This window comes from Procambarus clarkii, chromosome 69 (assembly GCF_040958095.1).
Source record: "Procambarus clarkii isolate CNS0578487 chromosome 69, FALCON_Pclarkii_2.0, whole genome shotgun sequence".
NCBI lineage: Eukaryota > Metazoa > Arthropoda > Malacostraca > Decapoda > Cambaridae > Procambarus > Procambarus clarkii.
This window is the reverse complement of record NC_091218.1, coordinates 3,485,079-3,617,578: the sequence shown is the minus strand read 5'-3', so window position 1 is coordinate 3,617,578 and position 132,500 is coordinate 3,485,079. Positions and strand designations below refer to the sequence as shown.

Genomic DNA, 132,500 nt, shown 5'->3' with positions numbered 1-132,500 from the left:
AAAATTGGGAACATCAAAAGATCTGACTTTCCCAATTTTCTGATGGGAACATCAAATGATCTGATATTCCCATCACTGAAAAATAAACAGATAAAAAAAATGATATGAAAAAATAGAAAATAAAATATACTCATGAAATGAACAGAATGGTTAACAACGCAGCTCAATTGCAATGCAATGTCACAATAACATTTAAATATACTTTAAGATATAATCTAGAAGAAAATAAGGATATTGAAACGGTTCATGAACTCTATTTCAATAAAGGACACTATGGGGAACTTTGAAAAATAGTTATTGAGTATAATTAGACAGACTTGTTGCTAGGCAGAGGAGTAATGAGATATATGGCAAATTTTGCAAAATATACAATGAAGGTACACAAACATTCATACCCAAACAAAGCAAAATGCTAGGTAAGAACAAAGCATTTGGCCCGTAGGAGAAAGGAGATACCCACAAGACTAGAATACAAGTCATTAACAAGCATGCAAGTATAATACATAATACATGCAGACATATATATAATCCAAAAAAATGTCAAATTTACGTACTTATTATTACATTACAAATATCCAAGGTTTTGAAGACACGTTTCCTCTTGCGCCCAACGAGTGAATACTGAGACCAGACCCCATAGGTCCCTATCCTCCTCATCATTCGTCTCACTGTGTCTCCACAGCTTGCACCGCCCATTTAAGACAGCGTCTGGACCTGTTAAAATAATGCATAAGCTGTAAGGTAATAGAGAATAATATATATCTTTCAATCTCAACATTAGATTTTCTAATTTCCAACTGTATTAAATAAATAGCATTAAAATATTTTCCTTCTTAACTATTACAAAAATCAACGAATTTGAGTAACTTTTGCTTTTGTTTTATTTGTACCTTAAACATAACACTGAACAATCAATTATGTGCCACCCCACCTTCCTTCATCTGCAAAAAAACTAATCAAAAGACATATGTACAAGGCTAAAAAAATTCAGCAACACTTACCATACTCAGGCTAAAAGAATTAAGCAACACTTACCATACTCTTTTTATATTCACTGTTAACTTTTAGCTCATGTGACAGACTTTCCACCTGCTCAACAGTTTCAAGTGGGGATGGAAGAATGTCTTCCAGGATTGGTATATCTCCATGTGTTTTTGACATATGGGTTTCCGTCATTTTGACAATATTCAGGAATTTTGCAAAAATAATGGCATTTACTATTTTTAAAAGATTATTAGCAAATTTACAGAAATGGTGCATTCGGAAGACAAAACCAATTTTTCACTTTTGACAATTGAGCACCTGCTACATCCAGATTCTAGGGAGGAAAGGAAGGACGATCTTACTGGATCCCATAGCCTCTCCGAGGCACAAACCAGGCTTTTACACAAACCCCCCCCCCCCCTGCACCCGAGCTTTTTAAAATAGTAAATGCCACTATTTTTGCAAAATTATTACGAGATCTATTATTCTAGAGAATAATGCATATAAATGCATATATGCATATAAATACAAAAGTAAATCAAATCTTATCCTTGTATAATATACAAGCTGATGTGAGATCCCTGTCTACAGGTGGACTGGAACTATTATCCAGTAGGCAGTCTACTGTATTTTATCAAACCGTTATTAGTATAATAGATCTCGTAATAATTTTGCAAAAATAATGGCATTTACTATTTTTAAAAGATTATTAGCAAATTTACAGAAATGGTGCATTCGGAAGACAAAACCAATTTTTCACTTTTGACAATTGAGCACCTGCTACATCCAGATTCTAGGGAGGAAAGGAAGGACGATCTTACTGGATCCCATAGCCTCTCCGAGGCACAAACCAGGCTTTTACACAAACCCCCCCCCCCCCTGCACCCGAGCTTTTTAAAATAGTAAATGCCACTATTTTTGCAAAATTATTACGAGATCTATTATTCTAGAGAATAATGCATATAAATGCATATATGCATATAAATACAAAAGTAAATCAAATCTTATCCTTGTATAATATACAAGCTGATGTGAGATCCCTGTCTACAGGTGGACTGGAACTATTATCCAGTAGGCAGTCTACTGTATTTTATCAAACCGTTATTAGTATAATAGATCTCGTAATAATTTTGCAAAAATAATGGCATTTACTATTTTTAAAAGATTATTAGCAAATTTACAGAAATGGTGCATTCGGAAGACAAAACCAATTTTTCACTTTTGACAATTGAGCACCTGCTACATCCAGATTCTAGGGAGGAAAGGAAGGACGATCTTACTGGATCCCATAGCCTCTCCGAGGCACAAACCAGGCTTTTACACAAACCCCCCCCCCCCCTGCACCCGAGCTTTTTAAAATAGTAAATGCCACTATTTTTGCAAAATTATTACGAGATCTATTATTCTAGAGAATAATGCATATAAATGCATATATGCATATAAATACAAAAGTAAATCAAATCTTATCCTTGTATAATATACAAGCTGATGTGAGATCCCTGTCTACAGGTGGACTGGAACTATTATCCAGTAGGCAGTCTACTGTATTTTATCAAACCGTTATTAGTATAATAGATCTCGTAATAATTTTGCAAAAATAATGGCATTTACTATTTTTAAAAGATTATTAGCAAATTTACAGAAATGGTGCATTCGGAAGACAAAACCAATTTTTCACTTTTGACAATTGAGCACCTGCTACATCCAGATTCTAGGGAGGAAAGGAAGGACGATCTTACTGGATCCCATAGCCTCTCCGAGGCACAAACCAGGCTTTTACACAAACCCCCCCCCCCCCTGCACCCGAGCTTTTTAAAATAGTAAATGCCACTATTTTTGCAAAATTATTACGAGATCTATTATTCTAGAGAATAATGCATATAAATGCATATATGCATATAAATACAAAAGTAAATCAAATCTTATCCTTGTATAATATACAAGCTGATGTGAGATCCCTGTCTACAGGTGGACTGGAACTATTATCCAGTAGGCAGTCTACTGTATTTTATCAAACCGTTATTAGTATAATAGATCTCGTAATAATTTTGCAAAAATAATGGCATTTACTATTTTTAAAAGATTATTAGCAAATTTACAGAAATGGTGCATTCGGAAGACAAAACCAATTTTTCACTTTTGACAATTGAGCACCTGCTACATCCAGATTCTAGGGAGGAAAGGAAGGACGATCTTACTGGATCCCATAGCCTCTCCGAGGCACAAACCAGGCTTTTACATAACCCCCCCCCCCCTGCACCCGAGCTTTTTAAAATAGTAAATGCCATTATTTTTGCAAAATTATTACGAGATCTATTATACTAATAACGGTAAATAAATAATAAATAGTAAATAAATCAAAATCAGTTACATTATTTTATCTTATTCATAGCATAAATGTTCTCGAAGATTACTAAAAAGAAATTGAATTAGACTACAGCAAATTGGCAAACTTTACCTTGTATCTGTTTCCACCGAGTTTGTTTGGGGCGTTCTTCAACATATCAGCAATACTTGTCTCAACATCTCTTTCAGTTGCATTAGTGTGGGTGTTGATACAGGCTTCTGGAAATTTATAAGAATTAATTCATATATATAATTATAATTCACTTTGCTATTCCCCATTCCACAGTCCTCTCGTCCTTCCCACTTCCCTGTCCCCACATCATCCCCACTATTCCCACTTCCCTGTCCCATCGTCCTCCTTACCATTTTCCCCTCCCCTGTCCTTCTTCCTCCCCCACCATCTCCCATTCACCTGTCCCTTTGTCCTCCCCAGCATTCCCCTGTCCCCACCATCCCCAACTCCCCAGTCCCCTCGTCCTCCCCACCATTACCCTCTCCTCTGTCCCCTCGTCTTCCCCACCATACCCCCCTCTCGTCCTCCCCACCATTCCAAACTACCTCATCCGATGCATTCTATAATGGTCTGATGCTTCCATCAGAAAATTGGGAACATCAAATGATCTGATATTCCCATCACTGAAAAATAAGAACAGCTAAAAAAATGAAATGAAAAAAATAAAAAAATAAACTATACTCATGAAATGAACAGTATGGTAAACAACACAGCTCAATTTCAATGCAATGTCACACAAAATTATTAAATCGAAATGAAAATAAATTGAAATCTATGAAAATTCAAATTATCAATACAATCGGAAATATTGAAATAATATCGCAACATAATATAGTGTGGGTTGCTCTTACGTGCAACAGACGGTGCTGTTTTTCAAAAAAGGCATGGTTTTACCTGTCACAAGTGTGGCATCTATACTTATACTCACGAAATGAACGGTATGGTAAACAACATAGCTCAATTGCAATGCAATGTCACAATAACATTTAATAACAATAATAACAATAACATTTAAATATACTTTAAGATATAATCTAGAAGAAAATAAGAACATTGAAACGGTTCATGAACTCGATTTCAATAAAGGACACTATGGGGAACTTTGAAAAACAGTTAATGAGTATAATTAGACAGACTTGTTGCTAGGCAGAGGAGTAAATAATGAGATATATGGCAAATTTTGCAAAATATACGGCACACAAACATTCATACCCAAACAAAGCAAAATGCTAGGTAAGAACAAAGCAGTTGGCCCGTAGGGGCCAACTGCTTTAGAATTGCTTTTAAAACTTTAAAAAAATTCTAAAATTCTAAAAAATTCTAAACTTTAGAATTGCTTTTAAATACATAGGTCAAAAAGTTTTAAAAGTTTTAAAAGTTTTTTAAACCTCTCGTGTATCATGAGTGTGTTAAAGCATCAGATGGTGCATTCAGATGATGAATATTACCTAGTTCCTTCATCTGGGAAGAATGAACACATATTGGTGCATTCGGATGATAAAAACTAACTACTGTAGTTTAATTGATCAACAGACTGTATATCATATGCAGACTGTATGTGGATCTGCGGGCCACTCCAAACAACAGCCTGGTGGACCAAGCTCCACCAGGGCTAAAGCACAAAGTGATATAGATGTGATAGAGAAACTAGGTCAAATGGAGGAGTAGGTCTGTATATTAAACAGCACCTGACGTGCACAGAGCTACTAAACTCAATGTGGTGGTAGAGTGGTGGGGGGGGGGGAAACATTGCAGAAAAAAACAAAAATACAATTTGGTCAACAAAACAGCATTGTTTAAAATAGAAGACATGGGTTGTCATTTTGGGGGTAAGGTAGGTTACATTGAGTTAATTAGTTAGTACTTAGTTTTTATCTTAAACTGGTTGGGAGAGGTACAGTGTTGCTGTGCTGGTGAAAGAACACCTAAAGGTAAATTAAATAATGATTGCGAATCCACAAGAAGTTGACATAATATCGCTAGAGATCTGCAATCAGGATGATAAACTTTCCTTAAAGAATTTGACAAACACTTGCTGATAGGACATGAAGTAAATGAAATGTATGTCAAGTTTTGTGAAATATATGATAAAAGCACAACAAAATTTGTACCAAAGGAGAGATGCAGAACTAGGAAAAGGGGTTTGTTCAACAGAAATTGCGAGAGGGCCTGAGACCCAAACACACACAAATGGAATCAATATATAGCAAGAGGCCAAACCCCCAAACATACAAGCGATGCAAAGATGCGAGAAACAGCAGCAGCATTAAGGAGAGGGACTTAAGGACCATAAATAAAGTGTGAAAATAAACTCGAGTAAATTTTTTTAACTACTCTCGACAGTGAAGAAAAACAAATATTCAGACGATTTGTGTTAGAATCATTAATCTTACACTTTCGGTCATATTCAACAACACAAATACATACACACACATTCCTGTTGCTGTAGCAAGTGAAGAATTACACACACAGATCACAATAACGTGATGCATCAAATGAACAAATCCACAAGGGCCGTGACGAGGATTCGAACCTGCGTCCGGGAGCATCCCAGACACTGCCTTAATCGACTGAGCTACAACAGGGTAAAAGGGTTGAAACCGAAGTTCTACTGAACTTACTGGATCCCATAGCCTCTCCGAGGCACAAACCAGGCTTTTACACAACCCCCCCCCCCCCCTGCACCCGAGCTATGTCAACAGGCCGTTCTCCCTCTTCGCCCTTCCGAATGCACCATATCAGTAAATTTTTTAATAATCTTTTAAAAATAGTAAATGCCACTATTTTTGCAAAATTATTACGAGATCTATTATTCTATAGAATAATGCATATAAATGCATATATGCATATAAATACAAAAGTAAATGTAAATAATTTTACCTTGCACCTAGATCCACCAAGCCTGTATGGCGCGCGTTTCAGTACTTCGGAAATCTAGAACTATCTTGAATCTCTAATCTGCAATGAAACAATACATATTATTGCACTTACCAAAACATGGATGAATGTAGAAAATACAGAACTATTAGCTGAATATCAAATAAATGGATTTAATCTATTTCACACAGATAGATATATTACACCGTGTATATTAGGTAATACCTAACATACACGCCTCCACACACACTACATTTGAAATGTAGTCTCAAAAAGACTACATTTCAACAGCAAAGATTACTCCATAAAAAAATAATTAAATTATTGACCAACATGAGAGAGGGTTAGCCAACATGAGGGTTGTGTTGATTGCCTGAAAATATTTAAATTGTGTAATGTATTGAATGGCATTTTTCAAGTTACAACATTTTTTAAATTACTGAACTAGGTTCTAGGCTTTGCTAGGCTTAATTCAATTATTACAGATAAGCCTAACCTAGCCTAGAACCCAGTGGGTTTTCTTCCTATTGGGGAGTGTTGTACATGCCTCGCCTCCACATACACACTAGCACAGCCAGGCCTCGCCTCCACATACACACTAGCACAGCCAGGCCTCGCCTCCACATACACCAGCACTGCCAGGCCTCGCCTCCACATACACACTAGCACAGCCAGGCCTCGCCTCCACATACACCAGCACTGCCAGGCCTCGCCTCCACATACACACTAGCACAGCCAGGCCTCGCCTCCACATACACACTAGCACAGCCAGGCCTCGCCTCCACATACACCAGCACTGCCAGGCCTCGCCTCCACATACACCAGCACAGCCAGGCCTCGCCTCCACATACACCAGCACTGCCAGGCCTCGCCTCGCCTCCACATACACCAGCACTGCCAGGCCTCGCCTCCACATTTAAACCAACCAAGCCCACAAATACGTTAACATGGACCAGCATTACACCGTCTAACATACTCTGTCAGATGTAACAACTAAATTTGTGAATTCAAGACCAAATCTATTGTATAACACAGTGTTAGTACGAGAAAAACATTACTTACATTCGAAGCCGTGTTTTAAAATGGCGGCGGTCTTGTACTGACGCTCCAAACTGTGTGTTCGTTTGCGTATGATGAACGTGTGACAATTTACTACAACAATTATTTAATTATTCTTATTCTTTATTTTAATATTTTTAGGGTACATGAAATTTCAAACTTATTTGCACACAATAATATAATTGCATTGTCATAACCTTTATATATTACGGAAAATACGATGACATGAACGAAGTCAAAGTGAAGTTGAAGTCAAAGTCATTCGCCGAACGTATTAGTCATTTTTTTTCATACATACATAGTTGATTTACAAACATAATGTTGGATTTATAGATAGAGCTAGTGCATACAATACCTGAAGCCACTATAGTAGGCCTATATAGCATTTCAGGCAACCGGGCAGTATATATGGACCCCTTACTCAAATCTCTGAATATGTTAGATATTAAGTCCCTGCACATACTCTCATGTGTATTTTATATATATAAAACGCTGCACTGTAATGTCAATCCTGACCTTAAAAGCTTCCTAGAAGGTTGTAACAGATCCCATGAGCACCACACCAGAAACAAATACCTATTTGATATTCCAAGAGTACGACTTAGTCAAACTAGAAATGCTTATTACAAATCAAGAGACCTCGAATGTGGAATGACCTTCCCAGTTATGTTAAAAACTGTACCTCTCCCAACCAGTTTAAGATAAATAAAGATAAATTTATAAGTTAAGAAAAATTCCACAAATCAACAACCCTGTTACTGACCCTGTATTTACCCAAGTCTTTCCTAAATCTAAACTTATCCAATTTATACCCATTGTTTCGTGTTCTATCTTGTGTTGACAATTTTAATACCCTATTAATATCCCCTTTGTTATATCTATTCAGGAAATTGTGGTTGATCTCGAACCCATTGATAATGTGACGACTTATACAGAATTTTGTAACTATATCATCAAGATTGTAACCAGCTTAGCTAAATGTAGTGTGGGGTTCAGTCCCTAAGCCCATATATGTGCCTCTCTAACCATTTAGGTTACAGGGCAAAAACATAAAAACAAAGGTAACTGCAGAAGGCCTATTGGCCCATACCAGGCAGCTCCTATCTATAACAGATAAACACTAAGTACTACCTAATTAACTCAATGTAACCTACCAACCTAACCCCCAAAATGTCAATCCATATCTTTTATTTTAAACAATGCTGTTTTGTTGACCAAATTGTATTTTTACTCTTTTTCTGTCATGTTTCTCCCACCCCTGTTTTTTCCCTTTTTTCTTATTTTTTCTCAACATAATTCATACTTTAATTATGCGGATCAGGACATCACCTGATCAAACACATCAAACATCGTTTGACCACCATCAAACACACACATTTCGTGTGTGTTTGACGCTCACTGATATGTACCAGCGTTGTTTTATATATGGTGCTATTCTATCTTACGCTTTGTTGCTCTTTTTTACCTACGGGCTCATAGAACATTCTATTGCGAAAACATTGGCACAAAAATGAATGACGTACATACAATAATAATGTCAGGACAGTGATATAATTATAAACTTTCAAAGCACTGTATCGCCCATGTGTCGTCTTGTCACCAATACTGGGTAACAGTTCCGCCACTTCCCACACTCTTGCGGGTGGGCAGCGACCATTATTCTACATTTATATTCATATCACCGTGTTGGGAATTTCATTGCGAGTACATTGATACCAAAATTAACGCTGTAGGACAAGTGTGGAAGTGATAACAATCCCAAGAGTAAAAACATTTTGTTGCTCTTGGGCACTCACGGCGAGTCATCTACGTAGGTATTTATTGGGTGCTGGTATTCATATAACTTTTGGTGACCGTTTTTGCTGATTTTCTTCTAGAGAATGTTATTGCGAACACGTTGGTACCAAAATGAAATACATAGCTCGAGAACTAAGGTCAGGAGAGTAAAAAGAGTATACACATTTTTGTTTTGACGCTTAATTAAGGTTATTGTGAGTACTCATCGCCTGCCTAGAAACTGGAACTAGTAATTCCATCTATCATACATATCATACAAGAGGAGCCACACATCTATGGATCATCCAATAAAATCAGCAGACTTCTAGATGTTACTACTGCTCGGCTTAGACTCGGTTACAAGTATCTCTGGGAATTCTCATTATCTGCTGATGTAGACCTGACCAAATGTAAACTGTGTCAACAAAATTATTCGCACACCCTCCGTCACTATGTGATGGAGTGCGAAAAGATACATGAATTTAGAGACAATTCTATAACCAATGTTCCAGCGATGTGTCAATATTTCATTCAAAATGATCTGCTACCAGAAATTTTAGCCAAATATCCCCAGTTTGCTAACTGTAGATAACAACTAAGTGATTGTAACCTATCCACCGCTGCCCACTGGATGGGGGACGGTGTGCAGGACAAACATATAAATTTTGATACTAGCTCTCCACATATGTCAGTTGCTTAATTTAGAACCTGTACTTGAGGTCGATCTCGAACCCATTGTTGATGTGATGACTTATATTGAATTTTGTAACTAGCTCATCAAGATTGTAACTTGCTTAGCTAAATGAATTGTGGGGTTCAGTCCCTGAGCCCATTATGTGCCTCTGTAACCCTTTCCACAACCGCCCACAAGATGGGTATGGGGTGCATAATGGGGTGGGGTGTCTTGGCCAAACGTGCCACATCAAAACCACAAGTTGACATTGAATGTGAATTAACAATGAGACAAGTAAGATTTATACTAATACATTTATACTAACTCTGTTGAGCGTTGACCATTTATACATCAAATCTGTTGATGTGAGCACTTTAGTTTAGTCTGCCGTTTAAAGAAAAAAAGAGCATATCAATGGTATATCACAGAAAACGAATTTATCATAAACTCATGTATTTGTCTTATCATATTGAACTGCATTCATATTTTTAATATATAACAATATGAATATACAAATTTCTGTAAATCCCCTACCTTGTTGGAATCTGTGGAAATGAATGAGCAAATGTGCTGGCTGAAGGCGCTGAAGGAAACCACATTGGTTTCATTTTGGATACAAATGTCCATGGAAATTCAAAATGGAAACTAATTATATAGTTGAACCTGCAGAGACGAGTTTAAGAATCTGTGTTGAGAGTGATGGACACAGCCTTCACAATTATACTTCAGAGAATGTAAACATCTAAGAGTCATTAGAAATATGTGTAGAATAATAAACCCTACATTGTTTGAGTTAGGGAAAACACCATTTGTGATATATAGATACTATAGCTGTTCCTAAAGATTCACCCTTTTTTGCACCAGCAAGATAACATATAAGATTTTAAGAGTTGACGAATGTTAATATTCTTGTTTGATAAACTGTGAACTTGAGACATAGTTAATAAGAACATATTAACACAACAAAATGTTTTCAAAATCCTTAACACCACTTTCCAGCAACTTATATAATTTATATAAATTATTTTAGAGAATAATACATAAATTATATATTTAAACATGATATAGTGTTTAGTGGAATGTATAAGGAGTCAAATTGTGTTAAAAAGAGCAATTTTTAGAAAATTTGGAAAAATACTTTTTTCTGTTCAAATTATAACTAAATGGATTATAAAGGTTTCACTCAGCCAATATATATCATTCACAATTTATTAATGAATTTTACAAAAAAACACCATAAATTTTATATTTAAACATGTAAAAACTATTTGTTTTACATTTGGAAGAAAATAATTGTAGAAAAACAATTTATAATTAAACCTTTGTGTTTGGATTTTTTGAGTAAAAGTTTCTCAAAGGCTCTCCTGCACCATTCTCAATGCAAATCATTCCCACACCTATGGCAAGAGATAGGCGAACGTTGTGTAGATGATTTGTGTTTGCTGGGGAAGGCCAAAAGAATGAAGTTGAGATAGGATATGATAACGCCAAGTGGTGTCGTAAGCCTTTTCTAGGTCAAAAAGGACAGCAACAACGGAGGTCTTCGCAGCAAAAGCAGTACGAATATAGACCTCCAAGTTCACCAGGACATCTGTCGTGCTGCGGCACTTGCGGAAACCAAATTGAGAAGGGGAGAGGAGGTGATGGTGTTCCAGGAACCACATCAGACGAACGTGAACCATACGTTCAAAGAGTTTGCAGACACAACTTGTGAGAGCAATAGGGCGAAAGTCCTTAGGGGAAGTACCCAGAGACCCCGGTTTGCGAACAGGGAGGACAACGGCATCGAGCCAGTCCTCAGGGACTGACGACGACTCCCAGATCCGATTATACAGACTCAGTAAATACTGAGACGTGCTCGGAGGGAGATGGCGAAGCATCTCATAATGAATACCATCGGAGCCCGCCGCCGTAGAACCGCAGAGGGCCAGGGCAGAACGAAGTTCAGAGAGAGAGAAGGGATCATTATAGGGAAGCTGAAGATGAGTGCAGAAATCTAAAGGACGAGACTCAAGGACAGGTTTACGAAGAAGGAAAGATTGGGGAAGATGAAGACCAGAGCTAACAGAAGAAAAGTGGGAACCCAGTTCGGAAGCGACCTGCAACGGGTCCGCCACAAGAGTATCATGTAGGTGAAGGACCGGTGAAACATCGGGAACGAACTTACCCGCTATCTTGCGGATACGCTTCCAGATTTGGGCCAGAGGGGTCTCGGACGTAATTGTTGAGACATAAGATGCCCAACATTCACGTTTAGCCGTACGGGCCACCGCACTCGCTTTCCGAAAGAAAAGAAAAGAATCGGTCGTCTGCCTACGGCGGTGCCTCTTCCAGGCTGCACGCTTACAGCGGACAGCCCGAGCACAGTCCGCATTCCACCAGGGAATGCACTTCCGTGGACCCCGAGAGGAAGAGCGAGGAATAGAGCGGAGGGCAGCGTTGAAGACAGTGCCATGAAAAAGGAGGAGAGCGCGAGAGAGAGGCAGAAGGGAGAGGTCAGGGAGAGCAGCACTGAGGGTAAATAGGGTCCAGTCTGCCTTAGCAAACTGCCACCTAGGGAAAGAGAGGGAAGGGCGAAAAGAGAAAAAGGAAACAAGGATGGGGAAATGATCACTTCCATGGAGGTCATCAAGAACCTGCCACGTGAAATCTAAGAGAAGAAGAGCAGAGAGAAAGATCAAGACAAGAAAGGGTGCGAGTCCGAGAGTCCAAATGAGTGGGCTCACCAGAATTCAGAAGAGACAGGGAAGAAGAGAGGAGAAACGGCTCAAGGAGGCGACCCCGGGTATTTGTCAGAACGTCACCCCAAAGAGAATGACGACAATTGAAGTCACCCAGCAGGAGCACAGGCTCCGGCAAGGAGTCCAGGAGGTGTTTCAAATCAGAGAGAGAGAGCGGGACACTCGGGGGGAGATAAATGGAACAAACTGTGTACCATTTCCCCACAAAGATACGAGTAGCAGAACAATGGAGAGGCGAAGGAAAAAGTAAAGGAACAAAGGGAACATCAGCCCGAATCAAGAGAGCAGAAGAATTAGAAGCCCCAGCAATGGCTCGGGGGGGGGAGAGAAAGGAATAGCCACGAAAACGACCAGGACGAGTACCAAGCATTGGCTCCTGGAGACAGACACAAAGGGGCGAAAACCGCGAAATCAGAAGTTGGAGTTCGAGGAAATTGGCGTAATAACCTCGAACGTTCCATTGAAGAATGGACAACGACGAGAAGAGAAAGGACAAAAACAGAGAACAAGGAAGAAACAAAGGCGAAAGAGCAACAGAGCACGTTAAAGAATATCAGGGTCAGCAAAGTCAGGGTTAGGGGGCATGGGTAAACTGAGCAAAGACGGAGGGAAGGAAACGGGAGAACAGATCAGAGGTGGGCGGGCAGGGTCTGGAGGAGGAGGAGGAAGAGGAGGAGACAACGGAGAGGAGTCGTCAAGGACAGCAGCAGGAGGAGGGGGAGTAGAAAGAGGGGAGCGCACCCCAGCAAGAGCAGCAACCGAAAGGGAAGCAGGGGCCAAAGAAACCTCCATAGCAGGAACAGGGGGCGCAAGCACTGAAACGGGAGGGGAAGGAGCAACAAAGCCAGAAGGAGGAGCTGAGGAAGAAAGCGAAGCCTTCTTACCCGCCGGGGAAGAGGAAGGAGAGGAGCCAGGCTTACGCTTCTGACTTAAAGAGACCGGTGTCCCAGCAACTACGTACCGGGCAACGGATTCCAGTGTCTCAACAGGAGAAGCCGAACGAGAGCACACACGACGGCCGTGAGGAGAGCGATGGACATCCGCCCGCACCGACAGGCGGTGGGGAGAGCCGATAGATGGACGAAGAGGATGGGAAGGAGGATCGGAGGGGGACGAGGAAGAAGACACAGAAGACACGACAGACCGGGTAGAAGGAAGGGGAACCCCAGACAGAGGACCAGGAGGAGGATCCTTCGGGAGAGAACCCAAAGGAACAGAGGAGGGGGCAGTGGGCGCATCAGGGTCCAAGGCCCGGAAACGGTTGTGAGTCTGAGGAAGGCGGGAAGGACGAGGAGAGGAAGAGCGCAACACGCGAGCATAAGAGATATTAGCATAAGGCGGGAGCCGGTGAACCTGGCGCCTCGCCTCAGGAAAAGATAAACGCTCCCGGTGCTTCAGGTTGAGGACGGCTGCCTCAAGCTTGTAATGGACACACGCACGGGAGAAGGTTGGATGGGCCTCACTGCAGTTGAGGCAACGAGCCTGGGGAGAAGTGCACTCCGACTTAGAGTGACCTTCGCCACCACACAAAGGACAGAGAGAGACAGTCCCGGAGCAGCGGAGGGCACCATGCCCAAACCTCCAGCACTTGTTGCAGAGCCGAGGAGAAGGAATGTACTCCTGGACAGAGCACCTGGCACCAGCAAGAATGACAGAGGGTGGAAGGGTCCTACCATCAAAGGTAATCTTCACAACCCGGAGGGGTTGACGGCGACTACCACGAGGGGGACGAGTAAACGTGTCCACCTAGAGAATAGAATGGCCCTGGGCAGCGAGGATATGTCGAATATCGTCGTGGCAGTCGCGCAGGTCCCGAACACCGGTTGCAACATGGGGCGGGAGCAAAATAGTGCCAACACTGGCATTCAACTGAGCGTTCTTCGAGACCCGAACGGGGGTCTTGCCAAGGCAGGATAAGGCAGCCAAGCGGGAAGCAGCATCCTGAGAAGGAGCAACAACGACACGTGTACCGAGACGAGTGGGGTTGAAAGTAATGGAGGCATCCACGGAATCAATGAGATGTCGATGAAGGGAGAAATCGTCAGGAGGCGCAGAATCAAGAGGGAGGAGATCAAAATATTTGGCCCACGTAGCGGGACCAAACAAGGCTTGATAGGTAGCAGAACTGGAAGGAATCGAGCGAGGGCGGCCGTGACGAGGACGGCGGTGAGAACCCCCAGAGAGAGAGGGGTTAAAAGGCGCAGTAGTTACAACTAGAGAAGGAGCCGCGCCAGGGGACGAGGTAGTCACCACTGGGGGCTTGGGGCTCGACCCAACCACAGAGGAGGGAGGGGAGCCAGGGGAAGGAGTCAGAGAGGCCAAAGGAGGAGCAAGGTCGGGGCCCAATGCAGCGGAGGCTACAGAGCCCGGTCTTCCAATACGGACCGACTCGGGGGCTTGGTCGCCCACCCCACGAGCCTGAGAAGGTAAGCCAGAAGCAGCCGAAACAGGGGTTATCATCTTGACGAAAAGAAGAATTCACTCACGAATGTGCCCCCACACCCACCATGGAGCCACAATTAGAGGCAGGACACCCAACAAGAAGCTATCGCCGATCTTGTCGGGGCCTCCTAGGGGTACGTCGTGAGTATACGCCCCACAAACGCCACCTTAATAAACCGACAGTCCGTCGAGATCGGGTTCAGTGACGAAGTGGGGATTGATAATAAAAGGTTCCCCTCGCTCTCGACGTCGGGTACTGCAGTTCTACGGGTGCATGAGTATGCCTCCTCAAGCACCCGGGCGTCAAAATAGAAGAAGTCCATGGAAGAACCAGAACGAGCAAAAGGTCGGCAGGAAACGGCAAGCAGATAGGAGAAGAGGGGGGGAGAAAAACGAAACAGAAGGAAAAGGAAAAGGTGTCCAGCAGAATTGGAGACGACGGCAGCAGGAGCACAAGGCCAGAAAAGGACAGAGGACTGTCCTAAGAAGCATCACACTCCGGCAGCCACCCACGAAGCCCCCACACGGCGACAACGAGCTGAGCGGGGAGGGGGTCACTCTCTCAAGCCTCTGCATCCCTCTCTTGAGCCTCTGCATCACTCTTGAGCCTCTGCATCACCCTCTTAAGCCACTGCATCACTCTCTTATGCCTCTGCATCCCTTTCTTTTGCCTCTGCATCCTCACTTGAGCCTCTGCATCCCTCTCGTATGCCATTGCATCCCTGTCTTGAGCCTCTGCATCACTCTCTTGAGCCTCTGCATCCCTCTCTTGAGCCTCTGCATCACTCTTATGCCTCTGCATCCCTTTCTTTTGCCTCTGCATCCCTCTCTTAAGCCTCTGCATCACTCCAGTAAACCTCTGAATCACTCTCTTGAGCCTCTCTATCCCTCCCTTGAGCCTCTGCATCACTCTTTAGCATCTGCATCACTCCCGTAAGCCCCTGCATCACTCTCTTAAGCCTTTGCATCACTCTCGTAAACCTCTGAATCACTCTTATGAGCCTCTCCATCACTCTCTTGAGCCTCTGCATCCCTCTATTAAGCCTCTGCATCACTCTCTTAAGCATCTGCATCACTCCCGTAAGCCCCTGCATCACTCTCTTAAGCCTTTGCATCACTCTCGTAAACCTCTGAATCACTCTTATGAGCCTCTCCATCACTCTCTTGAGCCTCTGCATCCCTCTATTAAGCCTCTGCATCCCTTTCTTGAGCCTCTGCATCCCTCTCTTAAGCCTCTGCATTACTCCCGTAAGCCTCTGCATCCCTCTATTAAGCCTCTGCATCACTCTCTTGAGCCTTTGCATCCCTCTCTTGAGCCTCTGCATCACTCTCTTTTGCCTCTGCATACCTCACTTGAGCCTCTGCATCCCTCTCTTATGCCATTGCATCCCTCTCGAGCCTCTGCATCCCTCTCGAGCCTCTGTATCCCTCTCTTAAGCCTCTGCATCACTCTCTTAAGCCTCTGCATCACTCTCGTAAGCCTCTGAATCACTCTCTTCAGCCACTGCATCCCTCTCTTGAGCCTCTGCATCACTCTTTTGAGCCCCTGCATCACTCTCTGGAGCCTCAGCATCCCTCTCTTGAGCCTCTGCAGCACTCTCTTGAGCCTCTGCAGCACTCTCTTGAGCCTCGTCATCATTCTCTTGAGCCTTTGCATCCCTCTCTTAATCTGCATCACTCTCTTGAGCCTCTGCATCCCTCTCTTGAAATCCTGCATCCCTCTCATGAGCCTCTGCATCCCTCTCATGAGCCTTTGCATCACTCTCTTAAGCCTCTGCATCTCTCTTGAGCCTCTGCATCACTCAAGAGCCTCTGCATCCCTCTCTTGTGCCTATTCATCCCTCACTTGAGCCTCTGCATCCCTCTCTTGAGCCTTTGCATCACTCTCGAGCCTCTGCATCCCTCTCTTGAGCCTGTGCATCCCTTTCTTGATCCTCTGCATCCCTCTCTTGAGCTTCTGCATCCGTCTCTTAAGCCTCTGCATCACTCCCGTAAACCTCTGAATCACTCTCTTGAGCCTCTCCATCCCTCTCTTGAGCCTCTGCATCACTCTCATGAGCCTCTGCATCCCTGTCTTGAACCCCTGCATCCCTCTCTTGAGCCTCTGCATCACTCTCTTCATCCTCTGCATCCCTCTCTTGAGCCTATACATCCCTCTCTTGTGCCTCTGCATCCCTCACTTGAGCCTCTGCATCCCTCTCTTATGCCATTGCATCCCTCTCTTGAGCCTCTGCATCCCTCTCTTGAGCCTCTGCATCCCTCTCTTAAGCCTCTGCATCACTCTCTTAAGCCTCTGCATCACTCTCGTAAGCCTCTGAATCACTCTCTTCCCAGCAAACACAAATCATCTACACAACGTTCGCCTATCTCTTCCCATAGGTGTGGGAATGATTTGCATTGAGAATGGTGCAGGAGAGCCTTTGAGAAACTTTTACTCAAAAAATCCAAACACAAAGGTTTAATTATAAATTGTTTTTCTACGATTATTTTCTTCCAAATGTAAAACAAATAATTTTTACATGTTTAAATATAAAATTTATGGTGTTTTTGTGTAAAATTCATTAATAAAATGTGAATGATATATATTGGCTGAGTGAAACCTTAAAAATCCATTTAGTTATAATATGAACAGAAAAAAGTAGTTTTCCAAATTTTCAAAAAATCGCTCTTTTTAACACAATTTGACTCCTTATGCATTCCACTAAACACTAATATCATGTTTAAATATATAATTTATGTATTATTCCCTAAGATAATTTATATAAATTATAAAAGTTGCTGGAAAGTGGTGAGAAAGAATCTGAAAACGTTTTGTTGTCTTATATTGGCGTGTTCTTATTAACTAGAGTGAGTAAGAGTGAGCGAGAGTGGGTAAGAGTGAGTAAGAGTGACTGAAGGTGAGTGAGAGTGCCAGAGAGTGTGTAAGTGTGAGTAAGAGTATAAGTAAGAGTGACTGAGTGAGTAAGAGTGACAGAGTAAGAGTGAGAGTAAGGGTGACAGAATGAGTAAGAGTGAGAGTAAAGTGATTGAGAGTAAGGGTGAGTATGAGAGTAAGAGTGATTGAGAGTTAGTGAGAGTAAGAGTGATTGAGAGTAAGAGTGATTGAGAGTAAGAGTGATTGAGAGTAAGAGTGATTGAGAGTAAGAGTGATTGAGAGTAAGAGTGATTGAGAGTAAGAGTGATTGAGAGTAAGAGTGATTGAGAGTAAGAGTGATTGAGAGTAAGAGTGATTGAGAGTAGGAGTGATTGAGAGTAAGAGTGATTGGGAGTAAGAGTGATTGGGAGTAAGAGTGATTGGGAGTAGGAGTTAGAGTGAGAGTAGGAGAAAGAATGAGAATAAGAGTGATTGAGAGTAAGAGTGAGTAAGAGTAAGAATGAGAGTGATTGAGAGTAAGAGTGATTAGGAGTAAGAGTGATTGGGAGTAAGAATGATTGAGAGTAAGAGTATGAGAGTAAGAGTGAGAGAGTGAGTATGAATGGGTAAGGGTGACTGAGAGTGAGTAAGAATGACAGAGTAAGAGTGACAGAGAGTAAGAGTGACAGAGAGTAAGAGTGACAGAGAGTAAGAGTGACAGAGAGTAAGAGTGACAGAGAGTAAGAGTGACAGAGAGTAAGAGTGACAGAGAGTAAGAGTGACAGAGTAAGAGTGACAGAGTAAGAGTGACAGAGAGTAAGAGGGACAGAGAGTAAGAGTGACAGAGTGAGAGTGACAGAGAGTAAGAGTGACAGAGAGTAAGAGTGACAGAGTGTAAGAGTGACAGAGTGTAAGAGTGACAGAGTGTAAGAGTGACAGAGTGTAAGAGTGACAGAGTGTAAGAGTGACAGAGTGTAAGAGTGACAGAGTGTAAGAGTGACAGAGTGTAAGAGTGACAGAGTGTAAGAGTGACAGAGTGTAAGAGTGACAGAGTGTAAGAGTGACAGAGTGTAAGAGTGACAGAGTGTAAGAGTGACAGAGTAAGAGTGACAGAGTAAGAGTGACAGAGTAAGAGTGACAGAGTAAGAGTGACAGAGTAAGAGTGACAGAGTAAGAGAGTGAGAGTGATTATGAGAGAGTTAAGAGTGTGAGGAGTGAGAGGGTAGCAGGCCAGGGAGGCAGGATGTGTGGTCACAGGCGAGGCCTAGGCCTCGTGATCTCTAATGTTGATTTATATATATATGTTGGATTTTTTGTCCTGTTTCAAATTATAATTATTTAGCAGGAATGTAATAAGATATTGCACAGTATTAATGTGACAATAATATATGCATTATTTCCTTGATAATCAAACTTGTTGTTCAAAGATAATATACAATCATTGAAGGAAACATTTTGAGAGCGCGAGCTGGCAACACTGGGCTGGTGGGTGAGAGACACATATGGTTAGTTGTGCTCAGACCTTCAGTGGTGAAGGGTGTGTCCCAGCTGGCCGCCACCAGCCGCCCACCACCAGCCGCCGCCCACCACCAGCCGCCACCCACCACCAGCCGTCACCCGCCGCCACCCACCACCAGCCGCCGCCACCCGCCGCCGCCACCCGCCACCACCAGCCGCCGCCACCCGCCACCACCAGCCACCACCCGCCGCCACCCGCCACCCGCCGCCAGCCGCCATCAGCCACCCACCGCCGCCACCAGCCACCACCCGCCACCAGCCACCACCCGCCGCCGCCACCAGCCGCCACCCGCCGCCGCCACCAGCCGCCACCCGCCGCCGCCACCAGCCACCACCCGCCGCCGCCACCAGCCACCACCCGCCGCCACCCACCACCACCACCGCCGCCACCCACCACCCGCCGCCACCACCCACCACCAGCCGCCACCCACCACCAGCCGCCACCCACCACCCGCCGCCACCACCCACCACCCGCCGCCACCCGCCACCACCCACCGCCACCCACCACCACCACCCGCCGCCACCCACCACCACCAGCCACCGCCACCACCACCACCCACCACCACCGCCGCCACCACCCATCACCGCCGCCGCCGCCACCACCCACCACAGCCGCCGCCGACACCACCGCCACCACCCACCACAGCCGCCACCACCACCCACCACCGCCGCCACCACCAGCCACCACAAGCCGCCACCGCCCGCCACCAGCCGCCATCACCACCACCAGCTGCCATCACCGCCACCAGCCGCAACCAGCTGCCACCACCACCACCGCCACCAGCCGCCATCACCGCCACCAGCCGCCATCACCGCCACCAGCTGCCACCACCACCAGCCGCCGCCACCACCACCACCACCACCGCCACCACCAGCTGCCACCACCACCAGCCGCCATCACCACCACCAGCTGCCACCACCACCAGCCGCCACCACCGCCCGCTATCAGCCGTCACCGCCCGTTGCCACAGTCGCCACCACAAGCCGCCACCGCCAGCCGCCACCAGCCCCCCCCACCGCCGATCGTCACCACCCGCCACCGCCCACCACAGCCGCCACCACCCACCACCACCAGCCGCCGCCACCACCCACCACCACCAGCCGCCGCCGCCGCCACCACCCACCACCCGCCACCACCGCCAGACACAGCCGCCAGTGTCCGCCACCGCCACTGTCCACCACCGCCGCCAAAGCCGCCACGGTCCGCCCGCCACCACTATCCGCCACCGTCGCCTGCCGCCGCCACTGTCCGCCACCGCCGCCACTGTCCGCCGTACAGCCTCCCCTCTCTCCGTTAGTAAATAATTATAATTGTTAGTAAATAATAAAAATATAAATTATTAGATTTTTTTTACCCTTAAATTGGTTTTAATATTTAAATTGAAAATAATAATATAATATAAAATATAATAAAAATAATATAAAATATAATTTAATTTCAAGAAATTTAACTTTAAACACAAAGATGTGAAAAGGGTTCAGATTATTGGCTCAAACCTTTCATAAGAGATTCATATTGGTATATGAATGGATTATGAATGACTCATGTTAGGAGTGTAAAGTTGCCACAACATCTCAAATTAGTGTTAGATACATATGTCTTGGTTATAAGTTTTGGAAACCTATTTAATCCACACACAATATCGTATCTGATACGATAAAACAAACGTTTCCAATACTTTCAAATACTTTCCAGACATGTTGTGGCAACCTAAAATTGTTTGCTGGGTTGGGCCTCTGCATCCCTCTCTTGAGCCTCTGCATCCCTCTCCCGAGCCTCTGCATTACTCTCTTGAGCCTATACATCCCTCTCCTGAGCCTCTATATCCCTCTCTTAAGCCTCTGCATCACTCATGAGCCTCTGCATCACTCTCTTGATCCTCTGCATCACTCTTGAGCCTCTGCATCACTCTTGAGCCTCTGCATCACTCTCTTGAGCCTCTGCATCACTCTCTTGAGCCTCTGCATCACTCTCTTGAGCCTCTGCATCACTCTCTTGAGCCTCTGCATCACTCTCTTGAGCCTCTGCATCACTCTCTTGAGCCTCTGCATCACTCTCTTGAGCCTCTGCATCACTCTCTTGAGCCTCTGCATCACTCTCTTAATCTTCTGCATCCCTCTCTTGATCCTCTGCATCACTCTCTTAATCTTCTGCATCCCTCTCTTGATCCTCTGCATCATTCTCTTCAGCCTCTGCATCATTCTCTTCAGCCTCTGCATCACTCTCTTGAGCCTCTGCATCATTCTCTTGAGCCTCTGCATCATTCTCTTGAGCCTCTACATCACTCGCAGTTTACAAGCATGGAAACCTCCCAATCAACTGTTGTTATTGTTATAAACAGCCTCGTGGTGCTTCGGTGCTCATTAACTGTTTAATAATTGTCAACAAAGCCGCCAAAGATTGAGAAAAGATGTACAGGTTCGTAAGTGCTTGCGGAATTGCTTCATGAATCCGGGAAATATACAGTACTTGTTAAGCTCAACGAATGACCAACGCTGTCGTCAAAGTCAGCATTGATACTTATTGAGTATATGTTGAAACACAAGTGAAACACAAGAGCACCGAAGCACCACGAGGCTGTTTATAACAATAACAACAGTTGATTGGGAGGTTTCCATGCTTGTAAACTGTTTAATAAATGTAACCAAAGCCGTCAAAGACTGAGGAAACGTGTACACTTTCGTAAGTACTTGCTTAACTGCTTCGTGAATCCGGGTTCAGAGTTCGCTGATCTAAACTATCATAATGACTGCAATGAAACCTGAGCCGCCACATTCAATAGGACTGTGGTTATTACAAATAAAAAAAAATATATATGATATAATAAAAACTAAAATAAATTTGTAAAAAAGTATTAAACTAAATTATAATGAACATCAATAAAAATTCTACTGATGCTACAACCACGAAAATTAAATTAATCTTTATGTATGAACAGCTACAACAAACACTTATGAACGAAAGTTTCCGTAGGTCTCCATTTACCCTAAACACTTAGACATTTTCCTAAATAACTCACACACACACACATATATATGTGTGTATGTGTTACTTTATATATATATATATATATCCCTGGAACATGACCAGCCAATCTGTTTGCAACCAGGTACCAATTAGTGCTGGGTGAACAGAGGTGATCAGTTGGTGTGTAGTCAATCTTCCCCGGCCAGTACTAGCTCTGTGCCTGTGCTATTGGTTAGTCTACCTCAACTGACGAACATCATACGATATGTATTTTAGATACCATCCTCATACCAAATCAATTACCATGGAAACCCCCCCCCCCCCCCTCCGCCCCCTCTTAAACTACCCGGATAGTTATCTAGACATTTGTGATAGTCTTAAAGCATATTAAACATCTGGTAATAAAATCCACTCTTCAAACAGAATTGGTTGCCATAATCCTTGCACTCGAGTGCGTATAAGAATCTAAAGTTGACACGCTAATTGTAAGTGACTGCTTGTCATCATTGACTGTCCTTAGCTCCCCAAGGCATGACGCACATACTCTGAAGCTAGACACAGATATAATGAAATAATGATGGAGTCAGAGCTTGTCTTCCGTGGATTCCTTTCCATATTGGTCTGTAACACCGTAAAGGTGTTTTGTATTTAATATATATACATAGTACAGGAGTCACAAACAAGACTTTGAGAGGCACCAGGTTGGCGGCCCCTAATAATTAAGAAACTCACACCTCTAAGTGTTAATGACCTCTGGTCGACCTGTAGTCAGGTCGTGTGATCTGACCTGGCATCTGATAATTGTAGCCTGATAGCCGGGTATGTCCTTCAAACAAGCCGCCGTAAGGTATGGCTTGGTAGAGGGCCTTGGGCTATCTACTTGTGGGCGGAATTTGCTACTAGATTTCCAATAAAAACCCAGGCAACTGTACATATATGAGTGGGATTGGGTGGAAATAAATAGGAGCTGCCTCGTATGGGCCAATAGGCCTCCTGCAGTTACTTTTGTTCTTATGTTTTTCGGGAGGAATAAGAGAGACAGCACAGCAGAGCAGTACAGAAGACAGCAGCCGAGATAAGCTGTCGGCCGAATGGGGGGTGACTCTGCCTGACAACTTGAGACTATCCTCCCCCCTTTTATATTCAACTTAGGCAGCCCTCGGTGAGTTGAACATTTAGGTGACTTAGTCGTAGTTACTATTGTGTTGTGTGATTATCTTGGGGGCAGATAGCTGTAATGGTTCTCAAAGTTTTGTGTAATGACTCACGTTGTATAGTAATCCTGACAGAGTGAACCTTCAGTTCGAGTGCTTGAATGATGCTACTTATCATTGCTTAAATATATGTTGATTAACTTACTTACTTTAAATTTTCTTAATTTGGTTCCCTAGAACTTTGTGGGTTGAGGCGAGAAAGCCTCTGAGTTTACTTATTACATATGCGTACCTGGTTAGAGTAGGTACATAGAACAAGATTATGATACAGATGAAACATAGTAATAATGACCTTTTGATCACATCTTTGATAATTTTTTGATACAGACAAGTTCTATTCCTTGTCTTGTATATAAAGAACTAGTATAGATGGTGGCAGCACTTTCTACTTCTACCCTTGTACCTCTACCACTACCCTTACTCATCTCCGTACTCTCTCTCCGCCTTTCTCCCACTTTCCCTTTCCACAATTTAGAGCAAGACGGCGCTCCATTAAGTAACGGTGAGTTAAGCGCGTATGGCCAATACGCAACCTCGCCAGAACCGTTTCCCAACCGTCGGTTACGGTGGTAGGAGGAAGGCCAGGAGGACATGCGACTCTTAAGAGAACGCAATTTGTTACCAGTAACAGAAGACCAACAATCCTGCTAACAAGTAAGGATGGAGGAATGAATAACTGGGTAAAAGTCTGAATAAGAAACACCTTTACGGGAAATGGGACAGGAGCAAACAGCTTCCCTAGCGGCAGCATCCGCACGCTCATTTAGAGACACACCAATATGGCTGGGAATCCAGCAAAACTCAACTGACTTAAATTTACTGGAAATAAGAAACAGCCAATGCTGAATCTCGACGACCACTGGATGGACCAGATTAAAGGACCCGAGAACCATGAGGGCACTACGAGAGTCAACGACAACCACGAAGGAAGATTGACAACGAAACAGAAGGAGACAAAGGGCATAGAGAATAGCATAAAGTTCAGCTGTGAAGATGCTTGTCTCTGGAGGTAGGCGATACATATAAGTGTGGTCAGGAAAAACAACAGAGTAGCCTACACCGTCCGCAGACTTAGACCCATCGGTATGGTGGAAACGGTGCAGGAGTGCGAAGAAAAGTGCTCAAGGAAAAGGCGTTTCAGACCTGTAGAGGGAGTAAAAGCTTTAGTGATGTGGGTCAAGGATGTACAAAACTACAAAAGGGGGACTCTCCATGGGGGGGCAAGGAAGGAACAACATGAGGAGAAACATTAGATATACGAACTGAAAGAGAAACCCATGAGCATGATAACCAGACAGAAAGAGGGAGGTGTTGAAGAGGAACAGGAACCGCAAGAGTTAAAGCACGACAGACGAGAGGAAGGATGTTGCAAGGACCGTGCAAGATATCGAAGACAGTAGCGATCACTGAGGTCCTGGAGAGATAGGAAGCCAGTGTCAACATACAAGCTGAGAGCAGGAGTCGAACGAAAGGCACCAATGCTGAGGCGCAACCCAGTATAATGCAAAGCATCAAGACGGCGAAGAGTAGAAGGAGAAGCAGACAAGTAAGCAGGGCAATCATAATTGAGTTTAGACAAGACGAGAGAGGAATGTAAAGCAGGGAGAGTGCGCCTATCCACTCCCCAAGAAGTATGGGACAAAACCTTTTGGAGGGTAAGGGCCTTAGAGCATTCAACTCGGAGGTAAGCGATATGGGGTGACTAAGACAAACGAGTGTCAGAGATTAACCTCAAAAGCTTAGCGAAAATCCTGTACACATGGGGATGGCCATAAAGTCACAAAGAAGGATGAAGAACGATATTCTTCCGAGTAAAAGTCATGGCACAAGTCTTAGACGTAGAGAACCTGAAGCCATGATCGGTGGCCCAAGACGACACGGCATCAATCTCAAGTTGAAGCAATCGTTGAAGGAGAGACGAATCATCACCCCGACATGAAAGGGTAAGATCGTCGACATAGAGAGCGGAGAAGACGCCAGAAGGAAGAGAGGAAAGAAGACAATTCAGGGCAACAAGAAAAAGAGTAGTGCTCAGAACGCTACCTTGGGGCACACCTTCATATTGCTGAAAAGAGGCAGAAAGAGTGGCACCAAGCCTCACTCGAAAGGAACGACGAGAGAGGAAGCTTTGAAGAAAGAGAGGGAGACGACCACGAAGGCCAAAAGAATGAAGTTGGGACAGAAAATGATATCGTCAGGGGGTGCTGTAAGCCTTTTCTAGGTCAAAAAGGACGGCAAAAACGGAGGTCCTCGCAGCAAAAGCAGTACGAATATAAACCTCCAAGTTCACCAGGATATCAGTTGTGCTGCGGCACTTGCGAAAACCAATTTGAGAAGGGGAGAGGTGGTGATGGTGTTCTAAGAACTACATCAGACGAACGTTAATCATACGTTCAAAGAATTTGCAGACACAACTCGTGAGATCAATAGGGCGGGAGTCCTTAGGGGATGGCCCAAGAGACCCTGGTTTCCAGAAAGAAAGGACAATGGTATCGACCCAGTCCTCAGGGACTGACGACGACTCCCAGACCCGATTATACAGACTCGGTAAATACTAAGACCTGCACGGACGGATATGGCGAAGCATCTCAATGAATTCCATTGGGGCCTGCCGCCGTAGAATCACAGAGGGCAAGGACAGATTGAAGTTCAGAGAGAGAGAAGGGATCGTTATAGGGAAGTCGGAGATGGGTGTAGAAATCCAAAGGACGAGATTCAAGAACAGGTTCATGAAGAAGGAAAGATTGTGGAAGATGAGAGCCAGAGCTAACAGATGAAAAGTTGGAACCCTGTTCGGTCGTGACCTGCAACGGGTCCGCCACAAGAGTACCACGGAGGTGAAGGACCGGCGAGACATCAGGAACGAACTTACCTGCTATCGTGCGGATATGCCTCCAGATCTGTGGCAGAGGAGTTTCGGACGTAATGGTGAAGACATAAGACATCCAACATGCACATTTAGCCAAACATATAGCCCTACGGGCCACTGCACTCGCCTTCCGAAACAAAAGAAAAGACTCAGCCGTCTGACTGCGGCGGTGTCTCTTCCAGGCTTCACGCTTACTGTGGACAGCCCGAGCACAGTCCACATTCCACCAGGGAACGCACTTCCGTTTCCCCTGAGAGGAAGAGCAAGAAATAGAGCGGAGGGCAAAGTCGAATACGGTGTCATGAATAAGGAGGAGACAGCGAGGGAGAGGCACAAAGGAGAGGTCAGAGAGAGCAGCACTGCGGGTAAATAGGTTCCAGTCCGCCTTAGCAAACTGCCACCTAGGGAAGGAGAGGAGGATGAAAAGAGAAAAAAGTAACAAGGATGGGGAAATGGTCACTGCCATGGAGGTCATCAAGAATCCGCCACGAGAAATCGAAGTAAAGCGACGACGAGCAGAGAGAAAGATCAAGACAGGAAAGGCTGCGAGTCCGAGAGTCCAAATTAGTGGGCTCACTTGAATTCAGAAGAGACAGGGAAGAAGAGAGGATGAACGGTTCGAGAAGGCGACACCGGGTGTATGTCAGAACATCATCCCTATGGGTATGTCGACAATTGAAATCACCCAGCAGGAGCACAGGCTATGGCAAGGAGTCCAGTAGGTGTTTAAGATCGGGAAGAGATGTATGGAACAAATCGTGTACCACGTACGCATAAAGACACGGGCAGCAGAACAATGGGAAGGCGATGGAAAAAGTAAGGGGACAAAGGGAACATCAGAGAGAATCAAGATAGCAGAAGAGTTAGGAGCCCCAGCAACAGCTGTGGGGGAGAGAACGGAAAGGAAATATCAGGAGAAAGCGCCAAGCCGTTACGACTATATAGCACTTGGAAGGGGTCAGGATAAGGATTTAGGATGGGACGGAGGGAAGAAATGGGAAGGGGGAGAGAAAGGAATAGCCACGGAAGCGACCAGGACGAGCACTAAGCATCGGCTCCTGGAGACAGACACAAAGGGGCAAAAACCGTGAAATCAGATGTTGGAGTTCAAGGAAATTGGCGTAATAACCACGAATGTTCCACTGAAGAATAGACATCGACAAGAAGAGAGAGGACAGAAACAGAGAACAACGAGGAAACAAAGGTGAAAAGGGAACACAGCACGTTAAAGAAGGGCAGGATCAGGATCAGAGTCAGCAAAGTCAGGGTTAGGGGGCATGGGTTACCTGAGTAAAGATGGAGGGAAGGGAGCGAAAGGACAGACCAGAAGCGGACATGTAGAGTTCGGAGGTAGAGGGGGGGACAACCGAGGGTCAAGGACAGCAGCAGGAGGGGCAGAAACCAGGGAGTGCACCTAAGCAAGGGCAGCAACCGAGAGGGAAGCGGGGACCAAAGAAACCTCCATAGCAGGAACGGGGCGCAACCACCGAAACGGGAGGGAATGGAGAAAGAGTGTCAGAGGTAGAGGGCGTGGAAGAAAGCAAAGCCTTCTTACCCGCTGGGAAGGAGGAAGGAGAGGAGCCAGGCTTTCGCTTCTGACTCAAAGAGACAGGCGTCCTAGCAACAATGTACTGGGCAACAGATTCAAGCGCCTGAACAGGAGAAGCAGAACGAGAGCCAACACGATGGCTGTTGGGAGAGCGATGGACATCAGCCCGCACTGACAGGCGGCGTGGAGAGCTAAATGACACTCTTGTTGCAATTCGTTACCGTTTTCTATGAAGCTGTTAGATGCTCATTAAACTAAGAGTGGGTCTCTAAGTAAAGCACCCGTAAGACCTATTCCTGTGTTTGACCAGTCGCACAGCCGATTATTATTGCCATGTATTTTGTTCTGTTAAACGTCTTTTACTGGAGGTATCTAACTTAGTGTTATAGATCCATTAAGGCACCCCAGATCTGTAAGGTTTTTCGCCTCTCAAGAGCTATGGAAGTGTCTTATCAGACTTTCAAACGCTCTCTCTCACAACCTTTATGTTTCACTCTCTCTGCTTCCCACTTTTTTTGTTTTAAACTCGGGTGGATACAGGAACAACATTTTAGACTCCTGTTAGCAGGCAGAGACCATTCCCTTCCCCATACCTCATAAATCTTACTAATTTGCCCGGGAACATGACCAGCCAATCTGTTTACAACCAGGTACCAATTAGTGCTGGGTGAACAGAGGTGATCAGTTGGTGTGTCGGAGAAGAGAAGATCAGTCGGAGGAGAAGAATGGGAAGGAGGACCGGAGGGAGACGAGGAAGAAGACACAGGAGACGTGACAGAATGGGTAGAAAGAAGGGAACCCTCAGACAGAGAGCCATGACGGGGAACATCTCGGGACAGAACTCAAAGGAACAGAGGAGGAGGCGTGGGCGTGTCTGGGTCCAAGGCCTGGAAATGGTTGTGAGACTGAGGAAGGCAGGAAGGACGAGGAAATACAGAGCACAACACGCGAACATAAGAGGCGGTAGTGTGAGGTGGGAGACGGCGAACTTGGTGCCCCGTCTCAGGAAAAGACTAACGTTCCCGATGCTTCAAGTTGAGGACGGCTGCCTCATCTTGTAATGTATACACGCACGGGAGAAGGTAGGGTGGGCCTCACCGCAGTTGAGGCAGTGGGCCTGGGGAGAAGTGCACTCCGAATTAGAGTGACCCTCGTCCCCACACACAGGACAGAGAAAGACAGTACCCGAGCAGTGGAGGGCTTCATGCTCAAACCTCCAGCACTTATTACAGAGCCGAGGAGAAGAATGTTCTCCTGGACGGAGCACCTGGCACCAGCAAGAATGACAGAGGGCAGAAGGGTCCTACCATCAAAGGTAATCTTCAAAATCCGAAGGGGTTAACGGCGACGACCACAAGGGGGACTAGTAAACATGTCTACCTGGAGGGCAGAATGGCCTTGGGCTTCGAAGATATGCCGAATATCTTCGTGGCAGTCCTGTAGATTCCGAAAACCGGTTGCAACATGGGATGGGAGGAGAATAGTGCCAAAACTGGCATTCAACCGACCGCTCTTGGAGACCCGAACAGTAGTCTCGCCAAGGCAGGATAAGAAGACCAAGCAGGAGGCGGCAACTTGAGGAGCAGCAGCAACGACACGTGTACCGAGACGGATGGGGTTGAAGGTAACAGAGGCATCTACTGAATCAACAAGGTGCGCATAGAATCAGGAGAGAGGAGATCAAAGTATTTGGCACAAGAAGTCGGACCAAACAAGGCAACATATGCAACAGTACGGGAAGGAATAGAGCGAGTGCGGCCGTGGTGTGGACGGCGATGAGAACCCGCAGAGAGAGGGGGGTTAAACGGCACAGTAGTCACAACTAGAGACTGAGCCATGCCAGGGGACGAGATGGTCACCACTGGGGGCTTGGGGCTCCACCCAACCACAGCGGAGGGAGGGGAGCCGAGGGGAGTCAAAGGAGGAGCAAGGTCGGGGCCCAATGCAGCGTGGGCCACAGAGCCCAGTCTTCCAACACAGGACAACTCGGGGGCTTGGTCACCCATTCCACAAGCCCGAGAAGGTATAAGAGAAACATTAATCGTCATACAAACGAAGAAAAAACTTTCATTCAAGACTGTGCCCCCACACCCACCACAGAGCCACAATTAGAGGCAGGACACCCAACAAGACATGTTGCAGATCTTGCCGGAGCCCCCTAGGGGTGTGTCGCGAGTATACACCTCCCATAAACGCCACCTTAAGAACCATCAGTCCGTCAAAATCGAGTTCAGTGATAAAAGGAGGATTAACAATAAAATGGTCCTCTCACTCGAGATGTTAGGTACTACAGTTCTAAGGGTGCAAGAGTATGCCCTTTCAAACACCCGCTCGTCAAAATCCCAGCAAACACAAATCATCTAGGCAACGTTCGCCTATCTCTTCCTATAGGTGTGGGAATGATTTGCATTGAGAATGGTGCAGGAGAGCCTTTGAGAAACTTTTACTCAAAAAATCCAAACACAAAGGTTTTATTTTAAATTGTTTTTCTACAATTATTTTGTTCCAAATGTAAAACAAATAGTTTTTACATGTTTAAATATAAAATTTATGGTATTTTTTTGTAAAATTCATTAATAAATTGTGAATGATATATATTGGCTGAGTGAAACCTTTAATATCCATTTAGTTATAATATGAACAGAAAAAAGGAGTTTTCCAAATTTTCTAAAAATCGCTCTTTTTAACACAATTTGACTCCTTATGCATTCCACTAAACACTATATCATGTTTAAATATATAATTTATGTATTATTCCCTAAAATAATTTATATAAATTATAAAAGTTCCTGGAAAGTGGTGTGAAAGAATCTGAAATTTTTTTGTTGTGTTATATATTGGAATGTTCTTATTAACTATGTCTCAAGTTCACAGTTTATCAAACAAGAAGATTAACATTCGTCAACTCTTAAAATCTTATATGTTATCTTGCTGGTGCAAAATGGGTGAATCTTTAGGAACAGCTAGTATTTATATATGACAAATGGTGTTTTCCCTAACTCAAACAATGTAGGGTTTATTATTCTACACATTTCTAATGACTCTTAGATGTTTACATTCTCTGAAGTATAATTGTGAAGGCTGTGTCCATCACTCTCAACACAGATTCTTAAACTCCTCTCTGCAGGTTCAACTATATAATTAGTTTCCATTTTGAATCTCCATGGACATTTGTATCCAAAATGAAACCAATGTGGTTTCCTTCAGTGCCTTCAGCCAGCACATTTGCTCATTCATTTCCACAGATTCCAACATGGTAGGGATTTACAGAAATTTGTATATTCATATTGTTATATATTAAAAATATCAATGCAGTTCAATATGATAAGACAAATACATGAGTTTATGATAAATTCGTTTTCTGTGATATACCATTGATATGCTCTTTTTGTCTTTAAACGGCAGACTAAACTAATGAGTACTCACAATCACCTTAAGCGTCAAAACAAAAATGTGTATACTCTTTTTACTCTCCTGACCTTAGTTCTCGAGCTATGTATTTCATTTCGGTACCAACGTATTCGCAATAACATTCTCTAGAAGAACATCAGTAAAAACGGTCACAAAAAGTTATATGGATACCAGCACCAAATAAATACCTACGTAGATGACTCGCCGTGAGTGCCCAAGAGCAACAAAATGTTTTTACTCTTGGGATTGTTATCACTTTCACACTTGTCCTACAGCGATAATTTTAGTATCAATAGACTCGCAATGAAATTCCCAACACGGTGATATGAATATAAACGTAGAATAATGGTCGCGGTCCACCCGCAAGAGTGTGGGAAGTGGCGGAACTGTTACCCAGTATTGGTGACACGACGACACATGGGCGATACAGCGCTTTGAAAGTTTATAATTATTTCACTGTCCTGACATTATTATTGTATGTACGTCATTCATTTTTGTGCCAATGTTTTCGCAATAGAATGTTCTATGAGCCCGTAGGTAAAAAAGAGCAACAAAGCGTAAGATAGAATAGCACCATATATAAAACAACGCTGGAACATATCAGTGAGCGTCAAACACACACTAAATGTTTTTACTGTTGTTATGTTTGTTATGTTATCTGTTATAGATAGAAGCTGGCTGGTATGGGCCAATAGGCCTTCTGCAGTTACCTTTGTTCTTATGTTTTTGCCCTGTAACGCCCAAAATTCAGTATAAGTCGTCACATTTTCAATGGGTTCGAGATCAACCACAATTTCCTGAATGGATATAACAAAGGGGATATTAATAGGGTATTAAAATTGTCAACACAAGATAGAACACGAAACAATGGGTATAGATTGGATATGTTTAGATTTAGGAAAGACTTGGGTAAATACTGGGTCAGTAACAGGGTTGTTGATTTGTGGAATTTTTCTTAACTTATAAATTTATCTTTATTTATCTTAAACTGGTTGGAAGAGGTACAGTTTTTAACATAATTGGGAAGGTCATTCCACATTCGAGGTCCCTTGATTTGTAAAGCATTTCTAGTTTGACTAAGTCGTACTCTTGGAATATCAAATAGGTATTTGTTTCTGGTGTGGTGCTCATGGGATCTGTTACAACCTTCTAGGAAGCTTTTAAGGTCAGGATTGACATTACAGTGCAGCACAACAACAGATGGATGCAAGTATCAAGAAGGCTAAAACGTATACACAAAATGCATCCAAATACAGCTGTACACACTAGTGAACCCATTAATCTTACTGAGGCAGCATCAAGTTCAGAGATTGAGTCGTCAGACAATGACATTAGTTCTTTTGAAGCCGAGTCAAATCAAGAGTATGGATTAGGCTCTGAAATTGATGATTTACACATGAATCTTACTGATATTCATGATGTATTATCTAATTCTCAAAGTGAGGAGGAGAATGATGACCATGATAATCATCATTCACTTGTTTACCCACAGAATTTATTAATTCAGTGGGTAAACAAGAATGGTGTTACACACAATGCTGTTGATGAATTATTAAAAATTTTGAGGCAAATGGGAATTGACTACTTACCAAAAACAGCTCGGACACTAATCAGTTCTGAAAGGTACATAGAAACTCAGCAAAAATCTGGAATGAAATATGTCTACTTTGGGTTAAAAGAGGAACTGTTAAAAAAACATAAGTAGATATCCAAAAGCAACTATAAAAGGACTGAGACAATTATTATTGTCATGTAACATTGATGGCCTTCCTATATTTAGAAGCAAAAATGATGCTTTGTGGCCAGTTCTCTGTGCAGTAATGAATATTAAGCCTTTGAAAGTCTTTCCAGTTGTCCTCATGTATGGACGTTCTAAGCCAAGTGATTTAAATTTCTTATATGATTTTATATCTGATATGGATGACCTTTTGTTGCATGGGATTCAGTATGGTAACAGAATTATCAACATAAAATTACAATGTGTAATTTGTGATGCACCTACTAAGGCTATGGTGAAGTCCATAAAACTGTTTTCAGGTTATTATGGCTGTGACAAATGTGAACAGAATGGTACTTGGATGGGGAAAATGACATATCCAGAAGTAACAAATTTAACCATTAGAACAGACACACGCTTCCGTAATCAATCTAACTCGCAACATCATGGTAAATCACCATTCTGTGACTTGAACATAGACTTAATTGCAGCGTTTCCCATTGACTATATGCACCAGGTGTGCCTTGGTGTTATGAAGCGACTTCTTGTCACCTGGATACGGAAAAACACATTTAAATTATGTAGCCGCCAGATTTCTGAAATTAGTGCTAGATTGGTGAGCATAAAAGATTTTGTGCCCAATATTTTTGCACGTAAACCACGAGGTTTGGAAGAAATTGACAGATGGAAGGCAACTGAATACAGACAGTTTCTTCTCTACACAGGAAAGCTTGTATTGAAAGGTATTCTACCCCAAGAGATGTATGATCATTTCCTTACTCTCAGTGTTGGTATAAGTTTTCTGGTTTCGCCCACATGTATGTCCTTAAAATACGGCAAATATGCTCATGACCTTTTGCTGAATTTTGTATCAAGGTGTGGTGATCTGTATGGGAAAGATTTTCTAGTCTACAATGTTCACAGTTTGATTCACCTAACAGCAGATGCTGAGGAACATGGTACTCTTGACAGTTGTTCAGCTTTTCCATTTGAAAATTATTTGCATCAGCTGAAAAAGATGGTCAGATCAAGTAAAAATCCAATTGTCCAAATTACAAAAAGAATAAAGGAGGCTGAAAATACCATGATTTATAAAACATCTCCAGATAATAAAATTTCTCATAAATTTCCTACCAATGTATATTCGTTACCTGGATATAATTGCTGTGAAGTGTTAAGGACTGTACACAGCCGAAGAAGTGAAGAAAATTACTTCATTGTTAGGGTATATCCTTTTCAAAGCCCAATATTTACTAGTCCTTGTGATTCAAGAATATTTGGGGCCTTCAATGTTAATCCACGTAAGGACTTTTTAAAAAAAGTATCTAGCATTAACACAACAAGAGGAATGTTAATCAAGAAAACAGAAAGTACTTATATCTTCTTGTCAATACTACATGATTAATGACTAGTAAGTTTCTTGTGATTATGTTTGATTCTTGTGCAAGCCGTAGGAATACTCTTTGCTTACATTGCAAACTTTCAACTTTAGTAAAAAGTATTGTTCACCATCATAACATATTAGAATTAAGGTTAACATTGTTGTTTAGTACTACTATATAAAATTAGTGACTGCTTATTTTCTTAGACACTGATAATGTGCTGCAGAAAATGTCCCTAATCAATTTAAATTTGTAGATGGCTGAATCTGAAAATAAATACATCGTTGTGGAAGATGAAGAAGGAGAATTGTCAATCATCCATATCAAATGGATGTTTAGTGCATCTGATGTAAGTCAATATATATATATTGTTTATTTGCAAAATTAAAACATTAAAAAAAATATAATATAAATAAAGATATATTAAGATAAATAATATAAGATATTAAAATATATATATATATAATTATATATATATATATATATATGTCGTACCTAGTAGCCAGAACTCGCTTCTCAGCCTACTATTCAAGGCCCGATTTGCCTAATAAGCCAAGTTTTCCTGAATTAATATATTTACTATAATTTTTTTCTTATGAAATGATAAAGCAACCCTTTTCTCTATGTATGAGGTCAATTTTTTTTTATTGGAGTTAAAATTAACGTAGATATATGACCGAACCTAACCAACCCTACCTAACCAAACCTAACCTATATTTATAGGTAAGGTTAGGTTAGGTAGCCAAAAAAAGCTAGGTTAGGTTAGGTTAGATAGGTTAGGTAGACGAAAAAAACATTAATTCATGAAAACTTGGCTTATTAGGCAAATCGGGCCTTGAATAGTAGGCTGAGAAGTGCGTTCTGGCTATTAGGTACGACATATAATATTATATATATATATTATATATATATATATAATATTATATATATATATATATATATATATATATATATATATATATATATATATATATATATATATATATATATATATATATATATATATATGACAATGTCAGACCACGGAGGAAAAAATGAAACAGGAAATTTCCTTAAACCTTCTGAAGATGTATTTAATATACGAAAGTACTTAAGGAAATTTCCTGTTTCATTTTTCCTCCGTGGTCTGACATTGTCACATTCTTAATCACGTGTTTATTTTCGTGATATACACACACACATATATATATATATATATATATATATATATATATATATGTTAATAGCTTTTCTGAATGCATTAAAGGTTTTTGTTTCAGACAGTGAAGATTCACCACCAAGAAAAGTAACTGTTTCCATGCCCCGAAAGACTGCCGAGTGTAAGCTGACTCTAGATGAACATCAAAATAATATGATACAGGAATCAGGTAATTTAATTTAATTGAAAACATTTTATTTCTTTTTGTATGATGGTTTTCTTTTTAACAGAACAAGACAGAACTGATCAGAACTGGACAGAACTATTTTGTAAATATTTTCTATACAATGCTAATACGCTTCCACCCCTGACAGAATCTTGTGGAACCAGCAAGTCTATCTACAGGCCGAGTACAAAACCTTCCCCTCAAACTCCAAGACAAGACAGAACTGAACGCTCTCCTTTCGAAAAATCTAGTAAGTACCGATTTATTACGTGTTGATTCTTTATTTTTTGTTATACATACAAGAAAATACATTGAGGGAGAGTACAGACTTGAAATTTTACATTCTTGTAAAGCAACTAAGTAGATGATGGTAGTATCATCAAACAATAAAGGTTTAATCATGTTAGAGACATAAAGCAGATCATTGATGTATATAACAAATAAGAGGGGGTCTAAGGATGCTGCCCTGTGTCACCCCTATCATAGAATGGGAGAGGTTACATAATTGAAGGCTACATGACAGTAGCCCATTTGACAGTGACCTGACACCTATGTGTCTGTCACTAAAATAGGATCCACTAAGGATCAATACATATATCATATATATGCAACACTAAATGCTTGTTCTAGTAAGCCTTTTTTTTTTTTTGCAGTAACAAAAAATGGAATACATAATGAAGGAATTATCAAAATTGACATTTTTATCAGGGGATATCCTGAATATTGTCAAAATGACGGAAACCCATATGTCAAAAACACATGGAGATATACCAATCCTGGAAGACATTCTTCCATCCCTACTTGAAACTGTTGAGCAGGTGGAAAGTCTGTCACACGAGCTAAAAGTTAAGTGAATATAAAGAGAGTATGGTAAGTGTTGCTTAATTCTTTTAGCCTGAGTATGGTAAGTGTTGCTTAATTTTTTTAGCCTTGTACATATGTCTTTTGATTAGTTTTTTTGGGGATGAAGGAAGGTGGGGTGGCACATAATTGATTGTTCAGTGTTATGTTTAAGGTACAAATACAACAAAAGCAAAAGTTACTCAAATTCGTGGATTTTTGTAATAGTTAAGAAGGAAAATATTTTAATGCAATTTATTTAATACAGTTGGAAATTAGAAAATCTAATGTTGAGATTAAAAGATATATTTATTTATTTATTTATTTATGCATATACAAGAATGTACATAAGGAATGTGAGGATACAAATATGGTAATTACAGTCTTGTAAAGCCACTAGCACGCGCAGCGTTTCGGGCAGGTCTTTAATCTAAGAAAATTTTAAGGAGGTAAATACTTGCAAAGTTTATAGACAAAAAAATGAAAACATTACATGGAATGAAAAAAAAAAAGAGAGAGAAAATTATAGGTACAGTATATTAAAGCACATAGGTAGCTATGATTGATTGCAATGACAGCTTAAAATGGTAGTTGACAACAAATTGGTAGGCACAATACAGCAGAAACAAAATAAGATTGATTGCAATGACAGCTTGAATGGTAGTTGACAAAAATTGGTAGTCACAATACAGCATATGGCTAGCACATAAAATAAGACAGCAATGAACACAATGATAAGGTTGTTTGATATTACATAAAAATTAGGAGATTGGGTAACACTAGGTACAGAGCAAATTTAAAGCTCAGTGTAGGAAACTAAATAGATGAAGCTAGGTACTTTTTGGTTTTGCTTTTAAATAAGGCAAAAGTTTTACAGTTTTTCAATTCACTAGGGAGTGAGTTCCATAGACTAGGTCCCTTAATTTGCATAGAGTGTTTACACAGATTAAGTTTGACCCTGGGGATATCAAAGAGATATTTATTTCTGGTGTGGTGATAATGGGTCCTATTACATCTGTCCAGGGAGAGTTTCAGAGCATGGTTTGCATTTGAGAACAGGGTTTTGTAAATGTAGTTGACACAAGAGAATGTGTGGAGGGAGTTAATATTTAGCAAGTTTAGGGATTTAAACAAGGGAGCTGAGTGTTGTCTGAAAGCAGAGTTAGTTATTATTCTGATAGCAGATTTTTGCTGTGTGATGATGGGCTTAAGGTGGTTTGCAGTGGTAGACCCCCATGCACAGATACCATAATTAAGATAGGGGTAGATTAGTGCATAATATAGTGTGTTCTATAGTGTTCTATCTATATAGTGTGTTCTATCTGTATAGTATAGTTCTCTTGTGTCAACTACATTTACAAAACCCTGTTCTCAAATGCAAACCATGCTCTGAAACTCTCCCTGGACAGATGTAATAGGACCCATTATCACCACACCAGAAATAAATATCTCTGATATCCCCAGGGTCAAACTTAATCTGTGTAAACACTCTATGCAAATTAAGGGACCTAGTCTATGGAACTCACTCCCTAGTGAATTGAAAAACTGTAAAACTTTTGCCTTATTTAAAAGCAAAACCAAAAAGTACCTAACTTCATCTTCTTAGTTTCCTACACTGAGCTTTAAATTTGCTCTGTACCTAGTGTTACCCAATCTCCTAATTTTTATGTAATATCAAACAACCTTATCATTGTGTTCATTGCTGTCTTCTTCTATGTGCTAGCCATATGCTGTATTGTGACTACCAATTTTTGTCAACTACCATTCAAGCTGTCATTGCAACCAATCTTATATTGTTTCTGCTGTATTGTGCCTACCAATTTTTTGTCAACTACCATTCAAGCTGTCATTGCAATCAATCTCAGCTACCTATGTGCTTTAATATACTGTACCTACAATTTTCTCTCATCTTTTTTTCATTTCATGTAATCTGTTATCATTTTTTTGTCTATAATTTTTGCAAGTATTTACCTCCTTAAAATTTTCTTAGATTAAGGACCTGCCCGAAACGCTGCGCGTGCTAGTGGCTTTACAAGACTGTAATTACCATATTTGTATCCTCACATTCCTTATGTACATTCTTGTATATGCATAAATAAATAAATAAATAAATAAATAAATAGTGAGAGGAGAGCAGAGTTAGGAACATAATATCTGATTTTGGAGAGTATACCAACTGTCTTAGAGACTTTCTTAGTTATGTGTTGAATGTGGGTGCTGAAGTTGAGTCTCTTGTCTAGGAATAGGCCAAGAAACTTGCCATCATTTTTATTACTGATGTTAATGTTGTCTATCTGTAGCTGAATTGCATTTGATGATTTGCTTCCAAATAAGATGTAGTAAGTCTTTTCGATGTTTAATGTTAGTTTGTTCGTTGACATCCATAAGTGGACTTTTTTTAATTCATTATTCACAACATTATTTAGTGTATGTGGGTTGAGGTTTGAGTAGATAAGGGTAGTATCGTCAGCAAACAATATAGGTTTGAGAATATTAGAGACATTAGGCAGATCGTTTATATATATAAGAAATAGAAGAGGTCCTAAGATGCTGCCCTGTGGCACTCCAACGGTAACTGGTAGAGTGGAAGAAGTTGTATCATTGATGGTTACATATTGGTGTCTGTCACCAAGATAGGATCGGATGTAGTCAAGGGCAAGGCCTCGGATTCCATAATGCTGGAGTTTAAGATATATATATATATTATTCTCTATTACCTTACAGCTTATGCATTATTTTAACAGGTCCAGACGCTGTCTCAAATGGGCGGTGCAAGCTGTGGAGACACTGAGACGAATGATGAAGAGGATAGGGACCTATGGGGTCTGGTCTCAGTATTCACTCGTTGGGCGCAAGAGGAAACGTGTCTTCAAAACCTTGGATATTTGTAATGTAATAATAAGTACGTAAATTTGACATTTTTTTGGATTATATATGTCTGCATGTATTATGTATTATACTTGCATGCTTGTTAATGACTTGTATTCTAGTCTTGTGGGTATCTCCTTTCTCCTACGGGCCAACTGCTTTGTTCTTACCTAGCATTTTGCTTTGTTTGGGTATGAATGTTTGTGTACCTTCATTGTATATTTTGCAAAATTTGCCATATATCTCATTATTTACTCCTCTGCCTAGCAACAAGTCTGTCTAATTATACTCATTAACTATTTTTCAAAGTTCCCCATAGTGTCCTTTATTGAAATAGAGTTCATGAACCGTTTCAATGTCCTTATTTTCTTCTAGATTATATCTTAAAGTATATTTAAATGTTATTGTTATTAAATGTTATTGTGACATTGCATTACAATTGAGCTGCGTTGTTAACCATTCTGTTCATTTCGTGAGTATATTTTATTTTCTATTTTTTCAAATCTTTTTTTTAGCTGTTCTTATTTTTCAGTGATGGGAATATCAGATCATTTGATGTTCCCATCAGAAAATTGGGAATGTCAGATCATTTGATGTTCCCAATTTTCTGATGGAAGCATCAGACCATTATGGAATGCATCGGATGAGGTAGTTTAGAATGGTGGGGAGGACGAGAGGGGGGATGGTGGGGAAGACGAGGGAACAGAGGAGAGGGTAATGGTGGGGAGGACGAGGGGACTGGGGATGGTGGGGACAGGGGAATGGAGAATGCTGGGGAGGACAAAGGGGACGAGGGGAAGGAGGAAGACTGGAGAACAGGGGAACACCTCAATAAACGCCAACAATGTTATTACTCTGTGGCTTCTTGTCTCCTGACAAAGTGAATTATAATTATATATATTATTTAATTCTTATAAATTTCCAGAAGCCTGTATCAACACCCACACTAATGCAACTGAAAGAGATGTTGAGACAAGTATTGCTGATATGTTGAAGAACGCCCCAAACAAACTCGGTGGAAACAGATACAAGGTAAAGTTTGCCAATTTGCTGTAGTCTAATTCAATCTCTTTTTAGTAATCTTTGTGAACATTTATGCTATGAATAAGATAAAATAATGTAATTGATTTTGACTAAATATGTAGATATATTTAATTTTCTGAGCACTAATAATGAAAGAAAACCAAAATAAGAGGTGGCTACTATCTCAAATAATGGGCTGGAATAATGCAGGATATAATAATATAAATATATATATATATATATATTTATATATATATATTTATTTATATAAATATATATGATATATAGATTCTATATAGATTCTATTCTATTATTCTATTCTATTCTATTCTATAGTTTTATATAGATTCTTGTTTTAGTTTTTTTTTCTATAATATGGAAAGGGTTTTTAATTAATAAATTAAATATTATATAATAAAATAATGTATTATTGAAAACAATTAGTAACAAACAATATTTCATTACAGGGTGGTGAAGCAAGAAGACATGTGCATCACACAGCAGACTTGGATATGACGAATACTGAAAATGGTGGCGAGCCTGGTGCATGGCGTACTGCTGAATCTTCTCTAATGTCTATATAGAAGAATCTATATGTGTCTGTGTATATATATATATATATATATATATATATATATATATATATATATATATATATATATATATATATATATATAGGTTAGATAGGTTAGGTTTGGTAGGGTTGGTTAGTTTTTCTAGTTATTTTCTAATGATCATATTTTCTTAGTTTCCCTCTTTACTATAAAAGCGGGTGGTCCTTCGTAATTGATTTTCATTACATTAATATTTAAATAAATAGAGTCAAGCCCCAAATGTCCCACAGTAGCAGTGGAATCTGCAAACAATGTTGATGCTATTGTTGCTGAATTTTCTGATCGATTTGAATCCATAGGTTGTTATACTGATAGCAAAGTTCATCTACACATCAACCCAGATGTAATTCAAGTTGCCGAGGAATATGTACACTCTGTAACCTGTGATGCAGTCCCTAAGGCTCTCGCTCTTGATGAAATCCGTACTGCAACCCTAGAGGACCCAACTCTGCAAGCAACAGTGGATGCATTGACTAAGAAAAAGTTTCCATGCATGCCACCCTCAGGAGTTGACCAAGATGCATTCAAAGCACTTGAACGCATCCAGAGTTAAGTGTTACGCAACAACGCGACACTGTGCTGCGAGGTACTCGTTTCGTCATTCCATGTGTTCTCCAGCAACGTGTTCTGAAGCTTGTACATCAAGGACACCAAGTTCTTGTTAGGACCAAACAGCTGCTACGAGAAAAGGTGTGGTTTCCTGCCATTTATCGTCAAGCAAAGGATATGCATGATGCTTGTGTCCCTTGCCAAGCTGCAGTGGATACTTCAAGACCAACACCTCTACAAACTTCACCACTACCTGCTGCATTATGGACGGAAGTATCAATGGACTTCTGCGGACCGCTACCAACTGAAGAGTACTTGATGGTAGTCATTGATGATCACTCATGTTGTCCAGAAGTAGAAATCATCACTTCCACATCTGCAAAGTCTGTCATCCCGAAACTCGACAAGATCTTTTCAAACTTTGGCATTCCTGAAGTTGTGAAGACGGACAATGGACCGCCATTCAATGGACAATACTTCGTCAACTTTGCTGAGCATATTGGATTCAAACACCATCGTGTGATGCCACTACATCCTCAAGCAAATGGAGAAGTTGAGACATTCATGCAACCTCTCATGAAAGCAGTACACTGTGCTCATGCCGAAGGACGATCGTGGAAACAAGCTATGTATTCTTTTCTCAGGAACTACCGTGCAACACCGCATGGAACACTGGGCAAGTCGCCTGGTGAAATCTTATTTGGACGTCCTATGAAGATCTCGGTACCCGTCATGCCAGCAGAGGTAAACGGATACACATCTCGCTCAGAAGGATGCACTAGCCAAGGGCAAAATGAAAATTGCTCATGATCAACGTGCAAAGGAACAATTCATAAAGGTTGGAGACACTGTTCTAGTTAAAAAGAAAAAAAGAGGGAAAGCTAGATATGCCGTATGATACAAAACCATATAAAGTGATTAGTGTAAAAGGAACTATGGTAACAGCGAGTAAGAGAGATCATAGTATAACATGTAATATGGCTTATTTCAAAGTGATTCCAACTAATGTAGAAAATGAAGTGCAAAGTCGTACAAAGGAAAAAAAAAATGACTTATAACCCAAAAAAACAATTCATCATGGGATATTCTTGTACTTAAGGACTCTTGACCTAAACGTCATGTTAAACGCCCTACGCAATTTGATGATCAATTGTTATGTAATGCAAAGTTTTTACTGATTATGTTAAATTAAATTTAATATTGTTTGAATAATGCAGATCTCTCATTCAATATTTTGTAACTTTGTATTACAGTTTCTTTCATTTCTGTTTAACATTGCATATGTATTTTTAACATTGAAATCCTGTGTGGTAAAGATTAAGTTGTTTAAATTCTTTGTGTGCTTAATGTTAAATGTATGTAATCTCTCTTGATATGTTAATAACTTACTTTGTGTCAATAACTTTGCTTTGTGCTACAAGCATGGTAGACATCCTGTATTCATTCTTTTTAAAGAAAAGGAGGGATGTCATATTCATAGACAACGGTACCATCCGTTTGTATGTGTTGCAGCTCAAACGCCAGCAGAGAGGTAAACAAGAAAGCATACAGGACGCCACCAGCTTGGTAGCTACTAGTCATGTAATCGTTTTATAAGTATTAAAGTCAGTAACCAAGCACTGGCTTTATATCATCCCTACAACCAAGACTTCCTCAGCTACATACAAACACCACAATATGTATAAAATGTCACACAAGGATGCGTTAGACCGGCAGCAAATAAACAACTACGTCGATCACTAGCCGTGAGCTCCAAACAGCTATGAAATGTTTCTATTCTTTTCAGGATTGGAAACTCCACACTTGTCCTAAAGCGTTAAATTTGGCATGACTGAAATCACAATAAAATTTCCTACACGGACATAGGCATATAAATGTCGAATCATGATCTCGCCCACCCTCAAGAGTGTGGGAAGTGTGCGAATGTTACATGTCACCACACATCGACGAAATTAGTATTGAAAAGTGTATTCTTTTCACTGTCCTGACCTTAATTTTCAATGTATTTCATTTTTATACCCATGTGTTTGCCATAGAATATTCTGCAAGGACATATGTATAAAATGTCACACAAGGATGCGTTAGACCGGCAACAAATAAAAAACCTACGTCGATTAACCAATTACACTCGTCGTGTCAACAATACAATAGTCATACCACGAAGATACAATACATTGCCGTTCTCCCAAACAGGCTATGTGGCTGTTAGAGAAAACGAAAATTTTATGGCAAACATGTTTATACTATCCCCAAGTCGATCAGCATGTGAGAAATTAGACCACTGACAAAAGTTTCCCAGTCTGTCTGCCTCAGTTCTAACATATGTTCCCTGGCCTCAGCCAGAGCCGTTTGAAAGAGCTTAAGCATTTCAGCAGTGTGGGTGCTTCTATAAGCTAGTCAAATTTTTCTGGCAGTGTGTTTTAGTGCATGCAATTTAGAATCATTATTTATTTATTTATTTATTTTATTTATTTATGCATATACAAGAATGTACATAAGGAATGTGAGGATACAAATATGGTAATTACAGTCTTGTAAAGCCACTAGCACGCGCAGCGTTTCGGGCAGGTCCTTAATCTAAGAAAATTTTAAGGAGGTAAATACTTGCAAAATTATAGACAAAAAATGATAACAGATTACATGAAATGAAAAAAAAGATAAGAGAAAATTGTAGGTACAGTATATTAAAGCACATAGGTAGCTAAGATTGATTGCAATGACAGCTTGAATGGTAGTTGACAAAAAAATTGGTAGGCATAATACAGCAGAAACAATATAAGATTGGTTGCAATGACAGCTTGAATGGTAGTTGACAAAAATTGGTAGTCACAATACAGCATATGGCTAGCATATGAAAGAAGACAGCAATGAACACAATGATAAGGTTGTTTGAAATTACATAAAAATTAGGAGATTGGGTAACACTAGGTACAGAGCAAATTTAAAGCTCAGTGTAGGAAACTAAGAAGATGAAGTTAGGTACTTTTTGGTTTTGCTTTTAAATAAGGCAAAAGTTTTACAGTTTTTCAATTCACTAGGGAGTGAGTTCCATAAACTAGGTCCCTTAATTTGCATAGAGTGTTTACACAGATTAAGTTTGACCCTGGGGATATCAAAGAGATATTTATTTCTGGTGTGGTGATAATGGGTCCTATTACATCTGTCCAGGGAGAGTTTCAGAGCATGGTTTGCATTTAAGAACAGGGTTTTGTAAATGTAGTTGACACAAGAGAATGTGTGGAGGGAGTTAATATTTAGCAAGTTTAGGGATTTAAACAAGGGAGCTGAGTGTTGTCTGAAAGCTGAGTTAGTTATCATTCTGATAGCAGATTTTTGCTGTGTGATGATGGGCTTAAGGTGGTTTGCAGTGGCAGACCCCCATGCACAGATACCATAATTAAGATAGGGGTAAATTAGTGCATAATATAGTGAGAGGAGAGCAGAGTTAGGAACATAATATCTGATTTTGGAGAGTATACCAACTGTCTTAGAGACTTTCTTAGTTATGTGTTGAATGTGGGTGCTGAAGTTGAGTCTCTTGTCTAGGAATAGGCCAAGAAACTTGCCATCATCTTTATTACTGATGTTAATGTTGTCTATCTGTAGCTGAATTGCATTTGATGATTTGCTTCCAAATAAGATGTAGCAAGTCTTTTCGATGTTTAATGTTAGTTTGTTCGTTGACATCCATAAGTGGACTTTTTTTAATTCATTATTCACAACATTATTTAGTGTATGTGGGTTGAGGTTTGAATAGATAAGAGTAGTATCGTCAGCAAACAGTATAGGTTTGAGAATATTAGAGACATTAGGCAGATCGTTTATATATATAAGAAATAGAAGAGGTCCTAAGATGCTGCCATGTGGCACTCCAACGGTAATTGGTAGAGTGGACGAAGTTGTATCATTGATGGTTACATATTGGTGTCATAATAAGCGTAAGTGCTATTACCAGTGTAATTTGGGTTATGTAGCCTGGACGATGGATCAAGTGATTCTATAAGCTGCTCGATAGTACCTGTGAGCTCATTGTTAGGAATTAGGGGTGACCTGATGGAGGTGTGTTAGTGGATGAATGAACATAACAATGGGGTGTTAAATGTAATAATATTATTATAAATGTAACATTAATAGGGGTATTAAATGTATCAACATAATACATTAATGTTAGTGGCCATCAGGTTAATATTTGTAAAGAATTTAAGAGAGGTAAATACGAACTTAATATATATTTTGCTATCGCAAAAATATATTCCCAAGGTATTATAATTGCAAATAAATATTTAATACAATTATTTGTAACACTTTTTATTTTAGATTTTCGTATTATTTGATAATATACAATAGCATTTAGATAATGCTAGAGCTGGACATTCTTTAGGCTCGTTGCATTTTGTGGTAGTCGGCCATTTTAAAATCGTGTCGAGAGGGACACCTGCTGGCTTATCGACAAAATCCTGCTTCATCTTCAATAGTTAAGGTAAATGTTTTCTTTTATTTGTTCTTAGACATGTGTAGTATATATATATAAGCTTGTGGTGGTAGGCTGGATGGTGTGTTGGTGGTGATGGTGTGTTGATGGCCTGGAATTGTGTTGATGGCCTAGAATTGTGTTGACGGTGGTGTTGATGGCCCTGGAGGCGTGTTGATGGCCTGGAATTGTGTTGACGGTGGTGTTGATGGCCCTGGAGGCGTGTTGATGGCCTGGAATTGTGTTGACGGTGGTGTTTATGGCCTGGATGATATGTTACAGATCTAAACCCTAAATATAAATCATATGTATTATGAATAACAGAGGTCCCAGGACATTGGATCCAGAACATTATTGTGCATCCTAGTATTGTGCATGTGTAGTATGTTTATTTATGTAGTATATTTGGCATATTTTGGCATTTAGTTAATGCCACTTAGTGGTATGTGTCTGCACCCTTTCCAGTTTTTTTATATACTTCTTAAGATATGGGCACCATACAACTGCTGCATACGCCAACTTTGGTCTAACAAAAGTTGAACAATTTCAAAATTTCTGTTGAAGAAATCCTGTTTCCTAGTTCTGCATCTGTTTTGGTATAAATGTTTTTGCTCCTTTATCTTATATTTCACAAAATTGACATTTATTCGTCTCGTTTACTTCCTTTCCTAACAGAAGGTCTATCTAGTAAACTTCCTTAAATTCCTTTCAGACTTCCAGCCTAATGTTTGTTTTATCCTAGTGTGTATGATGCTAGCATGTGTCTGGTGCCTGTTGTGTTAAATCGAAGATAAATGAATAAATCTAGGTCCAATAACTTAGTGTTTTTTTATGGAGTAATCTATGCTATGTTGATAGTGCTGTTTTGTGTCTGCAGGTGCATTCAGTGTGTTTTTCATGCCTGGTGTGTTAATTGGTGGTGCCTAGGTATATTCACAATAGTCGTCTCTATCACTAATGACACTATTGCAGATGAAGGTATCTTTGTAATATATTGTTGTGCCACCTCCTCTCTTATTAGGCCTGCAATTATGAATGGCTTTATAACCAGCTAAGTTGTAGAGTTGGGTATAGTCTTTACTTAGCCAAGTTTCTGTTAAAATGATGATACCTGGTTGATGGGCTTCTGGGAGTTCTTCTACTCCCCAAGCCCAGCCCGAGGCCAGGCTTGACTTGTGAGAGTTTGGTCTACTAGGCTGTTGCTTGGAGTGGCCCGCAGGCCCACATACCCACCACAGCCCGGTTGGTCCGGCACTCCTTGGAGGAATAAATCTAGTTTCCTCTTGAAGATGTCCACTGTTGTTCCGGCAGTATTTCTTATGCTCGCTGGGAGGTTGTTGAACAACCGTGGACCTCTGATGTCTGGCCTGGGTTGTGAAGGTCATTGGTCTCCATGAAATTGGTGACCTGACTCCTAATCACTCTCAAATACATTTATTATGTGCGATGTTAGTGCAACTGGTCTATAATTTTTTGCCAATGCTTTGCTCCCTCCCTTGTGTAGAGGGGCTATGTCTGCTACTTTAAGTGCATCTGGTATCTCCCCCATGTCCAAGCTCTTCCTCCACACTATACTAAGGGCCTGTGCTACTGGCACTTTGCATTTCTTTATAAATATTGAATTCCATGAATCTGGACCCGGGGCAGAGTGCATGGGCATGTTTTCAATTTATCTTTCAAAGTCTAGTACGCTCGTGTTGATATCAGATATATTTACAGGGGTTCGAATATCCCGCATAAAGAAATTGTCTGGATCTTCAACTTTCATGTTGTTTATTGGAGTGGTAAACATGTCCTCATACTGCTTTTTTAGGATTGAGTGGTTGAGTGAAAATGTCACAGAATCTAAGTAGTTCTCTAATCTGTGGATGGTTAGGTCCCTATAGATTTCCTGGTATATTAATATTGTTTGTTATTCTCCATCTGAGACTAGGCAAGTTGAAGTCACCTAGGAAGATAATAATCAGGTATCGGGTTCACCAAATTATCAAGGCTATTCTCTATTTTGTTTATCTGTTCTGTGAATTCCTCGGCCATTGTATCTGGTGGTTTGTATATTAGAATAATCACTAAATATATTTTCTCTATTTTTAATCCCAATACCTCTACCACCTCATTTGTAACGTTAAGGAGCTCCAAGCATACAAGGTCTTCCATAATATACAGACTCACTCCTCAATGTGACCTAATTTTCCTATCACACCTATATAGGTTATATCCTGGAATCCAGATCTCACTAAGAATTCCCCTGCATAGGTTTCTGTGAAAGCTCCAAATAATGTATTTGACTCCGTGAGGCGGTCAAGTAAAAACCCTCTTGTTCAAATTGCAAAGAGGCTGAAAGAGATGCAGCATGCTCCAAGGATTTATACACCAATTACATAACAAAATATATACCAAGGCACCAAACTATGCCTATTTGCTGAATAAGGACACTTGCTGCCAAGTTTTGGACACAGTCAGTGACACCGATGAAAATGGAGACAGCATGTTCCTTTGCAGGGTATATTCGAGAAGTAAACCTCTCTTTGAGACACCTTGTAACTCCAAATTAATTGGATCATTTAAGGTTCTTACTAGGAATTCATCCATGAAGGTGATTCCAGCAAGAAAACTAAACAGCACAAGTATGATGATCAAGACAAAGCGCAAGTAAGTAATTATCAAAAGAAGGCACCAAACCGGGAAGGCTATGTAGCACCATCAAATACGCAAAATAATCAGAGGGCGCTAAATATCACCAAGGATGCCAATACGAGAACAAAAACGCATAAGGCGAACGATATCAAAAGTATCCGAGTCACCAAGAATTCTATCGAGGGACAGGTGACCGCGAGGGGCGGTCGGAAAGCAAGACACACGCTCGTCCTGGAAGTCAGGACATTCAAGAAGGACATGCACGACCGTAAGAGGGACAATGCAACTAGGACAATAAGGAGCAGGGCGGCGCTCCATCAAGTGACCATGGGTTAAGCGAGTATGGCCAATACGCAACCTCGCCAGAGCTGTTTCCCACCGCCGGTTACGGTGGAAGGAGGACTGCCACGAGGAAACACAACATTTAAGAGTACGTAGCTTGTTACCAGTAACAGCCAACCAAGAAGCCTGCCAACAGGTAAGGACTGAGGAATGGATAACCGGGTAAAAGTCGGAATACGGAATGCCTTTACGAGAGATGGGACAAGAGCGGACAGCTTCCTTGGCGGCAGCATCCGCACGTTCATTTAAAGACACCAATATGGCTGGGAACCCAACAAAACTCAACCGACTTAAATTTACTGTGAACGAGAAACAGCCAATGCTGGATCTCGACAACTACTGGATGAACCGGGTTAAAGGACCCGAGAGCCATGAGGGCACTACGAGAGTCAACAACAACTACAAAGGAAGACTGACAACGAGAAAGCAGGAGACGAAGAGCAGAGAGAATAGCATAAAGTTCCGCTGTAAAGATGCTAGTCTCCGGAGGCAAGCGACACATATAAGTGCGATCAGGAAAAACAACAGAGTAGCCAACACCGTCCGCTGACTTAGACCCATCGGTGAAGACAGAAACGGAGCGGGAGTGAGAAGAAAAGTGCTCGAGGAAAAGGCGTTTTAGAACCGTAGGAGGGGTAAAAGCTTTAGTGATACGGGTCAAGGTTGTACAAAACCGCGGAAGAGGGACCCTCCACGGGGTCAAAGAAGGAACAACACGAGGAGAAACATCAGAAATACGAACGGAAAGAGAATCCTGCAGGCGAGATAACCAGACAGAAAGAGGGAGGTGGTGAAGAGGAACAGGAACCGCAGGAGGGGTAAAAGTTAAAGCACGACAGAGGCGAGAGGAAGGATGTTGCTGTTACGTACTCCTAGCAGAATACGTATATAAATTTAAAATAACTTGTTTTGTTCCATTATATCATTGCCTGTATATGTACACACATTGTGTTTTTGTAAATTATCGTGTGGTGTGGCAGCGTCAGTGGAGACAGGAGCGCGGTTGCTTTGCACACGTCTAATACCTGTTAGATTCGGGAAGGCTGGACCCGTTCAGTTGGGAGTTCCAGATGTCACTTTTAATTAGTATATATAATTGTTTATTTTCTGCAATTAAACAGGTGGCATTGTACTTATATATTTTGTAAGTAACTATTATATGTAATTTGCAGTCTTATGTGTTTTGAGAACAAGTGGTTGTTCAATTAGTTTTAAATATTAAAAAGTCCTTAGTTTCCATCCCTCATCCTGGGATGAGGCAGACGGGAGAGAATTGTGGGTGGCGACGGAGCGAGAGTTCAGTAGCTTCGAGGGACCAGAAAGAATAACATGTGGGAGATAAGTCTGTTTACTTGTTGTTGTGTCATGTAGTAGATTTTTTACTCTGGGAGAGACAATAATTGATGTTTGCTTTAATAGTGACCCACTGTTCATATATACAATATTGAGATGTATATGAAATATATATATATTAACATGCATACGTATATTTCTTCAGTCCTAAGGGAGATATACTTTTAATTCTGTGCCTGTTATCATTCATGGGGTTATACTGGTGCCCCGCTTTAAACAACAGCAGTTGTAGTAACCCTAGACTTAAAGCTTGGCTGTTGTAGGGTCACGAGCCGTAACGAACGATAGGTAACAGTTGCAAGGACCGCGCAAGATAGCGAAGACAGTAGCGATCACGGCGGTCCTGGAGAGACAGGAAGCCAGTGTCAACATACAGCTAAGGATGGGAGTCGAACGAAAGGCATCAGAACTGAGGCGTAACCCAGTATGGTGCAAAGTATCAAGACGGCGAAGAGTAGAAAGAGAAGCAGACGAGTAAGCAGGGCAACCATAATCGAGCTTAGACAGGACAAAGAGGAATGTAAAGCAAGGAGAGTGCGCCTATCTGCCCCCCAAGAAGTATGGGACAAGACCCAAAGGAGGGTAAGGGCCTTAGAGCACTCAACACGGAGGTAAGAGATATGGGGAGACCAAGACAAACGAGTGTCAAGGAATAACCCCAAAAGCTTCGCGGAATCTTTGTATTCAAGGGGATGACCATAAAGTGACAAAGAGGGACAAAGAACAACCCGTTTCCGCGTAAAAGTCATGGCACAAGTCTTAGAAGCAGAGAACTTGAAGCCATGATCTGTGGCCCAAGACGACACGGCATCAATTGCAAGTTGAAGCCGGCGTTGAAGGAGAGGCGAATCATCACCCTGACAACAAAGGGTAAGATCATCGACATAGAGAGCGGAGAAGACACCAGAAGGAAGAGAGGAAAGACCATCATTGAGGGCAACCAGAAAAAGAGTAGTGCTCAGAACACTATCCTGGGGCACACCTTCGTATTGCTGAAAAGAGGGAGAGAGAGCGGTACCAAGGCGCACCCGAAAGGAACGACGAGAGAGAAAGCTGCGGAGAAAGAGGGAGAGGACCACGAAGGCCAAAAGAATGAAGTTGAGATAGGATATGATAACGCCAAGTGGTGTCGTAAGCCTTTTCCAGGTCAAAAAGGACGGCAACAACGGTGGCCTTCGCAGCAAAAGCAGTACGAATATAGACCTCCAAGTTCACCAGGACATCTGTCGTGCTGCGGCACTTGCGGAAACCAAACTGAGAAGGGGAGAGGAGGTGATGGTGTTCCAGGAACCACATCAGACGAACGTTAACCATACGTTCAAAGAGTTTGCAGACAACTCGTGATAGCAATAGGGCGAAAGTCCTTAGGGGAAGTACCCAGAGACCCCGGTTTGCAAACAGGGAGGACAACGGCATCGAGCTAGCCCTCAGGGACTGACGACGACTCCCAGATCCGATTATACAGACTCGGTAAATACTGAGACGTGCTCGAAGGGAGATGGCGAAGCATCTCATAATGAATACCATCGGAGCCCGCCGCCGTAGAACCGCAGAGGGCCAGGGCAGAACGAAGTTCAGAGAGAGAGAAGGGATCATTATAGGGAAGCTGAAGATGAGTGCAGAAATCTAAAGGACGAGACTCAAGGACAGGTTTACGAAGAAGGAAAGATTGGGGAAGATGAAGACCAGAGCTAACAGAAGAAAAAGTAGGAACCCAGTTCGGAAGCGACCTGCAACGGGTCCGCCACAAGAGTATCATGGAGGTGAAGGACCGGTGAAACATCGGGAACGAACTTACCCGCTATCTTGCGGATACGCTTCCAGATCTGGGCCAGAGGGGTTTCGGACGTAATTGTTGAGACATAAGATGCCCAACATTCACGTTTAGCCGTACGGATGGCCCTACGGGCCACCGCACTCGCTTTGCGAAAGAAAAGAAAAGAATCAGTCGTCTGCCTACGGCGGTGCCTCTTCCAGGCTGCACGCTTACAGCGGACAGCCCGAGCACAGTCCGCATTCCACCAGGGAACGCACTTCCGTGGACCCCGGGAGGAAGAGCGAGGAATAGAGCGGAGGGCAGCGTTGAAGACAGTGTCATGAAAAAGGAGGAGAGTGCGAGAGAGAGGTCAGAGAGAGCAGCACTGAGGGTAAATAGGGTCCGTTCTGCCTTAGCAAACTGCCACCTAGGGAAAGAGAGGGAAGGGCGAAAAGAGAAAAAGGAAATAAGGATGGGGAAATGATCACTTCCATGGAGGTCATCAAGAACCTGCCACGTGAAATCTAAGTAAAGAGAAGAAGAGCAGAGAGAAAAATCAAGACAAGAAAGGGTGCGAGTCCGAGAGTCCAAATGAGTGGGCTCAATAGAAATTCAGAAGAGACAGGGAAGAAGAGAGGAGAAACGGCTCAAGGAGGCGACCCCGGGTATTCGTCAGAACGTCACCCCAAAGAGAATGACGACAATTGAAGTCACCCAGCAGGAGCACAGGCTCCGGCAAGGAGTCTAGGTGGTGTTTCAAATCAGGAAGAGAGAGCGAGACACTCGGGGGGAGATAAAAGGAACAAACTGTGTGACCATTTCCCCACAAAGATACGAGCAGCAGAACAATGGAGAGACGAAGGAAAAAGCAAAGGAACAAAGGGAACATCAGCACGAATCAAGAGAATAGAAGAATTAGAAGCCCCAGTAATGGCTGGGGGGGGGGGGAGAGAAAGGAATAGCCACAAAAACGACCAGGACGAGCACCAAGCATTGGCTCCTGGAGACAGACACAAAGGGACGAAAACCGCGAAAGCAGAAGTTGGAGTTCGAGGAAATTGGCGTAATAACCTCGAACGTTCCAATGAAGAATGGACAACGACGAGAAGAGAAAGGACAAAAACAGAGAAAAAGGAAGAAACAAAGGCGAAAGAGCAACAGAGCACGTTAAAGAATATCAGGGTCGGGATCAGGGTCAGCAAAGGCAGGGTTAGGGGGCATGGGTAAACTGAGCAAAGACGGAGGGAAGGAAACGGGAGAACAGATCAGAGGAGGGCGGGCGGGGTCCGGAGGAGGAGGAGGAAGAGGAGGAGACAACGGAGAGGAGCAGTCAAGGACAGCAGCAGGAAGAGGGGGAGCAGGAAGAGAGGGAGTAGAAAGAGGGGAGCGCACCCCAGCAAGAGCAGCAACCGAAAGGGAAGCAGGGGCCAAAGAAACCTCCATAGCAGGAACAGGGGGCGTAAGCACTGAAACGGGAGGGGAAGGAGCAACAGAGCCAGAAGTAGGAGCTGAGGAAGAAAGCGAAGCCTTCTTACCCGCCGGGGAAGAGGAAGGAGAGGAGCCAGTCTTACGCTTCTGACTTAAAGAGACCGGTGTCCCAGCAACTACGTACCGGTCAACGGATTCCAGTGTCTCAACATGAGAAGCCGAACGAGAGCACACACGACGGCCGTTAGGAGAGCGATGGACATCCGCCCGCACCGACAGGCAGTGGGGAGAGCCGATAGATGGAGGAAGAGGATGGGAAGGAGGATCGGAGGGGGACGAGGAAGAAGACACAGGAGACATGACAGACCGGGTAGAAGGAAGGGGAACCCCAGACAGAGGACCAGGAGGAGGATCCTTCGGGAGAGAACCCAAAGGAACAAAGGAGGGGGCAGTGGGCGCATCAGGGTCCAAGGCCCGGAAACGGTTGTGAGTGAGGAAGGCGGGAAGGACGAGTTGAGGAAGAGCGCAACACGCGAGCATAAGAGATATTAGCATAAGGCGGGAGCCGGCGAACCTGCCGTCTCGCCTCGGGAAAGGATAAACGCTCCCGGTGCTTCAAGTTGAGGACGGCTGCCTCAAGCTTGTAATGGACACACGCACGGGAGAAGGTAGGATGGGTCTCACCGCAGTTGAGGCAACGAGCCTGGGGAGAAGTGCACTCCGACTTAGAGTGACCTTCGCCACCACACAAAGGACAGAGAGAGACAGTCCCGGAGCAGCGGAGGGCACCATGCCCAAACCTCCAGCACTTGTTGCAGAGCCGAGGAGAAGGAATGTACTCCTGGACAGAGCACCTGGCACCAGCAAGAATGACAGAGGGTGGAAGGGTCCTACCATCAAAGGTAATCTTCACAACCCGGAGGGGTTGACGACGACTACCACGAGGGGGACGAGTAAACGTGTCCACCTGGAGAATAGAATGGCCCTGGGCAGCAAGGATATGTTGAATATCGTCGTGACAGTCGCGCTGGTCCCGAACACCGGTCGCAACATGGGGCGGGAGCAAAATAGTACCAACACTGGCATTCAACTGAGCGTTCTTCGAGACCCGAACAGGGGTCTCGCCAAGGCAGGATAAGGCAGCCAAGCGGGAAGCAGCATCCTGAGAAGGAGCAGCAACGATACGTGTACCGAGACGAGTGGGGTTGAAAGTAATGGAGGCATCCACGGAATCAACGAGATGTCGATGGAGGGAGAAATCGTCAGGAGGCGCAGAATCAAGAGGGAGGAGATCAAAATATTTGGCCCACGAAGCGGGACCAAACAAGGTTTGATAGGTAGCAGAACTGGAAGGAATCGAGCGAGGGCGGCCGTGACGAGGACGGCGGTGAGAACCCCCAGAGAGAGAGGGGTTAAAAGGCGCAGTAGTTACAACTAGAGAAGGAGCCACGCCAGGGGACGACGTAGTCACCACTGAGGGCTTGGGGCTCGACCCAACCACAGAGGAGGGAGGGGAGCCAGGGGAAGGAGTCAGAGAGGCCAAAAGAGGAGCAAGGTTGGGGCCCAATGCAGCGGAGGCTACAGAGCCTGGTCTTCCAATACGGACCAACCCGGGGGCTTGGTCGCCCACCCCACGAGCCTGAGAAGGTAAACCAGAAGCAGCCGAAACAGGGTTTATCATCATGACGAAAAGAAGAATTCATTCACGAATGTGCCCCCACACCCACCACGGAGCCACAATTAGAGGCAGGACACCCAACAAGAAGCTATCGCCGATCTTGCCGGGGCCTCCCAGGGGTGCGTCGTGAGTATACGCCCCATAAACGCCACCTTAAGAAACCGACAGTCCGTCGAGATCGGGTTCAGTGACGAAATGGGGATTGACAATAAAAGGGTCCCCTCGCTCTCGACGTCGGGTACTGCAGTTCTATGGGTGCAAGAGTATGCCTCCTCAAGCACCCGGGCGTCAAAATAGAAGTCCAAGGGAAGAACCAGAACGAGCAAAAGGTCGGCAGGAAACGGCAAGCAGATAGGAGAAGAGGGGGGAGAAAAACGAAACAGAAGGAAAAGGAAAAGATGCCCAGCAGAATTGGAGAGGACGGCAGCAGGAGCACAAGGCTAGAAAAGGACAGGACTGTCCCAAGGAGCATCACACTCTGGCAGCCGCCCACTAAGCCCCCACACGGCGACAACGAGCTGAGCGGGGAGGGGGGACAAAGCACAAATACCTTTCTGTCAATACTACATGACTTATGACAAGTACGTATTTAAATACTGTATCCATGCTTTAATAATAGTTTGAACTAATATTTTAAGTTAATGAGATTCACAATTTCCTTTTTTTATTAAAGCTATTATCTTTTGACCAATATTTACTTGTTGAAAATTCCCATTAGCCTGTATTTCATGAAAATTATTAATATTTTGAGAGCACGTTAAGAGATAATACTGTATTAAGCCTGTTAGTCCATACATGGCAGCTACTGTTTATACCAACCGAAAATCTTTTACAAATGTGGCTAATCTATGATTGACAATCAAGTAATTTAATCCATAAATCTATTACCAACTTTATGCTATTTTCATTCTTTTTTTTAGAGAACAACCCTTTATAAGATTTTTCAATTTTGTAGATGACATACGAAAAGCAGTACGCTGTGGTAGGCTTCAACGATAATACTGTGGATATCATCTCCACAACCTGGATTGAAAAATCAGATGATGTAAGCATTACTTTGAAACTAAAAAATTGCATATAGTGAGTTGGTATAAAATTATTCCAAATTAATGCTAAAATTAGCATTTAACAGTTTATTTTGATTTTTCAGGAAAAAAATATTGTGCTCGTGGCCTTGGAGTAGGCATACAGTTAGTGCCCAAAAGCATGAAGAGCCGGACACGACAATCTGGCGAGTGCATGTCATATCATCAATCCTATCAACAACCGGTAGGTATTAAATTTATAATTATTAAGATTTAAGATACAAGACACCTATTCATTCATTCACCATAACACTGCAGACATTAAAATATAATTATAATGCTGTTTTTATCACAAGATGGGTTTCCTCATAGCTACTTAAGACTTGTGTGCCCCAATCATAAGTTCCAAATCATGTACGTCGTATTAAACATCTCTTAAGGAAGCTGATTTAAGTTATTTCTTAGTGTTCACTACAACTAGGTAACGATAAATATATATCTCACTGATATATTACTAATTATATTCAATTATTACAGATGATTTTGACGTTGCAAAATGAAGATGCTTAGCTGCGGAAGACACTTCAAACGTAGAAACTGAAGACGATATTGGCTATCCTCAACAACGAAAAAGGAAACCATGCTTTAAATATGAAGCAGAGAATTCCGAGAATAACAAATGTAAGCATTGATAACCTATTACAGTAATTTTAAAAAAATTGCAACTTAAAAATGCCATTCAATGCATTAAAATATTTTAATATTTTCAGGCAATCAACACTTGTCTCAATCCATGAAGTTCGCCATCTTCATATGAGAATACACCTTCAATAGAAATAAATCCTCCGCAAATACCATATTATTCTGGTATATTAAGTGAATGTGAGGATTAGTAGTAAATAATATTAAAAGTTCTAAATTGATATTTAACCATGCTTCCTTTGTTTGGTTATTTATGCTCTTGGTTATAAAAAAAAAAAAAAAAACTGCTCTAAACTTAGTTCTCTTGCTATTTTTTTATTGTTTAATTCCTTCTGTAAGTACTAGAAGCTTTGAGTAATTTTTGTGCTTATCTGGAATTTACTGGATACTGGCCGCAGCGATGGTCGACAACCCTCCCATCCTCGTTAGTGTAGCTTTGAATTATTACAATGTTCGATTATTTATGTTACTGCAAGAAAATGACAGTTTTGTTACTACACAGTAACAATTATGTTACTAAAAGAGCAGTGTTTGTTAGGGAGAGAAGTCTTAACAGACATGCTCAGTAACATATTAAAGGTACGACAGTAAATACGTAAAGGTACACAGTAAAAATAAAATATAAACATTAAATAGTCTGACAGAAGCAGTTATGTTGTAGATACGTTTTGACAGTAACTTCACTACTAGAAAAAGATTAACTGTTTATCTTCCTATTTACTGTTTATTATTATATAAAAAAATTATGATATAGAAACGTGTTGATAATTCTGTTATACAGGTTACCTTAAGTTAAGCAAGTTAGGTGAAACTAATTATGTAACTGTTGTTCAGAGAATTGTTTCAAAATACAAGGTTGAGTAAATATATATATAGAGATGATGCTGAAGAGCTCACGGACTCGGTTTCAGTAATATTATTACACAGTTTGGTTGTAGTAAGTGTTGTCTTAATACAAAACTTGTTACTATCAGTTGATGTACCAAATTGATAGAGGGTTTTGCAATAATAAACGCTTGGCTTAATAATATACAAGAAAAAGGTACTACATAATGGAACCGAGTTACATGAAACAAATAATATGTGAGAGTTTGTAGTTAACCGAGAAGTTTTGGAATAAATTGAAATTGGTATAAGGAATTTTAGCTCGGAAAATTTCTAAGAACTTTCTTTATTCTTTAACCTTTATTCCTGTCGTGATATTCAACTAGGTCGCCTGAGGAAGGACTTGCTTAGCTAACACACCAGTGTAGTAACCAGCTCATTCCTCACTTTGGGACCATGTATGAACAATTGACTAGGCGCGAGCAAACGCCGAGACCCCAATGAAAATTTAAATCCCCCCCCACTTAGGCCGCCGACCTTCGCCAATCGCCGAAGCAAATCTAACGAGTAGGTCACGGGCTCTCACAACAATAATTTATTGTTGTGTGGTGCCGTATATTTGATCCAAAGCTCAGAAAATTAGTCAATTTTAGTCGAGTGTGAAGAACATTTGCATAACAATAATAATGTGTGGGGGTGTAACGAAAAGACAGTGTTAACCATAACAACTTAGTTTATTCAATAAAGTACTAACTACTACAACAAAACAAAGGAAATGTCAATGACGTTACTCGAAATCCTTCCTGTGACACAATCAATGACAGCTAGACACCAGCCCCTCGGACTGCATAATGAACTAACTCGAACATAAGCGTGACCACAGAGGAATCAACAAGCAAGCAAGAACTTACAGATCTATAATCACAATTACAACAAATGACACAGTAGGTTCTGAAATACGTCTCCAGTAACCTCCTAACTGTTCTACGCCTCAGTGCAGTCTTCTACTGCAACAGCGGTTGCAATGCAATCAAATCAGTAGTCTTTCAATGACAACAATAACTAATGGGTTCACTGGCAACTCCAGCACCCTTCCACAAATTAATCCTTACGTTAACACTCCGTCCCACGGACGATCAACAATCAATGACAATTGATTTACGTTAATAACAAGGTAATATTTACGTTAAATTAACAACTCTTACAACTGTCACTAGTAACGCGGAAATCAAACAACACTCTACCCGTCGAGCATTCAGTGAGAAAATCCCATTAATCCCTGTACTTCCAGACAGCTGATTAATCTCTTTACTAGTTACGTTAATTTACGTTAATCGGTTACTCATCACTCAGCGATGGTAAACTCTGATTTGCAATGTCCAAAGTGCTAAGAGAACGGTAATCACTCGTGATTACCTTTAGAGTAATTAATTACTATCCTCAAGATCAATAATTAAACAATTAAAATACGCAACCTTTCACACTGGCTCAGCAATTTACATTAAGGTATGAATTCCGTCTGAGCCTTCCATACTCAGACCAATTCAGGCGGCTAATAACAGTAATTAGCCCCACGTTTACGTTATTCTAAAATGACGTTACTCCTCTCACGAGTCAATCAAATGCCGGTACTTCCGGGCAGATAACGACGTTACGTTAATGGAACAATGTAGCCTTCGTATGAGTCGATCAAACAAGGATCGAGTTTAATTACTTTGACTTCCTGAAACACGTCAATTACCCGGCCCACTGACCGTTAATTACGACAGACAATACTCTAATTCTTATCTGGCTGATGGCTAGGCTCCTCGAGACTACCGTAGCTGCTTACAGTTAAGTATATTAACCCAAACGTATTCTACGTTACTCAAATTGTCAAAGAACAAATTCTCTTAAAGCAATGGGCGTTCCCTTGGTTACGTTATATTAATTGCCTCGCAATCACCTCACTGAATACTGGACTTCGATGTCCTACCAGATAACCAGGAGAATATATTTGTTCCCAAGTACTCGTCTACAGCCGAGTTCCCCCCTCGACAATGACAAATCACACTAACAAATCAGTGATTTACGTTACAATCCGGTTGCAATGACAATACTGCAGAATCTAGTAAAATAACCTACAGGACATGAACCCTCTAGAACCCTGCCCACAATGGTTTTACTGGACTGCAATCACATCCGGTGATTGCTCAACACTAGCAACAATCACCATCAAATAACAACCCCCTTTGCAATAACACATACGGCAAGTACTCTAATTTCCAAATATTAGAATACTGCACAACACTTACTTACTGCTGCAAATGACCCCTAGAACATAGGTCAATATATTGCAATCACCACACAGTAAATAACACATTAACACTGGGCACCGTGACACTACGATTTTATATATATATATAATTATAATTATTGCTGACACATGTAGCCTACAGCTATCAAACGTTATTGGGAACACTAAGGAGAATCTCACACTCCTTAAATCACATGGGTGAGTGATTTATCGGTCACGCATGCCGATAACCACTCGAGAGTTACATTACTCGACAGAGCGGGGGCGGTCTCTCTAGACGGCCTCGTCACTCACCAAACCTCACCAAAATTACGTTAATTAATACTGCAACCACAATATATATATTTATATAAATCACACTTGTCACGGCCCTGGGAACACTACAAGAAATTTAAGCCACACTGTGGCACACTCCACAATAATCATTGCCAGGAATCACTGGCGTTACACATACCTGAGCGCTCAGTGTTGGAATTCACCACCTGCAAGACCACACATGGAAATGATATCACTCCGTCCCACGGACGATCAAAAATTATTACCACAATGAAATAAAAGAATTTATTACATGGACATCCTCTCCGTCCTTGGCTAAACTATGTATCCTGTTCCCCGTGTGTACCCACACACACACACCCTGTACGTCTGTGTACACCAGACTTAAGTCCCTCTGGACTGACAAGATGACAACACAGGTGATTAATCTCCTCGCCCACAATTCACTCCACCTGAATAGGTGCTGCGTGACAATGTGACGGAACACTTGACCTCGAATTCAAGCTTTAGAGACTACTAATCACCGAAATACACACACAGGTACTTACTCATTCACACTGCCGGCTTTATACACCATTCCCATACATCAGGCACCCCGCTATAGGTGGCTGGCTCGCTCCGGGTGGTGTAGGCGGCGGTAGTTCCTGACCGTAGTACTTGTACGGAAAATTGGCGCACACTCGAACCCCTCCCACTCAACACGGCTGAGTTTGCACCCTCGACTCCCCGGTGAAGTGAAGCGTTCATACCCAGGTGACGCGCACAACAATAGCGTCTCACACCAACCTTGGGAAATTTGCCTTAACACTGACACGAATTTCCCCGTTCCCATCGACTGCTACAGAGCACTAGCAAGTCTAATCATCACTGGTAATGGGATCTACGAGTCTGTAGCTGCTCGTATGCACATTCCCCCACGATCCCAGATCACTGTACCTCTACCCCCTGCATACAATAATGTCTTAAACCCCTCCAAGCGACGACTTCTGCCGGATTCTGTGACGACCGATGTCGTAGGTGAAGCAGGAAGCATCAGCAGTTGTAGTCCAGCCACCACGACACCCTATACTCCAATTTGGCCGAATTGAGTACAGGAACGTCTTGACAAGGTGGCGGCTGAGTTCAGAATGAGGCTCACACCGGCTATCCCCGCGTCCTTCTCGAAATAACCAATGAGAGGAAGGCATACAGCGGCCTACCCCTCTCATCCAATCAGCGACGGTGTAGCATAGCCCCTAGGGCAGCTCCAAGATGGCCGACCAACATGGCGGCTCAAGATGTTTCTAAGATGGGGGCTGGTTTCCATGACAACCACTCAAGTGGCCGGCGAGCGTGGGACCCCACATGTTTCACCCCACGCCTGCGGCCTAGCCGTTCGCGTGCAAAGTTGTCTGGCTCCATGCCATACAATGAGATGATGCTATCAGCTCTAGCACTGTCCACAGACATGCCACCCCGGCCAGGGTAACATTTATGGACTGCTGATGACTGGGGCTCTCACATGAGCCCAAACACTAGATGTTTCGGTTGCTGGTACAAAACTTAAGTCCGCCCACTTAACAAGTGTACTGGCTCCCAGAGGCATAAGAGCACTATTGTAAGTGAGCTGGTGAACCACCTCCTCACATAATATATATTCCTCTAACAAGAGAGACGTATTTTAAAGTGACAATTTTGAGATATAAGATGACATGACAGAATACTATGTTGAAGAAAGGTCTTGATTTAATTTTATTAAGGTCTTAGTGAAACTGTTGCTACACATGTTATGTTATTCTTTGCATGAAACCTAAGTTTGATATTACATAAAGTTAGTTATGCTATGAAACATTAGAGATGTAATATGTTACGAATAGTAGTACATGTTTAGTTTGATATAATACTTAAAGAAGTTTGTTAATACATAAAGTTTGTCTTGGTTTTGATTTTGTTATGTTAAAGAAACTATTTTCTTAGTTTAATAAAGAGATGTAGGATAGAAATATTGTATATATTATATAATAAACTATATATTGATATTGTTGGGGTTTTACACTTCTCTATTCTCACTCTGGGGAGAGCAATAGTTATGCTCAAGGTCACTCACCGTAGCCCTGTGGGTCTTCACTCGATCCTCACGGCGCCACTGCATGCCAGGAGAGTCTCCCAGTCAATCTCAACGGCCTCCGATTAAGAAAGAGTGGGAACACAACTCGTTCACTTGACTGTCATGTGCCCTCCCCAACAATCGGGCTCTACGGTTAACCACAAGGTCGCCAACTGGTGTTTTAGGTGGCCAGTAACACCTCAGTGGACTGGTGGAATTAGTGGTAGCCTTGGCAAGGTCACACTCAATAGATCAGGAGTTCAGGCAGGTACTTACTGTTATCACTCTATGCTTTCAGTATAATATAGCCACAAGATCAATGGAGGAGATGATAAAAACACAATAGTAATTTTGTATTTTACTTAAAATGTGTGAAAGATGTCACAAGGCCAAACAATAATAGATAAATCAACTGATCCTGGCAGCGGCCGGTAGTTCCCACGAATAGTAAGCACTCGCTAAGTGGCAACACCTCCCCTCCTCATCAAGTGTCAAGAACAGCTGATCGCCTGGCCCCCGCGCGAAAGTTATTTGCTTGTTTTATAGATTCACGCGCGCTGTTTCTTTAAGTTCTCCAATATTACTATGAACTCCACACACGATATTGGCTACAATAGCACGTATTTCGTAGTTACACTGTACTCAGGCTCAAACAGTCTTTTCTACAATCAATGCTACAAGGACTCATTGTAATGGCCTTCACTGCCCTTCATTCAACAATATATTATGGAATATTAACACTGGAGTTTTCAGTACTTTCTCTCGTGGGCGATAACGCAATAATTCACTGTACTCACAAATGATTAATCACTGCACGAACACAGACATAATAATGCATATAGATTAGACATCAGTAAATGTTAAAATAAATAGTTTCTGGGCACATAGCCTAACTTCCAAATACTGGCATAATATTATATATAATTTATCACTATATGTTCACATCAAAATCTCGAGAAAGATATACACAACACAGTAAATTTATCACTTGTTCCTGGTGCCTGTACACACCAATAATCAACATAAGTATTACAAGTACTCTTGATAGTACTACACGGCAAACTGGTGCCTCACTGTGACATTGGTGAGACATGCTCACGACATAAATTCCTCAGGCTAGATAATATAGCCGAATAATATAGCTAACTAAAGGGAAATGGGGAGGGAACTAGAAACACCTACTTCAACCTATCCTCCGATGAGAGTCGAGATGTAGCTCCTGGTCCTCGTGTCGGGAACGCCCCCACACGACACGTCGTCGTGTCCTACCAGAGCCTCTCGTCGTCCCACCGTTTAGCGCGTCGTCTCCGTGCCCTCTTCTCTGCAGGTCCGTCCTCCTCCTTGACTTCTTGAAGGGTTGGAGTCGGTCTCCTGGCCGTCGTCTTCTCCCAGCAACGGCTGCCGCCTACGTCTCAGCAACAGTCGTCCGGATTCCCCAAATAGTCCTCTCCTTCCTCAGCTACCCAGTGGCTCTGTCAGCCACTACGCTGTCACGAACTGGTGAACTGCCACAGACGTCACATACGTCACTGCACGGCTTCACTGCTGCTTGCACAGTACCTGACTGGAGCACTTGTTGCTCAAATAACCGTCGATTCCCTCTCTGGTTCAACACATGAACTAGGGAAGACCTCACAGAGTACTGGCAGACTTCAGGCGACGCGTAAATCCACGGGAGCGGGAAACAACTGCCAAACTGACAGGACCAATCGTCGCACGTCTGACCTCTTTGACGTGTCATGTCTGATTGCTGGCGCCAGCGCGTCGCGTTGCCCGGACCCCCTTCCTTCGTGACGTCACTTTCGCCACGGGAGGTTTTCATTGGCTCCCGATGCCACATTGCTGTCGGTGACCAATCCGGTGCCACTGACGTCACATGGTTTAGGCGGGAAATCAGGGAGGCAAGCGCCATCTTGGCTCCCTAAAGGGCCTATACCACAGGCCAAAATATTACTATTTCACAAATTTCTCGGCTCTCCGAAAACACTTCACTCTCTCCCATATATCAAATTGTAGCCTGCAACGTAGAGAACGCTTGGGAAAAGTAGACATGACTTACTGCAGGCGTGGGAGAAATATAAGGGGGGGAACACCGTCACAATATGTATATTCAATATATAAACTATCAAATATTATTCTACAAGAGATAATATTTTATTAATTAAACTATATTAAACTAAATGTTGAACATTAAATTTGTGGGCAAAGCTGAGAAAGGGGAAAGGGTAGTAGGGTGTGGTTACAGGGAAGGAGTAATGAGGGGGGAAGCAGGGGGGGTGAGGGGGGAAGCAGGGGGGGTGAGGGAGGATGAGGGGCGGGTAAGGCGGGAGGGTGAGGGGCGGGTAAGGCGGGAGGGAGGGAGCGTGAGGGGTTGGGAGGGAGGGAGGGAGCGTGAGGGGGAGGGAGCGTGAGGGGGAGGGAGCGTGAGGGGGAGGGAGGGAGGGAGCGTGAGGGGGGGAGGGAGTGTGAGGGGGGGAGGGAGGGAGGGAGCGTGAGGGGGGGAGGGAGGGAGGGAGGGAGAGTGAGGGGGAGGGAGGGAGGGAGAGTGAGGGGGAGGGAGGGAGGGAGCGTGAGGGGGAGGGAGGGAGGGAGCGTGAGGGGGAGGGAGGTGGTGGCTGGCACGCACCCATGGGTGGAGCTCAGGAGGGAGGGAAGAGCCACAAAGTGGATGGCAGGGCACGTAGTTGGCGGAGGTTTGCGGGTGGACACACTGCTGGAAGAGTTTGTGGATAGAGAGTTAGACGTCGTTGTAATATTGGTCTGCTTGCTTGCTTAAATGGACGTGTTATTAACACACATCCAGTGTGTTAATTTTATATAAACACAGTAGACATCCAGTGTATATCAAATAACAAAAGCAAACCGAGGTGGAGGACTTGAGCTGAATCCTGAACTCTTTGTTCTTACGTTTAAATACGACAGTTTTAAATTTCATGTAAAGTGATTTGTTAACAGTAACATTGTATCATTGGAGTGTCAAGTGTAATATATATATTGACCTTATATCTATGACTATTGCAGTTTACAGGGGAGAGATCAGCACCAGAAGGGTCTTGCACGAGCTAGCGATGGCGGTTTGAAATGGCAGAGAATTCTCGTTTCCTGTTGACCCTTAATGTGTTCAAGCTCCTGGAAGACGATGTGCTGACCGCTCTCCTACGCTTTGGGGTGTGTGAAAATGATATGGCTAAAGCACTGGATTCCTGGAAGATCTGACTCGTCACTTACGGAAAATGCAGAAGACTGGTGCTAACAGTGACGTAGAAATATTAACTAGTGACGGTATTAGACTCCCAGCTCACTGCGCAATACTGCAAACCATCCTCGACTCAAGTCCATTACATCCATCGTTCGACCCCTCAGACGCATTCATTAATTTTTACATGCTATTCATTCAAAACGGGAATTTTCTCAAATATTAATTTATAATATATTAACATTGTGCACATATAGGCATAGGTTAGGTTAGGTGTTTAGGTTCTGTTGGTGACTAATTGTATTTGTAGTCCGTGGGTGTATCATTTACTTCACTAATGCACTAATTAATTCAAAAATCAAAGTCAACTTTGATATCAAATCAGCTGTCAGGATAGATGAAAACAGTCCCTGTAGAACTAGGCAAATGCTCATCATCTCTATAGTCCCACTGCTAAGTATGACCTCATCCAAACAGCAGCTAGCAAAAAATCAACCTCTGTCAATGAGTGCCTTACAAAGCAGCGTAGATCCCTCCTCCACAGGCTGCATATAATTCGCAAACAAACCTAAGACTTATAAAACAGTGTTACAATGGGAATGGAACGATCATTGTAAAGAAAGAAGGAAAGAAAAAAGAAAACAGACAAGAAAAAAGTGTTAACACCACCTAACGAATTTCTTTAATGACTGACGTAACTGAAAACCAGCATTCTTCCAATATCATTACTGAAATATCTCGTATCTAATATCAAACCAGACCAATATCTAGTCTACCTATTCTTTCAAAAATTTGAAAAAATTATTTGCAAACAGCTTTACTCCTACTTTGTAAAACAACTTATTCAAGTCCCTGCCAGTTTGGCTTCTGTTCCCAAAAGAGTACCAATGATGCCATTATTAGTCCGCTTAATATAATTTGCACAGCCTTTAACAAAAATGAGTTCCAATTGGCCTCTTTATTGACCTGAGAAAGGCTTTTGATTATGTAAATCATAACTACCTTTTACTTATACTTCACCACTATGGTATTCGAGGCCTTGCTCTGGACTATTTTCGTTCCTATCTCAGTGACCAATATATATCACCAATATATATAGTCATCAAAAGCATATCCTCCCCAATTCTCTCATTGACACTAGGGGTGCCATAGGGGTGTCACAGAGCAGCATTTTGTTATCTTCTATTTCTTGTATACATTAATAATTTGCCAAATATTTCTAACATTCTTAAACCAATATTTTTTGCTGACGATACTACCTTCATCTATTCTGACCCCAACCCCACAAACTAAATATTATTGTCAACAGTGAATTAAAAAAAAGTTCACTCGGTGATGTCAACCAACAAACTTACACTAAACATAGAAATCACCTACATTTAATTTGGTAGTAAATCATCAAATCAGACTCGACTTCAGATAGACAATGTCAACATTACCAATAAGAATTAAGGGAGGTTCCTTGGCCTATCCATAGTCAACAGACTGAACTTCGGCACCAGCACCCACATAAAACACATTGCCAAAAGAGTTTAAAAAACGGTCGGTATACTTTCTAAAATCGGATATTATGTTCCCCACTCTGCTCTCCTCATTACACTATGCCCTAATCTATCCCTATCTTATTAATTGTATCTGTGCATGGGGTTCAACCACTCCAAATTATCTCAAGCCTTGACGTGTATGAGAGCAAAGTCTTTGTTCTACTTCCCTGTCTTATTATCACAAGTGATTAAGTATGTAAAGTCTTGTTCCACCTGTCAGACGAAAAGGTGCCCCAAAGGTACAGGCCCCACTCCAAGAGTTTCTTGAAATTTGAATCTCTAGATAGGGTAGGTGCGGACTTGATTCATTTGCACAGTAGTTACTCAGGCAACAGGTATGCTCTTGTGTTAGTGGACCATTTGTCAGGTATGCAACCTTGGTAGCACTTCCCCATAAGGACCCGTAGACACTAGCTGACGCATTTTTATCTAGATTCGTAACTGTGTTTGGACCTAAAATTTTAGTGTCTGATCGGGGACAAGAGTTTGTGAATAAGATTTTTCAAGAATGTCTGATCTTAGAAACCACACTCCATACCACCCTCAGGCGAACGGCATGGTGGAACGAACCAACTGTACACTAAAATACGTGCTTGCTATTCTGGCAAAGAGACCCAGCCTCATGGGATGAACAGTTACCTTATGTACAGTTTTCACTGAACACAGTGGTGCATCAGTCGATTAATACTCAGCCACTCTTACTGTTCACTGGCCATTCATGTAACTTTGCATCAGGCTTGCAATGTTAACTTTTGGAGAGGATTATCCTTCAGAATTTCTCATAAAAATTAAAAATTCCTGGAGAGTAGCCGCCAAGGCGTCCAGTCAAGCGCATATGCAGTATGCTCACTATTATGATAAGCAGGTGCGACCATTGGTACTAAAAGAGGGCAGTTTAGTAATGAGACTGAACGAAAGGGCCCCCGCAAATCAAAGTAAAAAATTAGCAGCCAAATGGCAGGGTCAGTATAGAATTATTAGAAAATTAGGCCCGGTAAATTTTATAATTAAGGGCATCTTCGATGACCAGACAAACAACAATTCATATTAAACAAAATTTACAACCCCACCTGCTAAATATAATCATTCTGTGACACTTTTCTGACACATTAGCATATAATAAAGGATCTCAAGTTGGGGATTTTCCAAAAATCTTTAGTTTTCCTAATACAAATAGTCAAAGTTCCCCCAAAAAATTATGCAAATATATCATGTTTATTGCTATTAATAAAATCAATAAATGAACTTTGGAAAAAATGCTTTCTCAGGATTTTGGAAAAACTTTACATATAAGGTGTAAGTTTCATGTAAACTGAATAAAAAATGAAAGATATTTGAACGTTTATGTTACTTGAAAAAAAATAAGAAAAAATAAAGTCTAAGGTGTTGCCATCTGACTTGAGGTTGACATCAACCAATTTCCTCCAAAATTGGCACCCTTACAGATAGGCTTACATGCAGTCAGGTGTACAAGTTCATGCAAATCACCCGATAAACAAGAGAAAATTATAAAAAATCTACATTTTTTTTAATAAAACTAAAATATTTTTTAATATATCCTATTGTGATAGCTGAGAGACATGATTTCAGTTGACACTTGTATTTGATAATAGTTTTTGACCATTTTGGATTAATTGACTTTTTTTTCTCCCTTCCTATGCTACGATGCTGAGACGGACCAGATTAAACTTTTCATATACAACTTGTCAAAAAAGGTTGATTAAAATCGAAACAGTTTTCATTTATTGCATATTTGGATCGAAAACCATTCAAATTCTCCCTAAAGTCATACATTGTCAGGGAGGAATTTGGAATTGCTGTCAGTAATTCCCTTTCCTGACTCCGTTGAGGAGGAGGACCCTCTTTCAACCCTCATTTGCAGTCTGGTTAAACCTTGTCACCCTATGATGACAAGGTCACGTGCAAACCTGGCAGGTTCTAATAAACTTATTGTATGGTTTAGTCAATTATTTTAGAACTAGTTTAATTTTTTTTTAGAAGGCAATGAATAAAGATGCTCGTGTGTTTGTACTTGGGGAGGAGTATGTAACCTCCCTGAAATTGGGAGCTGTGCATTTCCAACCCCTGTGTGAGATCCATGCTTCCATCAGTCCTGTAGTTGTGTCTTTCAACTCCATGCCTAACTGTACCCAGCCTCCTCGTCCCATAGAGCCAACCACACGTTGAATAACTGAGATCAGTGGAACGGTGTTCATGCTGTTCCTTCTGGCAGGGGGTGCCAGATGGTCTGGACCCCAGACAGAGGGGTGGGGGGATACGCTTCAACCCCCCACCCCCAACCCTCCCCTCTCAGAGGTGATGTCAAAAGTCACCTGGTTGATGCCTCACCCATATAAGGGTGTTCACAGTATGCTCTCATTAGAAGAGCTGGTTCTAGACGTCAACGAGTAATTATGATGGGCTGTTGCCTCACTAATGTCATCGGAGCATGCCCAACCTAGCTGTATGAACAAAGCCCAATGTAGGACCGGAAGTGGAAGATGTATAGTCGACGAGGAGTGTAAGCCAGCAGCCAGAATATGCAAAGTCCTTCTCTGGTTCTCTAGAAAGCCACGTCTGCTGAAGGAACAACATGAGTAACGAAGTTACCTTACCTTGAGGTTACCTTGAGGTGCTTCCGGGGCTTAGCGTCCCCGCGGCCCGGTCGTCGACCAGGCCTCCTGGTTGCCGGACTGATCAACCAGGCTGTTGGACGCGGCTGCTCGCAGCCTGACGTACGAGTCACAGCCTGGTTGATCAGGTATCCTTTGGAGGTGCTTATCCAGTTCTCTCTTGAACACTGTGAGGGGTCGGCCAGTTATGCCCCTTATGTGTAGTGGAAGCGTGTTGAACAGTCTCGGACCTCTGATGTTGATAGAGTTCTCTCTCAGAGTACCTGTTGCACATCTGTTTTTCAACGGGGGTATTCTGCACATCCTGCCATGTCTTCTGGTCTCATGTGATGTTATTTCTGTGTGCAGGTTTGGGACCAGCCCCTCTAATATTTTCCACGTGTAAATTATTATGTAGCTCTCCCGCCTGCGCTCAAGGGAGTACAGTTTTAGGCTGTTTAGTCGGTCCCAATAGTTTAGATGTTTTACTGAGTGGATTCTAGCAGTAAAGGATCTCTGCACGCTCTCCAGGTCAGTAATTTCTCCAGCTTTGAAAGGTGCTGTCATTGTGCAGCAGTACTCCACTCTAGAGAGCACAAGCGTTTTGAAAAGTATCATCATCGGTATAGCATCTCTAGTGTGAAAAGTTTTTGTTATCCAACCTGTCATTTTTCTTGCAGTTGTGACGGCTACTTTATTGTGTTCTTTAAAGGTAAGGTCTTCCGACATGAGTACACCCAGATCCTTTACATTGCCTTTTCGTTCTATGTTATGATTTGCCTGAGTTTTGTACGTGGTTTCCGTTTTTATATTTTCATATTTTCCATAGCGCATGAGCTGGAACTTATCTTCGTTAAACCATATTATTTTCTGTAGCCCATAGAAAGACCTGATCTACATCTGACTGGAGGTTCGCCGTGTCCTCTATGTTGCCTACTCTCATGAAGATCCTAGTGTCATCTGCAAAGGATGATACAGTGCTATAGGTTGTGTTCTTGTCTATGTCCGAATTGAGGATGAGAAAAAGTACTGGAGCAAGCACAGTACCCTGGGGGACTGAGCTCTTCACGGTTGATGGCTGGATTTTATTTTGTTGACTATTACACATTGGGTTCTGTTGGTCAGGAAATTGTAGATCCATCTGCCTATTTTTCCGGTAATTTCTTTTGAACGCATTTTATGTGCAATAACACCATGGTCACATTTATCAAAAGCTTTTGCGAAATCTGTGTAAATTACATCCGCGTTATGTTTGTCTTCCATAGCATCTAATGCCATATCATAGTGGTCCAGCAACTGCGACAGGCAAGAGCGCCCTGTTCAGAAACCATGTTGTCCGGGGTTATGGAGTTGCTGTGATTCCATGTATTTTGTGATTTTACTTCTTAGCACTCAAAATTTTTTATGATGTGCGATGTTAGCGCTATCGGTCTGTAATTTTTTGCCTCTGCCTTATTTCCTCCTTTATGAAGTGGTGCTATCTCTGCTGTTTTTAGTATATCAGGAATAACGCCAGTATCTAGGCTTTGTCTCCACAGAATGTGGAGGGCCTGCGATAGTGGTTTTTTACAGTTCTTTATGAATATGGAGTTCCAAGAATCCGGGCCTGGTGCAGAGTGCATAGGCATACTGCTTATGGCTTCAAAATCCAGTGGGGATAGGGTGACGTCTGATATATGATTTGATGTTGGTATCGTATCCATGAAAAATTCATTTGGGTTATCAATCTTTAGTGTGTTTAATGGCTCGCTGAAAACAGAGTCGTACTGCGTCCTCAGTAGCTTGCTCATTTCTTTGTTATCGGTGAAAGTTCCATCTCCCTTTCGCAGGGGCCCGATACTAGATGTGGTTTTTGATCTTGATTTTGCATAGGAGAAAAAATATTTCGGATTTCTTTCTATTTCCCTGATGGCCTTTTGCTCTCTTTGCCTCTCCTGGGTTTTGTATGATTCTTGTAGCTTCCATTCAATTGTATCTATTTCTCTACCTAACCTTCTTCGCCGTTCTTGAGATAGGGTGCGACTCTCATGTTGTTCTGCGATTCGTTTTCTTCGCCTATATAGTGAACGACGTTCCCGTTCCAATCTGCATCTCTTCCTCTTTTTTCTTAGATGTATGCGGTTTGAACATATTTCTAGTGCTACTGAGCTTATTTTTTTCCAGGCACTGGTTCAGGTTTGCATTTTCTAGCTGTTCTTTCCAGTTTATTTATGTGAAGTCCTGGTTTATTTGCTCCCAGTTTATCTGTTTATTATTGAAGTTGAATTTGCTGAAATCTCCTCCACCGGGAATCTGGACTGGTTTTGAAGGTCTACTCCCCATGGTTGTCATAACTTCAATTAAGTTGTGATCTGAGTAACAGGTATTTGTAATCATTATGTTCCTGATCAATTCATCATTATTAGTGAAAATGAGGTCCAGCGTGTTCTCCTTCCTAGTTGGTTCTACTATTTGCTGGTTTAAGGCAAACCTGTCGCACATCCGTAGCAGGTCATTTGCATGTGCCTGTTCATTTAGGCTACTTCCTGGTATTCTTTGATATTACTGTATTAGCCAGGTGCTTCCATTTCAGGTGCCGTAGGTTGAAGTCCCCAAGCAGGATGATGATCGGAGCTGGATTTGTGAGGTTTTCCAAGCAGTGTTTTATTTTCATTAGTTGGTCTTTAAACTGCTGAGGGTTTGCCTCCGGTGACTTATATACAAGGACAATAACTACATTTAAAATCTCTATTTTGATTATCAGCACTTCCACCATATAATTTGAGGTGTTTAGCAGCTCAGTACAGATGAGTGTGTCTTTGATGTAGAGGCTGACCCCACCCTGAAGCCAGTGTTTCCTATCACATCTGAAAAGATTGTACTCTGAGATCCATATTTCACCATCATGGTAGTCCTTTGTGTGGGTTTCTGTTAAGGCTGCAAACACTGCATTTGCCTCATGAAGGAGACCATCTATAAATTGAACTTTGTTGGTTTTGCGTGTTTTTATACCCTGGATGTTGGCAAATATAAATGATGTTATCGTGTTAGTGGAAGTGCTGGAAGCCTTACTTGGTGTTAATATCTGAGGCTCTGATAAGGAAGCCACTGTGTTTGCGTCCAGGGTGTGTCGTTTTGGAAGTGATTCGTCCAGTTTTGGTAGTAGGACGGGTGTTGTCTGGTGTAGTACTTGTGTGCTTGTTGGTAATTTGAATTCCAGTCTTGTGAGTATCTCCGTTCCCCTCTGTAATCCTGTAGTGGTTCCATCTGACTGTTCCTCTCTCTTATATTTACTACTCTGTTTCTGCCTTCCTCTAAAAAATTTCCAGTAGTGTCATATTGATCTTCCCGTCTATAACGCTCTGTACCTCTCACATGGAATTCCGGACACTGAAGATTGTAGCATTTTTTGTCCCTAATTGAAAATTGACAATTTAGGGTGAAAGTATCTACACCCTGTTCCAAAACGGCATGTACCCCTCTCCAACATGTTCCTGCATTTTCGAGGATGCAGAAAATGGCATTTTGCTCCTAATTTTCCATATTTGCATATTCCTTTAGCGTAGAATTTGCAAATGTGTTCCGGTTTTGCGTTTTTCAAGGTATTTATATCTGTGACTGTCTTGTCTACCTCTTTATTGGAGCCATCTCCGTTTTTCGTCCCAATTCCTTTATCTATGCACTCTGTTTCACTGTTGCTCTCATCGTTTATATTATCTGGCTCTGCAATATTGCTGTTATTTTGTACCACAATAGTCTCCTCCTCCACACTACTGCAGCGGTTCTCTAAACTATCTGTTCCTGAGTTTTGGTCGTTATCCAATGTTGACTTTTCCCAGTCCGCATATATCACTGGTAGCCTGTCTGTGAATGATAATCTCTGACTCGGGGATGTTTTTCATCAGTTTAGTTATGTTCTCTAACATTAATCTGTCATCTTTGCAAACCCAGTAAATTCCTTGCCTTTTTATGCATCCTGGAGCTAATTCTGTACAGCCCAGGTGGAATCTTATGTTACAGATGCAGCACGTTACGCCTGCATTTCGTTTTCCCAGTACTCCCGAACACTCGCCACACCTCTCCATTGTTTGGTGTATTGTGTTGTATTTGAGAGTCACTGTATGGATCACTTGTTGATGTCAGTCCTTTTAACTCTTTATAAAATTATATGTATATATATTTATATGTTTAATATTTATAATATTATATGTATACCGTATATTAGTAATATTATGTATGTTATTTTGTTCAAACTTTATGGCAGGTACTTAGCGTAGGGTAGCGAAGCTGGTCCCCGGTGAATACAGGTGACCTCTTGTTGTCCCAGGTTGATGTCACCAGTTTCCAGTTACCCGATTTATAACCACTGATGCCGCCTCTTGCCACTATTCTATATTTCTAGTATTCTATATTTATAATATTCTATGCACGATTTTCCTTCACTTCCAACTTATATGTTGTTGTGATACCCGTTCCAGGTGGTAAGTGATCACAGGAATGGCACGATCCCTGTAGAGGGTGCTTAACCCGCCAATAAAGGGACACATTGCACGTCATTAGGGCTAAAGTTAAGTGTTTGATGGGAAAACGAAGAAAATCGTTAAGGCCTAGTATGCTGTTACCTGGTTGATACCTGGTTGATGGGGTTCTGGGAGTTGTTCTACTCCCCAAGCCCGGCCCGAGGCCAGGCTTGACTTGTGAGAGTTTGGTCCACTAGGCTGTTGCTTGGAGCGGCCCGCAGGCCCACATACCCACCACAGCCCGGTTGGTCCGGCACTCCTTGGAGGAATAAATCTAGTTTCCTCTTGAAAATGTCCACGGTTGTTCCGGCAATATTTCTTATGCTTGCTGGGAGGACGTTGAACAACCGCGGACCTCTGATGTTTATACAGTGTTCTCTGATTGTGCCTATGGCACCTCTGCTCTTCACTGGTTCTATTCTACATTTTCTTCCATATCGTTCACTCCAGTACGTTGTTATTTTACTGTGTAGATTTGGTACTTTGCCCTCCAGTATCTTCCAGGTGTATAATATTTGATATCTCTCTCGTCTTCTTTCTAGTGAGTACATTTGGAGGGCTTTGAGACGATCCCAATAATTTAGGTGCCTTATTGCGTCTATGCGTGCCTATATGTTCTCTGTATTCCCTTTATTTCAGCAATCTCTCCTGCTCTGAAGGGGGAAGTGAGTACTGAGCAGTACTCAAGACGGGACAACACAAGTGACTTGAAGAGTACAACCATTGTGATGGGATCCCTGGATTTGAAAGTTCTCGTAATCCATCCTATCATTTTTCTGGCTGTCGCAATATTTGCTTGGTTATGCTCCTTAAACGTTAGGTCGTCAGACATTATTATTCCCAAATCCTTTACATGCTGTTTTCCTACTATGGGTACATTTGATTGTGTTTTGTACTCTGTATTATATTTAAGGTCCTCATTTTTACCGTACCTGAGTACCTGGAATTTATCACTGTTAAACATGTTATTTTCTGATGCCCAGTCGAAAACTTTATTAATATCAGCTTGAAGTTTTTCAATGTCTTCAACCGAGGTAATTTTCATACTGATTTTTGTGTCATCTGCAAAGGACGATACGAAACTGACTTGTATTTTTGTCTATATCTGATATGAGAATAAGGAAAAGCAGCGGTGCAAGGACTGTACCCTGAGGTAAAGAGCTTTTAACTGCACTTGGACTAGATTTTATATAGTTGACCGTTACTCGCCGAGTCCTGTTTGACAGAAAACCGAGTATCCAGCGTCCTACTTTACCGGTTATTCCCATTGACTTCATTTTGTGTGCTATCACGCCATGGTCACATTTATCGAAAGCCTTTGCGAAGTCCGTGTATATCACATCAGCATTCTGTTTTACTTCTAATGCCTCGGTGACTTTGTCGTAGTGCTCAAGTAACTTTGAGAGGCACGATCTTCCCGCTCGAAATCCATGTTGGCCTGGGTTGTGAAGGCCATTGGTCTCCATGAAATTGGTGACCTGACTCCTAATCACTCTCAAATATTTTTATGATGTGCGATGTTAGTGCAACTGGTCTATAATTCTTTGCCAATGCTTTGCTCCCTCCCTTGTGTAGAGGGGCTATGTCTGCTACTTGAAGTGCATCTGGTATCTCCCCCGTGTCCAAGCTCTTCCTCCACACTATACTGAGTGCCTGTGCTACCGGCACTTTGCATTTCTTTATAAATATTGAATTCCATGAGTCTGGACCTGGGGCCGAGTGCATGGGCATGTTTTCAATTTCTTTCAAAATTTAGTGCACTCGTGTTTATATCAGTTATATTTGGGGTTAGAATATCCCACAAAGAAATTTTCTGGATCTTCCACCTTCATGTGTATTGGAGTGCTAAACATGTCCTCATACTGCTTTTTTAGGATTTCACTAATTTCTTTGTCATCCTCCGTGTATGAACCTTCACTTGTACGAATAGGTCCAATACTGGCAGTGGTTTTTGCTTTTGATTTCGCATATGAGAAGAAATATTTTGGATTTTTCTTTATTTCCTGAATTGCTTTCTGATCTAACTGTCTTCAGTTTCATATGAGTTTCAATTTCCGCTCGATTTCTTCAATCTCCCTATTTAAATTATTCCTTCTTTGACGGGAAATTCGTGTCTGCATAAGCAGTTCCGTTATTTTTTTCCTGCGTTTATAGTGTTCTGTTTCCTGCGTTTCTGCGTTCTCTTTCTACGTTAGATCTCTTTCTGGCTTTCCAAATACTGCATTTGACTCCGTGAGGCCATCATTTATGAACTGTACTTTGTTGTTTGTTGTTGTTTGCAGTCCTTGTATGTTGGCAAAGATGAATGAGGTTACTCTTAGTGATAGTTTGAATGGGAGACTTTTCGGCAAGCCCATTATTCGTGGACATAATGAGTTTGTTCTGACCAGTACTGATTGTTGTAGGGCAGTTGTCTGTCGTAGTTGTAGTTCCCTTTCGGTGGGTAATTGTATCTGTAATTCTGGAATGCAAGTGGATCTGGCATCCAGTTCCATACACTCTCCATGCTGCTCCTTTTGAATTCTCTGTCGGTCTGGTATGAAAAAATTTAGAGAGTTTCCTCCAAATTCATTATCCTGTTTGCCACTCTTTATGTAGCGTTCCGTGCCTTTCACGTGAAAGCGTGGGCAGCTGAGGTCATAGCATTTTCTGTCCTCCAGTGAGGTTTGGCACATGTCAGGATGGAAAAACCTACATATTGATCCAAATCGACACTCACCTTTCCTAAGCATATTTAAACATTTTTTGGGATGTTGGTACCTGCATTCTAATCCTTTCTTATTACCAGCATATCTATGTCTGCATATGCCCTTTGCATAAAATTTGCACAAGTCTGTCCTTCTGTTCTGAATTGGTTTATCGGTACACTTTCTAGTTTACTGTCATCTACGTCCTGGCCTACTGAGTCAGTTTACAACTTCCTGAGTTTCAGCCTCAGTTTCATCCCTGACTATAGCCTCCGCCCCTTGTATATATTAGAATTGTTGTTCCTTTCCCACTCCTTCTGGATGGCTGGTAGGCTTCCAAAGAATGATGTTTTCCGATCATGCGTCATGATATCTAGAAGGTTTTTTAGGATATTCCAAGCTGGCAGGTCATTTTTACACACCCAAAGCAAGTGGCCAGCTCTCGGTGCCGTAGTGTTACTCACTAATGTACAAGCCGAATGGAATCTAGTCTTACAGATATAACATTCAATTCCCGTTACCTTCGTCTTTAAAGAGTTGTTACAGTGGCCACAAATTTGTTTATTTACTCCCATTTTGCCTTGTTTTGTTGTATATATCTATATATTTATAATATATGTATATTGTATATTTGTAACAATATATATGTTTATTTGTTCTACTGTATGGTCAGTACTTATCGCACGGTCGAGAGTGAGGGTCCCAGAGGCTGTACAGTTGACACGTATTTGAGATTCACTGTATGGATCACTTGTTGATGTCAGTCCTTTTAACTCTTTATAAAATTATATGTATATATATATTTATATGTTTAATATTTATAATATTATATGTATACCGTACATTTGTAATATTATGTATGTTATTTTGTTCAAACTTTATGGCAGGTACTTAGCGTAGGTAGCGAAGCTGGTCCCCCGGTCGGTACAGGTGACCTCTTGTTGTCCCAGGTTGATGTCACCAGTTTCCAGTTACCCGATTTATAACCACTGATGCCGCCTCTTGCCACTATTCTATATTTCTAGTATTCTATATTTATAATATTTACTTCCAACTTGTATGTTGTTGTGATACCCGTTCCACATCACTGTTCCACGAATCACCGTTCACTATTTTTTTCCCTAATACACGCATGTACACAAAGCCTCGTTCACTGGCTCACACGTGGTCTCCCGTTTATTCCCTATTTAACACAAAGTTCTATTGTTAATGACTATTTTCAATTTTCCAGCGAGTCACTATGCACTTTGTGATGTCTGTAATCAGTAATCCATGGCAGTAGTCCTAAGAATCCCGATTAATGTCACGATTTTAACGGAGCGCGCACGGTACGTCTTCCCCCTCCCTCGACTCGACTTCTCGATGAGGACATCAGCGGATGGAAACTTAGACCTGTAGTCAGCAACTACTCATCTCTCACCACGCCAACACCGCCTCAACGCCTATAATTGCTCACTTCTATAGCAAGACCTCGTTGGTGTCAACTTCCCAGCACTTCGGTCAAGACAATATCAAGATTGCAAAGTAAACTAGAAGATGATGTAAACCTTGAAGGTTGTTCAGTCCTGAGGACTGTTTGCCAGACTGCCACTGCTGAATGGACAGTTGGGACTAATATTGTTATTAAAAGCAGGATTTTATACTTAAAGCTTAGATGATTATAATTATACTTATGTTAGGTTAGATTTTTGTTAAAGGAAATAAATTTTTCTGTCTGGAGGACCAGTCTGGGATAAGACAATCATGTTTAACGTACACATGGTTTTGTCTTAACTCCGGGGGAGAGAGATGTGACAGTTGAGATGACTAGAGTAGAGACTTGGGATAGTATTTGACTTACGAAACCTCGCCTCGAGTAGTTCAAAAGGTGGAAGGCTATCACTTGTTACCAGATTCAAATCCATCCAATCAAGGAAAAATTGGGGATGAACGGCTAGAAAAGCTTGTTACGAAGGAGGGAAGGGGTTACAGGCTATTCATGCCTGTGCCACCTCTTGGGTGGCTTAACCACTGTGATGCGTCAAGTTTATAGTGACATTCCCCCTGTGCGGATGAAATCAAGTGTTCCTAAAAAATTCTTTTTTCTTTGTAAAATTATATATTCCCTTCCCTAAACATGTCTATCTAAAAATAAATATATTTCACTTTGGCTGTGGGGATGTGGACAAGGTGTGCTGTGACGTCATCACGGGCTGGTCGCCCCGAGTAAAGCTCCCAGACATGGTCGCCCGGGCCATTCAAGTACCGCGAGTTGCCACAAATATGTTTCCAATTATTTGTGCCATGAATTTCCAATGCTTTTTTTTTATCATATACAATGCATATTTGTGTCCTTTACAGTATGTATACAGTAGAATGTTCATATTGTTCCATGGAACTGTGATTCATATATCAGTAACGTGTCCACAATAAATGTTTATTGTTGCAATATTACTTGTTAAAAATTCACTAAAATTACAATATGTACAGTTTCACGCACTATTTACACAGTAACACACTGTATTACACACTCAGTACTTCGGAAGTGAGTAATAATCAACGAAGTAGTCCATGGTACATAGCGGGATCTTGCTCTCGTTGCACCAGGTACAGATGGATTTTCGCTCTGTTTCTTCGTTCTGTGTGCTTGCAAATAACGTGCTCATGTACACCCTTGGTTTTAGTACTTGTAGGTGGTATGTAGCCAAACTTGTAAATCATAAGGATATACAATGGATATAAATTGGATAAGTTTAGATTTAGGAAAGACTTGGGTAAATACTGGTTCAGTAACAGGGTTGTTGATTTGTGGAACCAATTGCCGCGTAACATTGTGGAGGTGGGGTCCCTCGATTGTTTCAAGCACGGGTTGGACAAGTATATGAGTGGGATTGGGTGGTTATAGAATAGGAGCTGCCTCGTATGGGCCAATAGGCCTTCTGCAGTTACCTTTGTTCTTATGTTCTTATGTTCTAAGGTAGTCTTGAAAAGATCGCTTTGTAAGGTGCCACACGAAGAAATTCAGCCAACCTCTAAGAGTGTCAGTATATCTAGAAGAGATTCAGGAATTCTGAAAGGAATTCAGCTATTCTTGAAAATATCTATGGAAAACACCACCATGGAAGCCGCTAACACTGTTCATCTGTGCTACTTGTATCAGATGCATCATCACTGAACGCAGAAAACGATTCATCCATGTATCATCTATATAAACTGGAGATTGCATAGGTGGGCAAGGGTGGAACCAGAGCTATGTAGCGAGTAAACTTGTACTCGCTCCATTATCTTAATGGCATAACAAATTAGCACGAACTACACAAGCTGTAATCCTATCCCTATTTACAGGTAACGGTTTTTCCACCCTCCTATCTTATTGTGAGGTGTAGTCACCGTATATAAACAAGCGATTTGAGTATAGCAAAGCAGTACAATTTCCAGTCAAGAATGTAGCACTCTGCGTTGATAGTTCTAATCGTTTCCAAGACGCTACAGCTTCGACACAGAACAGGCTGCAGACCAGGACCGCATCCAGCTACAACACTCCCACATAGAGCTCCGCGACTCCTGCCACACTCGGCTTCCTGCTCTGCTCCAAGCTCCGTCTCAACGTCTAGGACACTGCTGTATCCAGGACTACTAAATAAATATGAAACTCGCTAAACACTATCTAATCTACCCAATAACGTAACATAATCGTACGTTACAGCTACAACTGGATATGTTCGCTGTATCGACCTCATAGGTGCTGTATCACTTGCATCTGACCTTTGCGTTAGGTTTTTATTGCACCTAGCTTCACCAATATCATGACCCTTATGTTCTTCAAATACTAGGGTCTGAATTTCACCGACAGAGTGCGATCTTCCAACAATGCATCGGACAGGTGTTTGGGAGCCAGAGGCGCGTGCGGCAGCAATGGCTGCTCACTTAGTACTAACCCAGTCAGCAGACCTAAGGCATTCTGGGAATTTTTTTCGAAGATGGCTGCCTCTCAATGGAGCCCTTAAAGAGTCCATTTCGTACACAACCTACCGCTCACATATTTTGAATGGGTACGAAAAATAAAAAAAAAGGAGTTCTCTCAGTTGGCACAGTACAGTGGTTAATCTTCATTAATTAATCGAGGGAAGGTGTGTTCTGGGTCTCGGACAGACAGTAGTCTGGGGTGTAGTTCAGCATCACAGAGGAAGGGAGACTAACAATCTGGTGCCTACCTGGAAGCTTCATCACTGATGTAAGTCGGAAATCCGACACACACACACACACACACACAAGTTACCCCCATAAAGAAAAAAAGTGGGTTATTCTGTGACATCATACAACAAGACGTATGTTTAAATATCTCATCTCCTTTCAAACTTCAGTCTAATATTTAAACTTAATAAAAAAGTGTTCACTAGGACTGAATATAATTGAAAACAAAAAGAATACAGCTTAACTGTTCCTTAATCATAAATAAAACAACCAAATATTTTAGGACGGCTCCCCTAGAGGCGTCGTCACATACGCCGTAGAATCATAACAAAACACGCTGTAGAGGTGGCTCCTTCCATACAAACTGGCATAACTCTATAGACACCCAGATTACGTGTCAACAAGCGAGCAAAACCACAACAACACCTCGACAACCACAGGAACACCAGTATCCATCCTACCAAGTATTTTGTGTATATTTTGGCCATTTATAACAAATAGGTTAGGCGGTTATACTGTGGGATAAAAATTCCTAACAAGTACGTACTCTACATTATACATCCCTCTTATTACAAGTCATACCTGTACCTTAATATGTTAATGTGCTTTTTACTAATGTTAAACATTTAAATATCCCAAACAGGTAATTGTGAAGGAAGAGACTGAAGCAGACAGTTGGCTCGCAACATAATGTTTAACCCAGTTGTACACCAACCTTGCAGGCCTCCAGATAGCTGCTATTACGTGGTACTCTGAGGCACAGGACCACACCCTAATCTGATGCTACAAATACACAGCCTTAGCAGGTCACAACTACAGGATCAGATAAGGCCCTTTTGTGTTTAATAGAGTAGTATAGTAGTAGATAGAGTAGTATACATAATTAAATTATCTAAGTATAACAGTAGATTAGACCACCATGTGTGGTATGATTTATAATTTTCATATTAAAGACTCGGTAAACAATTTGTAGTTTATGAAGAATCCACTTCAAAGTGATTTTAGCTACAAATTGCCCCCCCCCCCCCCCCCCCCCAACTGAGTGACAAGTTCTAGCAGCTGAATCAGAATATACGCAGTCCACTAACCAACTAAGGACTAACTCGTACGAAAAATAATACATTAAAGTCAATTAAAAAAAATAAAATAAAGTAAATATTTAATATTCAAAAAAAGACAATAAAACAGGCTAGGATTTCCCCTCATAAGTTATGGTCCTCAACAAACTGGATAGAACATATAAAAATTAGTGCAATAAATTAGTGCAATATTTACACTATTTACATTAACACTAATTATAGCAGGAAGACACTTACATATTTTTGAGGCCTACCTTTTTCAATCTCTGCTAACAGTGAACAGAACTTACAACAAGCACTATTATTGTTCCGAGACCTGAACGAAAAGAACATTTGTGCTTTTTCATTACAAGAGGTTGATAAGAGGCTAATTTACCCATAAATGTATATGATTTTTATAATTGTAAGTGTTTACATAATATTGCACCATAACAATTACTGCATATCACAATTTACAAACTAATTCTTACACAGGGGTAGAACATTTTAGGCTGGTGTTGTACAGCAACCTAGTCTAATTTATTGTGCTAACCTGGTGTAAGGGTAAGAATTTACATTTGTCAAGAGTTGAACCTATATTACAACCTACCAAGTCCATATTTTTATGCAGTTTCTTATGACAACCAGAGTTGTGTTGTCTACATAATATCATAACTATAGTAATAATTTAACTATAATCATTTCACCTTTGTGTTAATCTGTGCCTCTTGACCAACCAAGTGATAATTAAGGAGCTAGCTTGAGATAAAACCAGCATAGATACAAGGTTACCACTCAAATTATAGTGTGTATGATTATATAATGTGTATTTTAAATGATAAAATAGCTCTAGTTCAGAATCTAGTAGCTCTACTAGCTCAAGTGCTAGTAACAGTATAAATCAAAGTCCAACAAGGCTTAGCATTAGTACATCTGCAACACGGCTAGCAAATACAGTCATCATGTCTACCACCAAAAATGTAAAGGCGACCCTCACAGGTATGAAGGGCCACATAACAGATCAGTAAATGCGATGATTTATGTAAACACACTCCAGTTGGTTATGTAGAACTGGAGGGCCATCATAAGGTTGCAGAGAGCAAATTTAAGCTTGTAAAAGAACAAATCCTGAAATATAAGTATGTTCTTGCTGCTATTAACATCGAAGAAGATGCAATGGAAGCTTTAGTACAAGAAAACACAGATTATGAAGATGCAAAACAAAGTTACAACACTTTGTCAAGTTAATAACAATACACAAGGCCACTGCAAACATTGCAGCCAGAGCTTCCCAAAATCCGACACAACCTGAAGTCAAATTACCATCAGTCTCCCAACTTTCTCTGGTACAGAGGACGAGAGTTGTGGTAACTTCTGGAACAAATTTGTCGATTCAGTGGACCACAAAATTTACATATTTGCAGGATGTCTTAAAGGATGAAGTGATAAAGATAGTCTGTAATTTGACCTTCATTGATGATGGTTATGATAGCACAGTACAGCTCCTTAAGGAAAATTATGCTAAGCCAGACAGGGCTATCAGACTTCTAACCCACAAATCCTTGATATTCTCCCTCCAGATGGATCAGCTGACTCACCCAAGCCTTTAGATTGGAGCTTGAGTCCTTGCTCAAGGCGCTTAACAAGGTCAATCTGAATGAATCGGACTGGATAATCCAAGTCCACATGAGACGCAAATTACCCAGTGGCGTACTGGATAAGTTGTTTGTCTTACATAACAAATCTTCTCTAACTGTAAAGGTGATAACGGAAGGTTTGAGATCCATCATAGAAAGATAACGAGATAACACAGATGGAAAAGCGACATCTAAACCTTCTTTAACCACTAATAGTAAACAACAGAGTACAAACAGTACTCCAACAAAGTACTCGTCACGGCCCTTGTGGGCCGTGACTAGGATTCGAACCTGTGTCCAAGAGCGTAATAAAGTAAGGGCGAAGTTCAGTAGAACTTCGGTTTCAACTCTTGACCATGACGTAGCTCATTCTATTAAGGCAGCGTCTGGGATGCTTTTGGACGCAGGTTCGAATCCTCGTCACAGTCCTTGTGGGCTTGTTCATTTGATGCATCACGTGATTTCCGTGTGTAACCTTGCATTCATATTCTCTACTCCAGCTGTTTTACACACTGTGCGAGTTAGAAAGGTTGCTATCATAATTCTGACATAAGGGCCCACTACGAATCCAGTAATCTATTGCTAGTCTCATTATGTTCCATAGCCCCGAATCTGTCTCTTGGATTGCCAACTCCTTTACTGTTACAGATATGGGTATTTCCTCTTGTAAAATGTCACTAGCAGCAGCAACAGGCAATGATGGTATGGCTGCTGAAACTGGATGATTGATAAACAGGAATGGATGTAGATGTTGATGCTATATCTGAAGGAATGGTATGAGAGGCTGTCGTTGCACCTGTGTTGAGAGCCATGATGTTTATTTCGGAAGTTTTCCTATTTTCTCCTCTGCAGTTCTTCCTCTTCTGTGCTCCATTCAGAACATTACGTTTAATTTCTGCTGAAAGGGTTATTCACTTGGAAATATATTTCTTAAATACTTAATTCAACACCAGGATGTAGTGTTATACAAGTGTGCTTGCAACATTACCTTAATATTTAAACATCCTGCTTCCATAATGAACATGCCCTACGCTCGTGGGGCCCCCTACGCTCGTGGGGCCCTCAGGCAAGTGTCCATCGGGCCCATGCGGTAAGACGGCTCTGCTCTTCAGATACATATTTACATAATAGAAAAAATTCATAAGAAAATTACTAAGCCAATACTATTGTATTTAATTACGCATGTATTAGAGAAAACCTGCTCTCAAAATATACTTACAATTATATACATTCACATACACAGCAGGAGAGCTCGGGGAGACAATCACTACCTACAAAATTCTAAGAATCGACAGGGAATAGAGATAAATTTTAAACACTGGTGGTATGTGAACAAGGGGACACAGGTGGAAGCCGAGTACCCAAATGAGCCACAAGGACGTCAGAAGGAACTTTCAGTGTCAGTAGTTAAATGGATTGCATTAGGCAGTGATGTGGTGGAGGCTGACTCCATACACAGTTACAAATGTACATATGATATGAGCCCAGTAAGCTCGGGAAATTGTACACTAGACGATTGTCAGTTGAGAGGCGGGACCAAAAAGCCAGAGCTCAACCCCTGCAAGCACAACTAGGCGAGTATACTGTCGAGGATCCTCACACAGCTCTCGTACCCTTGTTAATGCCCCCGTTAAGAATTGTCATTATTTCACACAAGGACTACAGGGACCCTAGCAAGTCCCCTGATGACTGCCAGAAACACTGTCCCCCGAGGGTGGAAGAGGTGAGGTGCAATGGGGCATGCATCCCCCATGATCACCACACACTGGGTTATTATGCCTTTGTTTTTTGGTTGATGGGGTATACACCTCTTCACCCAGTGCAACATTATACTCGCTCACCGCGGCTCCCCCCAGCTACTTCCTGTCGTTGCCGTCAAGCAAATTAGAGAGTAGGTTACCCCACAGTCCTACTCTGGATTAGGTTTCCCCTCAACAGCATCAACACTACTGCGAGCTTCTGGTTAACTGTTGGCCTGAGTTTAGAACCGACACACACAACCAGGCAGAAATGTCACGACTGTTTCTGATGAGTTTCGTCTTGAGCTGTAACTGTCAGGACGCTCGCTAACAGGTTCATCAAAATGGAGACCACAAGTAATGGAGGCACTGTCTGACTACTATCGTCACTAGGATCACCACCAGACAAACTGGCAATTATTGCTTTTGAGCTAGAGGGGTTGACTGATGAAGTCAAAGACGCAAAGAACGAGGCAGAACTACAAAACCACCTTAGAAGAGAAATGCCATCTGCCGAAAGGGTAGAATTAAAGCGCAAACTGAAACGCGCTAAGCACAAATTATTGCTCAAAACCAGAGCAGCTAACAAGTATGCCGTAGAACATGTTCCGTCTAGTGCAGATTCTAAATATATTTTCAATATGATTCATTGAGGAAGTTAAATCAATTTTGTTAGAAATTTTTAAAAATTGGTTAAAGTATGATTATAATTACATACGTAATAAATACTAATTAAATGGTAATGCATTAAAAAGAACACTGATCACAAGGGAAGTAAGTAAGTAATTATCAAAAGAAGGCACCAAACCGGGAAGGCTATGTAGCACCATCAAATATGCAAAATAATCAGAGGGCGCTAAATATCACCAAGGATGCCAATACGAGAACAAAAACGCATAAGGCGAACGATATCAAAAGTATCCGAGTCACCAAGAATTCTATCGAGGGACAGGTGACCGCGAGGGACAGGTGACCGCGAGGGGCGGTCGGAAAGCAAGACACACGCTCGTCCTGGAAGTCAGGACATTCAAGAAGGACATGCACGACCGTAAGAGGGACAATGCAACTAGGACAATAAGGAGCAGGGCGGCGCTCCATCAAGTGACCATGGGTTAAGCGAGTATGGCCAATACGCAACCTCGCCAGAGCTGTTTCCCACCGACGGTTACGGTGGAAGGAGGACAGCCACGAGGAAACACAACATTTAAGAGTACGTAGCTTGTTACCAGTAATAGACAACCAAGAAGCCTGCCAATGGGCAAGTTCTGAGGAATGGATAACCGGGTAAAAGTCGGAACACGGAATGCCTTTACGAGAGATGGGACAAGAGCGGACAGCTTCCTTGGCGGCAGCATCCGCACGCTCATTTAAAGACACACCAATATGGCTGGGAACACAACAAAACTCAACCGACTTAAATTTACTGTGAACGAGAAACAGCCAATGCTGGATCTCGACAACTACTGGATGAACCGGATTAAAGGACCCGAGAGCCATGAGGGCACTACGAGTCAACAACAACTACAAAGGAAGACTGACAACGAGAAAGCAGGAGACGAAGAGCATAGAGAATAGCATAAAGTTCCGCTGTAAAGATGCTAGACTCCGGAGGCAAGCGACACATAAGTGCGATCAGGAAAAACAACAGAGTAGCCAACACCGTCCACTGACTTAGACCCATCGGTGAAGACAGAAACGGAGCGGGAGTGAGAAGAAAAGTGCTCGAGAAAAAGGCGTTTTAGAACCGTAGGAGGGGTAAAAGCTTTAGTGACACGGGTCAAGGATGTACAAAACCGCGGAAGAGGGACCCTCCACGGGGGCAAAGAAGGTACAACACGAGGAGAAACATCAGAAATACGGACGGAAAGAGAATCCTGTAGGCGAGATAACCGGACAGAAAGAGGGAGGTGGTGAAGAGGAACAGGAACCGCAGGAGGGGTAAAAGTTAAAGCACGACAGAGGCGAGAGGAAGGATGTTGCAAGGACCGTGCCAGATAGCGAAGACAGTAGCTATCACGGCGGTCCTGGAGAGACAAGAAGCCAGTGTCAACATACAAGCTAAGGATGGGAGTCGAACGAAAGGCACCAGAACTCAGGCGCAACCCAGTATGGTGCAAAGCATCAAGACGGCGAAGAGTAGAAAGAGAAGCAGACGAGTAAGCAGGGCAACCATAATCGAGCTTAGACAGGACGAGAGGAATGTAAAGCAAGGAGAGTGCACCTATCTGCCCCCCCAAGAAGTATGGGACAAGACCCGAAGGAGGGTAAGGGCCTTAGAGCACTCAACGCGGAGGTAAGAGATATGGGGAGACCAAGACAAACGAGTGTCAAGGAATAACCCCAAAAGCTTCGCGGAATCTTTGTATTCAAGGGGATGACCATAAAGGGACAAAGAGGGACGAAGAACAACCCGTTTCCGCGTAAAAGTCATGGCACAAGTCTTAGAAGTAGAGAATTTGAAGCCATGATCTGAGGCCCAAGACGACACGGCATCAATTGCAAGTTGAAGCCGGCGTTGAAGGAGAGGCGAATCATCACCCTGACAACAAAGGGTAAGATCATCGACATAGAGAGCGGAGAAGACACCAGAAGGAAGAGAGGAAAGAAGACTATTGAGGGCAACCAGAAAAAGAGTAGTGCTCAGAACACTACCCTGGGGCACACCTTCGTATTGCTGAAAAGAGGGAGAGAGAGCAGTACCAAGGCGCACCCGAAAGGAACGACGAGAGAGGAAGCTGCGGAGAAAGAGGGAGATGACCACGAAGGCCAAAAGAATGAAGTTGAGATAGGATATGATAACGCCAAGTGGTGTCGTAAGCCTTTTCCAGGTCAAAAAGGACGGCAACAACGGAGGTCTTCGCAGCAAAAGCAGTACGAATATAGTCCTCCAAGTTCACCAGGACATCTGTCGTGCTGCGGCACTTGCGGAAACCAAATTGAGAAGGGGAGAGGAGGTGATGGTGTTCCAGGAACCACATCAGACGAACGTTAACCATACGTTCAAAGAGTTTGCAGACACAACTTGTCAGAGCAATAGGGCGAAAGTCCTTAGAGGAAGTACCCAGAGACCCCGGTTTGCGAACAGGGAGGACAACGGCATCGAGCCAGTCCTCAGGGACTGACGACGACTCCCAGATCCGATTATACAGACTCAGTAAATACTGAGACGTGCTCGGAGGGAGATGGCGAAGCATCTCATAATGAATACCATCGGAGCCCACTGCCGTAGAACCGCAGAGGGCCAGGGCAGAACGAAGTTCAGAGAGAGAGAAGGGATCATTATAGGGAAGCTGAAGATGAGTGCAGAAATCTAAAGGACGAGACTCAAGGACAGGTTTACGAAGAAGGAAAGATTGGGGAAGATGAAGACCAGAGCTAACAGAAGAAAAGTGGGAACCCAGTTCGGAAGCGACCCGCAACGGGTCCACCACAAGAGTATCATGGAGGTGAAGGACCGGTGAAACATCGGGAACGAACTTACCCGCTATCTTGCGGATACGCTTCCAGATCTGGGCCAGAGGGGTTTCGGACGTAATTGTTGAGACATAAGATGCCCAACATTCACGTTTAGCCGTACGGATGGCCCTACGGGCCACCGCACTCGCTTTCCGAAAGAAAAGAAAAGAATAGGTCGTCTGCCTACAGCGGTGCCTCTTCCAGGCTGCACGCTTACAGCGGACAGCCCGAGCACAGTCTGCATTCCACCAGGGAACGCACTTCCGTGGACCCTGGGAGGAAGAGAGAGGGATAGAGCGGAGGGCAGCGTTGAAGACAGTGTCATGGAAAAGGAGGAGAGCGCGAGAGAGAGGCAGAAGGGAGAGGTCAGAGAGAGTAGCACCGAGGGACAATAGGGTCCAGTCCGCCTTAGCAAACTGCCACCTAGGGAAAGAGAGGGAAGGGCGAAAAGAGAAAAAGGAAACAAGGATGGGGAAATGATCACTTCCATGGAGGTCATCAAGAACCTGCCACGTGAAATCTAAGTAAAGAGAAGAAGAGCAGAGAGAAAGATCAAGACAAGAAAGGGTGCGAGTCCGAGAGTCCAAATGAGTGGGCTCACCAGAATTCAGAAGAGACAGGGAAGAAGAGAGGAGAAACGGCTCAAGAAGGCGACCCCGGGTATTCGTCAGAACGTCATCCCAAAGAGAATGACGACAATTGAAGTCACCCAGCAGGAGCACAAGCTCCGGCAAGGAGTCTATGTGTTTCAAATCAGGAAGAGAAAGCGGGACACTCGGGGGGAGATAAATGGAACAAACAGTGTACCATTTCCCCACAAAGACACGAGCAGCAGAACAATGGAGAGGTGAAGGAAAAAGTAAAGGAACAAAGGGAACATCAGCACGAATCAAAAGAGCAGAAGAATTAGAAGCCCCAGCAACAGCTGGGGGGGGGGGGGGAGAAAGGAATAGCCAGGAAAACGACCAGGACGAGCACCAAGCATCGGCTCCTGGAGACAGACACAAAGGGGCGAAAACCGCGAAATCAGAAGTTGGAGTTCGAGGAAATTAGCGTAATAACCTCGAACGTTCCATTGAAGAATGGACAACGACGAGAAGAGAAAGGACAAAAACAGAGAACAAGGAAGAAACAAAGGCGAAAGAGCAACAGAGCACGTTAAAGAATATCAGGGTCGGGATCAGGGTCAGCAAAGTCAGGGTTTGGGGGCATGGGTAAACTAAGCAAAGACGGAGGGAAGGAAACGGGAGAACAGATCAGAGGTGGGCGGGCGGGGTCCGGAGGAGGAGGAGGAGGAAGAGGAGGAGACTACGGAGAGGAGCAGGCAAGGACAGCAGCAGGAAGAGGAGGGGTAGAAAGAGGGGAGCGTACCTCAGCAAGGGCAGCAACTGAGAGGGAAGCGGGGGCTAAAGAAACCTCCATAGCAGGAACAGGGGGCGCAACCACCGAAATAGGAGGGGAAGGAGCGAGAGAGGCAGAAGTAGGGGCCGAGGAAGAAAGCGAAACCTTCTTACCCGCCGGGGAGGAGGAAGGAGAGGAGCCAGGCTTACGCTTCTGACGTGAAGAGACAGGTGCTCCAGCAACCACGTACTGGGCAACGGATTCTAGCGTCTCAATAGGAGAAGCTGAACGAGAGCACACATGACGGCCGTTTGGAGAGCGATGGACATCAGCCCGCATCGACAGGCGGCGGGGAGAGTCAAGAGACGGAGGGGAAGGATGGGAAGGAGGATCGGAGGGAGACGAGGAAGAAGACTCAGGAGACACGACAGACCGGGTAGAAGGAAGGGGAACCCCAGACAGAGGACCAGGAGGAGGATCCTTCGGGAGAGAACCCAAAGGAACAGAGGAGGGGGCAGTGGGCGCATCAGGGTCCAAGGCCCGGAAACGGTTGTGAGTCTGAGGAAGGCGGGAAGGACGAGGAGAGGAAGAGCGCAACACGCGAGCATAAGAGATATTAGCATAAGGCGGGAGCCGGCGAACCTGGCGTCTCGCCTCAGGAAAAGATAAACGCTCCCGGTGCTTCAAGTTGAGGACGGCTGCCTCAAGCTTGTAATGGACACACGCACGGGAGAAGGCAGGATGGGCCTCACCGCAGTTGAGGCAACGAGCCTGGGGAGAAGTGCACTTCGACTTAGAGTGACCTTCGCCACCACACAAAGGACAGAGAGAGACAGTCCCGGAACAGCGGAGGGCACCATGCCCAAACCTCCAGCACTTGTTGCAGAGCCGAGGAGAAGGAATGTACTCCTGGACAGAGCACCTGGCACCAGCAAGAATGACAGAGGGTGGAAGGGTCCTACCATCAAAGGTAATCTTCACAACCCGGAGGGGTTGACGGCGACTACCACGAGGGGGACGAGTAAACGTGTCCACCTGGAGAATAGAATGGCCCTGGGCAGCAAGGATATGTCGAATATCGTCGTGGCAGTCGTGCAGGTCCCGAACACCGGTCGCAACATGGGGCGGGAGCAAAATAGTGCCAACACTGGCATTCAACTGAGCGTTCTTTGAGACCCGAACAGGGGTCTCGCCAAGGCAGGATAAGGCAGCCAAGCGGGAAGCAGCACCCTGAGAAGGAGCAGCAACGACACGTGTACCAAGACGAGTGGGGTTGAAAGTAATGGAGGCATCCACAGAATCAACGAGATGTCGATGGAGGGAGAAATCGTCAGGAGGTGCAGAATCAAGAGGGAGGAGATCAAAGTATTTGGCCCACGAAGCGGGACCAAACAAGGCTTGATAGGTAGCAGAACTGGAAGGAATCGAGCGAGGGCGGCCGTGACGAGGACGGCGGTGAGAACCCCCAGAGAGAGAGGGTGTAAAAGGCGCAGTAGTTACAACTAGAGAAGGAGCCGCGCCAGGGGACGAGGTAGTCACCACTGGGGGCTTGGGGCTCGACCCAACTACAGAGGAGGGAGGGGAGCCAGGGGAAGGAGTCAGAGAGGCCAAAGGAGGAGCAAGGTCGGGGCCCAATGCAGCGGAGGCTACAGAGCCCGGTCTTCCAATACAGACCGACTCGGGGGCTTGGTCGCCCACCCCACGAGCCTGAGAAGGTAAACCAGAAGCAGCCAAAACAGGGGTTATCATCTTGACGAAAAGAAGAATTCATTCACGAATGTGCCCCCACACCCACCATGGAGCCACAATTAGAGGCAGGACACCCAACAAGAAGCTATCGCCGATCTTGCCGGGGCCTCCTAGGGGTGCGTCGTGAGTATACGCCCCACAAACGCCACCTTAAGAAACCGACAGTCCGTCGAGATCGGGTTCAGTGACGAAAGGGGGATTGACAATAAAAGGTTCCCCTCGCTCTCGACGTCGGGTACTACAGTTCAACGGGTGCAAGAGTATGCCTCCTCAAGCACCCGGGCGTCAAAATAGAAGAAGTCCAAGGGAAGAACCAGAACGAGCAAAAGGTCGGCAGGAAACGGCAAGCAGATAGGAGAAGAGGGGGGAGAAAAACGAAACAGAAGGAAAAGATGCCCAGCAGAATTGGAGAGGACGGCAGCAGGAGCACAAGGCTAGAATAGGACAGAGGACTGTCCCAAGGAGCATCACACTCCAACAGCCGCCCACTAAGCCCCCACACGGCGACAACGAGCTGAGCGGGGAGGGGGGATCACAAGGTAACTTAGCCTGCATCATCTCCTCCCTCTCGTGTGTTTTTAAAACATTGCTGCAGTGTTGGACATAATTGAATTATTCTAATACTCAGGGGTGGCGCGAGTTCACCAACTCATAGCTGCTATGGCAAAGCATAATAGAGGCGACTACGGAAACAAAATAACTAACATTTACCGAGAATAATAAATACAACACTGGTAGTACTAGCCTCATTTACCAAGTATTTATTAGCCACTCTCGGCCATGGTTCTCAGTTTTCACTACATTACAGAGATACTGGTAGTGACACAAATAGTAATAATCCCCAGTAATTATGAGATGTTGAGCCAAAATTTCATTTAATTTCAATTCTCTTGGTCAAAATTCAGCAGATGACCTCTAACCGCCACTAGGCTACAGCTCAAGTTTGATTATTATACCACATCAGTAATCAGCACACCTTAATATATGTAAATCAAAGCATATCCTGACAGTATTAGATTATAAAACCTGTTCTCTAAGGAGCTCCTTATCATAAGGGGATATTACAGGAGGGGGGGGGGTATTAACAGTTGACTAGTATCAGAGGCGAAGAGCTGCTCATTGCCCAAGTCTCGCCACTGCTTCAGATGCTGTCTCCAATGGCGTCACTCCCTCACCAGATGTCCTCCTATGTTGGGTGCACCCTTCAATCTACTCCACTTTCTAGTAGCCTCGGTGCAACCCGTTCTCGCAAATTTAATAAGTCAATATTGACTTTACGAATTTGCGAGAACGGGTTGCTCGGTGGGTATTCACTGGCGTCATATTCCAGCTTTCTCACAGCCGAGCCTACCACTACTGGGCTTCCTCGTAAGTGTCACAGGTCGCGTTCCCGGGGGCCCTTCCGGAACCCACTCTGGCTAAACTGTTGTAAAAGCTCTTCGCTCTACTAGCCTACTCGCCATCCCCGTGTAGCTGTTGGGAAGTTGCTTCACACTAACAAGCTACACTAGCGCCGAGAACCACACAACCACTGTCACTACTTGTTGACCAATATTTAACACTAACCATCTCTGCTGACCATTAGTTTCTCGTCTCGACAGCGAACTCCTCATTAATCACTGCCTTGCCGCATCAGTGTAATGTTTCCTGTCACCAATTTTTTGACTGAAAATTGCAGCGACAAGAAACATTACACTGATGGAATTTTACATTACAATTTTTCAGTGAAAATTGTCACTGGCCACTTCCAAACCGGCACTTCGTGTGCACTGGCCACTGGCCGACTCCCTCACTTCTTCGGGACTGCGTTGAGGACCTGGAGGGTGACTACACTGCCCACAGTTACTCTTGGGGTTGTGACTGATGTCCTTGGTCACTTCATTAAGCTGTGGAGCGACCCCTCACTAGGCCCTCCTGCATCAGTCTTTATTGCACAGCCTCTTCCATCCCATATACCTCTTCAAAATGTCATCAGCCGCCCCTCACGTAAAGCAGAGGTCTATTGCTGTCTCTTTAAAGCTACACTTGACAAGACAAAAGGTAATCCAGCAAAAATCTTTGAGCACTCACGTGTACGTCGTTCTTCGTCCAAGTCTGAGATAACAGTTACATCGTCAGGACCTATGAGCTGTCTCGTAGCTCAGCTCGCCCAAAACAATCCAAAGGTACAGCCCTGCACCTTTCCTATTGATTAGAGGAAGGTGCAGGGCTGTAGCCAATCACGTCTCTCGTTGCATCCCGGGTATACCAGTGTCACCGCCCTAGATGGGAACCAACTCCCCTACAACTGTCACAGAAGCCAAATTTGGAGTACTAGGCTAATACCTTCCCTTGCGAATTCCTCAAAGCTGACGTTGTCAACAAAATCGTGCGACTCGCACTTTCCCACAAACTTGAACATTCTATGGGCCATCTAGCACATTTGTAGGGTGGATATCAATGACTGTGGGGAAGGCCTGAATTAGACAAATCAAAATATTCAACATGGTGCAGTTTCAGAAGCTGTTTCATGTATCATTTCATCTCTGGCCTGCGTGTGCTGCTAAAAACCTTGTTTTCATAACCATATCTTTACATTTAAGTCATTGAAGGCTGGTGCAATCCCCGTTTTTCTATTACTCCTTTTCATTTAAGTAAGTGGCTCGTAGTTGGTCAAATTCTTGAACCATCTCACTGATTCTGAAGTTGCAGTTGCTGTGTTGTGGTCACTGTACGTCTTTGGCATTCCCCTCTCAATTATTTGCTTAATCTGTGCTAAACTAGTATGTAAATGTCTAGATTTTTCTCTTTGTTGCAAGTTTGCTTAAATATCCTACAATCTTAACTGTCGAGTGTTCACATTAATGCTATGACATTTGTAGTCAGATGGATGTTGCAATGTCTGTTCAACAAGAGCAGGTTCCAAAGCCTTTTGAATGGCTAGCATTTTTGTAAGGTAGAACACCTGTTTGAGTCTCTCCAACTAGCTACAGAATTTACTGCCTTAACTGCAGCTCCGGATTCATGTCCCTGCTGGTCTACTGATCCGTCAGTGAAGTGGAGCTGTCAGGTAAGTTTGCTTCGAATTCATCTGTGCAATGAAACAACAAATCGGGATTAGGCCGATTATTTTTTTTTCTTAAAGAGCAATGATCTTAAAGTCTGCTGGCAGATGGATTACCAAGGAGCCTACATAAAGAAGTCTGCATGTATTTCGTCGACAACCCACTCAGTGATTGTATTTGTGACCTCTTATGTATGATGTGTTTATTGCACAATGGGTCCACGTGCTGGAGTCTGAAGCTCTTCTGTTCCGAGTTGGTGCTCCAGTGATTATAATTTTAAGTGAACCGATTCTTTGTCTAATCATTATCTTGGTCAATGTATCAAGCCCATTTACAGTTATTTCAACCGATGTTAGTTTAAATTCTAGTGTTAGGGTTAATATTTTCGTTCATCTAGGCGCTCCTGTTATGTCTCGCATTACATCCTTTTGAACAACCTCAACCTGTGCCCATTGGCCCAATTCGTCCTCGACTAAAGTCGATTACATCCAGCGGTCGACCCCACAGATGCACTCCAAAATTTTTACATGCTGTTCATTCAAAACGGAAATTCTCAGAGATAAATTAATATAATATAATAGCAAATTGTGCATATACAGGCATAGGTTAGGTTAGGTGTTTAGGTTCTGTTGATTATTTGCATTTGTAGTACGTGGGTGAAGCATTTACAGCGTTGTGGTTCTAACAAAATTCGTTAGTGAAGCACTTGTTCCGGAAGTGTTCGAATGAAATCGGTTGCGATTCGTGTGTATTCCGTTTTTCATTCATAAACAGGGGGGTTTGGCAGGTGCATGGAATCACTTTTGGGTCTGTCTGGAGGATCTGTTGATAGCCCAGGAGGAAGAATTTTTAAGGAAAACGCTGCATAAACAACTAGGGAACGAGCGACACATTTGTAAAACATTAATACTGTCCAGCTCCTTGACTGTGCCATATGATTGCTCTTATTGTGATAATGCTCAGTCGCCATGTACCATGTGATAATTGTTCAGTCGCAATTATGCCTTCTGATATTGAATTTACTGGCTGAATGTCATTTCAGAATTAATCCCCCGAAGATACCAGAGTTGTGTAACCCACCGAAGGTTAATGTCGTGAATGCGTAGGTGCCTGTCTGGAGTGTTGTCACCTTGTTTCATTGCCTTAGGTTTATGTGCAGATATGTTTAGCCCTAAAATGCTGCATTCGGCCGTTACTTTATCTAGTGCCACTTTTGCTTTATTCGAGAGTGAAGGACCTTTGGCGACTAATGCTGTATCAGCATAGCTTTCTAATTTAACTCCTGCGAATGCCATGGTAACTTTTTTCATTATTAACATTTAAGTTTATCTGCATTTGTGCAGCTATCCTAGACAATATGAAGGAAGAGTACAGTGTGTCAAAAAGCTAGCTACGTGATGGTTAAATCCCCATCATTTGGGGCGTTAGTCATTTGGGGCAGTGCATATGTGCAGTTGCCTGCACTGGCAAATTTTGGGTGCATTATTAGGATATCCTCAAGACCACGAGTGTGAATAAAGTTATTGCAAATCTCCAGGTACCTCATGCCAAAGGATCTGAATGGTCTGATAACTGGGCATTCGGTGATGTGTGCAAGATCATACCCCAGTTCCTGTTCACAGTTTGCATCTGGAGTGCTCAGGATTGGGAGATCTGTCACCTGTACCCACCTGCCACAGGTAACTAACCCAACCTGATCCTGGCAACCACTGTGTCGCACAGTCTGGTGGACGTTTAGTACTGCCCATAAGCATAGATTTCAGTTTCAGATCTGAACAAAACTTTTTATACTGGTGCTTTCAGGTTGTTGGGAGTAATTTCTCTCCTCTCAGACCCGAGTGTTTGGAACAATATAGTTTTGACAGCAGAGATGGGGATACCAAGGTCTAATTTAACTTCATCTTTGTTACACGCTATTTTGGCTGCTATGTCATTATGATGGCTTATATTTATGTGAGCATTATGATGGCTTATATTTGTGTGATGGTCTCCATGCAAAGTTGATTTGAAACCCTTTACTCAGTGCAGCGATTAGGTCATTTAAAAGTGGTAATATGAGGCTCTGGCCATCGATATTCCAGAAGTTTTTGATTGCTGGAAGACCAGACTTTGAATCACTAAATATTTTTCTTCCTCCTATGTTTTTTAATGTACTGGTAGCTAGTTCAAGTGCTGCTAGTTCAGTTTGTGTGGAGTACAGCCAGTTGTTTAACCGACACAGACAGTCTGTGTGCATGTGTTATTTCTATAAAACATTTATGCTGCGGCAAACCCGTCCAGTAGAAGATTGTACAGTACCGTCGGGGTAGACAGTGCTCGTGAGATCTGAAGTTTTTTATGAAGGAGGCAATTGTTTCAAGTGCAACTTTGAGAAGAGCAAGTTTCTCATTACCCTTCTTGGTGACTGGTGTGTATGACACCAGAATGGTGAGGTACAGATGAAGAGGAATATCGGAGACAAGTAGATTGAATGTAAAAGGAATGTCGAGTTTGATGAGATTGTAGGCATTTTTGCTCAGCCATTAATCACAAAAGGCCTGAGTCTGTAAGTTGGCACCAGTCATTAGGGTGTTAACAACACTGAATAATGTCAGAGTAATGCAGGAGATGCAGGCTTTCTCATTACTAAGGCGAAAGTTAGGATGGCAAAAGGACCATGGCAGAGGAGGACTCCTCGAAGAGTTCCACTCTCATACAAGTGTTGTCTCGCACCTGGCCTTGCAGCTTTACTAAAGCAAATGCGCCTGTGCCTAAGAGCCAATGTCTACAAAATAATTATAATTATTATATAATCAATGCAGTCCGATTTGCAATGTCTACTAGCGAAGTGGAGAATATGGAAGTCGATTCCATAGATAAGTTCTACTAAGACAGGTAACACCAACAGAAATTGATTCTGCATTGATTATTTATGCCGGTTTCCGGTGTTGTCTGAATGCATCTCTGTCATCCAGTATTTCGTTGTTGCTACATATCAAACTGCATTGATTGTTCATGTCTGTCTCTCTTGAATTACAAGATATCATTGATTCTGAGTGGCTACTGCTTCTTGCAGCTGCTGTTGTGGATCGTTATGGTCTGATGTCTTTACTACCAGACTCTTATTGGTAGTCTGTCCATGTCGTGTTTGTCCTCTTGTGCTCCGTCTTTTCTCATACTGTTGCTTATGTAACTGTGGTTTAATGGACGATCGTGTCTATTATTACACTTGATTTATCGAGTCTTGTTAGGAGAGTGCGTTATCTGTAAGCACTTAATAATGGTCTTTAGCCATGATCTTCACAATGTTTCTCAGCTGGACCTCCGTAAAACTGTAAATCTTGTGTTGACTCAAACTAATTGTATTTTGACCCATCCACACTAGAAAATGAAGGGACGACGACGTTTCGGTCCGTTTTGGATCATTCTCAAGTCGATTGTCTTAATCTACTTTAGAATGGTCCAGAATAGACCGAAGTGTCGTCGTCCCTTCATTATCTAGTGTGTGGATTGGCCAAAATACTTCATTCCCGTTATTGTGAATCATCGGCTGCTAATTGTATTTTGTTACCATGTATTTCTGCAGTGTTTTTGTTTATTATCCTATTTGGAGTTGAGTGAGTTAGGAAATTGTGTTCCGAGTACGCGTTTCTGTCGTGGCTGTGCACGAGTGTTCCAGACGTTGGTGTTTGTGTATGTAGTGCTGGTCTGATTATCCTGACCTCGGCTGTCTGTACCTTTTCTTTCCGTGTGGCTCAGGTTGTTCTCTATGCACGATGTTTGCCGCCATAACTTGGACATTTGGCTGCTGTGGTCTGGGTTGCCTTGTGCTTTGCTATAATGTCTGGTTGGATGCCTCAGGCTGTACACTCCGCATCTCTCCTGCTCGGTGCAGCGTGTTTGATGGAGGCCGTATTTCTGACATCTGAAGCCGCCCAGGGGTTCCGAGACGTATGGTCTCTGCACATTCTCCAACTTCCATGACAATGTTTCTGGCACATATCCCATGACGGTCACAAGAACCTGACGTGTAGCTGCTTTTGTATATTTTTGTGAGCCATCATTCTGCATTCAAGATTTGCTTGTGTTTTAGTATTGGATCTAGTGTTACGTCGACTGGGTATCCCAACAGCACGACTCGTGCGCGTCTTTCTGAAGGGTCCAGCTTGAGCAAGCACACAGATTTTCCTTACAGGAATATTACCATTTCTAGATAAATTGCAGTCTTTTGGTCTGGTTGCGTCATTATAATTTATCCTTTTAGGTTGACTGAGATGGGAATTTTGAGCTCTGGTTGCCTCTTCCGTTGCCGTTACTACTCCATATGTTATAGGAAAGTTGGCTGTACATTATCTTGAATTTGGGAAAATGTGCCGAATCTGACAGTGACTAGTGTATGACTGGTGTTATCTTCTCTAGGTTCATTATATCTGGTGTCTTGCTGGTAGAAATACTTTGTAGAGCCTTGATAGCAGTTTCCTTCTCTACTTGCTGTTCCTCGGTGCACTGTCCCTCGTTGCCAGGAAAAGGCTTCCATTTCCCCTTTCTCCTGAACTTCTCTATGTCGTTTCCCCATAGTGAGGACAGATTCACTGCCCTCCCTAATCTCCACGTCACTCGTAGGTCTGGAGAAATTTATTTCACTCCAACGGAGGTCTAAAGTGATTTTAACATTGTAATCAGGGACACCTAACACCTAATTGAGCTGTTTGGTCTACCTTTCACAGGCAAGCTCAGTGCACCTTGTAAAATGTCCCTTTGTGGCACTACCCACAGGGTATCGCCTCGCCCTTCAGGGTATGACTAAGTGACCTGGTCAGTGGTAATGCCCTCACACAAAATAATAGGTCATGGGAGCTGAGCTACCAGACCACTGTGGTAACTGTGGGTCTCCTGCATAATGTGCAAACAGCAAATAGTCAACAACTATTTATAAAAGAATTGCAGACGAAATCTTCAACGTTCCTTCCAAACAAGATATGATCAGAGTTTGGGTACTAATTGGTTGTTCCTCACAAAACAGCAAGGATTTGATCTCATAACTGCTCAAAGTCTGAAGTTTTCCATAGAACAAACCCGTGTGTGTCCTCTGCTGTACCAGTGGCGAGTCTCACGGCTTGTGATAGGCTCATCCTAGTAATGTAGGTCATTATGAGCTTTAGCCACAGCCTATAGTTCTTAGTTACCTCTACCTCTCGCCTGATGCTTCACTACTCGTAATTTGTATTATAGCTTCACTCAATTCTTAATGGATAGACCAAGTTATGGTATACTTTTATTAGCGTCTTGGCCTTGACACATACCAAACATCCATGATCCCTCCCAATTATTAAAGATTCTAGAACATCACGCACTTCCGGCGGCACGCACTACGGGCCCCACGCACTCCCGGAGGCCCGACACACATATGCAGTCAACCTGTTACATCAACAGCTGTGCAAGTTCACTTCCTCGTATCACTGGAGATTGCTGCAAACCCAAAATGTTTCGTCTGAGAACATTTAATACAAGAACATTAAGTCCAATAGATGCTATGTAGTGATTGTCTATAAGAAGACCTCATCCAGCAGACGACCCCGTCGTCATAACCTCGGAGAGCTCAAGAGGTTCTTGCTCATGCTAACACCGCCAGGTGATGAACATTCCTTGACATGAGCGCTATGTGATGAGCAACTGCAGCCATCGTGTTGGGTTTGAGTGTTGTGAGTGGTGAGCCGGACTACGGTGTTCGGTGCTCACATGGCCACGTGTGCTCTTCGCCCCACAACCAACAACACTGCTCAAATAATGGAGAAAAAGGCCTCCAGAGACAACCTATTCTCCCTTGCCAAGCTCTCCAGCAATTCACTAAAAATGCCTAAATAACCACAGAAGAAAAATTATCGACAGTGTGCTCACTTCAACCCAATTCCCGGACTGGAATTGGAATTACAATGGACCGGAGTCCATACTTTCCCCAAGTACTTATCTGGAGACAGTACCAAGAAGGTGGAATTTGCTGACATTGTGTGTGGCTATGGAGGAGTGTTGGTTGTCCTTGCCCAGATTTTTCCTGACACGCTTATGTTAGGCATGGTAATACGGGTGACGGTGCCAGACTGTTGTTGACCGCATTCATGGTTTGAGAGATGATAAGAATGATCTGCCTGGGGGACATCCAAATGTAGCTTGTATTCGTACTAATGCAATGAAGTATCTTCCAAATTTCTTCGAGAAAGGACATTTAAGCAAAATGTTCCTGTTTCGTCATCCACACTTCAAAAGAGCCAAGCACAAATGGAGAATTATCAATGCATCACTCCTGGCAGAATATGGTTACGTTCTGCGTGAACGGGGGCCTTGTGTACACTGAGACGGATGTGAAGGGCCTTCATGAGTGGATGGTTCATCATTTTACAGAACATCCTTTATTTATTCGTGTGGATGAGAATAATTTGGCTAATGATCCAGTGGCACAGTGCCTATTTGAGAGCACCGAGGAGGGTCAGAAGGTATCCCGCAATAGTGGAGACAAGTTCCTGGCTGTTTTGTCGCAGCATGTCAGATCCAGGACAACTTAGCATTTTGGAAGTGTGTGTACAGTAACAAACTGTATCAGACGACAGACGAGTGGGTGCCTGACAGCTGAGTGGACAGCGCTTCGGATTCGTAGTCCTGAGGTTCCGGGTTCGATCCCCGGGGGCGGCGGAGACATACGGGGAAAACGTTTTTCACTCTGATGTCCCCTGTTACCTAGCAGTAAATAGGTACCTGGGAGGTAGACAGCTGCTATGGGCTGCTTCATGGGCGTGTGTAACAAAAAGGAGGCCTGGTCGAGGACCGGGCCGCGGGGACGCTAAGCCCCAAAATCATCTCAAGATAACCTCAAGAGAAGAGTAGCGAGGGCAGCCAAGTAACACTTACACATGTCCACCACTGTGTACACTACCAACAATCTCTAGCAGCTTCACGCCCCAGTACTACAGGTACACATGTCCCTCACTGTGTACACCACCAACAATCTCTAGCAGCTTCACGCCCCAGTACTACAGGTACACACGTTACCATCATCCTCCTCCTGGTGGTTCCTGAACCTCGGGCAGCTGTAAGTGCTTGACCGCAGTGGCCACCCATCTGTGGTCACAGCCACCATTTTGTGTAAATAAGGACACCTGGTGTGGTCACAGCCACCATCTAGTGTAAATAAGGACACCTGGGTGTGGTCACAGCCACCATCTTGTGTAAATAAGGACACCTGGGTGTGGTCACAGCCACCATCTTGTGTAAATAAGGACACCTAGGTGTGGTCACAGCCACCATCATTTGTAAATAAGGACACCTGGGTGTGGTCACAGCCACCATCTTGTGTAAATAAGGACACCTGGGTGTGGTCACAGCCACCATCTTGTGTAAATAAGGACACCTGGGTGTGGTCACAGCCACCATCTTGTGTAAATAAGGACACCTGGGTGTGGTCACAGCCACCATCTTGTGTAAATAAGGACACCTGGGTGTGGTCACAGCCACCATCTTGTGTAAATAAGGACACCTGGGTGTGGTCACAGCCACCATCTTGTGTAAATAAGGACACCTGGGTGTGGTCACAGCCACCATCTTGTGTAAATAAGGACACCTGGGTGTGGTCACAGCCACCATCTTGTGTAAATAAGGACACCTGGGTGTGGATTTGATTTTCACGAACTTACTATTTGTGTGTTGAATTGTCTTCCACTGACTTGTCCATGTCCACAGCGATTAGCCTGTCAGTGCCAGAACAGGTGAAGGCCGAGTCTTGGAGACGAAGATTACCTGACCATCCTTGGCGTGTCCAGCACTGGGCGAGGTCTCCTCAGGTGAGTGGGTAAGTATAGCGGAAATATCTTATTTAACAACTCACTTTTCAACACTTTGTAGAGATTATTTAATGTATCAACTATGCATAACAAAGAACAATTATCTTGATTGGAACGTGTCTAAATCTGAAATTTGGGGAGAGAAGCCATATTGGTGAGGCAGGTCAAAGGGTTAAGGAAAGATTTCCTTCGAGAGGGTTAAGTACCCATCCAGTTGTATTATGTGCCTCTGATATACAGAGCTATCGCAGCATAATGCATTATGCTTAATACACTGGATGACGAACACGTCACAGTTATGTTAGGTTGATTAACGATCCAACCCAACCTTGCAGGTTAGGTTGGGTTGGTTCGTTAATGCAAGATTCTCAATAAAAAAAAAAAAAAAACATTGGGACTAGCACTATAGGTCACTGTTCGATGGAGGAGCTGGTAGGCGGTGTGACCCGTTTGATGAATGGTGGATTAACAGGACGATGGCTCACTGGTAGATGAATGGTGGATTAACAGGACGATGGTTCACTGGTAGATGAATGGTGGATTAACAGGACGATGGTTCACTGGTAGATGAATGGTGGATTAACAGGGCGATGGTTCACTGGTAGATGAATAGTGGATTAACAGGGCGATGGCTCACTGGTAGATGAATGGTGGATTAACAGAACGATGGCTCACTGGTAGATGAATGGTGGATTAACAGGACGATGGCTCACTGGTAGATGAATGGTGGATTAACAGGGCGATGGTTCACTGGTAGATAAATGGAGCTCTAAAAGGGGGCACCGAGGGATAATGGTGTTAATATCACACAATTCGCTCTTGTACACAATAAGACTATTTAGGTTAGGTCAGGACAGTTAGTGATGCATCGACATTATTTACACGTTAAATGTGAAGTGGGAGGAGGCGGGGGGGGGGGGGGCGAGACAGTCGGGACAGCCAGCCGACGAACGGAAGGGCAGACAGTCGGGACAGCCAGCCGACGAACGGAAGGGCAGACAGTCGGGACAGCCAGCCGTCGAACGGAAGGGCAGACAGTCGGGACAGCCAGCCGTCGAACGGAAGGGCAGACAGTCGGGACAGCCAGCCGACGAACGGAAGGGCAGACAGTCGGGACAGCCAGCCGACGAACGGAAGGGCCGACAGTCGGGACAGCCAGCCGACGAACGCAAGGGCAGACAGTCGGGACAGCCAGCCGACGAACGGAAGGGCAGACAGTCGGGACAGCCAGCCGACGAACGGAAGGGCAGACAGTCGGGACAGCCAGCCGACGAACGGAAGGGCAGACAGTCGGGACAGCCAGCCGACGAACGGAAGGGCAGACAGTCGGGACAGCCAGCCGACGAACGGAAGGGCAGACAGTCGGGACAGCCAGCCGACGAACGGAAGGGCCGACAGTCGGGACAGCCAGCCGACGAACGGAAGGGCCGACAGTCGGGACAGCCAGCCGACGAACGGAAGGGCCGACAGTCGGGACAGCCAGCCGACGAACGGAAGGGCCGACAGTCGGGACAGCCAGCCGACGAACGGAAGGGCCGACAGTCGGGACAGCCAGCCGACGAACGGAAGGGCAGACAGTCGGGACAGCCAGCCGACGAACGGAAGGGCAGACAGTCGGGACAGCCAGCCGATGAACGGAAGGGCAGACAGTCACGACTGGGTGTTACACTTGTACGGGAAGTAATCATTGCTAACAGGTACTGTATCTCACACCCCCTAAACCTTCCTTCATGCTGACACTAACCTGGTAATGCTTATCTCCTCACTCTAAACCTTAATAGCTTCACAAAATCTACTTTAAATGTTCCTTGAAGCGACCTTGAATTTTTTTTCCTCTGTGAATCCTTATTTGGTTAATTGCTGCAAAGGGGCCTGACGGCTGAGTGTACAGCTTTCGTTATTCCTGTAACACGTTGGGTTGGGGTTGTTGTTGTGACGGATGAGGTGTACCTGAGCGGTCCCCAGTGGTGTCGGAAGAGGTGCTGTCCTCTTCACTTCCACTCCCACTGGTCCCTACTGACTGGTCACTATCTGGGTTAAACATTTTCTGTGATTCCTGGTGTGCCATGTCTCTTCTAAACTACCCTTTATTACACCCTCGACCCGGACTCACTACAACCGTGTTCTTATACAAATAAAAAAAATCACAACTCTTTTTCCAAGAAACAACTACTAAATCCCCAAAATAGGGAATACAACGATTTATCGCGAGAATCGCTGAAGTGAATCCAATGAATGAGTGTCTGCCCCGCACTCGTGTCTGCCCGTGAAATATCCCGCAGTTCTATTGCTGAAACTTAAGTCCTGTACGTTAAAAAAAAAATTAAGGAATCTAATTTATATAAAACAATTTAACTGATAACGCAACTAACGCGCAGCACTCGTGATGGATTAAGAAAGAATATTTACTGTACTTGAATACTAAACGCACTTGAAGTGAGCAGCGTGGCCACTGATGACTGATGGAGCGGGACCAGCCGCGCTGAAAAAACTAAATCCCGCGCTTTTCCGCTTAAACGCTGAAAAATCAAAATTTTTGTTCCGAAGGAAAATAACTAGTTTTACGTTAATAAACCGCTCTAGCAATTAATATAGACACCCAGGACATATATTTGCTTACCAAAATTGAATTTTTATCAAAAAACTGCATTTTTACTCAATTGCTGGACTGCCAATTTTTCTGACTCCGAGGGAAAAAATTTCTATCACCCCAAATATCACAAAACTCTTAATTCACAAAAATTTGGGTTTCTCGTTCCCAGATATAAATAAGTTATTATTTACTACTGACGTTGTATACAGAACAATGCTGACACATCAGGCGGTTCCAACACTCACTAATTCGAATTTTCGTCAAAATCCGAGATTTTCACCTCAAGTGGACTGACAAAATTACAACACGATTTTCTCGAAAAATAACTAAATTCGGCAAAAATGTAATTATCATTGTTTAATGCTTACGGACAGAATTACGTCCCTTGCGCGCACTAGAGAGTAATACTGACCCTAGAATATACACGAAACATGAAAATTAGAATTTCCGCCAAAAAGTCAGATTCTAGCCCAAGCTGGACTTAGAAAATTTTCCACCTACGTTTCTACTGAAAACAGAATTCTAAGTCTAAAAACACAATTCTACCGTCTTACTGGTAAAAACTAGAAAATATCACTCGCATCGACTGGGGAATCCTAATGATACCCAGATCATACACGTGACCCACGAATACAAATTAATTACAGTTAACGACTTTCCGACGGTGACAGCCGAAAACTTATCCCGAAATACTTAGAAATATTCCACGGACTCTATTAAACATTTACACGCAACTTACTATCCCTTAAACTCCTTCACTGATCTATCGTGACCAACATATAGCCCTAAGTCCAGAGGGTTAACTACGCTCTAGAACCAACACCTCTGACTTAGACTAATACAACAGGGAATAGCAAAACTTAATGTACGCACTTAGCCTAATATGCAAGAAAATGCTAAACACTGATAAAAATTCTTTAACCGGGGATTGAATGTAAGGGAAAAAAAAAATTAATCTCTAGAACAACGAAAATAAACGGAAATTACTTTATAAATTTAAGTATACTTAATTCAAAAATGCACTCTACTTAATCTTATAATTGCTCCTACCGGCTCGCCGTACCACACCTAGCCTAGGGGTCTCGACCATCTAGGTTCCAACAGAGCAACACGCAGCTTTCAGCAACAATTATGACTAGGGACGACTCAACCTCCACTAAGTGTGCGATCACTTAGTTGTTGAATCGCTGCTAGGTAGGTTACTAGTCCGTCCCTCGGAGGCCGCAACGCCCTTCACGGATTACGTTTTTCCTAGCGTTTTGGGTCGTCTAACAACGCCCTCTGATCTATCTCCTGGCGTCCCACAGATATATCCGCCCAGACAGCCCACAAGGAACTGCTGTTGAGAGTATGGCTGTTCCCAACACCTCTGAATTAATTGCAATGGGTCGAGTATGGTACCCAGTCCAATCAACTCGGAGTGGTCTCCTATTCAATAAATCTTAACAGCCTAATCTTACTAACTAAACCTTAATCATATCAGCCCGCATGACCAAAGATTCGCCAATCCCCACTCACTGTTGTGAGGCGCCCTGCTAATCCTGGCCCGCGGCTGTCTCCTTAGCATCCACGCACGTGTTCGAACGGCTAGACGCGTGAGCCTTTCAACAATTTCAAACAAAATTGTTGAAACCACCGCTGTGCACCATTGTAACACGGGTAGGAGTTCTCTTCTTAATCTTTCCTTCTATTCCCCCTCTACCTGTATTCTTACTTTTTATTCTCTACAAGGGACTCCAAAACTTTTACTAAAGCCAACTCCACGCCACGTGGTCCTAAGACGATTGACCGACTTAGGATTCTACAACCAGCATGACGTGACAGACTGAGCAAAACCCTAGAGCCGCCTCCGCCGCCACCACCAGACCAGTAACACCGAGCAATGATCGAGGTCTGGATCGATCATGCTAATTAATCAACCTTGGGGCTTGATCCCCACTATAACCGATGACCTTGAGTGTGGAATAAATTACACTGTAATGATGAATTCCGATTCAATGTTAGAATCGGCGCCCAATCCAACTTTACCTCGTGTGGACCACGTGACCAGGACAAGTTCACATAACACATGGAAATAATAAAATGCAAATTATTAACTAATTAATTTATTAAAAGAAACTAAAACAAAATCTAAATATGTTCACTCCCTGTCACTTTAACACTCCCTACTTGACCTGAATGGCAATGAGACTATCCCTATACATAACCATAGCAACTATACCTTGGGCAACCAGCTAGATGTTGGGGGCTGGTCTTGGGAGAGAGAGGTAAGATGGTTGACCTCTCCCAGTTGATCTGGTGTCCACACTGATCTCTTCCTCGTCTGGTCTACCCCAGACTAGAGCATTGTATTGTTCCGCATCGCTTACCCAGTTACTTAGCAAGGTTAAGTTATAACAATTAACCTCTTGTACTTAATTGATCCAGACTGGTTGAATTATTTTACTGAAATTAAATTACCCAAACATCTAACGGCAGAGCTGTTCCCGATCCCCAAAATGGTTAATTGAACTTTGAGAAATAGTAGACATGTCAACTCTGATGACCTATGACCGCCGGTCACTCCGCCTTACAACTTAGATCTGATTCGTGACGTCACTGATGGTGACTTAATTCAATAATTAGAATACTCTTGATATTGTACCCAGCACTATTATACAATACAATTTTAATACAAAATGAATAAAGGCTAATTTCTCTAAATTACTGAATACTATAGGAGGATTCATTATACGCAGCTATGAACAAGGCGTCGGTTATTTTCACCGCGAATTCCCCTGGGGTCAGGTCCCCAGGTCACCACGCGGGCTCAGCTTCCCATTCTCTTGTGTCGATAAACCACTCTGGATAATTCTTACAACCAGCCTAGTTTGTTACATTCCTAGTCATAAGGTTCCTAGTTCAATCCCCGGCGGAGGCGGAAACAAATGGGTAGCGTTTCTTTCACCCTGATTATTCTGTTCACCTAGCAATAAATAGGTACCTAACAGACAGCTGCTAAGGGGTGCTTCTTGGGGGGTGTGTAACAAAAAGGGGGCTTGGTCGAGGACCGGGCCGCAGGGACACTAAAGCCCGAACTCATCTGAAGATGACCAAGATAACCTCATTGAAACTGACTAAACCAATTTGAAACTCTTCCCTAAACGTTTCTCCTCCCGAAATTAAAGTCTAATGTTTGCTGTATCTCTCACGCTAATTCTTTGTTACAGTATATGAAATGATCAACTGTATGAATCAATTTTCTTTGCTCCCTCCCTCTACACAAGGGAGGGAGCAAAGCATTGGCAAAAAATTATAAACCAGTTGCACTAACATCGCACATCATAAAAGTATTTGAGAGAGTGATTAGGAGTCAGGTCACCAATTTCATGGAGACCAATGACCTTCACAACCCAGGCCAACATGGATTTCGAGCGGGAAGATCGTGCCTCTCACAGCTACTTGAGCACTACGACAAAGTCACCGAGGCATTAGAAGAGAAACAGAATGCTGATGTGATATACACGGACTTCGCAAAGGCTTTCGATAAATGTGACCATGGCGTGATAGCACACAAAATGAAGTCAATGGGAATAACCGGTAAAGTAGGACGCTGGATACTCAGTTTTGTCAAACAGGACTCAGCGAGTAACTCAACCATATAAAATCTAGTCCAAGTGCAGTGAAAAGCTCTGTACCTCAGGGTACAGTCCGTGCACCGCTGCTTTTCCTTATTCTCATATCAGATATAGACAAAAATACAAGTCACAGCTTCGTATCATCCTTTGCAGATGACACAAAAATCAGTATGAAAATTACCTCGGCTGAGGACATTGAAAAACTTCAAGCTGATATTAATAAAGTTTTCGACTGGGCATCAGAAAATAACATGATGTTTAACAGTGATAAATTCCAGGTACTCGGGTACGGTAAAAATGAGGACCTTAAACATAATACAGAGTACAAAACACAATCAAATGTACCCATAGTAGGAAAACAGCATGTAAAGGATTTGGGAATAATAATGTCTGACGACCTAACGTTTAAGGAGCATAACCAAGCAAATATTGCGACAGCCAGAAAAATGATAGGATGGATTACGAGAACTTTCAAATCCAGGGATCCCATCACAATGGTTGTACTCTTCAAGTCACTTGTGTTGTCCCGTCTTGAGTACTGCTCAGTACTCATTTCCCCCTTCAGAGCAGGAGAGATTGCTGAAATAGAGGGAATACAGAGAACATATACGGCACGCATAGACGCAATAAAGCACCTAAATTATTGGGATCGTCTCAAAGCCCTCCAAATGTACTCACTAGAAAGAAGACGAGAGAGATATCAAATAATATACACCTGGAAGATACTGGAGGGCCAAGTACCAAATCTACACAGTAAAATAACAACGTACTGGAGTGAACGACATGGAAGAAAATGTAGAATAGAACCAGTGAAGAGCAGAGGTGCCATAGGCACAATCAGAGAACACTGTATAAACATCAGAGGTCCGCAGTTGTTCAACGTCCTCCCAGCAAGCATAAGAAATATTGCCTGAACAACCGTGGACATTTTCAAGAGGAAACTAGATTTATTCCTCCAAGGAGTGCCGGACCAACCGGGCTGTGGTGGGTATGTGGGCCTGCGGGCCGCTCCAAGCAACAGCCTGGTGGACCAAACTCTCAAGTCGAGCCTGGCCTCGGGCCGGGCTTGGGGAGTAGAAGAACTCCCAGAACCCCATCAACCAGGTAACCAGGTAATTTAAAACATTTGGAATTCTCTTCTAATTTCCTCCCTTCCCCTCATTCCCAGGCATGTTGCAATGATAATTACAGTTGAAAAACCATACTTACACTACCTAATCTACGAAACATTGAAAAAACTGTATAAAACATTGATAAAACAAACATTTTGGTTTTGAAAGTTTTTAACTTCGTTCGTCACTTATGCCCTTCTTACCCTACTATTTTATCTTGTAATGTACCACTATAAATGTGTTTTAGTAATATTCACATACAACGAGACAGGATAGTTGAGGGCGCCATGCTGTCTGGTCTTAGTAATTAAGGGATCTCACCCTTTAGAAGTAATGACTACAGGTTGACCTTGCCTTTTGCTAAGCCGATAATTGCAGACGGCTGGCTGGGGTGTGACCTTCAGACAAGCAGCTGCCTATTGTTTTAGGGAGAACCTGAGGCTATCTTAGCCGGGTAGGCAGGGCTTAGATCCAGGATCCCCCACAAATACCCATGGAAGTGTACTTTTGAGAGGAGACAAAATTGAATGTTGAGCAGAACAGTAGTGGAGACCGCGGGTCGTGAGTCCCACAGCCAGGCCAGGCTTACACAGGCCGGGTGGGGAACTCAACTGTAACCATCCCACCCCCTCCCCTCTCTATCAAACTTTGGCTCAGTCTTGGGTGAGTGAGCTTGTGAGGTGACGTATAGTGTGTTTTCCAACTTAGGTGTTGTTTGATTTTCAGGGGCAGTCAGCCGTAGAACTGTCAATTTCCAGTATGGTGATTCACATTTGTGTATTCATGTTGATATTGAACATGTAATGATATAGTTGAATTGTATTACCCATTTAAGTGAAGACCTAATAGTAAACATAAATTAATAATTTGTTGCTGTAAATTGGCTTTAATTCCGATCCCAGGATCTTGGGTTTCCTATGATAGGTTGCAGGTTGGAAAGGGAAGGGGGAGGGGAAAGAGTTCTCCGATGCTTATGGAATTGAAGGCTTGATTATATACGAGTACAAACTTACAATTGATACCTGAACATCTCTGATATTGTGCTGTACAGACAAGTTCCATTCCTTGTATTATATAGGTTTACTAGAATGGATGGTGGCGGTGAAATGTATTAGTCTCGAGTTTACTGGTAGCTGATCAGGTACAATGCCTTGTTTTTGTGGTACCTTGGTGATCAATCATCGAGGTTACAGGGTGTTGAACTGGAGAGTGTAGTATGAACTCTGGGGAACTCTTGAATAGTTAATATAATGACCGGGCTAATGGACAGAAGAGCTATTAGTTTCCGTTTTTCGTTACAGTAACATCTTGCATCTAACCAAACACATTTGGTTTCCTATAATTTCACCTTTTTAATGTTGCATGCATCATCATTGCAGCATGACTTAACCACGTTTTAAATCCTCGGTATTGCTTTGCAAATTTGCAACCCAGAACGGGAGGCATCCTTTACATCCTCAATAACCCCTACAATGGTCCTCTGCTGAAAATATTTAATCTTAGTCTGAGGCATATGATCTTACCTGACAGACACTGACTCATAATACCCAAGCCAAATTAACAACAATTCAGGCCCACATCAGAAAATTAATGAGAGTCGAGAGTTAGAGCCGAAGCGATACTCGGGGGACTTCCAATCAAAGGTATTAGACAATTGCACCACCACATGGTCAAATAAATTGCAACCTGGAATGTCTTTGATTACCCAGAGCCGAGGTTCGAATCCTGCTCACAAGCACCTAATTTTCTCATTGATACATCACATTAATGTGATTTTTTGGTGCCTTCAGACCCATCTCTGACATCCTGTAAGTTTAAAGTTCTTGAAAACATTATACACGACAGGCTAATGATTCAAATTAGACTCCAACTTGCTACTAGCCTGTATGGTTTCCTTCCTGGAAGAATCATTCAGACTTGCTTTACTGAATATTTTATTTGACAGGGACCATGTTCTCGGGCGACATTTATTGACCTCCAAACTGCTTTTGATTCATCAAAAAGGGGAAATAATCTTAGAACAATTAACCTCTTTTGGAGATAATGTTATACTTGACATGCCTCAAAGGGTACCCTTGTATCACAACTGCCTCAGTTCTTTCAAGGGGGCTCACAAGTAAATATTCTGCACCATTTGAGTCGAGTTCGTCGAAAGGAGGCGTGCTTAGCCCATCTTTGTTCAATGTGCTAAAACGCCAAATAAACTGATATTCCCACACTAGCTGATGAAGCTGTCATCTGTTATGTCTGACATTTGTATTGTTTCGAATACCCAAACGCGACTGCAACCTCTACGCGATTCCCTCGCTGCTAAAAGCATCGAATTCAGTTTTGTATATAATTTAATCCATCGCTCTTTTTCCCTAAAATGAATCAATGTCCCTCAAGCTTTCAAAGTCAACAACCAAAACAAATATAGGCAGCACAAATACCTTTGAGCAGGTATCAGTGACAATGTAAACGACCATCTTAGGTTAAAAGACAAATCACTGAAAATACTTTCTGGTAAGAAAATTGGTATTAATGTTAAATATGGTAGAGTATTCAACACTTGTTAGTTGATTGCATTTATCTTCCTCGCCTCTGTTTGAACAAATTGGAAGTAATACATAATGAAGCCATGAGGGTAATTCTTGGTACCCCAAGATGCACATGAATCATTAACTTGAGGGAAGAACTGAAGCTTCCAACTATACTAGAGAATCATACAAGTCAACTCAACCTTTTCCCTTGAAGTCATGAGACCCTACATCTCCAGCCTCGCTCTGAGACAAAGTATTCTGTACCGTTAAAACCCTATTAAGTGGTGCAACATACCAACTCACTCCTTGTATGATAAATGACCGAGTAAAATCCCAACAATCTAATCAAACTGAACATTCCTTTCAAATGCAATATACCTGCAACAGATATTCCTCTTCATCTGTTCCCACAATTCAAGTACCATATACACCTGCCACTAAGAAAGGTAATGAGAATCTGCTCTTTCCAAAGTTGTCACACTTTAAATAATTGCCTCTCGTCATAACTTTTAAGATCCCATGAGTACTGTCTACACCGATGACCCAGTCCAATCATCTACAGGACGGACTGCAGCAGTATGCAGGTACACAAACAACACTTCCACACAGTAAGTACCAGGTTAAACAACTGGCTGACCTCTGTACAAACTGCTGCTGCACTACAACTAGCTCTCAGTATATATAAAGTCACATGAGGTGGTGACAATTGTGTTTCAAAGTCTGCTCTTTAAAACTTTTCCAGCATGATCGACAGTAAGAGCTTCATTATTGCACTTATAAATAATCGCAGAATAAAGGGTTCAAAATCTCGTGTATGGATACCATCTCACAAATATAACCCACCATAATGACTGACATTGTAGCCAAATTTGCATGTAACAAGGAAGTTGAATTAGACCTAGGTGTCCCCATCTCTTGACAAGACTATATTGTTTAACACTCGGGTATGAGAGAAATTACCGACTCCCAACGGTTTGAAAACACCAGCATAAAAACCTGTGATTTATTTAGATCAGAAACCTATGTATATGGGCAGCACAAAACGTTCCCAAGACTGGGCGACGCTACTGAAAATCCGAGTCAGGCCAAACCGACCTGCACAAGACATTAACATACTGAGAAGCTGCACATTTACCACAATATATCATAACACTGACTGAAAAAGCCATTGACACACTGGCTTGATTACTAGAAGCAAATTATGAATGACCCACGTCTGATAAAATGCTTCTTTGACAACTACAAAATAAAAGATTCATCCAACAATACACTGACTATTCCCTAATGCTGGAGTGCCACAAGGCTGTGTACTCGCGCTAACATTACACCTCACACTACAGAGGGAAGGAAGGGGAGTGGCGGCCCTGCTGATAAAGTATTAGGGTTTCCAGGAGATTGATATCCCAGGCTGCGAGGAGTTCAGAGACTACATGACAGTCACCATGACGATGGCAGGACCAAAGATAGTAGCTGTGATATATAACCCTTCATTAAATGACAACCATTGCAGTTCCTACCATAACTGAAAGGGCAGACTGTCGCCTGTTAAAAATCGATTCCGACTTCCAATCATAGGGACTCCACCCATTAAAAGATACAAGAACCATATGGTGGCACAGCGAGCGAGCTAAACTATTGGACATGGCAAACGTTTTAATCCAACATGTAATCAACACTTAATGATTAACCTGCTTTACTTTACCTCGAATTCACTGAACGATTCACATGCAAGGGAAATAAAGTTCGAAGACTCATGGGAATGAGTGAACACTGTCTTTACGTTTATATATATGGTGAAAGAGGGGATAACTTACTCAGGGAAGGGGCCAGAAAGTCAAAGCCTGCAATATCTAAATTGAAATTACAAGGAAACAAAATTTATAATATAAACACAGGTAGCAAAGCTCAAAAAGTAGGACTGCACAGACGTTATTGATTACATCACCCAGAAGAGTAAGGAGGTGGCACAAGTTTGTCCTGGTATGAGAGAATGGATTTTCACTTGTGTTAAGTTGGGTGAGTGAGTATGACCAGATGTACATCAGCATGGAATCTACAGGAGTGCACATCCATCCGTGCACTCTCCTGTATTCTCTGGTCTGGGACCAAGGTCTGCCTTGATGGTTTCTATGGGCTGGCCTCTGGCTGGGCAGGCCAAGGATATTGCAAGAGTTGTTGCACGCCCAGATCACCAGAGGAGACTATGCAAGTCATCAGTGGTACTCGGTTGTTCCCATGATAGGGAGAGAACTTAGAGGGTTAGTTTCGTGCACCCAGGCCTGAAGGGTTCGCTCACACATTAAGGCAGGTCTAACCTTCCTTGTTACTAGTCCACGACACCATGAAACCTTGACATTACTTTATGGAATTGTCATTTGTCACGGTAAAATCTCTAGGAAGAGATTCGGCCTACTCCATTATCACCTATTCTATTCATTCACGTCTATTTAATCAAGAACTGCAGCCAAGAACAGCTACTTCCAGACGTCTAGACAATACCACCAGTCTACCTACCCCATCGACCCTCACCCCACCTTGCACCTGGGTCGCTGGGAGACCACGCCTTCCGAAACAAGCAGTTTAACAGCCGGTTAATAGTCAAAGAAGTCACCAGCTCCATCTGCCCGGCTGATATTCTGTATAAATTGGGCGTTCTTGCCCAACATGAGTTACATTACTCCTGTGTGCTCAACTAAGTAGACCTGTTAACATCTGTGTGGGGTAACGGATTTAGTCAGACTAGCCCATAGTATTCTGCACCATATTTTGCACCTTAACGTAACGTAAATTTGATTTTCCATCCTGTTTGTTTTGCACACTTTGTATTAGAGCCAAGCCTGGATATTTTTGTAATTTGTTTAATTTATTTTTAAAGTAAAGTATTTAAATGTTTTTTTTCCCTCTGCTTTATCCTACAGTTTACCTCACTGTGAAGGCACCTTTGCAGTTTAATTTTTTTTTTATATATTTTGTGACTGGAATTAGAGACTGCACGGCCACAAATGTTTCCCGTCACACATTCGTTTACGCATTTGTCTGCTATTCGTCTATTAGGTCACTAGATAATTGGGCAAAGCGAAACTAGACCAAATTATGGATTTTTTTTCAGCCAGGATTGTGCAGCAAGCACTACTGACAGAACTCATCAATAGCATCAACTGAGAAAACATGAAACCATGAAGTCTGTTCTATCCTTGTTTGTATGTGATAATGGTACTAGTACTAGGAGCAGACCTAGATGAATTATGGACTTTGACTAAGGATTTCAAAGAGTACACAGGACTAAGATTCTTACAGCAGGCACCCAGAACACAGCAGAAAAAGTATATTTGTCGATTGAAAGAATAAAAGATTGAATAAAAGATTCTGTCGATTGAAATGAAATGATGCATATGGCAAACAAGCTGGAGACAACGATAGGCACAGACCAAGAGGCTAAGAGGAGGAGACGCCTGGTCACCAGGACCAGTTACATAAAGCAGCTATAGATGTAACAGACCATGTAATGTCCTGCGGGTATTTGGTAACAGGGGCCACCCCCTCCCCCAGAGAAGGCTGTGGTTCTCCCCCCAGAATAGGAACCAAGTCAACTGATTCAATATTGTGTGACAACCCATGAAATGACTGCCAATTGTAACATTAGCCTCAGAGGGGCATTACATTTTTGAAGACTCACTACGAAAAAAGGAATTAGAGATACGAGAGCTACACAAGAGACAACGACTATGGATACAACGGACGAGAGATATTGGTACAACTAAATGAGGTAAAGTCCCATACAAAAGATTTGGTTCCTTAGAAGATTCTCTGGTGCAAGTGTTACGACCTGGTTGGTCTATGTGATAAGCAGTATATAATAAGAAATACATAAAAAAATATTGTTATACAATTAGTATACAGTGCATATTAAGGTATTGGTTAGGTGTTTAGGATATATTTGCAATTATTTGTATTTGTAGTACGTGGGTGAAGCATTTACAGCATTGTGGTTTGAACAAAAGTCGTCAACGAATCAGTGTTAAAGATATGTTTGAACGTCATCAGTTGTGACCTACCTGATCAACCAAGCTGTGATTCGTGCGTCAGACTGCGAGCAGCCGCGTCCAACGGGCTGGTTCACCAGTCCAGCCACCAGGAGGCCTGGTCGATGATCGGGCCGCGGTGATGCTAAGCCCCGGAAACACAAAGGTGAGACATGTAAAAACAGGTTTTTCATTCATAAACCTTGGGGGGGCGGGGGTTTAGTAGGTGTATGGAATGTACTTTAGCCTTTGTTTATGAAGACGAGCTTTTACACTTGACTCAATAGATCGTGTGCGAACGTCTCAGTGCCTAGCTGGCAACCTCTATTAGAATTCCAAGCTCTAACTTTCACTTCACGTACTTCTAATATAAGTAATAGCCAACAGAACCTTAACACCTAATCTAACCTACCCCCTAACTTTACATTGAAATTTAAATTATAATAATTCATGGCAACCAATTGTTTACACAATGTTAAACCGGATGAACACATTTGACCGGGAGGTAAGGAGGGGGGGGGAGACGGTCACCACTAATGAGCCTGGCCTGAGGACGGGGATGCTGGAAACGAGCATTTGACCTTTGTCGAAAAAGAGAGGTTGGTTTACTACAGTTCAACCCATCCATGAATGGGCTAAGTTCATCCAGACCTGAAATTTACCATTTGGAGGAGCTGCCCTTCCTAGGTACCTGCGTATGTATATATATAGATGGAGAAAGAGGCCCATAAAAATTTATTACAAAGTCTGAAACCTTCACGTTTATAAACATCCTGCCACCTGGTTTCTCTCTCAAGAGATCTACCTTTCTCCCTGGGAACCCGAGTCAAAGGTATAACTAGTGATCAGAGTAATCAGGGGAAAGGCTTGGAGGCGCTCTGGGGCAGTCAAGTGACTGCCCAAAATCTCTAATAGGAAAAGCTGCCAAGAAACTGGCCTCTCCAGTGACATTTTGTACGGGAACACATCCTATCTATAAAGGAAGGTTCTACCCAAGTTACTCATTCCGACAACTTCAGGATGCCTCCGAAAGGAAGTTAACACGCTCTAGTCTTGGATGAAGGAAACCTTCGGTGAACATCCGGCCGGGAACTCTCTTCCTTCGGAGCCTCCTTTGTTAGCTTGGATAAAGGGAACATCCCCCAGTGACATTAGTATGCTTCATTCCCAGCAAAACCATAGACCCCTTGAGTAGTCTGGTGTCCCTGCTTTAAAACCTTTTATCCTGTGGTCATAGGAGCTCTGCCAATTATATAGTCTTCTCGCAATAATGAGGGACACGTAGCACTAACAAACCAGGTAAACTATGTTACACAGTTCTGGAGACCCAGAAACGTTCACCTCTAACACTTCACAGGGCCTGCCACCTGACCACAATATCTGTTGATCTGTAGAATTGCTGCAACGTTCCAGAGCTACCAATACCTTGTGCAAGATGCGGATAATGGCCACGTAGCTGCCAAGTGGTCAGTCTCCCGAAACTGTCCCTGACGGTATATTCAGCTTGTTAGGTTTTGCCCCGACACTTTCCCCTCATTCTACAACATTCCTTTCGCAGGACAGTCTTCTAACCCCCAGCTAAAGCATCACCCTCTTGGGTAATTTTTGTCTATAATTGATTCGACTGGTGGGATAGAAGAAACTAACAGAAGGGTGGATGGAGAGGGGAGGCAAGAGGATAGAAATGTACCCAAAAATGTTAGATTAACATTAACCATGTTACACTACCTACCACTAAATGGTCAAATTACTGGCCAAAAGAATGGTTAACCACTCTTAAGTGGTTGATACACAAATTAAATTAGACTTTACCTATTAGAAGATCACTGCTTCATGGTATAGTGAGTTAAATGATTAAAATTAAACCCTTCACATATTGTACTTGTGGGAATATATACTACAATATAACCACTGCGATTGATTCGAGAGAAGCTTTACCAAGTAACTTTAATCCCTCCATACCTGCAGTGCCGTTGTACGAGACCAATTTCTTGGGTCTGGTTGACCATTCCTGCAGTGCCGTTGTACTGATGCACTCTCGTACATATCTGAAATTACAAAATATATTAAATACCCCAAAATAATAAAATGAACACATCTTCATGTAAAGTTTGAGAAATATCCCGCTAAACAATCGATCAGGTCAGACATTGGTTGATCTAAAAAGCCAACTTACCACTGTATGGCAAAACCCAACCTCAGATTTGACTCATCCACATGCCGTTCTCAACAACGGCCAAGTGGTCGTTAACCCGGCAGCCAAACATGACCGTTCTCAACAACGGCCAAGTGGTCGTTAACGCTGGCAGCCAAACTTGACCGTTCTCAACAACGGCCATATGATCGTTAACCCGGCAGCCAAACATGAACGTGAAGAACGCTTCACACATAACTTGTCCTCAATCTATGCTCCTCCGTGCCCTGACCCACAACAGTTCATACATTTTAACACTAGATTCATTTAAAATAGTTTCTCATGCGTGAACTATTATTATACATAGTTATTTATTACGCGAGGGAGACTGGTTGGAATACACTCGGGAGCTATAATTTCCAACAACTATCAGACCTATACACTATATAAATATACATTAATATTTACTAGTATTGGACAAAATATAGTGTTTAGTTACACAGGAGGTTAATGTTAATTATGGCGTCTCTGGTGTTGGCTGCAGCGTGGACGACATTGAGTCAGGATGGCTAGTTGCATTCACATAGGATTGTCGGAGGGGGGAGGGGTGAAGAGTGACACTTGCTAAATTAAAAGTCTTTGGTCCGAATTTCAAAGCCTGAAGTCTGATAATTCACAAGAAACACCTTGTAACTGCCAGAATTTAACTATAATAATTTGTAAACTTTTTCCACCTGCTTTTGGTCGAAGGTTCAATTTCACTATAAAGTTAACACGCCGCTGTTATGGAACAGTTAATCACGTAGCAGTCGTTTTAGAATTTAATTTTGTTTTAATAAGCTTCATGAAAAGTCTTGAGCAAGGTAAAAGTGTCAACTAATAGACAAAGGTATATTACACTATCATATTTACTAACAAGTAAACCAGAGCTAATTGAATTTTAAATAAAGTTTTAATATTTTGTAGCCATGGTTAACTAGAAAATCAGCAAATATTGTTCTACCAACAGAAAATGTAATAAAATAACTAAACATCTAGAGTAACTTGCCTGTAAGCCTGGCGCAGGTAACCTGATCTACAGCACTGTCCAGGTGACTAATTAGTAACACCAGTGAGGCGGGCGGTGAGCAGCACCTCTCCCCACGACGGCCCGCGCCACACTGCCCGACGCGCCTCTTTACTATCTTGGCCTGTGGTGGGCGGTGAGCAGCACCTCTCTCCACGACGGCCGGCGCCACACTGCCCGCCGCTCCTCTTGACTACCTTGGCCTGATGGGTCAACTACCTGTGACGTCATTCACCTCACCTCACATGAGGCCGCCTCACTTACAAATAATTCACAAGTAACAAGTCACTTTAACAATATCAATATAGTTTATTTCTATTAATGTGAAGTATGAGCAAGTGTGAGTATGTATTAAAAGCACATACATCACTACTGGACATTAAACCCACTACCACACCCACCTAGTAGCATGGAGGTTCTATAACGCCTTCTGTAACTGTGTTATGTTGGGGTCTAGGCTAGGGGCCAGGGGCCAGATTCACGAAGCCGTTACGCAAGTACTTACGAACGTGTACATCTTTCCTAAAACTTTGACGGCTTTGTTTACATTTATTAAATAGTTTACAAGCATGCAAACTTCATAATCAACTGTTGTTATTGTTATAAACAGCCTCCTGGTGCTTCGGAACTCATTAACTGTTTAATAATTGTAAACAAAGCCGCCAAAGATTGAGGAAAGATGGACAGGTTCGTAAGTGATTGCGTAACTGCTTCGTGAATCTGTCCCCAGGTACAGTAACCGGTTATGGTGTTCAGCCTCGTGTGTGTGTGTGTACTCACCTAGTTGTGCTTGCGGGGGTTAAGCTCTCTCTCTTTGGTCCCGCCTCTCAACCGTTAATCATCAGGTGTACAGGTTCCTGAGCCTATTGGGCTCTATCATATCTACACTTGAAACTGTGTATGGAGGGACCCTCCACCACATCACTTCTTAATGCATTCCATTTGTCAACCACTCTGACAGTAAAAAAGTTCTTTCTAATATCTCTGTGGCTCATTTGGGCACTCAGTTTGCACCTGTGTCCCCTAGTGCGTGTGCCCCGTGTGTTAAATAGCCTGTCTTTATCAACCGTGTCAATTCCCTTGAGAATCTTGAAAGTTGTGATCATGTCCCCCCTAACTCGTCTGTCTTCCAATGAAGTGAGGTTTAAATTCCCGTAGTCTCTCCTCGTAGCTCATACCTCTCAGCTCGGGTACTAGTCTGGTGGCAAACCCTTGAATCTTTTCCAGTTTAGTCTTATGCTTGACTTGATATGGACTCCATGCTGGAGTCGCATACTCCAGGATTGGTCTGACATATGTGGTATATAATGTTCTGAAAGATTCCTTACACAAGTTTCTAGAGGCCGTTCTTATGTTAGCCAACCTGGCATATACTGCTGATGTTATCCTATTGATATGTGCTTCAGGGGACAGGTCTGGCGTGATATAAACCCCCAGGTCTTTCTCTCTCTCTTACTCTTGAAGTATTTCATCTCCCAAATGGTACCTTCTATCTGGTCTCCTGCTTCCTACCCCTATCTTCATTACATTACATTTGCTTGGGTTAAACTCTAACAGCCATTTGTTCAACCATTCCTGCAGCTTGTCCAGGTCTTCTTGAAGTCTCAAGCTGTCCTCCTCTGTCTTAATCCTTCTCATAATTTTGGCGTCGTCAGCAAACATTGAGAGGAATGAGTCTATACCCTCTGGGAGATCATTTACGTATATCAGAAACAGGATAGGTCCAAGCACAGAGCCCTGTGGGATTCCACTGGTGACTTCACGCCATTCTGAGGTCTCACCCCTCACTGTAACTCTCTGCTTCCTATTGCTTAGGTACTCCCTTATACACTGGAGCGCCCTACCAGTTACTCCTGCCTGTTTCTCCAGCTTGTGCATCAATCTTTTATGGGGTACTGTGACAAAGGCTTTCCGACAGTCCAAAAAAATGCAGTCCGCTCATCCTTCTCTTTCTTGCTTAATCTTTGTCACCTGATCGTAGAATTCTATCAGGCCTGTAAGGCAAGATTTACCCTCCCTGAACCCATGTTGATGGGTTGTCACGAAGTCTCTTCTCTCCAGATGTGTTACTAGGTTTTTTCTCACAATCTTCTCCAGCACTTTGCATGGTATACAAGTTAAGGACACTGGCCTGTAATTCAGTGCCTCTTGTCTGTCACCCTTTTTGTATATTGGTACTACGTTAGCAGTCTTCCATATTTCTGGTAGGTCTCCCGCTTCCAGTGACCTACTATACACTATGGAGAGTGGTGAACAAAGTGCTCCTGCACACTCTTTCAATACCCATGGTGAGATTCCGTCCGGCCCAACAGTTTTTCTCACATCCAGCTCCAATAGGTGCTTCTTGACCTCATCTCTTGTAATTTCGAACCTTTCCAAGGCCACCTGGTTTGCTGCCACCTCTCCTAGCGTTGTGACATCTCCCTGTTCTATTGTAGAGACCTCCTGGAAGTTTTTGTTGATTTCTTCACACACCTCTTTGTCATTCTCTGTGTACCTGTCCTCACCCACCCTAAGTTTCATCACCTGTTCCTTCACTGTTGTCTTCCTCCTGATGTGACTGTGTAGTAGCTTTGGTTCGGTCTTGGCTTTATTAGCTATATCATTTTCATACCTTTCCTCAGCTGCTCTTCTCACACTAACGTACTCGTTCCTAGTTCTCTGGTATCTCTCTCTACTTTCTGGTGTTCTGTTATTACGGAAGTTCCTCCATGCCCTTTTGTTCAGCTCCTTTGCTTTCATACATTCCCTATTAAACCACGGATTCTTCCTTTGCTTCTCTGTTTTTTCCTGTCGGGCTGGGACAAATCTGTGTACAGCCTCCTAACATTTTTGAGTGACATAGTCCATCATGTCTTGTACGGACTTGGTTCCAAGTTCTGTGTCCCAATGTATATCCCATAGGAATTTATTCATCTCCTCATAGTTTCCCTTTCGGTACGCCAGCCCTTTGTTTCCAAGTTCTTTTTTGGAGGTGATAATTCCTAGCTCAACCAGGTACTCAAAGCTCAATACACTATGATCACTCATTCCCAAGGGGGCTTCCAACTTAACTTCCCTTATATCCCACTCATTTATTGTAAACATCAAATCCTGCAAGGCTGGTTCATCCCCTCCTCTCATTCTTGTCGGTCCCTTGACGTGTTGACTTAAAAAGATTCTTGTTGCCACATCCAGCAGCTTAGCTCTCCATGTGTCTGGGCCTCCATGTGGGTCTCTGTTCCCCCAATCTATCTTCCCATGGTTGAAGTCTCTAATGATTCAACCCGTTCTCGCACTTTCTTTCAGTCAATATTGACTTATTATATAAGTGCATATGTGACATACTAATTTATTGTGAATATTTTAGTTTACCTTGAAAAGCTTCATAGAAAACACCGACCTTACCTAACCTTCTTAGTATGTTAAGATAAGCATCTTATTGCTTCGTAATTACAATTATTACTTAACCTATTATAGGTATAGGTTAAGTAATAATTGTAATTACGAAGCAATAAGATGCTTATCTTAACATACTAAGAAGGTTAGGTAAGGTCGGTGTTTTCTATGAAGCTTTTCAAGGTAAACTAAAATATTTACAATAAATTAGTATGTCACATATGCACGTATTTAATAAGTCATTATTGACTATACGATAATGCGAGAATGGGTTGCATGATTAGTAGTCTAGATCTGTTTCTCCTAGCCACAGAAGCTGATCTCTCTATTATATTGATGGTGGCCAAGTTGTTTCTATCATATTCCTGTCTGGTCTTTTGTCATTCGGTGGGGGGTTATATATGACTACTACTATAATTTTCTGTCCTGCAGTTGCTATGGTGCCTTATATGTAGTCACTGAAACCTTCACAGTTCTGAATTACCATCTTTTCAAAACTCCAACCTTCTCTTAGTAGCAAAGCTACACCACCTCCTCCTCTCCCTTCTGTCTCTTTCCTCACTTACATAGTAGCCCTGTGGAAACACTGTGTTTGTTATAGTTTTCGTTAGCTTTGTTTCTGTGAGTGCTATTATGTCTGAGTTTTCTTCTAGTGCCCATTCTCCGAGTTCACTTGTTTTATTTGTACTCCCATCTATGTTAGTGTACATTGCCTTGAAGCTCACTTTCTTCTGTTCATTTGCTTGTCCCTTTCTTGGCGAGCATTCTGCTGGTGTGGGAAGCAGTTCCGTGGGTGAGAAGATCTGTGAGGTGGTTTGCAGGGTCTCAGAAGATTTTGGAGTGGGGGGAGTGGGGGTTTAAGGGAAGGGGGGACAGGTAGGGTGTGGGTTAAGGAGATAAAGGGGACATGGAGGATACTGGGTGAGGGGGGAGGAGGGATAGGGAGGGTATGGGATGAATGGGGAGGGGAGACAAGGGGGGGAAAGGTGGGAGGGGGGGACATGACAGGAATGGGGAAAGAGTGACAGGGTCAGAATGGGGTGGGGGGAGGGAGGGTTGGGTGTGGGCAGGTAGGGTGAGGGGAAGTGAGGGTTTCTTTGCAGAGGGGGGTGGTGGTGTTGCCCTCCCTTCTGGTGTTGCTGGGATGCAACACCAGAGGGGAGGCCAACACACACACATGTGTGTGTGTGTGTGTGTGTGTGTGTACTCACCTAGTTGTACTCACCTAGTTGTGTTTGCGGGGGTTGAGCTCTGGCTCTTTGGTCCCGCCTCTCAACCGTCAATCAACAGGTGTACAGATTCTTGAGCCTATTAGGGCTCTATCATATCTACACTTGAAACTGTGTATGGAGTCAGCCTCCACCACATCACTTCCTAATGCATTCCATTTGTCAACCACTCTGCCACTAAAAAAGTTCTTTCTAATATCTAAAAATGTATGTGTGTGTGTGTGTGTGTGTGTGTGTTGGGGATCTTGGCCAAGGGCCAGGGTACAGCAACCGGTTACGGTACTCCCCTAATTGTACTCAACAAATTGTGCTTGCGGGGGTTGAGCTCTGGCTCTTTGTTCCCGCCTTTCAACTGTCAATCAACTCATGTACAGTTCCTGAGCCTACTGGGCTCCGTCATATCTACATATGAAACTGTGTATGGAGTCAGCCTCCACAACATCACTGCCTAATGCATTCCACCTGTTAACTACTCTGACAGTGAAAAAGTTCTTTCTAACATCCCTGTGGCTCATTTGGGTACTCAGTTTCCACCTGTGTCCCCTTGTTCGCGTACCACTCGTGTTAAACAGTTTATCTGTTTTTACCCTGTCAATTCCTTTAAGAATTTTGTAAGGTAGTAATCATGTCTCCCTTACACTTCTGTCTTCTAGTGTCGTGAGGTGCATTTCTCGCAGCCTTTCTTCGTAACTCATGGCTCTTAGTTCTGAGACTAGCCTAGTGGCATATCTCTGAACATTTTCAAGCTTCACCTTGTGCTTGACCAGGTACGGGTTCCATGCTGGGGCCGCCTACTCCTGAATTGGTCTTACATATGTGGTATACAAGGTTCTGAATGATTCCGTACACCGGTTCCTGAAGGTAGTTCTGATGTTAGCCAGCCTCACATATGTAGCAGATGTTACTTTTTTGATGTGGGCTTCAAGAGACAGGGTTGGTGTGATATCAACTCCTAGTTCCTTCTCTCTGTCCGTTTCATGAATGACTTCACCTCCCATTCTGTATCCTGATGTCTGGCCTCCCTGTTTCCACTGCCTAGTTTAATTACCTTACAATTACTCGGGTTGAAGTTTAGTAACCATTTGTTAGACCATTCATACAGTCAGTCTAGGTCATTTAGTAGTCTCATCCTGTCTTTCGCCGAATTAATCCTCCTCAAAATCTTTGCATCATCAGCAAACAATGGTAGATAATTTACATATATTAGAAACAGTATGGGTCCAAGGACTAAAGCCTGCGGGATCCAACTGGTGATGTCTCGCCAATCCGAGACCTCACCCTGCACAGTGACTCGCTGCCTTCAGTTACTTAGGTACTCCCTTATCCAATGGAGTACCTTCCCTTTCACTCCTACCTTCCAGGGAGCCGGTCGGCCGAGCGGACAGCACGCTGGACTTGTGATCCTGTGGTCCTGGGTTCGATCCCAGGCGCCGGCGAGAAACAATGGGCAGAGTTTCTTTCACCCTATGCCCCTGTTACCTAGCAGTTAAATAGGTACCTGGGTGTTAGTCAGCTGTCACGGGCTGCTTCCTGGGGGTGGAGGCCTGGTCGAGGACCGGGCCGCGGGGATACTAAAAAGCCCCGAAATCATCTCAATATAACCTCAAGATAACCCAGCATCTCCAGCTTTCGCACTAGTCTCTGGTGTGGCACTGTGTCAAAGGCTTTCTGGCAATCCAAATATATGCAGTCGGCTCACCCCTCTCTTCCTTGTCTGATTCTTGTTGCCTGACCGTAGAATTCAATGATTCCTGTGAGGCATGACTTGCCATCCCTGAAACCATGTAGGTGTTGTGACACAAAGTTTATTCGCTCCAAATGTTCGACTAACTTTTTTCGACACTATTTGCTCCAGTAGCTTGCATGGTATGTAAGTTAGGGACACTGGCCTGTAGTTCAGTGCCTCCTGTCTATCCCCCCCTTCTTGTATATCAGGACTACGTTTGCCTCCTTCCAAATTTCTGGCAGTTCACCTGTTACCAGTGATTTGTTATACACCGTGGAGAGTGGCTAGGCACAGTGCTTCTGCTCCTTCCTTTAGTATCCATGGAGATATTCCATCCGGGCCTAAAGCCTTGGTCACATCCCATTCTAGCAAAAGCTTCCTTCCATCTCCACTGGTAATCTAAAATTCCTCTAGTGGTACCTGGTTAATTATTCCTTCTCTCTCATCTCTGGAACTTCTCCTTGCTCTAATGTGAAGATTTCTTGGAATTTCATATTGAGTTCCTCACACACTTCTTCGTCGTTTGTAGTGAATCTGTCTGCCCCTATCCTCAGTTTCATTACCTGTTCCTCCACTGTTGTCTTTCTCCTGATATGGCTGTACAGCAATTTGGGTTGGGTCTTAGCCTTGCTTGCTATGTCGTTTTCATATTGCCCTTCTGCCTCTCTTCTCACCCTGATGTATTCAGTTCCTGGCTCTCTGGTAACCTTCTCTGCTTTCAAGTGTCCTGTTATTTCTATAGTTTCTTCATGCTCTTTTACTCTGTTGCTTAGCTAACTTACATCTCTTATTAACAATGGGTTTCTCATCTGCATTTCATTTTTTACCTTTTGGGCCGGGATAAACTATTTTGCTGCCTCCTTGCTACTTCTGCGTGATGTATTCCATCATGTCTTGGGCCGTCATTCCCTTTAGCTCTGATTCCCATGTTAATATCCGTTAGGAATTTTCTTATCTCCTCGTAATTTCCCTCAGGAATCGTAGCCTTTCGCTTTCAGTTCCCTTTCTCGAGTACTTTAGCCCTTCTTCAACCAGATACTCAAACGTCAGTACACTATGATCACTCATTCCTACTGGAGCCTCAAAGTCAATTTCCCTTATGTCGGAGTTATTCAGAGTGAAGACTAGGTCGAGTCTCACTGGTTCATCGTTTCCCCTCATCCTAGTGGAGTCCCTGACACATTGGCTTAGAAAGTTTCTTGTCTCCACCTCCACTAGTTTGGCTCTCCGTGTATCCTCTCCTCTGTGCGGTTCCTTGTTCTCCCAGTCTATCCTTCCGTGATTGAAGTCCTCTATGATGAGCAGATGGGATCGATTTCTACAGGCAGCAGAAGCTACCCTCTCAATTATGTTATTAACTGCCATGTTGTTTCTGTCATACTCTTGCCTGGGGTCTTCTGTCATTTGGTGGAGGGTTATATATCACTGCTACTACTACTCTAGGTCCTCCTATCGTCATGGTGCCTGTTATGTAGTCTCTAAACCTTCTACAGCCTGGGATAATCATCTCCTTGAAACTCCATTCCATTCTCATGAGTAGGGCCACTCTGCCTCCTCCCTTACCTTCCCTCTCTTTCATTATTACAGTGTAATCCTGGAGGAACACCGCATTTGTTGTGATTCCTGAGAGTTTTGTTTCCATGATTCCAATTACATCTGGGTTTACTTCTTGTGCTCTTTCCCTAAGTTCACTCGCCTTGCTTGTAATCCCATCTATGTTCACATACATCACCATGAAGCTGACTCTTTTCTGTCCATCCTCAGTTTCTGTTGATTCCATTGGAGTATGTAAACATGGTAGGTCTGGGATGGGGTGGGGGAAGGGGGGGGGCCTCGTGAGGGGAGCTGAGAGTGAGGGGCACCTGGGTTGTGGGAGGGCTGGGAGGATCTGGTTTGGAGAGAGTAGGGGCGAAGTGAGGGCATGGAGGGGTGGAGAAGAAGGGAGGGCTTGGAGGGGTGGAGAGAAGATCGGGGTTTGGGGGTGGGGGAGGGGGAGGGCTTTGAAGGGGTGGGGGAGAAAGGAGGGCTGGCGGGTTGGGGAGAAAGGAGGACTTGGGGGAGAGGGGGAGGAAGGAGGGCTTGTGGGAGAATGGAGGGCTTAGGGGGGTGAGGGAGGAGGGAGGGGATTGGGGGGGGGGAGAAAGGAGGGCTTAGGGTGGTGGAGGAGTGTAGGGGCTGGGGCAGGTAAGGGCGTCTTTTGGGTGGGAGATGGGTGTGATCCTCCTCCCACTGTGGCTGTTGAATTGCCTGTGGAGGGTTCCCCACTCTCTTCTGAGATTGTAGGTTTTTGGGTTGTGGTTCCCGGATTCCTTTCCCTCTCCTTGCACTTCTTCCTTGCTGCTGCTGCTTGCTGAACACACGATATTCAGCCTCGTGTACTCATCCTAGTTGTACTCACCTAGTTGTGCTTGCGGGCGTTGAGATCTCGGCTCTTTGGTCCCGCCTCTCAACCGTAAATCAACAGGTGTACAGGTTCCTGAGCCTATTGGGTTCAACCATATCTACACTTGAAACTGTGTAATGGAGTCAGCCTCCACCACATTCACTTCGTAATGCATTCCATTTCTCAACCACCCTGACACAAAAAAAGTTCTTTCTAATATCTCCGTGGCTCATTTGGGCACTCAGTTTCCACCTGTGTCCCCTAGTGCGTGTTTCCCTTGTGTTAAATAGCCTGTCTTTATCACCCCTGTCGATTCCCTTGAGAATCTTGAATGTGGTGATGTCCCCCCTAACTCTTCTGTCTTCGAACGAAGTGAGGTTTAATTCCCGTAGTCTCTCCTCGTAGCTCATACCTCTCAGCTCGGGTACTAGTCTGGTGGCAAACCTTTGAACCTTTTCCAGTTTAGTCTTATGCCTTGACTAGATATGGACTCCATGCTGGAGCCGCATACTCCAGGATTGGTCTGATATATGTTGTATATAATGTTCTGAAAGATTCCTTACACAAGTTTCTAAAGGCTGTTCTTATGTTAGCCAACCTGGCATATGCTGCTGATGTTATCCTCTTGATATGAGCTTCAGGGGACAAGTCTGGCGTGATATCAATCCCCAGGTCTTTCTCTTTCTCTAACTCTTGAAGTATTTCATCTCCCAAATGATACCTTGTATCTGGTCTCCTGCTTCCTACCCCTATCTTCATTACATTACATTTGCTTGGGTTAAACTCTAACAGCCATTTGTTCGACCATTCCTGCAGCTTGTCCAGGTCTTCTTGATGCCTCAAGCTGTCCTCCTCTGTCTTAATCCTTCTCATAATTTTGGCATCATCAGCAAACATTGAGAGGAATGAGTCTAGACCCTCTGGGAGATCATTTACGTATATCAGAAACAGGATAGGTCCAAGTACAGAGCCCTGTGGGACTCCACTGGTTACTTCACGCCATTCTGAGGTCTCAGCCCTCACTGTAACTCTCTGCTTCCTATTGCTTAGGTACTCCCTTATACACTGGAAGCGCCCTACCAGGTACTCCTGCCTGTTTCTCCAGCTTATGCATCAACCTTTTATGGGCTACTGTGTCAAAGGCTTTCCAACAGTCCGAAAAAATTCAGTCCACTCATCTTCTCTTTCTTGCTTAATCTTTGTCACCTAATCATAGAATTCTATCAAGCCTGCAAGGCAAGATTTACCCCTCCCTGAACCCATGTTGATGGGTTGTCACGAAGTCTCTTCTCTACAGATGTGTTACTAGGTTTTTTCTCACAATCTTCTCCATCACTTTGCATGGTATACAAGTTAAGGACACTGGCCTGTAGTTCAGTGCCTCTTGTCTGTCACCCTTTTTGTATATTGGTACTACATTAGCAGTCTTCCATATTTCTGGTAGGTCTCCCGTTTCCAGTGACCTACTATACATTATGGAGAGTGGGGAGCAAAGGGCTCCTGCACACTATTTCAATACCCATGGTGAGATTCCGTTCCGGCCCAACAGCTTTTCTCACATCCAGCTCCAATAGGTGCTTCTTGACCTCATCTCTTGTAATTTCGAACCTTTCCAAGGCCACCTGGTCTGCTGCCACCTCTCCTAGCGCCGTGACTTCTCCCTGTTCTATTGTAGAGACCTCCTGGAACCTTTTGTTGATTTCTTCACACACCTCTTTGTCATTCTCTGTGTACCTGTCCTCGCCCACCCTAAGTTTCATCACCTGTTCTTTCACTGTTGTTTTCCTCCTGATATGACTGTGTAGTAGCTTTCGTTCGGTCTTGGCTTTATTAGCTATATCATTTTCATACCTTTTCTCAGCTGCTCTTCTCACACTAACAAACTCGTTCCTGGTTCTCTGGTATCTCACTCTACTTTCTGGTGTTCTTTTATTACGGAAGTTCCTCCATGCCCTTTTGTTCAGCTCCTTTGCTTTCATACATTCCCTATTAAACCACGGATTCTTGCTTTACTTCTCTGTTGTTTCCTGTCGGGCTGGGACAAACCTGCTTACAGCCTCCAGACATTTTTAGGTGACATAGTCCATCATGTCTTGTACGGACTTAGTTCCGAGTTCTGTGTCCCAATGTATATCCCATAGGAATTAATTCATCTCCTTATAGTTTCCATTTCAGTATGCCAGCCCTTTGTTTTCCCAGTTCTTTTTTGAGGGAGATAATTCCTAGCTCAACCAGGTACTCAAGCTCAATTCACTATGATCACTCATTCCCATGGGGGCTTCCAACTTAACTTCCCTTATATCCGGCTCATTTAGGGTAAATATCAGATCAAGCAAAACTGGCTCATCCTCTCCTCTCATTCTTGTCGGTCCCTTGACGTGTTGACTTAGAAAGTTTCTTGTTGCCACGTCCAGCAGCTTATCTCTCCGTGTGTCTGGTCCTCCATGTGGGTCTCTGTTCTCCCAATCTATCTTCCTGTGGTTGACATCTCTTATGATTAGTAGTCTGGATCCTTTCCTGCTAGCCACAGAAGCTGCTCTCTTTATGTTGATGGTGGCCATGTTACTTCTATCATATTCCTGTCTGGGTCTTATGTCGTTTGGTGGGGGGGGGGGGGATTATATATGACTACTACTACTATAATTTTCTGTCATCCAGTTGCTATGGTGCCTGATATGTACTCACTGCAACGTTCAACAGCTCTGATTAACCATATCTTCAAAATGCCAATCTTTTCTTACCAGCAAAGCTACACCACCTCCTCCTCTCCCTTCTCTCTCTTTCCTCACTACGTAGTAGTCCTGTTAAAACACTGCATTTGTTATGGTTTTCGTTAGCTTTGTTTTTGTGAGTGCTATTATGTCTGGGTTTTCTTCTAGTGCCCATTCTCTGAGTTCACTTGTTTTTTTGTAATCCCATCTATGTTAGCAATGATAGCTTCATTGCCTTGAAGCTCACTTTCTTCTGTTCATTTTCTTGTCCACTTCTTGGTGAGCGTTCTGCTGGTGGGGAAAGCTGTTCCCTGGGTGTGAAGAAGATGTGTGAGGTGGTTTTTAGAAACTCAGAGGATTTTAGGGTGGGGGTGGGGGTTCAAGGGGGGATAAGTAGGGTATGAGGTAAGGAGATAGGGAGGACATGGAGGATACGGGGTGAGGAGGGATAGGGAGGGTATGGGATGAAGGGGGATGGGGGACATTGGGGGGGGGGAGTGGGAGGGGGGGCATGGTAGGAATGGGGGAGGGGTGACAGGGTTGGAATGGGGTGGGGGGAGGGAGGGTTGGGGGAGCATTTGAGTGGGGGCAGGTAGGGTGAGGGGAAGGGAGGGTTTCTATGCAGAGTGGGGTGGTGGTGTTGCCCTCCCCTATGGTGTTACTGGAATGCTGGATATGGGTTCCCCTCTTGTCTCTGAAACTGTTGTGTTGGGGGCTGTGATTTCCTGGATTACTCCTCTCTCCCTACGCTTCCTCCTTGCCTCTGCTGTCATGTCTCTCTCCTCCTTCATCCTGTCCCTCTGCAGGAATACTTTTTTTCATTCCTCCACATACTGCAGATGACTCTTCCTTTCTAGAATAGCCTCCTTCGTGGTCTCATTTGTAAACACCACCTTTACCAGTCGGTTTTTGTCCTTGTTGTAACAGCCTAACCT

The 132,500-nt window shown here is 43.1% G+C and overlaps 2 long non-coding RNA genes and 1 pseudogene across 4 annotated transcripts in view; 1 reads left to right on the top strand and 2 right to left on the bottom strand.

The window, feature by feature from the left end:
• The window catches only part of LOC138355916 (uncharacterized), an 8,399-nt gene extending 1,047 nt beyond the window's left edge, over positions 1–7,352 (bottom strand). Inside the window, exons 1-4 of one of the 2 annotated variants that reach the window (XR_011224060.1) lie at positions 7,283–7,352; positions 6,224–6,301; positions 3,443–3,549; positions 555–714 (exon numbers count right to left, since the gene is read on the bottom strand). This is a non-coding gene — a long non-coding RNA (uncharacterized lncRNA). Of the gene's footprint in view, positions 1–554; positions 715–3,442; positions 3,550–6,223; positions 6,302–7,042; positions 7,062–7,282 lie in introns of those variants that run through there. The other variant, XR_011224061.1, reaches the window with a different exon arrangement.
• A 57,142-nt stretch (positions 7,353–64,494) lies between these two features.
• On the bottom strand, positions 64,495–120,418 carry LOC138355726 (uncharacterized). Of its 2 annotated transcripts, XR_011224011.1 has the most exons (4): positions 120,121–120,418; positions 118,901–118,986; positions 116,972–117,083; positions 64,495–64,543 (listed from the first exon to the last, which is right to left on the bottom strand). It is a non-coding gene; the product is annotated as an uncharacterized lncRNA (long non-coding RNA). The 2 variants fall into 2 exon arrangements; XR_011224010.1 differs by lacking the exon at positions 64,495–64,543 and having other exon boundaries at positions 116,233–117,083; positions 120,121–120,366.
• LOC123750791 (tRNA (guanine-N(7)-)-methyltransferase-like) lies at positions 101,094–101,866 on the top strand (annotated as a pseudogene).
• Positions 120,419–132,500: the final 12,082 nt, after the last annotated feature.